The sequence below is a fragment of the Armigeres subalbatus genome, chromosome 2 (assembly GCF_024139115.2).
Source record: "Armigeres subalbatus isolate Guangzhou_Male chromosome 2, GZ_Asu_2, whole genome shotgun sequence".
In the NCBI taxonomy this organism is placed as follows: Eukaryota; Metazoa; Arthropoda; class Insecta; order Diptera; family Culicidae; genus Armigeres; species Armigeres subalbatus.
Window position 1 is genome coordinate 177321970 of NC_085140.1, and position 108109 is coordinate 177430078.

The following is a 108109-nucleotide window of genomic DNA, read 5'->3' on the forward strand; positions in this document are numbered from 1 at the left end:
GGAACTGGTGTTGTTATTCATACATGGCCCACCTGTGGTGGTTAAACATTTTTTTCGTATAAATATTCCTTAGGAGCACTTGGTGACATGAGTCCCAATACCAACGCCGTACTCAGAATGAACTTACAAATGTTTCTAAAAAAATCGGTGCTTTGAAATGAAGTTCAAGAATTTGCCATCTTTATGAATGTTTGATTTTGGATCCCTTAGAAAAACGAGAAAGGTACTATCACCACTAGGTGGATTAATCTGGCTTTTTGATAAAAGTCTGGCACATATTGGGTACGTTACGGCTGCGTTTGCCTTGATTTTTTGTTATGTTGTGCCAAACACGACTAATATTTTTAACTTTGTATGATGGGTAAATATAGGACTCCGGATAATCGAGCTATTTTCTCCGGTTAATCAAGCCCCGGATAATTGAGCCTCAGGTTAATCGAACCTCCGGATAATCGAGTCCGCCCTGTACTGATTTCGAAGGTGTTGTACACTTAAATTAACAAACGAAAGCAAAGTTTGTTATTTAAGTGATCGTATTACATACATTTAGCGTATTGAACAGAGAAAATACGTGAATAAACATTGTTGGACCAATTAGTATCGATGGTTTCAAATTGTTGAACAAAAGTTTGGCCCAAACACCCAAACAATTCTACTGGCCTAAAGCGAGCCGTTGCAACTGTGAGTTGGTGTGGTTTTCTAGGTGGAATCATCGCACAGCGTTTTCTTCGTTCTCGCATTCCGCCCAGCCAGAGTTTTACCGCTGAGTAGGTGTATCACTATTTACTTCAATAGTAACTTAGTATCATTGTAACGAACCACATTCACACACTCAAATAAAAAATGCTCACTACTAGATACACATGTTTCATATGGCTAAGCTATACTTTACAGGGTCTTTGACTTTTTGTCAGTCGCGGGTTAATATTTTCGGCGATTGTATTTCCACGAATACATTGGTGTTCTAGTAGAGGTTGACATGTTACGATGCGGAAAACCAAAACGCCGGTAGAGCGAGTCCGTCTAACGAGGAAGGGTTTTGGGTTCGGAAAATCTAGCGAAGCACAATCACAGAATCGTCACATGCGTTTCTCGTGCGCGTAGGCCTGCGTGCTTGTGTCGGTGAGCGATGACCCAGAAGTCCTCGAAGCGAATAATCAATGACGCGTTTAGACCGACGACTACCGAGCGACCACCCAGCGCTAACTAAACGATGGCTAGTATAAAAACTTGGCCCAGCGTCCAGAACGGCATCAGATGTCCATTTGTAGCATCGCGCAGAACAGTTATCTAATCATCGACTAGTGAAGAGTTCTTTACGTTTATTTTTGACTATTAGTTTCCACCCGTAGCAGGAGAATTGCAGCAATTGATTGAAGTGTCGTCAAGTGTCCCGAACAAAAAAAAAACTCCCGCAGCTATGTTGAGAGTGAGTGTTGCAGATTTGCTTTGAGATGTCTTATTGCTTGAATTGAAGGACTGATGGAAGAAGCAAAGGTGACGATAAGTGGCTACAAAAGTGAAATTGAAACCGCTAAGGAGGAAATCGTTGGCCCATGAGGTGTTAAGGTGTGGAAGATTGTGATCGGCGGGTGCTTGAATGAATTGTGTAATAAGCGCTGCTGAAAGGTAGTGCAAGATCAGTGCAATGCAGAATCAATTATTGGAAAAGAAAATTAGCATTGCTGCTGATTTTTATACACATATGGAAAATAAGTGATCGCGTAGTGCTCGTATGGGAAATTTTTAATGATCATTCGTTTTAACTATAATCAAAAACAGTGAATTTCCATTCTTCGATTAGAAAACATGAATTTTCTTGCGTGTGTAAACCATAAATTTAGTCCTGCTTAATTAAAAACGCTTTTTGGAACATTGTTTTTCTAAAGCTAATGAGTGAAACGATGTTATTTTGTAATAAAAACTCAAGTTCGTTGCTTCTTTAAGCTCCATGATTTATCTTGTATATGCTCTGTGAAGACATAATCTTGGGCTTCGGAAATTCCTCTTGGAACAGCTTTAGAAAGTCCTTTAAAAATTCCTCTGAAAGTTCTTCCTGAAATTTATTCGGAAATTCCTTTAGACGTTGCTTATGAACTGCTTTCAGAAATAGCCTTTTGCCTTAAGCTCCTCAAGGAGTAACTTCAGAAATCCCGTAACACGGTAGATCACTTTGACGTAGTGTGTTGCGGTGTAAGATCTACCAAACAGAGCCCTAGCCTAATCCATTTTTCTAGCTAGGGCAATAAGTTGTGGTAATTAAGGATTCATCGTATTTAGTCCTCGCTACCAACAGCAGTCTCAAAAATAAAACATAATTAATGTTACCTTGCAGACAGTTGAAAGACTCGAATTCCTCTTGTTTGAGGCTGAACTGTATGCAGCGGAAACAACTTTTCAAGCAATTAGTTAAAAAACCTCGGTATCCGGTCCTAGGCTGAACTGACTGCTGGAAAAATCGAGTTAGGGGTTTAAATACGTACTAACTCTGCTTGAACTGGTGAACAATGTTAGTGAGAGGAACACACGGAAGTTCTTATTACTGAACAAATTCTCTTGCTTGAAATGGTCTTGTAGACAGAGCTAAATCCCGGGTTTTTAAGAGTTTCACTGGTGATATTCTAGAAGCAAGACAAGGATGTGGCTAGGGCTCCGATGCATGGCCAAAAACAGTATTACGGTTCTGTTTTCTCAAGAAAGGATTGGTTTCCTATTGATAAGGGGCGCGCCTTCAATGGGATTGCTCTCTATGAAGGGTCTAAATAGCGGGACCTGGTCATGGTGGTCTTGAGAAAACAAAACAACAACTGTATCGAAACCGATACTGCATTGCTTCTCAATAGCACTGGAGTAATTCAACATGCACTTAAACACTAAGGATACGGGTAACGCTACAATAGATCTAATAATTGGTCGCAGTGGCACACCCGAACAGGAAAAAAAAAAAAAAAAACTTCAGAAATGCTTTGCTTTTACAAATTTCCCCAGGAATTCCATACTAAAATTTTTCAGGATTTTTTCTGGGATATTTCTTAAGAAGCTTCTTGGGAAATATCTTCGAAAATTCCTCCATGGATTCCCACCTAATGTCTCCTGGGACTTCCTTTGAAGATACCTTTGGACATTCCTCTTCGGAAAGCTCTTTAATAATTTCTAAGTAAGAACTTATGCAATCCTAAACATTACACTAATCAAATTAAGAAAAATTCTCGCTTTATCAGAAATTTCTCCAGATGGTTCTTATTTACTTAGCTCTGGAATTGGTACCTTCGGTTACGCGTGTAGATTTCATAGCATTGCTCAAGAGATTTTTTAGATAACCCGACACATATGGTTTCCCATGTACCATATTCAAAACAGGCCAATGGATCTTCTATTGTGCGTGCAGATCTCATGGTCTTCATTCAGTTATTTGTCGGATGACTAGCTCCTTACTCCAGGGATTTTTTGATCGACCTATAACACATACTGTGAATATATCGTCACAAAAAAAAACTACAAAGAGCATGTAGCAATAGCATACAAACCTTTAACTAAGGGATTTCTTAGATGACCCAGACAGTATACTGTGATCACATTCTATTCAGACCTACTGCAGAAAGCATGCAGCATAGGTGAAACAGGTTGATAAACCTTTCATGACTAAAGCATCAGCTCAGAGATTTCTTAGATATCCCAGACAGTATAATGTGAACGCACTCTATTCAGACTATCGCAAAGAGCATGCACAATATATGAAACTGGCTAATAATCCTTAGGTTATGCGTGTGGACCTTAAAATCTTACTCAACAGATTTCCTGGATTACGCAAAACGTGTACTGTGGTCACTTTCTATTCTGATTCCACAACCTACTAACTTCAGGAATTCTTTTGGATTACTCAGGCTTTATTTCGGGAATTTATTAGATGATCTAGACAGTATACTGTGAAAACATTCTAAACTGAGTACCACAGTTATACCCAGTTATATACATTTATAGTACAAGTACCCATACACGTTTTTTTATTTGCCGCATATGGGTTAAACTACTGGAGGAATTTTCCTATTGAGTTCTTAAAGAAAATTCTAAAGAAAATCCTGGACAGTTTTTCAAAGTAACTTTTTGAGTAATTCTCGAGAGAATTCATGGATAAATCCCCAAAGGAATCCCTGAAACTAAAAAAAATTAGATATTTGTCCTGGAGCTGCTGCAGAGAAGAATGATTCCAGCCTGATTTTCGAAAACGTAGTCTGTACAAATCTGTAATGCTCAGCAAACACATGCATCATTACCTATCTGAATACCTTTGCAGTCTCGGATCTGATCGCCCTTTTCTGACGTTGAGCATATAATCAGCAATGACGTTTAGATTTCATTTTGCACGTTACGAGGGTAATAGATTCTATACAATAGCTCTCATCCTCAACGTCAAAAGAAAAAGAAACTATCATTGAACAGATATTTTTTCGACAATTTTTAGCTACCTGCTAATTAAGAATAGTGCAACGCGAGTTACCTTCAATGAAAAAGGTTTTAATCAAAATGTATTTTACCTGACGACGAAATATGTAGTTTTTCAAAGCATAGGGGGAGGCCCCCCATTGTCGGACACATAGGCCATTCTAAGAAAAACTCTCTTATTATCCGAATTATGTTTACTTGAACACCATGTATGTACTCGAAAAATAATCATTGATTATATATTTGATCATTTGAACACGTTTTTGGACGATGTATTTTGATGATGAATTTTGGTGAACATTTTCACGGTTCAGAAAAGTGTCCCCGAGTACCGGACACTGTTTCATCATGTTCAAATGTGACTAAGTTTCAATTACATGCGTAAAGACATCATTTAGAACAGTAATATTTTTCACTTGCTTCAAGTTGTAGATATTCAAACGTGTTAGTAAAGCTTATTTGACTTTCCAGTCTGATTTCTTACATACTATTTAAAATTCCCACCATTTTCAATGGGGAAGGGTCAACTGGCCGAAACCAATTCGGCCGAATGCCACTAGGCCGAAAATTGTTTGGTCGAATATACCATTTGGCCGAACAGACCATTAGGCAGAAAGTCATTTGGCCGAAAGGGTCGTTTAAAAAAAGAAGCGCGAAGTAAGTAGTGAGACGTCTCTCTTCTCATTCCTTTTTTCTCACTTTTCAATAAACTATTCGGCTAAATGACCTATTCGGCAAAATGTCCTATTCGGCCAAATGACCCATTCGTTCAAACGACCCTTTCGGCTGAACGACCCTTTCGGCCAAATGACACTTTCGGCCAAATGACCCTTTCGGCCAAATGGATCATTCGGCCAAATGACCCTTTCGGCTAAACGACCCATTCGACCAAACGACCCTTTCGGCCAAACGACCAATTCAGCCAAATGATCCTTTTAGCCAAATGAGCCTTTCGGCCAAATGACCCTTTCGGCAAAACGATCCTTTCGGCCAGATGGGTTTCGACCAATTTTTCAGCCAAATGGCTTCCGGCCGAATGGGCTTCGGCCAAATGACCCTTCCCCATTTTCAATGGCATCTTCAATGTTTGTTTCTACTGATTTTTGTTGCTTTCTGATACTTTAGTAAGAAGAAACAATTGAATTGAATTAAGTTAAGCAAAACAGGTGTAAAGAATGACTATTTGATCACATGAAAAAACTCACTGTCCGAACCCGGGGCACACCTACTGAAAACAAAAATTGATTTTGCATAAAAGATACAATATACATCTAACAAATCATGATCGCTTCTTGTAATTTGACTAATATTGACCGTCTTGACATAATCAGATAGCATTCAATTGATTTTAATATTGTTGTTTCAGACCTTCTAAAGTAAGGCGAAACATTTTTGTTCAATTACTAATTTTGTACAAAGTTTTCAACATGAGGATCTGATATTCGTTAAACGTCTTGCTTAGATAAGTCATAAAACAATTCTAGTTCAACTACTGGAGAAAGCTCAACCATACTCGTGATTATCTTGTTGAGCCACAATATCGACCTAACTAACGTATGTATTGTTTTTAGTTGGGTCAACTAACAGCCATTTGAACACGTCTACTGCAAAGCAATTTACTAAAGCAATCGGAAAAAATCTATATTTTCAGTTGATGGGCCCTCCTTAGCCGTGCGGTAAGACGCGCGGCTACAAAGCAAGACCATGCTGAGGGCGGCTGGTTTTGATTACCGGTGCCGGTCTAGGCAATTTTCGGATTGGAAATTTTCTCGACTTACCTGGGCATAAAAGTATCCTCGTGTTAGCCTCATGATATACAAAATGATATATGCAAAAATGGTAACTTGGCTTAGAAACCTTGCAGTTAATAACTGTGGAAATGCTTAAATGAACACTAAGCTGCGAGGCGGTTCTGCCCCAGTGTGGGGTTGTACTGCCAATAAGAAGAAGAAGAAGGCACATAAGTATATAATTAGTTTTCTTACTCGGCTAACACGCTTCGCAAAACTGTAATACAGTGTTGACCCGATTTTGCCACTCCCCGATTTTGTCACCCCCGATTGTATCACGTTTTCGACCCGATTTTGTCACCCAAAAAAATTATAAATTCCAGTCGTTCTTTTTATTCATGTAAATAATACCGCAAACAACAATGTTTTTCATTAAATAACTTTCACCGCCTGTGGGTTATAGTGAACCACTTCTGAGTACCAATGTTATCCTTTTCGACAAGAAAAACGGGTATCGGTCACGCATTTTACCTTTCCAAGGCTTGCTTGTTTATATTTGTGAAATGAATAAAAAAATTCAAATATTTTTTTTCCGATTTTGTCACATTTCCTGTTTTATCACCCCAAAATTTACCAAGGGGTGATACAATCGGTATATTACTGTAATAGATACTTCTTGATAAAACATTCAGATACGTCTTGTAACGAAATCTAAGATAATTTGTTTTGCAAAAAAACAGCAAAAAGAAAAAAAGCAATTTTGGGATGAGTTTTGATAGAAAACTCTGAAGAAGAGAAGGGAAAGGGAAGGGAAAAGTACTGTGTTAAATCCCATTATAGAATTTCTGTCCCATTCTGAAGTTCAAAACATTTCAAGAAGGGAAAATGTATTCAAAGGAATCATAAAGGATCATCTGAACGAAATAGGGAGAAAATTCCTTTATTCTAGTATTCCCCTTAAGAAATTTCGGAAGAAACTTATCAAGCAGCAACCAGCGATAATTTGTAATAGAATTTTAATAAATAACGAAACGATATCCTGTACATTCTTCATGAATAACTATAAATTGTAGTATTATGAGAAAATTTTAAGAAACTATTTTAAGAGCACAACCACGTATGATCACAGTAAAAAAAGTTTGCCTTGCCTTGTGCAATGTCTGCACAAATCCCGAGAAAAGTTGGAAGAAAATGCTAATTTTGTAAAATTAAGGTTCTGATTTTGGAAAATTTTCCAAAGAATTTGGCCTAAAGTTTGTCGTGACTCGCCATTCTCTTCAGTGGGATTTTCAAATAAAATTTAATTTTTTTGCACTACTAGAAAACACGTATATTCTAATTGAAATTATCCAACAAACTGATTCGAATCTCTACGCCTGCTGCGATCAACCAATATTTTGACCCATGACCTACGCCTGCTGCGATTCGAGATCCTTCTTTTTTCATACCCATTTATTCAAACAAAAAATATTCTAGTTACCAAATAAAGATTGTTGCTGTCGTCGCTGTCCGGAACATCTTTTGCTGGCGAGGATAAGGGATCTAAATGTCAATGAAGGAAAAATACATACGATTTGACAGTTAGGTGCCACACATGTTTCGGACAGCAGAACAAAGGGAACCGAAGCGACAATCTTTATCTGGTAACTAAAATATCTTTTATTCAAACCTTTCCAACTATTCCACGCCTACTGTAATCCACCCATTTCAATTAGCATGCCCGTTTATATTTCCCGCATATTTTGCATACACTGTGATCAATTCGTCATATTCGTTCATGAATGCTTCCTTTTTATATAATGTTAGTGTTCTGCTATTCATTAACTAGCATCTATTTAATTCGTTTATTCATACTTTTTTTATTCTTTGTTTTACGAAAGTTACTATTGTTTTTATTCCAATCCCTAACCTTCCCTACAAAGTTATTTGGCTGAAATTGACATTTAGTCGAACAGTTCATTTGAAAAGGTCGTTTAATCGAAAATGCCGTTTGGCAGAAAAGGACATTTGATCAAAAATGTGTTTTGAAATAGACATACGGCCAAAAGTTTCTTTCGGGTGAACTGGTAATTTCGACGAAAACGTTGCTTGGTCAAAAACTTCGTTAGGCCAAAAATGTTATTCAGTTGGGTCGACATTTTTGGTCATATGACCCGTTCAGCGAATGACATTTTTGGCGCAGGGCCCGTTCGGCCGAATAGTCTATTCGGTCAAACGACTTTTTCGGTTAAACGGCTAAACGGCATTTTATGCCAAATGCAATTCAGCTAAACAACTTTTGACGAAACCCATCTAGCCAAAAATGTTATTTAACCCAAATTAGAATACCGCCACAAATGCCGTTCGGCCGTTGGTCATTTGACAAAATGTCAATTTGTCAATGTCATTTGACATTTGTCAAAATCAATGGTCTCTAATTTTGGAGGTCTTAGAAAAACATGAAAAACTACATCTACTACCATGTTGCGTAAGTATTTCATCGCATTGTTGATATTTCTAGATGATTTAGCATCTTTCCAATAAAAACCAGAAAGCACTTTGCTCAGTACAGGTTTTTTTTTTCGGTGTGAACCACTGCGTCCATTTCATTGAACTTTTGTAGTATACCCGTGTCATTTGTTTAGTGCATGTCTTTCTGCTCCATTTCTATTGAGAAGAAATGAAGTAGTCGTTTTTTATTCATATATTTCTCAAGCTTAATGTCCTCTTTAGATTAAGGTACCGCTATTTATACCCTTCGAGAAATGGCTTATACCAACTCTCAAAGGCGCGCCCCTCAATCAGTTTCGACTCAACAATAAGTGGGATTATACTGATTTTAGCTATGCATCGGTACTGAAGTTCAAACATATTTTTGCTTCTTCTTATGAGATTCGAATTCGTTTTTGTACAGAGATCTGATTTCATTGCGTTTGAGCATTTCTGAATCTCACCTTTACACAGAGCTCTAATCAGTCAGAGGGTTCAGCAGATCCACCAAATTCGTATCCGCTTCTTTCCTAATTAATCAGCGCTCTGGAGCTTGAAGATTCATGTCGTCGGCTTCGAAACCAGCCTAAGATTGAGTTACGTTTTTTATAATTTACTCCATTGACTCCATCCAAAAAGAGGAAAAGATGGGTAATCTATAAGCAATTATAGTCATTCCATACTCTTCCGTCCGACCATCACTCATAAATATTAACAAGAATAGTAAAAATTAGAGCACAGTGTGATAAATCTTACTCAGCAATGCACCACGAAAAAGTGTTTACCCAGCATTACAGGCTCCGTTAACTGCCTGGCTCATTGTTTCACCTCCCAGGCCATTCATCCCCTCAGCACGGATCGTCTGACACCTAGGGATTCGGGGTTAGGGACGTCATATTGTCAGCTTCAGTGTTGTACCGAGCCTGGCGATATGACCGGATTTACACCGTTACGCACTACTTCAGAGTATCCATATCCCAGCGTAACGGGTTTGCGAAAATCTTGGTGTTATTGTTTCTTATAATCGAAAGAGGTTTATGCCTCTCGATTATTGTCGTTCATTGTCAATTGCAAGCGAACTCAACAATCCTTGCACATATCGTCATATCGAGGGTGTCTTGATTCGCTTTGCAGACATAGTTTCTACTCTGAGATTTCTTAGAATCATCAAAAATGAATTAAACTAAGGAGGGCTTGTCACGCCCTTACAGCTCATAGGAACAGGAATGATGTGATATTTCGATATTTCTCGGCATCTAATAGTGCCACTTAAGTACAGATTGATTGGTTTCAAATTCCTAGTTATGAATAATTTTTAGCCTTTGCTATTGTCATAGGAGCAGGTGGATAATAATGGAACAAATATCCCATCAATAGCGAAATTGAACTGGATTTAAATAATTATTATTTAACATTTTCAAAATTTTGATGAAGTAGTATATAAATCGCCTTCACTTAGATTTTTACATCGTTTAAATCAAGAGTTATGTGTAAGTAATAATAAGTTCAAAGTTTAATTACAGCTCTGAGAAATAGATAAGAAAAATTTGAAATTATTGCACAACTAATTTGATCATTTGCTTTATTTCAGTTCGTGTCAGCTCTTGCCATTTTGGCAGCAACCGCTAGAGCCGCCCCGGTAGAACCTGCGCACTACTCATTCGTCGCCAAACATCCCGTGCACTACGAACCAGTACACCACGCCGCTCCCGAAGTTCACTATCCGATCCATGTGCTCGAAAGCCATGACTACCAACCGCACTACGAGCACGCCGTTGCCCAACTGCCCCAGAAGTACATTGTCGAAAGCTCCCACGACGGTTACCTCGGCCATCATGCGCTTGCCGAGCAGAGCTACGTCGATCACGGCAATGCGTACACCGGTGGCTACAGTGCCCTGTACGGTGGAGATGTTCAAGGACATCTCTACAACAGCGGCAGCCACGGCGGATATGCCAAGAGCTACGGCGATTACTACGCTTACCCCAAGTATAAATTCGAGTATGGAGTCGATGATCCCCACACCGGTGACCATAAGAAGCAGTGGGAATTCCGGGATGGTGATGTTGTCAAGGGTCAGTTCTTTACAAAAACACATATTTTTTCTACATCTATCATCAAATAATTCTTATTCTCAGGTGGATACATGCTGAAGGAAGCCGATGGAACGACCCGCGTTGTTGAATACACAGCAGATGATCACAATGGCTTCAACGCAGTCGTCAAGAAGATCGGACATGCTCACCACCCGGAGACCCACGCTCACGCCCCAGTTGCTGTCCACAACCAGTACGGTTATGTGGGTAACTACGCTGGAGCTTACGCCACCGGAGATCACTACGGCAAGGGAGCAACCAGCTACACCAAGGTCTGGAAGCAACACTAAATCGTTGGGACGAAACTTCGCAACCTTAGTGTACGATTGCCAAAGATGATGAAACACCGAACCGACCACATTATTTATTTCACATGACGCTTTTATATCAAGCCACTGCTAGCTCCAACGAACTACTTGCGAAAAGTTTTAGTCAAACAACTCTTCACTAGGATGGTCTTGTATAATATGTTTTCACTCATATGATAAGGAGTTAGATTATTCAAACGGCTTGTTATCTGCGGTAGCTTTCGATGGAATCGAATATTCTCATCGAATGGACTGCAGAGGCCGACGATTATTGAACTCCTCGATAACGATAATAAACTGATCTGTGATAAAAAATATTGCAAAACAAAAACTTCGTTTGTTTATTTCTTTCTACGCAAAATTGAGCTATGAACTCCCCAGGGGGAGTCTTGTTTGCTGCCGTCGGATAGTTGTGTCTCTCATCTCCTGTCCTCAAATAGGATAACTTTGCACAGAGCTATGAGTATTGAGAAAAATGCACTGTAACCATTGGCGTAACTTTATTTATGATTCCGACGGGAATATTCCAGGGATTCCAATGGGAATCTCCGGAGTTTTCGACGGGAATCCTTCAAGCATACCGAAATGAACCTGCAGGGATTCTGAAGGCAATCCACCAGGGATTCCAACAGGAATGTTCCAGGGAGTACGAAGGGAATATTTTAGAAACTCTGATCGAAAAGTTTCAGAGATTCCGAATCTTCAAGGGATCCTCCACTCCGACTTGAATATTCCAGGAATTCCGACGGGAATGTTCCAGGAGTTCCAACGAGAATGTTCCAGAGATTATGTTGGGAATCCTCCAGGAATTTCAACTTGAATGTTCCAGGTATTTCGTAGTCAATGTTCCAGGGATATAGAAGCAAATCGTATAAGGAATTCTAAGCAATATGTCGAGGGATCCCGAAGTTGATCGTCGAGAAACTTCGAATTAATCCTCTAGGGATTCCGAATTGAGTCTTCCAGCGATTCCCAAGAGAATCCCCCAGCGATGCTGAAGCAAATCGTCAAGGAGTTCCGAAGCAAATTTCCGCACGATTCCGAAATAAATTTTTCGTACGATTCGGGAGGGATTCCGAAGCAAATCAACGAGAGATTCTGAAGCAAATCCTCCATGAATTATGAAGGGTATCCCCCACAGATTCCCAAGGGTATCCCTCAGCAATACTGAAAAGAATCCAGTGTGAATTCTTTTGGATTCCGTTTGGAATACTTCAATGATTCTGGATGAAATTCTTCAGAGATCTTCAAAGAGAATTCTTCTCGGATTCTGATGTGAATTCCTCTAGGATTCTGATGGGAATTCCTCTCGTATTCTGATGAGAATCTCTTTCGGATGCTGATGGGAATTGTGGAGCTGAGCAAGCGGAATTCGACGGGAATGTTCCACGAGCTCCATCGAGAATGTTCCAGAGATTATGTTGGGAATCCTCCAGGAATTTCAAATTGAATGTTCAAGGTATTTCGTAGTCGTAGTCAATGTTCCAGGGATATAGAAGCAAATCGTATAAGGAATTCTAAGCAATATGTCGAGGGTTCCCGAAGTTAATCGTCGAGAAACTTCGAATTAATCGTCTAGGGATTCCGAAATGAATCTTCCAGCGATTCCGAAGAGAATCCTCCAGGGATGCTGAAGCAAATCGTCAAGAAGTTCGGAAGCAAATCTCCGAACGACTCCGAAATAAATTTTCGTACGAATCAGGAGGGATTCCGAAGCAAATCAACGAGAAAAAATCCTACATGAATTATGAAGGGTTTCCTCCACAGATTCCCAAGGGTATACCTCAGCAATACTGAAAAGAATCCAGTGTGAATTCTTTTGGATTCCGTTTGGAATACTTCAATGATTCTGGATGAAATTCTTCAGAAATCTTCAAAGAAAATTCTTCTCGGATTCTCGAATTCCTCTAGGATTCTGATGGGAATTCCTCTCGTATTCTGATGAGAATCTCTTTCGATGCTGATGGGAATTGTGGAGCTGAGCAAGCGGAATTCTGCTGGAAAACTGTCACTTCAGTCCGTGATGGATGACCGCATGCCTTTCGCTGCTGTCGAAGTACCACGATTGCTTTGATTGATATTTTGGTGACTCTCCGTTGTTGTTCATATTAAGCTTACTTTGATGCTTTCAAATCAATTAGGATAGTGAGCTAATTCCCGTCGTAGTAGGTAGTGCTTGGTTTTCAAATCTAATTTATACGCTATCCCAACTACTTACTCTAACTAAGTTGTATGTAACACGTATTTTAGAGTTCCTAGTTTCCATTGTGTACTATTAGCGCATTGAACAAATCATAGTTTATTGAGAATCGGCAATCAAAAACACCCTTCAAAATTTCTAAATTTGTCTTATGAAAATCTGTTTACGTCCATGAGAATTTTCATTCGTCCAGCCTAAAATTCGATGGATTGCTGTCAAATAAATCTGTTGGTATTGGTGTGCGATTTCTACAAGTACACCAAATTAATTTTTTATGCGGTATCATACCGTGTTAAATAAAAATAACATAAATTCAATTAATAATGGCCTGTTCTGAATATGATATGTGTACATTGTGAAACATAGAATAGAATATGTGTATGAAGCATGTTTGCGGTTATCCAAGAAACACCTGAAGTGGAAGCATTCAGATCTTTACGCATAACCAATGATCTACAGGCCTGTTTGGTAAATATAATGTACCCGTTGTGGTACATATGATATAATGTGTATATGGAAGATCTTCACGGTTATCCAAGAGATCCCTAAAGTGAAGGCCCGCAGATCTACACGCGTAACCAATGATCTACAGGCCTGTTTCGTAAATGTAATGTACCCATTGTGGTACATATGATAGAATCTGCATATGGAAGATCTTCACGGTTATCCAAGAAATCCCTGAAGTGAAAATCATCAAGTCTACAGGCATAACCAATGATCTACAGGCCTGTGTTGTAAATGTAATGTACCCGTTGTGGTACATATGATAGAATCTGCATATGGAAGATCTTCACGGTTATCCAAGAAATCCCTGAAGTGAAGGCCATCAGGTCTACAGGCATAACCAATGATCTACAGGCCTGTTTTGATCAGGTCATCAGGTCTACAGGCATAACCAATGATCTACAGCCCTGTTTTGTAAATGTAATGTACCCGTTGTGGTACATATGATATAATGTGTATATGGAAGATCTTCACGGTTATCCAAGAGATCCCTGAAGTGAAGGCCTGCAGATCTACACGCGCAACCAATGATCTACATGCCTGTTTTGTGAATGTAATGTACCCATTGTGGTACATATGATATAATGTGCGTATGGAAGATCTTCACGGTTATCCAAGAAATCCCTGAAGTAAAGGCCTTCAGGTCTACAATCGTAACCAATGATCTACAGGCCTGTTTTGTAAATGTAATGTACCCGTTGTGGTACATATGATATAATATGCGTATGGAAGATCTTCACGGTTATCCAAGAGATCCCTGAAGTAAAGGCCTTCAGGTCTACACGCGTAACCAATGATCTACAGACTTGTTTTGTAAATGTAATGTACCCATTGTGGTACATATGATAGAACCTGCGTATGGAAGATCTTCACGGTTATCCAAGAAATACCGGAAGTGAAGGCCTTCAGGTCGACACGCGTAACCAATGATCTACAGGCCTGTTTTGTAAATGTAATGTACCCATTGTGGTACATATAACAGAATCTGCGTATGAAAGCCGTTCGCGGATATCCAAGAAATACCTGAAGTGGAGGCCTTCAGGTCGACACGCGTAACCAACGATCCAAAGGCCTGATCTGAATATGTAATGTACCCATTATGAAGTGAGCATGTACCATATTTGAAACCGGAAAACTAACCTTTAGTTACGTGTGTAGATCGAAAGGCCTTACTCCAGGGATTTTTTGGATGACAAAGAACATATGTTATGAACGCATTCTGTTCTTTGTACTCCAGAGAACATGTACCATATTTAAAATCGAAAAATTGATCTTTAATTACGCGGGAAGATCAAAAGGCCTTACTCCAGGGATTTCTTGGGTGACCAAGAACATTTGCCTTAGAACACATTCTGTTCTTTGTACTACAGAGAGCATGTACCATATTTGAAACCGGAAAACTGATCTTCAGTTACGCATGTAGATCGAAAGGCCTTACTCCAGAGATTTCTTGGATGACCAAGAACATATGCTGTGAACGCATTCTGTTCTTTGTACTACAGAGAGCATGTACCATATTTGAAACCGGAAAATTGATCTGTAGTTACGCGTGTAGATCAAAAGGCCTTACTTCAAGGATTTCTTGGATGACCAAGAACATATGCTGTGAACGCATTCTGTTCTTTGTACTACAGAGAGCATGTACCATATTTGAAACCGGAAAACTAATTCATAGTTACGCGTGTAGATCAAAAGGCCTTACTCCTTATTTCTTGGGTGACCATGAACATTTGCCTTAGAACACATTCTGTTCTTTGTACTACAGAGAGCATGTACCATATGTGAAACCGGAAAATTGATCTTTAGTTAGGCGTGTAGATCAAAAGGCCTTACTCCAGGAATTTCTTGGATGACCAAGAACATATGCTGTGAACGCATTTTGTTCTTTGTACTACAGAGAGCATGCACCATATTTGAAACCGGAAAACTGATCTTCAGTTACGCGTGTAGATCGAAAGGCCTTACTCCAGAGATTTCTTGGATGACCAAGAACATATGCTGTGAACGCATTCTGTTCTTTGTACTACAGAGAGCATGTACAATATTTGAAACCGGAAAACTGATCTACAGTGTCGCGTGTAGATCGATAGGCCTTACTCCAAATATTTCTTGGATGACCATGAACATATGCTGTGAACGCATTCTGTTCTTTGTACTACAGAGAGCATGTACCATATTTGAAACCGGAAAATTGATCTTTAGTTACGCGTGTAGATCAAAAGGCCTTACTCCAGGGATTTCTTGGATGACCAAGAACATATGCTGTGAACACATTCTGTTCTTTGTACTACAGAGAGCATGTTCCATATTTGAAATCGGAAAATTGATCATCTACGTATCCTTTCTCTGTACCACAAGGAGCATGTACCATACTTAAAACAGGACTGCAAATCTTTGTTCCTGAGCTCAAGCCATTTCTTGGATAACTTGATGACTTATCTGTGACTTCATGCAGAATAACTATCATTTCGGTCAATTTTGAAAGTCAAATTTGAAAGTTTATTTCGGTTCCAGTTAACAAAAATTTCCTAGTGCAATCCCATTTCGACCGCATAAAAATGGTTTTGATTGTGCTGCCATTCAGTTAAATGCCTCAGTCTGTCAAACAACTAACACACATGCTTAACATGTACGTGGGTAGTGCTGCCAACAAATTTCTATTGTGAAATAATTTCTCCTGTTTCAAACTTTTAGAATAGTAGAAAATTTTAATATGAATGACGAGTGTGTATGGAAAATATTTATTTGAAGACTTTACTTTTATTACGCTAGCGGAAAATAATTGAAAACCTACTTTTATTGACTGCATGATGTATTATCAGATGTGTAACATAAGATTATTTCAGTTCAAACCGACAGTTTGGCAACGCGTTTTTCGACTATAAACAAGGCGACGAAGAAAAAAAATTTCAAACACTCTAAAGTTTGAAAAAACAGATCATTTGAACGCCTTCCGGTAGTTATTTTACAATTATTTTTCACTTGAGCAATAAACATTGCTTTTATTTAGTGCGGAGTGAGAAAATTATGTGAAAAAGTGCGGTGGAAATCAGTGAATTAAGTTGATTTTGGTGACGGTGCTGCGCGTCTTCTACAGCAGTGAACGAACTGGATTTTCCTTTGTCGCACGGATAACGTAGGAAATTGTACAAAAAGTCACAAAAGCAAAGTTAAATTTAACTGTATTTCAAGTAAGTAACACCGGAATGTAATTCAAATGAATGCAGATCGTAGTGTACACTTTTTTCTATCTCGCCAGATGATTAGTTTATTATGTTAGTTCACAATTCGCGAATATTTAGTGATTTAAAATTTGATATGACGGATACTAGCGCCATGGACGAATTAACGCATAACCCTATATATTGCTTTTTTATAATTAACACCAAGTGCAATTTCACTGCCACTTAGGAATATTTTTCAGAAATCAAAATATGGGGGATAACACTTTTGTCTTCAAACTTTTGCAGCAATTTATTATGCCATATGTTGAAAATTGATATCCCTTTAACTAGCTTTTCCAATCCTAGGGAGGGCTAAAATCACCCACCCACCCCATTATTTATGCCAATGTGTACCATGATGCTCCGTCAGCTGTGGCACACAGCCAGGTTCCCTTTTTTTAATGGCTGCTTTGATCTCCTGCAGTATGGGATATCACAGATGACGCAAGTAATGTATCAGCCATGGTTCCTGTTATTCAATCTGTTCATTTGTGTATTGTGCCTTGCAACAAAATCACAATTTTTGTAATAATTTTCCAAGGTTCCCATACACTGAGGATAATCCGCACATATTTATTGGCGAAAATCCATAAAATTTAATTTTAAGATTTAAATGTGCGCACATCACCATTTACTATCCCAGGGCGCACTTAAAACAAATTATTGTAATACATAACATTAGCATCTGCACATATTTTTCATTAGCACAACACGATTTTTATTAGCCGAACAAATGAATCACAAATGCGGGGTTAACTGATCACAATCTATTAGTGTACACATATTTATTACGTGCAGATTATTCTGAAAGTAGATGTGAAAAATTTCTCCGCAGTACACAACGCCACAATCCACCACGTGGCGACCAAATTTTCAAAAATATCAAAGTACCTTTTTATCTGCAGGTACAGGGGATGTCCAAAATAACTGGGATAGGCAAATTTTGGGCATAATTAGATGTGTTGTAACTATGTCAATTATTATCCGATTTTGACAATCCAGGGATGCCTGAACTAGAAATTTAATGTAGTTTCACCATATGTCCATGGAACCGACCATGGTCATCGGATACCGAAGATATTCCGGGTTTTTCGAAGGTCGGTTCAAAATTGTGAATTTGTGGTGGGTATTAGGATAAGTTGTGGTTGAAAACAGATTAATATTAGTAACCACAAATAAAGTAGGGCTCTTTCTGATTGGAACCATATGTTGAAATTCGAAATCGGACCAGGATCAAGTGAGATATGGCCATTTGTTTAGAATCGGTGCCGATCGAGAGTTTTAAAAGGTACCAGGCCACAAATTCATTTGAATTAAACTTTTTGACCGATCTTCCATTATGATTACATTCCAAAAGTCTTCTGATCCGTCTAGAATGAAAAACCAATTAAAAAGACGGATCCTAAAGTCGTTGGGGTGCCCCCGAACCTGTAGAAAATGACATTTCAGTTTTAGCGCAAAAACTGGTCACTCGACGGTTCGTTTTTCATGGTTTTCTATCAGGAAGCGAGGTATGAATATAAAATGTACCATTGACGGCTTTGGCTGCTTCCGGGACCTACGGATTGTCCCGGGGGACCTGTAGAAGGGGACGTTTCAGTTTTAGCGCCAAAACTGGTCATTCGACGGTTCATTTTTCATGGTTTTTTTTTATCAGAAAGCGAGGTACGAATATAACATGAACCACTGACGGCTTTGACCGCTTCCGGGACCTACGGATTATCCCCGGGGAACCTGTAGAAAGGGACATTTCAGGTTTAGCGGCAAAACTGATCATTCGACGGTTCGTTTTTCATGGTTTTCTATCAGGAAGCGAGGTATGAATATAAAATGGACCATTGACGACTCTGACCACTTCTAGGACCTACCAACTGTCCCTATAGGAACCTATAGAAGAAAGCATTCCAGTTTTTGCGCCAAAACTGATCATTCGAACGCTGTTTTTCATGGTTTTCGATCAGGAAGCGATGTTTGAATATAAGATGGACTACTGACGATTCTGACCGCATCCGAGGCCTACGGATTGTTCCAGGAGAGCCTGTAGAAGAGGACATTTCAGTTTGAGCGCCAAATGAAGTCATTCGCCAACTCTTTTTTCATGCTTTGCTATCATGAAGCGAGGAATAAACATAAAATGGATTATTAGAGATTCTGATAATTTTCGGAACCTATGGATTGCTCCAGGTGAACTTGAAGACGGGGACATTTCAGTTTTGACGCCAAAACTGGTCATTCGACGGATTTTTTTCATGGTTTTTTATCAGTAAACGAGGTATGATTATAGAATGGACCATTGACGATTCTGACCGCTTCCGTGACTTATGGATTGACCCAGGGAAACCTGTATAAAAGGATATTTTAGTTTTAGCAGTAAAATCAGTCATACTTCATTTGGCGCTAAAACATAAAGGTCCCCTTCTACGGGTTCCCCTGGAGCAATCAGTTGGTCCCGGAAGAAGCATATTCATACCTAGCTTCCTGTTAGAAAACTATTAAAAAAGAAACGTCGAATGACTAGCTCTGGCGCAGATACAAAAATTCATCCTTCTGCAGGTATCCCTTGAGTAATCTGTTGGTTCCGGAAGCAAACAAAGTAGTCAATTATCTATTTTATATTCATTCCTTGCTTCCTGTTCGAAAACCATGAGCTACGAGCCGTCGAAAAACTAACTTTGGTGCTGAAACTGAAATGTCCCCTTCTACAAGTTCCCTGGCGGACAATCCGTAGGTTCCGGAAGCGGCCAGAGTCGTCAATGGTCCATTCTATATTCATACCTCGCTTCCCGACCGAAAACCATAAGGAACGAGCCTTTGAATGATTAGCTTTGATGGTTAAACTGAAATGTCCTCTTCTACAAGATCCCCTGGGACAATCCGTAGGTCCTGGAAGCAGCCAAAGCCGTCAATGGTTCATGTAATATTCGAACCTCGCTTCCTGATGAAAAAAAAAAACATGAAAAACGAACCGTCGAATGACCAGTTTTGCCGCTAAAACTGAATTGTCCCTTTCTACAGGTTCCCGGAGACAATCTGTAGGTCCCGGAAGCGGTCAAAGCCGTCACTGGTTCATGATATATTCATACCTCGCTTTCTGATAGAAAACGATGAAAAACGAACCGTCGAATGACCAGTTTTGGCGCTAAAACAGAAATGTCCTCTTCTACAGGTTCCCCGGGAACAATCCCTAGGTCCTGGAAGCGGTCAGAGCCGTCAATGGTTCATGTAATATTCGAACCTCGCTTCCTGATAGAAAACTATGAAAAACGAACCGTGAATGACCAGTTTTGACGCTAAAACTGAAATGTCCCTTTCTACAGGTTCCCCGGGAACAATCCGTAGGTCCCGGAAGCGGTCAAAGCCGTCAATGGTCTATTTTATATTCATACCTCGCTTCCTGATAGAAAACCAAGGAAAAATAACCGTCGAATGACTAGTTTTTGCGATAAAACTGAAATGTCCCCTTCTGCAGGTCTCCCGGGGACAATCCGTAGGTCCCGGAAGCAACCAAAGCCGTCAATGGTCCATTTTATATTCATACCTCACTTCCTGATAGAAAATCATGAAAAACGAACCGTCGAATGACCAGTTTTGCCGCTTAAACTGAAATATCCCCTTCTACAGGTTCCCCGGGGGCACCCCAACGACTTTAGGATCCGTCTTTTTAATTGGTTTTTCATTTTTGACGTATCAGAAGACTTTTGGAATGTAATCATAATGGAAGATCGGTCAAAAAGTTTGATTCAAAATGAATTTGTGGCCTGGTACCTTTTAAAACTCCCGATCGGCACCGATTCTGAACAAATGGCCATATCTCACTTGATCCTGGTCCGATTTCGAATTTCAACATATGGTTCCAATCAGAAAGAGCCCTACTTTATTTGTGGTTACTAATATTATTCTGTTTTCAACCACAACTTATCCTAATACCCACCACAAATTCACGATTCTGAACCGACCTTCAAAAAACCCGGAATATCTCCGGTATCCGATGACCATGGTCGGTTACTTGAACATATGGTGAAACTACATTAAATTTCTAGTTCAGGCATCCCTGAATTGTCAAAATCGGACAGTAATTTACATAGTTACAACATATCTAATTATGCCCAAAATTTGCCTATCCCAGATGTTTTGGACATCCCCTGTTTGTTTTTCTTAGGCTATCTGGCGCTTATTTTTCGATGCGACTAAAAATAGGCGGAGGAGTAGATTCTTTTATGCGCGGTACAATATATGCAGCAAAGGACCTCAGTGTCTACATGGTTTAAGAGGATTTTATTAACCAACCAACTGGTTCCATAAATACAACAAATAATTACGGCCTATTAAAAGCTATTAAAAGTGTGAGGAATGGCTGTGATATTATAATGATAAGATATATGAAATAGTTTTAGTGAGGAACCTTCTATTGTTTTGGCATGAGATGTTGTTACACAACTAGCAACAATTGATGAACTTAGTTAAAACGTAAACACAACATTTATGGCGCCCATCATTTCTAGTGATGCTGATCGATATTGGAATAGCTCTCGCCGTGCGGGTGTTGAGCGTGTCCGACTCGTTGCACGTGGGCCTGGAATCCATTGTGGTCATCGGAGTTGTACGTCACAATGCGGTGAGTTCCATCAGCCTCTTCCAGAGTGTAGGATCCTACCACTATGTCCCCATCACGGTGCTCCCACTGGCTCTTGTGGTCACCGGTGTGCGGGTCCTTCACTCCGTATTCGAATTTGTATTTGGGGTGCGAATCATAATGGTCCTCATGATGGGGGTGTTCTTCCAGATAGTAATCAGCGGATGCAATAACAGCCAGACAGGCAACCAAAGCAATGATCTAAAATTTTAAAATCGGAATTATCGAATATCGCTTGAAACGTCCTACAGCACAAAACTCGTTTTAACACACACCTTAAACATTTTGGATCTCCTGACGGGCTATGTGAACAATGTGACACTAGAATGAATGCTGCGGATAAACTGTTGCTGTTGACCAATTGCCGAAGAATATTTATACGAACGAAAATTTAACAATTCATAGTGCCCAGTGGTTACAAGAAGGTGGAAATGACTACGTGCGCCATCGGCTCGTCGTACGCAAACCAATCAAAAAATTTCATCTCATTTATGATCTTTTCGGACATTTGCTCGCGCATCCACTATTGGGACTATGATGAGTGGCTTCGCTAGATAGAGGTATGTGGTATGCAACTGTTAGGAGGCGCATCAATGAGAATAAATGAGATTGAAAAAAATGTGACAGAAAGGCTTAATCACAAAACACATCTAAAATACCTTCCAAAAATCTCGCCTTTTTCGGTTCTTATCGGATTTCAAAGATTCACTTATCCAGAATAAGTTTGGTTTGAATTTTAATTATTTTTAAATAGTTCATAGTTTGATGAGGGCATTGGCACGTCACTTTCTGCCAACAATCCAATGCTGTTGTCATTACAATGGCTTCCTGATTTTTTGTCAACACAGAATGGTCAACCGATAAAATATAGACGGAATTAGGATCATGAACTATGGTCAAAACAAAGAGAACTAAATACACTTGCCATAAGACGAGTTCCCAGCTTTTAACGCTAGCCATAAATTAACAAGGGGTGAATCGAATATGACATTAGCTGTGAACTTAATTCATGATACTATCTTGGTAGCCATGAATTAGATCCATTTATTGACCTGTCAAATTTGGTAAAACATCTAAACTAAGATCATCTAAATAGGTATGTTTTTAAAAACTAGTTCAAGTCAAGACTGATTTTATTCTTTTTTAAACTCTGATTGACCACAAAGAACTCGTATCAGAACACAATTGTGTTAATAATAATATTATATATTATTATAATTATATATAATTATATATTAATATAATAATATTAATAGCTATCAGATGGATTTTTTTAAGAATTCGAAGAATTCTGGAAGATTGGAATAAAGTCTCGTACGTCCTCCACATGCCCACGAAACATCTTCACATGATCCCATATCGATTGATCTGTATGACCATTTCTTTCTTCACAGCTTACCGGAAGGTCGTAAAGCTTACCCTATATTACCGGCTCTATGTGAGCATGTAAGACTCTCGATTCAATGCGGAAGTGGAAATGGAGAAGCGGAGACGGAAGTGGACTATCTAAAAATTATGATACACCACGAGATAATAGCACAAACCCCCCCACCCGCAAAACAACTCATATTTACCATGTTTGAGATAGCCTTAATAAAACTAGACGTGAAATTATGTAGGTTAGGCGAAAAAAGTATCAAAATAATAGATGGGAATGTAGGAAAAATTGAAATTTTCCACATTTTAATGAAACATCTAACATTTCGGCGAGGCAAAACGCCCTAGTGGAACTATCCTACAATGTACTCGCGTCTCCACGCACTGCCCATACCAGAATGCTGATATGCCGACGCATGGCACGTTGTTCCCGAAGAGCTGCCTGCTAAAAGGCGTTTTGCCTCATGAGTTTTTCTGCAATGAAATATCACCACTTTTTTTAAATGTGAATATTATCAATATGATTGAGATTTTTTCTAATTTTAATATGGCAACAGCTAGCTATATTGTTTAACTGTTGCGTGAGGTAGAAACGACCATAAAAATCGTTATAGGTAAGGCATAAAAGCAGTCTATGCTTAGCTAGGGCATATTGCCCCTCCTTCCCCTAATTTGGTAGTTTTATTATGACAAGACTCTCAATACGTTTCCCACTTTTTAGCATGAAGCGAATGATCTTTTTCGACTGGTAACTGAACTATTTTAGTCTGGAAGTTACGACAATATCATTCTTTATTGACGAATGTCCAACCGTTATTCCTTCTCTAAATATTGCTTTATTGCATATTTATATTTTGCTGGGAATTCAAATCGTTTTAGGATATTCCCTTATCTCAGAGGTTTTTAGATAATTTGTTTTTCAGCTTGCGTTTTTCAGCATTCGAGCATTCTGTGAACACAAATTGATCTTGAAATAAATTCAGATTTAGATAAAACGCCCTGCCATACTGTTGTTCAAGGCGCGAGTTCTCGCACGAAAATCGTGAAAAATATCCAAATGCGTAGGAACCCCAGAAGCGTGTTAAGCATATAACTTTTCCAACTCACTCTCTGTTCAAGTTATCTGTAAAGTTATCCTAAATCAGGCACCTAGAAGAGGCAAACCTAGAAAATAATTATGATCTAAAAGAAACAATTTGTTTAAATATGAAACCATGCTTCATGAACATGAAAATTCCAAACAAACTTATGACAGTCAAATGTTTTCAGTGAGTGAGTAAATAATTGAGTGAGTAAGTGAGTGAATGAGCAAGTGAGTGAGTGAGTGAATAAGTGAGTGAGCAAGCTAGTGAGTGAATGAGTAAGCGAACGAGTGAATGGAAGATTATTGTTCATTAGAGTATGAATGAATGAGTAAACAGACGTGATAAACCAATGAATGATGAAAGAATGAGTGACTACTTAAGTGAGTGAGTGATGGCAGCCAATCAACGCAAGGATGTGCAAGCTAAGGAAAAAAGGCCGTTTCTTCATCTATTGCATCATCAACGTGCACTGCACACACGAAGGGAGACCCGACGGCGAGAAAGAAGCGTTCTACGCACAGTTGGAGCAAACATACGATGGATGCCCACTGCGGGACGTCAAAATCGTCATCGGCGACATGAACGCTCAGGCAGGAGGGGAAAAATGTATAGACCGGTCATAGGACCGGATAGTCTGCACACCGTATTAAATGATAACGGCCAACGATGCATAAACTTCGCAGCCTCCCGCGGAATGGTAGTCCGAAGCACCTTCTTTCCCCGCAAAAATATCCACAAGGCCACATGGAGATCACCTAACCAAGAAACGGTAAACCAAATCAACCACGTTCTAATCAACGGTAGATTCTTCTCCGACATCACGAACGTCCGCACTTACCGCAGTGCGAATATTGAATCCGACCTCTACCTCGTTGCAGTATGCCTGCGCTCAAAACTCTCGACGGTTTACAACACGCGTCGAAGTCGGACGCCGCGGCTTAACATTGGGCGGCTACAAGACTGTAGACTAGCCCAAGAATACGCGCAGCAGCTGAAAGTGGCACTCCCAACGGAAGAGCAGCGTGTCTTGAAGATGGATGGAGAGATATTCGATCCGCCATTGGAAGCACCGCAACCGCTGCACTTGGCACGGTGCCTCCGGATCAGAGAAACGAATGGTATGATGGCGAATGTGACCAGTTAGTGGAAGAGAGAATGCAGCATGGGCGAGATTGCTGCAACACCGCACGAGGGCGAACAAGGCACGATACAAACGGGCGCGGAACATACAAAATTCGATTTTTCGGAGGAAAAAGCACCAGCAGGAAGATCGAGACAGTGGCGAGACGGAACAACTATACCGCGCTAATAACACATGAAAGTTCTATGAGAAGTTGAACCGTTCACGTAAGCAAACGTTCACGTTCTTAAGAACGAGCATGAGGTGATCCAAAGGTGGCGGAAGCACTACGAAGAACACTTGAATGGCGATGTGACAGACGAAGATGACAGTATGGTGATGGACCTCGGAGAACGCGCGCAGGACATAATTTTACTGGCTCCGGATCTCCAGGAAATCCAGGAGGAGATTGGCCGGCTGAAAACAACAAAGCCCCAGGGGTTGACCAACTACCAGGAGAGCTATTTAAACACGTTCACACGTTCATCCATCGTTCACACTGCGAAAATCAGAAGACTCCTGGGCCGGCCACGTAGCTAGAATGTCGGACAGTAATCCGGTGAAAATGGTGCACGACAACGATCCGACGGGAACAAGAAGGCGAGGTGCACACGTGTGGTGTGGATCGATCAGGTGGAGGACGATTTGTGGGCCCTCCGCAGACTGCGTGATTGGCGACAAGCAGCCATGGAGCTGAATGAAGAAGATATTTGTGTACTGCACAGGCTATTCCGGCCTTAGTCTGGTAATAATAATTATTCTTAACAACTATGACAGGGTGGAACTACATGTTCTCGTCGGCGATAGTAATTCCGCGTACGCTTTTGTTGCATGTAACCGCCTCGAATTCATGTTGCACTGAATTGTAATACAGAGTGCACAGTCTAAGAAAGAACCAAAAGAAATAGCACTTTGAGCATTTGGCTCAGTGTTAAATCCTAATTACATCGTCATTCTAAGTCAAGGCTAAACGGAAATTCAAAAATACGTTGGGTTCATCTGTCGAATTCATTCCCTAAACAAATCAAGAATAAACAATAACGGAAGAAAATCAAAAACTTGATCATTTCTTCAATATATTAAGCGCAAATTTGGATTGGACATGTTTTGTAACAAGTTCGCTATGCTCACAAGGCTCGCTGGATTGGAAAACAATAAGAATAAAATCCCCAAGAATTAAATGGAAAAGTAAAAACAAATCTTTTAGAACTTAGAATATTTCCATAAAAATGATGGACACAATAATAAAAATCATGAAATTTCAAATTTGTTGGATTTTGATCGACTATGGCTTTGCTCTCTATTTCGATGAATTTGCATTCATTCAAAATAGCGCATACCCGCACTTCCAAGTCATCAAACGCCCTTGAGAAACATTGAAAACGAAGTTTGCTTAGCAGTTTGCTGTTTCCACCACCACCATCTGTTTCTAAACTGCAACATCGTCGTGATCCATCTATGACACCAGCATATCCAGTTGCCCATTTAGAGGGGCCGAACGCGTAACAGATGCCATCATCCGATCTCTAGCCATCCAGGACATGCCGGCAATCTGCCTAAACACGCTAACGGCTGTGGATGCCTCACTTATTATGGTCAATAAATTAGCTCATATGCTACAAAAAGCGGTACGATTTCGTGCCTACCACTTTCGCTGCTTGTTCAGACTAATAAGCCGTTATTATATCATGCCCCATTATTCGTGCGTCGCGGCAGACATGATACCGTCACCTAGTCCGGGGGTGGTGAGCATCACCTGTTTGATATTTTTTCCGTTTTTTTTTTCACCATCAAAGTCATCAGATCTGCCCAGACTAGTTGATTACGAGTGTTTTTGTGGACATTTTCAAAGACTTTATGGCACTACTAACAATGCTCGCTCGTTACGACCGTCTACCAGACATAGCGGATCTTAGGCGACATAACTGAATCTTCTTTCTTTGTAATAATGTTTGTGTCAAACTACCGGTTATATCAATCTCTATTTATTCAATCAGTACTTTTGTCGAATGTTCGCATAACTTTTTCCATGAGCAGGATGTTTGGCAATGCCTTTGCGGTTGACCTGGGCTTGGAATCCTATACCCCTGCTTGATCGGTATTTCACCTCCCGATGGGTGCCGTCCGGCTCTCGCAGCATGTACGCTCCGACAACCAGATCGCCATTCCGGTGTTCCCAATGTCCTTTGTTGTCACCAGTTTTGCCACTTACCACTCTATAGTTGAATCGGTATCTTGGGTGACCACCTTGATGATATTGTTTGTTGGCGGAAACTATCACAATTAGGCATAATAGCGTGAGAACAATCTGCAAATGTATCAAACATGTTTGACATTCATAAAACAACTGTTTTCATTTTACAGAAAATTATTATTTGGTCTTACATAAACGTGTATTTCGACCTCAACTATATTATCTTCTAGATTTGTTGATAACGTCATCAAGAAAAACTCCAACTAAAATTGATTCTAGTTACCTTTATCATGATGGATTAAATTTCGCTGATACCAAACGCAGAGATGTTGGTCACTTTTACGACTGAAGTGAAATTGATCGATTGCGCAATTTTTATACCTTATTTTGTAACACAAAGGGCTGATACATAGACTAGATTCATGCGTACTTTTGTTATTCCATCTATCTTCTTTAGTAGGGTGAAACAACAAGACACAGAGATGCGTTGAAAAATGTACTGAATCGTTTTATAATATGATTGAGAAAGGCATAAAAGCAATGCAATAATGTCTTGGAAATGTGGGCATACTTGACCCAATTTATTGTCGTAACTGGAGCGTTTGACTGAGACATATTCATGAATCCGATCCACATTTGTTTGAGACTTGAAGATATGTATGCAGATTTGAATTTTTATTTTCAAGATATCGAGCAAGATATCGAGCAATGGATGGTAGAAGGGATATCTCCACCGGCATTTCTATTTTAATTGCATAATTTTGCGCCACTGCGGTATGTGGCAAAAGCAATACATGTATGATAGTGCGCAGGGTAATTTGTAATACACTGGATTCGCTATTTATCTTGTAACGTTTTACGTTTATTTGGCGTTAAAATTTACGTTAATACTCGTAGCTTCAGACGTTCTTATTTTTTAGGCAATATCAAGTGTAAATATGTTTTAAAGTAATTTTTTCATTGTCATTGAGTTTAATAGTATGTATTTATATGTTGTCTGTTTTAATTTCAATTTTGTAGCTTCCGTAGCTTCCGGGTCTCCAGTAGCCTTGCGAGCAAAGGCGTAGGATTGCCAATCCGGAGATGGCGAGTTCGATTCTTGGTCCCGTCTATGATGTTTTCGGGTTGGAAACATTCTCGACACCCTGGGCATAGTGTATCCATTGTACTTGCCACACAATATACATACTCATGCAATGGCGGGCATAGAAAAAGCTTTCAATCAATAACTGAGGAAATGCTAAAAAGAAAACAAAGTTGTAAAGCAGGCTAAGTTCCAATAGGAATGTAGAACCATTGAAGAAGAAGAAGAAGCTTCCGACGTTTTTTGCCTTTCTCGTACAACGAATTTGTACCAAAAGGCTATCATTTCACTTCAAGAACAAACTATTTATAGAAGGCCCGGAGACCCATAGTTATACCAATCGACAAAGCTCGAAGAGCTGAGCAAATGTCTGTTAGTTTGTGTGTGGGTGTTTATGTATGTATAGGTGTGCACACGAGATATGAACATACATTAACCATTTTTTCTTATACTATGTACATACATACAGACCCAGGGGCTCGTGACGACGTAGCCTCAGCAAAGAAATAAAGGAAGTTGACAGGAATCTGATCTGGGCCCAGTTCAAAGCTCAAGCGAACAGCCACCCATGATGGAGATCTTTTATGCAGAGCGTTAATGAATAAAGCTTCCAATGAATTTTTAATTTTGCTATGATTAAATCATTTAATGCTATGATTAAAGATTATGATTCATGAATAATTCATTTTGACTAATGATTAATGATTATGATTCACGATTAAATTACTATTTGGCAGTGAATAACGATTATGATTAATGAAAAAATTGTTTTTAGTATGATTAATGATTTAAGATCATGAATAAATTTAAATATTGCCCCAATTTGTGCAAGATTGAATGATTGACGATCGATATGATTAATGATTAATGATAATCAAATTGAATATTTTGCATAGTGATCAATAGTCAAGTCATCTTTCTCATTGAGTAAAAAGATAAATTATGCATTCCAATTCAACAACGAAAAATTTATATATTGTTGTTACAATAGATTTTAACGAAAATCCAAATCTATAGTGCACCTCGATATAAATCATCTTCGATTGAAACTTTCTTTCCGTCAAACTTGAAAGCGCAACGGAATAATAACCCTCGAACTTTTCCTAATATTCTAAGACTGACATATGTCGAAAGTGATGCATTGTAAAAAGGCTTTCTGCAATAAATATTTCTTTTCGGTACAGATACCAATTAAAGTATATTTTTAAACATGTTCATTGATCATCTTGTTTCAAAATGTACAATTTTTCTCCCTCTTCCACTTTCTTTTTTTTTGCCTAATTATATTTGCTACTTATCTAATACATGCATTCATCTCTTAGACTAGGTGTTCCCTGTTTTCTTAACACTATCATCCTTATTTGCTATGTTTCTTTTTAGTTATTATTAATACATTTCAATTGCCTCTGGCAGTTAGGATTTTTCCTCTGGTTTAATTGAACCATGTAGGAATTACAATGTTTTTAACTTAAACTAAACCTAACCTAATCTTCCACTTTCTCTTTTGCATTACTTCTCCCCACTGGGAGATTGGCAGTTTTTTATTGAGTAATTCCACAGTTACAAACATCGAGTTTTCTGAGCCTTGTTACTATTTTTGTATTTATATTATTTCGAATCTAACAAGACGATACTTTCTTGTCCGGGGTAAATCAAGGAAATTTTCTAACCAACAAATTTCTAGTCGTTACATGTTAGCATTTGAAATACAATTAACCCTATTTTTACGTCGCTTATTGGATGGATGTAAAAAGATTATAACGTAAAATGAATTTGAGCTTAAATTACCAGTTTTTCACTAAATTCATTGACCTTTGGACACTTTCAGGCAATACATAAACATAGCAATTCATGAAACCAAATTGGATATGTTAGTGTCTTGCTTCGTAGCTCATTAAACATTATTTTGAAATACTGGATGGAACATTGGCATAAGCTCTTATGACAAGTAAAGACATTCCACTAAAAGCTCTAAATATTGTTTTTATCATAGGCTGGTTATTTTTCTCGTATACTTCAAATATTCATAAATATGTTTTATGAGATTAGATCTAAACTGGACTGAAGTAAAGTTATGATCTCTGGAAAAAATCTCAGGATTTCTTCAGCAATTCTAGACATAATTGGTATTAACATCTGGAAATCAACCGAGAGTTCATTTATATTTCCTACAACACCATCAGCATGGAGCAGAAATCTTTTTCTTCATAGTGATTGATATGCGTTAAAAATCTTTGAGAGAAAAATGTGAAAAAAAAAGTTTAGTGATATTTTGTGAAAAATATGGATGTTGAGCTTTCTTACAAAAACAACTAATGAGAGTAACTCAAGCTGAATAATATATTTGATGACTTACCCGAAAAAAGGCAAAGTCAATGAAAAGATATTCGCTAACAGGCTTTCGATTTATGGAACGAGGAGATTTTTTCCAGAACAAGTTTTGAATTCATGCGTTTATGATATGTGTTATAAGTGCTGAAAAATTGAGCAATAGGGGAAGTGCACCGGTTTTGGCCAACTTAGTGCCTAATTTGGCCAACCCTGAAAAATACATATTTTTCCAAAATAATCGATCAGTTGAAAGCAGCGTTGAAGCGTGAGGGATATATCTCTTGTTGGAACTAATAAAACCCTTGCGAATTGCTTTATTTTTGGAGTTATTCGCAAAATTGGCCAAATTAGGAACATGGCCAAAACCGCTACAGTTCCCCTAGTTCTAATGTTTTAAACTTTTAAAATGGGTTTTAAAATGGTATAAAAGTTAAATGATTAAATATTAATGAATAAACATAATGAATTTTTGATTAACGATCAACGATTAACGATTATGATTATGACTAATTAATAATGATTAAGTAACCATTGAATAATGATTTCATCATGATTTCGATCTCACAGAAACAAATTCCCTAATATCTTTGGAGAAATAAGAAATGTTTTACTAGCTAAACCTCGTGTTGTGGCTTAGATTCAATTCTTGCTCCAGTCATGGAATCTCTTCGACAAGGAAAACATTCTCCACTGTCTACTGGGTATTTCCGTTTTGTGGGTCGTTAAATCTTCGCAGATTTAAGGATACTTCAATTTTAACATAATTTTTATACTCTAGCCGTTGAATAACTTCAATATGTTTACATGTCATTCAACACAACATGTCGCATTTTCGATGCTAAACGGTTGTCAGTCGACGTCAGATTCAATAAAAGTGCATTTGATTTTGCAGTGCAATGCAGCTTTTATTGAAGTTTAGTGATCATATAGGGAAATTGTTCCATTTTCCATCTCATTGAACATATCTTCATCTCATCGCAAAGCACTTATCTTGTCGCTTCTTTTTGCTAACATGCGTGCTCACTGCTGAAAAAAATCACAAAAATAAAAATCAAATCAAATTATTTTTCATTGCTTTGTTTTTGATGGGGTGGAAATGGGAACTATGAGGTGAAGTGTCAAGCCGTTCCCCTAACTGCAACTGCAACTATCTAGTTGTACTTGTCATAAGACGAGTTTGTACAATCCCATTTAATTCCACCACTTAACAGTGGTGGAATTAAATGGGATTGTACAAACTCGTCTTATGACAAGTGAAGACATTCCACTAAAAAGCTCAAAATATTTTTCTTATCTAGTTGTAGTTGAAAGTATTACAGTTAAATGGCTTGCAGGTATTGAACATCTGCGGTATCCTACGTTTTTCAGATCATGGTCCATCTGGAGCCTCATTATTTCAAAATATCTTCAGATATTTCTGATTTTGTAGATTGCACTCTGTCGTGTCCTCAGGAGACGGCTGCATCCGAATCAGCCGTCTCCAGCTGCTGCTCGATCCGCAGCAGCTCCGAAGCACTACTGCTTCCCGCGAAATACATCACAAAACTGAAGCTGACTCCGCTCATCTGTCACTCACACATCTGGCACTCGTGTCCAATGTATATGCCCTCTTATTCTGCTTATATTTATATTATCAATACCCGTCTCAATCCCTACATCTTCCGCCTGTTCTACTCTCTTATAGCTTCATTATCATTATTTTGTTCTACTATTTAATTCAATCTACTATTTTATAATGAGTTTTTTTTTCAGTTGCGAGCTTTTAAGTTCCGACCGAACAGAGAACTGTGACATTCATGAGATTCACAACAAATTAAAAAAATTAAACAAATAAACTCATCAAGTTTTTTTTTCTACTCATATATGAGTGTTCACTAATTCCACATAAGTTTTACATAGTTTCAAACCGATTTCCATAGAAAGTGTTCAAATCATGCAATTTAAAATTTCAAATAAAATTCACACACAAACACGTAATTCGAATCTCCAATCAAACCATTAACAACATTCTACGCAACTTTTCGCTTACTTGAACTTAATCTTTGTTACCATTTTCTAACACTGAACTCAAGACAAACACTGATCTCGGAATGCAGTCATGGATAGAACTTACCAGGCTCTAGAACATCAATCTTGCATCAAAATCAAAAAACAATCATTAACAACATTCTACGCAACTCTTTGCTTACTTTTTTCCTACTGTTTGTTTACATTTCAAACACCGAACTCAAGCCAAACAATGATCTCGGAATGCAGTCATGGATAGAACTTACCAGGCTCTAGAATATTATTCTTGCATCGAAATCAGAAAACAATCATTTACAACATTCTATGCAATTCTTTGCTTACTTTTTCCTACTCTTTGTTTACATTTTCTAAAACTGAACTCAAGACAAACACTGATCTCGGAATGCAGTCATGGATAGAACTTACCATGCTCTAGAACATCAATCTTGCATTAAGATCAAAAAAATATCATTAACAACATTCTACGCAACTCTTTGCTTACTTTTCTACTGTTTGTTTACATTTTCTAACACCGAACTCAATACAAACACTGATCTCGGAATGCAGTCATGGATAGAACTTACCAGGCTCTAGAACATCAATCTTGCATCAAGATCAAAAAAATATCATTAACAACATTCTACACAACTCCTTGCTTACTTTTTCCTACTTTTTGTTTACATTTTCTTAAACTGAACTCAAAACAAACACTGATCTCGTAATGCAGTCACGGATAGAACTTACCAGGCTCTAGAACATCAATCTTACCTAAAAATCAGAAAACAATCATTAACAACATTATACGCAACTCTTTGCTTATTTTTTTTACTGTTTGTTTACATTTTCTAACAACGAACTCAAGACAAACACTGATCTCGGAATGCAGTCATGGATAGAACTTACCATGCTCTAGAACATCAATCTTGCATCAAGATCAAAAAAATATCATTAACAACATTCTACGCAACTCTTTGCTTACTTTTTCCAACTTTTTGTTTACATTTTCTTAAACTGAACTCAAGACAAACACTGATCTCGGAATGCAGTCATGGATAGAACTTACCAGGCTCTAGAACATCAATCTTACATCAAAATCAGAAAACAATCATTAACAACATTATACGCAACTCTTTGCTTATTTTTTTTTTACCGTTTGTTTACATTTTCTAACAACGAACTCAAGACAAACACTGATCTCGGAATGCAGTCATGGATAAAACGTACCAGGCTCTGGAACATCAATCTTGCATCAAAATCAGAAAACAATCATCAACAACATTACACGCAACTCTTTTCTTTCTTTTTCCTGTTTGTTTGCATTTTCTAACACCGAACTCAAGACAAACACTGATCTCGGAATGCAGTCATGGATAGAACTTACCAGGCTCTAGAACATCAATCTTGCATCAAAATCAGAAAACAATCATTAACAACATTATACGCAACTCTTTGCTTATTTTTTTCTACTGTTTGTTTACATTTTCTAACAACGAACTCAAGACAAACACTGATCTCGGAATGCAGTCATGGATAGAACGTACCAGGCTCTAGAACATCAATCTTGCATCAAAATCTGAAAACAATCATCAACAACATTACACGCAACTCTTTTCTTTCTTTTTCCTGTTTGTTTGCATTTTCTATCAGCGAACTCAAGACAAACACTGATCTCGGAATGCAGTCATGGATAGAACTTACCAGGCTCTAGAACATCAATCTTGCATCAAAATCAGAAAACAATCATCAACAACATTACACGCAACTCTTTTCTTTCTTTTTCCTGTTTGTTTGCATTTTCTAACACCGAACTCAAGACAAACACTGATCTCGGAATGCAGTCATGGATAGAACTTACCAGGCTCTAGAACATCAATCTTGCATCAAAATCAGAAAACAATCATTAACAACATTATACGCAACTCTTTGCTTATTTTTTTCTACTGTTTGTTTACATTTTCTAACAACGAACTCAAGACAAACACTGATCTCGGAATGCAGTCATGGATAGAACGTACCAGGCTCTAGAACATCAATCTTGCATCAAAATCAGAAAACAATCATCAACAACATTCTACGCAACTCTTTTCTTTCTTTTTCCTGTTTGTTTGCATTTTCTAACACCGAACTCAAGACAAACACTGATCTCGGAATGCAGTCATGGATAGAACTTACCAGGCTCTAGAACATCAATCTTGCATCAAAATCAGAAAACAATCATTAACAACATTATACGCAACTTTTTCTTTCTTTTCCTGTTTGCATTTTCTAACACCGAACTCAAGACAAACACTGATCTCGGAATGCAGTCATGGATAGAACTTACCAGGCTCTAGAACATCAATCTTGCATCAAAATCAGAAAACAATCATTAACAACATTATACGCAACTGTTTGCTTATTTTTTTTTCTACTGTTTGTTTACATTTTCTAACAACGAACTCAAGACAAACACTGATCTCGGAATGCAGTCATGGATAGAACGTACCAGGCTCTAGAACATCAATCTTGCATCAAAATCAGAAAACAATCATTAACAACATTATACGCAACTCTTTGCTTATTTTTTTTTTACTGTTTGTTTACATTTTCTAACAACGAACTCAAGACAAACACTGATCTCGGAATGCAGTCATGGATAGAACTTATCATGCTCTAGAACATCAATCTTGCATTAAGATCAAAAAAATATCATTAACAACATCCTACGCAACTCTTTGCTTACTTTTCTACTGTTTGTTTACATTTTCTAACACCGAACTCAATACAAACACTGATCTCGGAATGCAGTCATGGATAGAACTTACCAGGCTCTAGAACATCAATCTTGCATCAAGATCAAAAAAATATCATTAACAACATTCTACGCAACTCCTTGCTTACTTTTTCCAACTTTTTGTTTACATTTTCTTAAACTGAACTCAAAACAAACACTGATCTCGGAATGCAGTCATGGATAGAACTTACCAGGCTCTAGAACATCAATCTTACCTAAAAATCAGAAAACAATCATTAACAACATTATATGCAACTCTTTGCTTATTTTTTTTTACTGTTTGTTTACATTTTCTAACAACGAACTCAAGACAAACACTGATCTCGGAATGCAGTCATGGGTAGAACGTACCAGGCTCTAGAACATCAATCTTGTATCAAAATCAGAAAACAATCATCAACAACATTACACGCAACTCTTTTCTTTCTTTTTCCTGTTTGTTTGCATTTTCTATCACCGAACTCAAGACAAACACTGATCTCGGAATGCAGTCATGGATAGAACTTACCAGGCTCTAGAACATCAATCTTGCATCAAAATCTAAAAATAATCATTAACAACATTATACGCAACTCTTTGCTTATTTTTTTTTACTGTTTGTTTACATTTTCTAACAACGAACTCAAGACAAACACTGATTTCGGAATGCAGTCATGGTTAGAACGTACCAGGCTCTAGAACATCAATATTGCATCAAAATCAGAAAACAATCACTAACAACATTATACGCAACGCTTTTCTTTCTTTTCCTGTTTGTTTGCATTTTCTAACACTGAACTCAAGACAAACACTGATCTCAGAATGCAGTCAAGGATAGGACTTACCAGGCTCTAGAACATCAATCTTGCATCAAAATCGAAAAATAATCATTAACAACATTATACGCAACTCTTTGCTTATTTTTTTCGACTGTTTGTTTACATTTTCTAACAACGAACTCAAGACAAACACTGATCTCGGAATGCAGTCATGGATAGAACTAACCATGCTCTAGAACATCAATCTTGCATCAAGATCAAATAAATATCATTAACAACATTCTACGCAACTCTTTGCTTACTTTTCTACTGTTTGTTTACATTAACTAACACCGAACTCAATACAAACACTGATCTCGGAATGCAGCCACGGATAGAACTTACCAGGCTCTAGAACATCCATCTTGCATCAAGATCGAAAAAATATCAAAAATCATCAATTCTTCGCAACTCTTTACTTACTTTTTCCAACTTTTTGTTTACATTTTCTTAAACTGAACTCAAGACAAACACTGATCTCGGAATGCAGTCATGGATAGAACCTACCAGGCTCTAGAACATCAATCTTACCTAAAAATCAGAAAACAATCATTAACAACATTATACGCAACTCTTTGCTTATTTTTTTTTACTGTTTGTTTACATTTTCTAACAACGAACTCAAGACAAACACTGATCTCGGAATGCAGTCATGGGTAGAACGTACCAGGCTCTAGAACATCAATCTTGCATCAAAATCAGAAAACAATCATCAACAACATTACACGCAACTCTTTTCTTTCTTTTTCCTGTTTGTTTGCATTTTCTAACACCGAACTCAAGACAAACACTGATCTCGGAATGCAGTCATGGATAGAACTTACCAGGCTCTAGAACATCAATCTTGCATCAAAATCAGAAAACAATCATTAACAACATTATACGCAACTCTTTGCTTATTTTTTTTTTACTGTTTGTTTACATTTTCTAACAACGAACTCAAGACAAACACTGATATCGGAATGCAGTCATGGGTAGAACGTACCAGGCTCTAGAACATCAATCTTGCATCAAAATCTAAAAATAATCATTAACAATATTATACGCAACTCTTTGCTTACTTTTTCTTACTCTTTGTTTACATTTCTAACACCGAACTCAAGACAAACACTGATCTTGGAATGCAGTCATGGATAGAACGTACCAGGCTGTAGAACATCAATCTTGCATCAAAATCAATAAAAATATCATTAACAACATTCTACGCAACTCTTTGCCAGTGTTGGGAAAAACTCAAAATCTCAAAACTCACGAACGATTCAAATCAAGCGTGAGTTGAAACGCACCCAACTCAGCACCTAAAAAATCATGGCTGAGTTGAATCATCCATTTGAATCATCGTAGGTTTTCTTTTGTTCTCCTTCTTAAATTAACAGTAAATTAACGTTCAATACACAGAACAATGAATACTCTTGCGTGTGTAAACAATAAATTGCACCCAAATTGTTTTTTTAACACTTTTTGGAGCGAAATGATTTTGTGGTAAATGAGTGAAATGATCCGTTTTAGCATGAAAAAATTAAGGCGTGATGCATTCCTTTAAAATCGCAAACGAGTTAGTTCACGCGGGATCGCTCAAAGATTGAGTTTTATGAATGATTTTACCAACACTGCTCTTTGCTTACTTTTTCCTACTCTTTGTTTACATTTTCTAAAACTGAACTCAAGACAAACACTGATTTCGGAATGCAGTCATGGATAGAACTTACCATGCTCTAGAACATCAATCTTGCAATCAGAAACAAATCATCAACAATATTCTACGCAACTCTTTGTTTACATTTGCTAACACTGAATTCAAATCAACTACTGATCTCGGAATTCAGTCACGGATAGAACCTACCAGGCTCTAGAACATCTCGCATCTTAATCAAAACCAAATCATCAACAATATTCTACGCAACTATTTGCTTATATATTCATACATTGGTACCCTCTCGGGGGAATGATTGTTTACCCTATCAGGGATACCCTCTCGGGGGAATTACTGTTTACCCTCTCGGGGGATTTACTGTTTACCCTCTCGGGGGAATTATTGTTTACCCTCTCGGGGGAATTATTGTTTACCTTCTCGGGGGAATTATTGTTTACCCTCTCGGGGGAATTATTGTGTACCCTCTCAGGGGAATGATTGTTTACCCTATCAGAATAACCCTCTTGGGGGAATGATTGTTAACACTAACAGGGATTACCTATCGGAAAATAATTGTCTAGTTCACACTCCTAATTATCCACACTTTGAAATCTATAGATTTAATCCACTTAGTTTATCAGCGCACACATAAATATCTCCCATGGGATATACAAATAATATATATTCAAATAAAATTTCTGGTTGTCTCGAATGAGAAATTTACCTTTTTAAGAAAAATAATTTCTTTGGTGTCACATATTCTATTTTTGCAAACAAATTTTTCCCCAGTGTCATAAATGTCACAAACGAAACTTTAATAATATTGCGTTTCCGTGTACTTTCTTTTTTCAAACAAAACAAGCACTCGCGATTCCGATTTTTTTTTCACTTGCGACCGAGCGTATAATTTCGGGAGCGCCACTGATCATAACGTAGCGACTTGGCCATTGTCGTGTCCTCAGGAGACGGCTGCATCCGAATCAGCCGTCTCCAGCTGCTGCTCGATCCGCAGCAGCTCCGAAGCACTACTGCTTCCCGCGAAATACATCACAAAACTGAAGCTGACTCCGCTCATCTGTCACTCACACATCTGGCACTCGTGTCCAATGTATATGCCCTCTTATTCTGTTTATATTTATATTATCAATACCCGTCTCAATCCCTACACACACATGCATATGATTCTCATATTCGCTAGATCCTCTAAGATTAAAATGCTTCAGATTCAACTCAACTTGTGTTGATCCTTCAGAATGCCTGAATTCTCTACTACTTACGTAAATTTGCTAGATTATTAAAATTATTCAAATCGTCATTGAAACATCCTTTTTCTTCTGATTATTCGGATATGGATTTATAGATTCTCCAGACTTTACAGATTCATCATGAAAGCGGAACGTTTGTCCCGATAAACAGTATGGCAATGCGGGACATGTAGACTGAATCCGGGACATTCCCACATAATCCGGGACGTCTGGTCACTTCATATCAGTGATCCCCAGCATGCTTACTATCAAGGGCCACACAGAAGTTTTGAGCTGATGAAGCGGGCCGCAGTATATTTACAGAATATTGAATATTTGAACAAAATATTTAATTCGTGTGAATCTTTTTCAAATAAATTATGTACTTTGAGGCCATTTTAATCAACAGATTTTATCGCCATAGCTGACTTTTAGTCTATAGTACCGTAGTGGACTTGTCATGAAAAAAAATGTTTTTTTTGCTATAGCATCTTGTATCCAACAGAAGAAAATATTCTATGCTGTTTTCCCAAATGATCATATAGCAACCGATTCTCTAATTTTTAACTCATGTTATTCATGCTCGAGGTTTATTATAACGGAGGTGTTCTTTAAAAAAAAACTCTTTTGTAATTATGAGCAAAATTCGTCCGAGATTCTAAGCATCCATCTGGAATTCTAAACAGAATCCGTTTGGGATTCTAAACAGAATCCGTTTCAGACTCTGGAAAGAATTCTTTCGGGAATCTGAAAAGAACCCTATGAGAATTTTAAACAGAATCCGATCGAGGCAAGATTCGGGGCAGAATGTTTTCGAAATTTGATTGAAATTTTAAATAGAGTCCGTTTAGAATGTTTGAGATTTTGAACAGAATCCGATTGAAGGTTCTGAACAGAATCTGTCTGCGATTCTGAAAGGAATTCGAATGGTATTTTGAGCAGAATTCCCTGTTGATAGTCAACGTAGTTTCTGTAGGAAATCCACCAAATTTCAATTAAAATTCTCGAAAACATAACTTGTGAAAAATAAAAGCATTCTCCTTACGGAGCAGTGTATGACAACATTATGTTTACCTGTAGTTCAATCTTGAGTTTTTTTAAATCTGCGATTAAATACAAATTTGCTATTATCATAACCGGGGGCGACAACAATTGTAAATTCATGAATTATAAAGATAAAACTATTCACGATATATGAATATTGCTTTAACATCATAGTAATGTGAACTTGGCAGGTTCCCGAGTTCACCGAGATATTGGGAAAGATTTAAAGCTTTTCCTGTCATATAATGCTTATCAATGGGCCACATGTGGTGTATTCTCAGAAAACCTTCGCAGGCCGCAGGAAAAGGCTCGGAGGGCCGCATGCGGCCCGCGGGCCGCACTTTGGGGATCACTGCTTTAGATTATGGCAAATATACTGAACGAAAAAGCTCGCTCCAATTCAATTGCAATGATAATGTTCTTAAGCTTCATCCATCTTTATCGTTGAATGAAAAAGCACAAATAATAACACACTCACACAAGACTTTTCTACACATCGTTTGTGAAAACAAACTTGCAATTTTTTACAACATGTTTTCAATTATATTTTTGATTGATTGTGGTTGTCGAATAATTTACGAGAAAGGCACAATCACTGCTAGGTGGATAAATCTGGGTATTTTATCTTAACCTTCCGGGACTCGCACCGTTGTAAAAAGTACAACACATTGAGTAAAAATGAGATAACTTTTTAGTCAGTTGACCAATTTGCTCCAAACCACCATGTATTCCTCAAAAAATTAGTTCTTCATCAATTGAAAAGATAATAAAAGTGATTCGATAGAAGACTCGAGTAAATATAGCTAAATAAAAAGCACTGGGGAAAGTGACCAGTAATGAATTATTATTTAATTTCATTAACAATTCATCCTAAAGTAACGCGATTTTTTCTATATTATTTCTGATAATAACCTTGGAGTTGATTCGCAGTTCTCACTCACCTATGACCGTAGGTGGCCACCAGGCGGCCTTCCGGAAAACCCGGAACGTTCGTAAAAATGGTCGTTCTGGAAAGTTCGTCCGCGGGCAGCGCAATTTTTTCTAAACCATTTCTGATGGGGATGTTTGAGCTAAAACACATTTCTCACACTGCTATGACCGCAGGTGACCACAGGCAGCCTTCCGGAAAACCCGGAACGTCCGTAAAAATGGTCATTTTGTGAAGTTTGTCCTAGAGCAGCGCAATTTTTTCTAAACCATTTCTGATGGTGATTTTAGAGAAATTCCACAGTTCTTATTCTGCTATAACCGTAGGTGACCATCGGACGGCCTTCCTTATAATCCTGAACGTCCGTAAAAATTGTCGTTTTGGAAAGTTTGTCCTAGAGCAGCGCATTTTTTCTAAACCATTTCTGACAATAACCTTGGAGTTAATTCGCAGTTCTCACTCACCTATGGCCGTAGGTGGCCACCAGACGGCCTTCCGGATAATCCGGAACGTCCGTAAAAATTGTAATTTTGAAAAGTTTGACCTAGAGCAGCGCAATTTTTTGTAAACCATTTCTGACGGTGATATTCGAGTAAATACACAGCTCCTACTCTGCTACGACCGCAGTGGCCACCCGGTGGCCTTCCGGAAAATCCGGGACATCCGTAAAAATGGTAATTTTGTGAAGTTCGTCCTAGAGCAGCGCAATTTTTCTAAGCCATTTCTGACGGTGATTTTGGATGAAATTCTCTGATGAAATGATGATTTTGGAAAGTTTTTCCAAGAGCAGCGCTTTTTTTTTTTCTAAACCTTTTCTGACGGTGATCTTGAAGAAATTTCAAAGTCTTAATAAGCTATAACTGCACGTGGCCACCAGGCGGCCTTCCGAGTAATTTGGAAATCCCGTAAAATGGTCATTTTGAATGGTCCTAGAGTAGCGCAATTTTTCTAAGACATTTTTGATGGTGGTCTTAGTGTTAATTCACAGTTCTTACTCTGCAACGGCCGTAGGTGGCTACCAGACGGCCTTTCCGCAAATCTGGAAGTCCGTGAATGGTCGTTTTGTACAGTTCGTCCTAGACCAACGATTTTCTTCTAAACCATTTCTGATAATGACCAGGAAGTTAGTAAATGCTCTTTACCATCAAATATTGTTTAGAGTTTTCCACCTTCGCCAAAGGTATAATAAGAGCCCAAAACTATATGTACTATGCAAACAAATGAATAATGAATTCTATCATAATAATACCTAAATAGTAGTTATTGATGATAATAACCACATTAGAAATTCCAGAGATGTTGGTCTTTTTTGGCCAAAAAAAAAAGCTATTTCAGCTTAAAAACTTTGTTGGGATGTGATAGGAACGCAAAATACGGAATTCTAATTGGATGTAAGAAATAAGTTTTTCCTGCAATTCCAATACTAACAGTTACTGTTAGACTAGTCAAGTTGAAGGTACAGGATTGAAATGGAAATGCTACGGAAATCCATTTCCTGTTCTAGCGATTGCTGTAACATGAGAAGTAGACAAAAAGATACAAAGTAGGCGAATGAAATGGGCCTGAGATCGAACCCAAGGCATCCTGTGTATGAGGCAGAAACGTTAGTTATATGACACACATTTCTGAACATAATGCATGTAAATGACGGCACTTTTAAATATCCTGCGACATCTAACAAAACTGGTTGATCCATATATCACCACCCAGCGGATGTAATCCAAACTAAACAGTTTTTCAGAATAATGGTTTTCATCTTCAAGCAGCTGTGAAGAAGATGGCCTCTCTCTAATATCACAGATCCGGGGTTATATAATCAAACTGGTGGTCTCACATGTACTATCACTACTCTACGAATGAATTTTAAACTTCACAATATTTCAACATATTGGTTTCCAATCCCCGAACAACTTTGTAGAAAATGGCTATTTTCTAAAACCCCCAGATCCCAAGATACCGAGGAACTGATATCTCATATGAAGTAGCACCTCCTTGCGGATGAATTTTAAATTATTCTATTTTTCAAAATATTGGTTTCCAGTCCTCGAACAATTTTGTTGATGACGGCAATTTTCTAAATTTCACAGATCCCGAAACATCGAACTAAACTGATCTCTCATATACACTAGCGTCGCCTTATGACTAAATTCTGAACTTAACGGTTTCTCAATAAGGTACACTGGGGGAAGTGGAAAAGGAAAAATCGATAGTGCATGTTTGAATTAGTGTAAAACCAGTTTAATTGATCTAAATGCTTTCAATCAAAATGGGCTATCAAAAACAGTCAATTTTGCACTAACTGTGCGGTAATTCATACCATTTTGGTCGCCGGAAATTTATGGAAATACATTTTAAAATTAGGAGTTGTTTTTCCACTTACCCTAGTGGGATGGGGTAAGTGGAAAACCCATGTTACCTTGACCTTCAATAGTGATGAATAGTTACATATAACTAAAATCAATACGATAATTGCTCTGACTATCTTTTGTGGAATAATTTCATTACTTTAACGGAATAGATCCTCAAGGAATTCTAGTAATAGCTAGGGGAGGGCTGGTTTTGCCTTCTCGAACACTAAGTGTACGTAAAATCTATATGTTCGCCCCAAAGATGAACTTTTTAAAGGAAAAATGGAACTTATAGGGTTATAAACCAATCAACTTATTTTTACGAATTGAGATGATGTCTGTATGTGCGTGTTTGTATGTATGTGTGTGCGCAAAGCACCTACAAAATTATCAACTATTCTTACGCACTTGTCCTTAACCAATTTGTTCGCAAAATAATTGCATTCAACGGTGAAACTTGTTATGAATAAAAAATATTGTGAATTATAGAATATATTTACCTATCAGTGCCATTTTTACCTTTCTTATACATTTTTTTCATATTTAAAACATGTGAAAGGCATCAATACCGATATGTTGATTAATCAGGCATTTTCTCATTTATATTAGTCCAATCACCACTGGAATCACAATGATAACAAAGAAGGAACATATCAAGATTCACAGCTATCGAAATAAACCATGGAGGTAAGAAAAAAAATGCTTAATTAGAAAATTATCCACTTCCCCCGTAGTGTTTGATACCTGGGGTAAGTGTAAAATCTTTGAATAATTTGCTTTCTTGGTACAAACCACTACCAATTGAATGGGATTAGTTCAATTGTATTAAAATGGTCACCTGTGATATAAATTCACTTGAAAAAAGGACAATTGGTGCAAATAAGAATTGAATTTATGAATGCAAATATCAACTTTTCACAAAACCTAAAATTACAGTTCAAGCGTTAACTGTGTTAGTGTATGTATTATACAAATTCCAACATAGTATTAGTTTGAACATCAAAGTCTATTCTTGCATAATGTTATGATGTGGTAAAAATTGTAAAGTATGTACAATTCCAATTCTTCGAGTCGATTTTTACACTTACCCCCTTTTTCCACTTCCCCCAGTGTACCTTATATTGGTTTCCAATGCTCGAACAACTTTATAGAAGATAGCAACTTTCCAAAACCAATAAATCCCGAAATATCGAACCAAACTGATCTCTCAAATACAGTAGCGCCACCTTGCGGATGAATTTCTAAACAAATTAGCTTCTCAATATATTTATTTCCAATCCTCGAACAGCTTTGTCGAGTACGGCAACATATGGGAAGGAAGCTGCAGCTGGTCCGATTAGAGCCTTGTCTAGATGGTACAATTTTATGGCGTCGGAATCGGCAAAATTTTTCATGAGGTCTTGGACAATCGCCTTAAACTTGGGTCAGTTAGCGTAGTTCCCGTCGAACGTGGGAGTTGGATCTTTAAGAGGTTGCTGCTGGATAATTACTTGAGGCTTGGCAACGGCAGTCTGGGAGTTACGATTCAGAACAAGCCACCTCTTTGGAACTGTAGTTGAAGCACTGTCGTAGCGATCCTCGAACGCAGTGTAAATTACTTTCTGTTCTTCCTCAGCAGCTTCAGGCATCAAGGCCATAATCTCATTGTGGGATTTGCTGAACTCAGTGTACGCTGCTGTGAGCTTTCCACTGATTACCCCGAGCAGCACAAGTCAGACAAAAATGGTTGCAGCAACTTGAAATCTGGTCACATATGAGTTGCAGCAACCTATGTGAAGCATGTGTGCTGCTAGGGACGTTGAGTTGGGCCAAGCTCATGTGCCTTTGATCTCGCAAAGTAATCTGAATGCGTACAACCTTTTGCTCTATTTGGTTGCGCTGACGGATGGGTCCATTACGTTTTTCCATAATCTTCGTACTCACCTGAGCTTGCCAATCAAATCCAAGGAACGATGATTGAGAATCCTCCGAACGATTCTCTTGATTTGATGGAGTATTCGGCAACTATATTTGGTTCTGGATCACTCCATTGTTCTGATTCACTAGCGGGTTTTCATTTACAGGCGTGGAAGTTTCCGGTGCAGTATGTTTATTCGGCTAATATTCCACTCGTGGCATTTTTTCACACTAATATTTGGGAGCACTTCAGTTGTTAAAAATAGATTCACATGATAATCTCCGGTTGAGATCCGGTAGGTATCCTACTAGGTACAATGTCCGGTTCGAAGGACTAATGATTCGTACCAAAACGGACTGTTGGGAGCAGGTATAAAACAAGCATTGGAATGAAATGATGCTCTTGAAACTTAGGAGACGATTCCCTTCTGGAAAGTGGACTATAACACTGGGATTAATTATGAAAAACACCAATTTGCACTACCTACTTAACTACTTCACTTATTCACCTTTCACTACAATACGGTTATCGATTAGATTCGCGAAGAGCTCAGTGGTCTAGTGACTACCGCTTCTGCCTTATAAACAGGAGGTCGTGGGTTCCATTCCCGGCTCGTCCCTTTTCTACTTTGTATTTCTATCTTAGTTCATTCTGTTTTTCATGTTCTACCAAAACGATTCCTACTGTTATAACCTTCAACACTAACAAATCCAAAACCTCCCGTGGCACCTATGAGAGGTCGTAGAGTTCTCTGCATCTTTCTTAAGTAGGTTTCAAACTAAACATCCTTCCCCTTCTTCAGCATTCGTAAGGACGTGGCCAGGACAGATCTCGACTATTGGAGAGTGCATTGCTTCCATCTAAGAGATAGTGATTAGTCCCAAATCAACATCTGTGGTAACTGATGATAATGATGCTACTCTCATACAATATTCCAGGCATGTACCACCTACGAATTTGTGCAAATTGCTCAATGCTAATGCTATTGTTAATACGGTTATCGATTATATTCGCGTCGCGAATGGTAAAATTATACTCATTTTGATTGTTCCTAGATATTTCGTGTAGATTCCTTTAGATTTATTGTCGCATCGAAGTCACATCGTGTGGTGATGTCACATCCTACGATGATGTCGCGTCGATATAGTTTGTCGCATCCAAATAGTTTCAAAGGGTTGTAGAGACTTCTAGCACAGACAGACATAATGGAACGTACACACGGTCAAGCAGTTTGACCAACATTGACTCCACCTCTCGTTTATTCAAACATCCATTAAGTTTTACCAACAGCGGCACGAACAATCAATTTATTCGACCAACAATATCACACACGAACGACCGTAGCGCCAACTTGAGCACCAACCATCAACAAATATATGGGGGTTTGTGCAACTTCAATACAAATGTTCAAACATGTTCGGCGAACCTTGACTCCACCCCCGACAACTCAAACCAAAATCAAAACGTTTTAATTTTTTCCAACCGAGCCGCCAACTGTCAAATGGTTGATCGAACAACTTCACACACGTTCAAACAAAGCAGCAACCGAAGCGTTTTCGTAGGGGCGGAGTCAATGTTCGTCGAACTGCTTGACTGGTGTGTACGTTGCATAACACTCGTCAAATTTCCATCGCGCACTGATTTACTGGTTATTTCAAAAAATAATTAGTTGACCAATCGATCAATCGTGGCGCGCGCATCGTTTTTGCTCGAGTTTGACGTTTGCTCACTACCGCCATCTGGTTCGCGATTTGCTCAACTAACTGAAATCAACAGATGTCGTTAGTGTTTGAACAACGATGAATTTGATGAGTAAATGTTCAATGTGTGATGTATGTTTATCTGTGCTTCTAGTGCAGTTAAGTTTCGGTATTTTAGACTGTTCTCACACCTTTGTCCTGGACGGAACAATTGCGTTGATATCGTTGCTAGGGGCAGTACGGAAGTCATGGTTTGTTCGGTAGACCATTTTATTCAAGCTCTAGGGCAATTCGAGGATCTCAAAAGATCCCTTGTTCGACTGCTAGTGAAAAATATATATTTGGAGGAGATAATTAGCTTCATGCTGAGGCTGAGGTAATATTGAAAGCAGTGGTAGGAGATTCGGTAGACCATTTGATTAAAACAGAACCAGAACAATAGCATTGCATATGCCTGGTTTTGAGTTGCAAGTGAAAGGCACATACTTTAAGGACATAAATGTTTTAACGTTGAAGCTAAGGCCATAATGGTAGCTGCGGTTTTTCGGTAGACCATTTTATTCAAACTAAAGCACGATTTGGAGATCACGAAACAACTCTTATGCAAGGAATTGAAACGTGAATTAAAGACAAATGCTCGGAGGATATCACCAAAATTGCATTTTCAATTGCATTGCATCTAAATCCGTTGCTTTACTCCCACAGCTCTTGCAAACAATTGAACACTCCTAGACAAAATATTTTGTGATGCCCAGAAACTAGAAGAGATGGTTTAGAGATTGGTGAAAAACCTGAGAAAATTGGTTAAAAACGACTGAGCTTTAGCCATTTGAACATTTAATTACAACGATTTTCCGAAGACCGTTGATGGTCTTGAAGGCGGACCTGTTGTCATTCAATGCGCTGCTCTCCGGAGATGCTAAAATAGGCTAAATGCGACGACCGTTCTCCAAAAGTTGCCAATCTACCTCCTAATTTCCTCTGGTCAAATGGTAGGCTTAGCACGGAGATACTTCCGAAAACTTGTATTAAATTGACCGCAACTTGTGTTAAATTGACAGCATCCTATGATTACCGGACAGTCAACTAGATAAATCAGAACGCCTGGTATCCGACGAACACAATGTAAAATCAGAACGCTGTTATTCATCTGGATAAATTCATTGAAGTTTTCGATGGCAGCATTTTCAAACTTGCAGTGCTGCAAGAAACAACTAGGAGAAAGACCTTATTGAAATCAATAGTCGTATTGCCCGGTCACTTACAGCCTTGGGGGAAATCATGAAAAGTCCAAACGTCTCAAATTGTGGGTCCGAGATTACCCTTTAGGTTGCTTAGGTCCGTCCAAACCGATGTGGTTCCCTGATTTGACTGCGGGCTGTCGTGCGTTTATTCCAGAAGCTCCACTGGAGACAGAAGTTGTGGAAGTGTGGTAGTCGGAAAAAACCCAAGGGTTGATCTGATACGGTGGAAGGTAGGGGCTATGTGTTCGATGTACCAGTCGAGTTGTACTGGTTACGTGGAAAGAAACCAGGATGTATGTTGAGATCATGTTCCTTCGGATGTATCCGCAGGAGTGCTGTAATCGACGAGAGATTCTTGTGCGGTCAAATGTGGGTGTATCCTAGGTCTTAATTTTTCCTATTCCTTGTAGGCATTTAATCCCAACCGCTGCGGCGTTATGCGATTGAACGTTATGTAGGATTGTGACAGAAACACAAAAAGTAAAAAGCTGATTAATGAATGCAAACATAACAATAAATTATAAAAATAAAATCTATCATTTTGAAGTATATTTCTTTTTCCGTTCTAATTAGCTTGTGTGTGGAACAGCCTTTTCCTAAAACAGCTTAGCGCTTACTCAACTTTGTTGCTTACGGCACTTAAAGTAATGGCTCATTTTTCTCTGCAGATTGAATTGTAAACCGTGGACCCATCCGGCTCTGATGTTGTCAGCGAAGTTACAAAATCCCTGCAGTTACACATACAGGATGTAAATGCATTTTTTAATTATGTGTCCATGTTAGTGCAGCTGTACCAGCACTAACGGAACCGTAACCGTATGCGGTCAACGAAACTCAAGTTGAAAATTGGATCTCGAATTGTACTTGTGTACTTATAAGATGTAGAAGTGTAATGCCAGTGACAGCTTTTCATTTATCGTAGGGTAAAATATAATAAGGATGTTTCCGAAAAAAAAAACAATAATTGCTTTTTTTCGTAAACGGTGAATCCATGGCATATTGATATAATCCATACACTCGCCTTTACCTGTTGCTATAAAGCACCTGTTCTCGTACATATTCTCCTTTTGTGAGACTTTGTGCATGTGATATGTGACGTAAGTTCACGAGCCAATTAATCTGATAAAATTTGGCCTATATTTTTACTAACGAAAGTCTAACTAGTTCTTTGGTATGAGATCGAATCAAATTAGTAGTGTTGATGAATGTTGGCATAGCTTTCACCATGAGGATGGTGGGCGTGTCCCTTGCGCTGCACATGAGGCTGGAAGCCAGTCTTGTGATCGGAGCTGTAATCAACGATGCGGTGCGTTCCATCGGATTCATCCAGGGTGTACTGTCCCTTAACGTGGTCCCCGTCGCGGTGTTCCCAGGCGCTCTTATGATCGTGGGTATGCGGGTCCTTAACGCCATACTCGAACTTGTACTTGGGATGGCTGTGGTAATCCTCAATGGCCGACACCACGACGACCAGGCAGGCAAGCAGAGCAATGAGCTGTAAAGTATGTAATGGCTTTATTAATTAATTGCCGCTTGTAGCGTAGTTGGAAAACAGCTGTTTCCATACATACCTTGAACATTTTTGATTGGGGCTGGGTTAATGTTGTTCTGATTGAACGATCAAACTGAACTGATAGCTGGCTGGTATCGCCACAGAATATTTATACTAATCGGTGTGCCATACTAGCGGCTTGTTTACCATTCTTGAAACAGGTATGACCACACACTTTCGATCGAAAATTTCACTCGACTATTTGTCAAGTCTTAACGCGCTAGTAATGCATGTTGCACATTCATATCTGGCCAGCCAGAGGGGCTGTTCGATGCCATGCTGATGATCGATTATTGTTGTTCGATCGTGGGGGAGATTTTTTTCCTAGTTTTGCGCGAACTCGAAGCCGTCAGTGAACCGTATTTTTGTGGCTGTAGTTTGGGCAGTTCACAGTCAAATGATTGTTTTAGTCAGTTGGACAAAATACATTCTTTACTTTGTAGTGAAACTTGAATATTTGTTCCTCCAATATCAAAAAGAACGATTCCCAAATAAATTGTAATAATACAGGGGAACTGCTCCCGGAGTTCATCTCATGGCTCCGATATTCATCCCATCAAAAACAAAGAAATGGGAAGCAATTTGATTTGTTTCTTTCTTTTGTGATTTTTCAGCAGTGAGCACGCATGTTGACAAAAAACGACGAAATTGGTGCTGCATTTCTTTGTTTCACGATGAGATAATATGTTCAGTGTGATGAAGATCGGAATAGTTCCTCTACATACAGGGTAGGGTGGCTCAAAAAACACTTTTTCAAATTTTTTGATGGGCTGCCCTCTTTTTCGGTTCTATTTGATGCCCTGATGCTCAGGACAAAATTTCAGCCAAATCGGTCAACGTTTGGGCGGTGCTAAACTCGTTGGAAGTTTATATGGAAAAATGTATGCAGAAACATCCAAAAACAGTGATTTGCAGTTGGACGGCACAATTAACGATCAAGAACCATGATACTCATTCAGTTCTTGTAGAATTAAATACAGAATGTTATGCTGAAAACCGCGAGAAGATTAGAGTTTGTTAGGCAAAGATATTAGCATTTTACTGGAGTGTTGTAGGGGTGAATTTATTTCTTTTCAAAGGTTAAAGAAACGAAATTTGCTCAAACCCCACTTCAGAGAAATGCTAATAACTTAGCCGGGCAAACTCTAATCTTCTCGCGGTTTTCTGCATAACATTCTGTATTAAATTCTCCAAGATCTGAATGAGTATCATGGTTCTTGATCGTAAATTGTGCCGTCCACTGCAAATCACTGTTTTTGGATGTTTCTGCATACATTTTTCCATATAAACTTCCAACGAGTTTAGCACCGCCCAAACGTTGACCGATTTGGCTGAAATTTTGTCCAGAGCATAAGGGCATCAAATAGAACCGAATAAGAAGGCGGCCCATCAAAAAAATTGAAAAAAGTTTTTCCCATACTAATTTGAGCCACCCTAATACAGGGGTTAGACAAAAAGGTTGAGATAGGCAAAATTTTGTCGAAGTTCAAATCAGCATAACTTTGCGTAGAATAATCCGATTTCGATGAAACCGGGACCTTCGGACGCGCAAACTCTTCTATTGTACTGTATACTAGTTTACTGCCTCATGCAAAACCTTAGATTGGCCCTTGGCCACAGGAGATGTTCCGGGTTTTCCGAGGATATGTTAAAAATGCATTTTTTCTTCTGCTTGTCGTTTTATCTTACGTTTACTGCCATCATGTTTTAAACTCTCCCTGGAAACTAGAACTAATATGCTGACTAATGCTGGCTGCAGATCGAAAATTCGTTTGGTATACGCAAAGATATGGCCATTTTCGTAAAATCGGGATTGGCCATACACCCTGAACAAATGTCACTTTCGTAGAACACCCTGAATCTGTTACAAATTGGCCTGAGAGTCTTACGGTTACCATAATGTATCTTTAATAATCTTTTTGTCTAACCCCTGTACATTTCATGGATGTTTTTTGCTTATGGAAACAAAAGGTACATTTGGCTTAACTCTTTGTACAACTCTATATAATACACTCTGGGTATACCTGCTGAAGCTGCTACGTTTCCTGAAAGTGGCGACTTTAACAGTTCACAAGAGAAAAGGATTACATTGCGGTGCCTGCACGAGTCTACATTACCGGATAAATGATTGAGGCAGCAATAAGACCTGTTACCAAAACCTGGAAAGACACCAGGAGACCCCTTGGCGTGCATTTCAATCTACCTGATAGATACGGTAGGGACTGGAGAGGTTTTTTTTCGGAATAGGTTGTCATTGTATGAGGAAAAGATAAGAGGATTGCCGAGCGACCAAGTCGGCTTTCAGAGAGGAAGGTCTACACAGGGCACCATTTTATTGGTAGTTACCACTGCGGAGGTCACGGTATCTGCTACTGTACGGTGATAACGCTTCAGGTATCCACTACCTTATACAGTGCTTGTTGGGCGGAGATGACGAACTCGCTACTTCAAATCGGAATACTGGTAGGGTTGTTCAAGATTCTGGAATGCTGCTTTCAGTATCAAAAACTGATCTACGATATTTGGATGGAAGGAAGGCTTGGCTAGCGATCCCATAGCGGCAGGTGTCCTGCAGGAATCAATCCTGGGTTTATTGCTGTGGAACGTGATGTACTATGGTGTGCTGAGGTTGAAGCTACCACCAAGAGTCAAGCTAGTGGGATTCGGCTACGACGTAACTATAATCATGTAAAGAGAGTCCATCGGTCGGTCGTATTTAATGTCATGTCATGTCATGTCAACCACACTACACGAATAGGCATGTCGACTACACTTGCCAGTACGATAGCGACACTATCGAGGATAATGATAAACAGCTCGAATATGTGTTCAAGAAAACGCAAGCTGCCGACAAGCGTGACGGTTTCAATACTGCGGGACGGTGGGCCAGTCTGAATAACAGCGTTGAACACAATCTTCAACGCTCGAAAACTGTAGTACATCCATTCACCTTGCCATAGTCGCTCTGCTGCCATCTCGTGGAAATGGAAGGGTGTGTAAAATCACTGTATTTTGACATGGTAAAGATTAGAAGTATACACCCGATTCTGTTTTTACACGGATTTTTTTTACACGACCGTGTAAAAAAATCCCATACAATTTTTTTGCAAAGTTACTCCATTTTCCATGATTCGTCGAGAAATCATAAAACTTTTTTTACACGGATTTTCTAATTTTGAACTGAAAACTTTTTTTACACGAAACGCATCCCCCGTGTAAAAAAAGAATGGGGTGTATTTCGAAATACTTTTAAAATATTATTATCAGTGATATACTTAAAACTTTTAAATACGTTGGGTTAAAATTTTTGAAAACTACATCTAGTCTAACGACTTTGTATCAACACATGTTCTTTAATCAAAATAATTCAACTTTCGTGCCGATAATCTGAAAGTAAATCAAATTGCTAAGCCTACAAAATCAAACTATTTTTGTGTAAAATGTGTTTAAACTTTTTTTTTAGATTTTAAGGTACCCAATCAATTATAGTTTCCCCTGATTAAGACACCATCCCCGTGTCGAAACGTCGGATAAATATACATTTTGTTTCAATAATTCAAGACTGCGTAGCCGTCCTTAAAATCGAAATAAAAATATACAGTCGATTTCTCAATAGTTAATGTGTTTTAATAAGTATTTTAAAATTGACGTCCTATCCAGCTTTTTACGCTAGCCATAAATTAACAAGGGGTGAATCAAATTTGACATATGCTGTGTACAGATATTATTTGAATATTATATTAAATTATCCATGGACTAGACTGCTCACAGAACTGTAATATTTTCTGTATTAAAAATGTTCAATCTAATATGAGATTCTTTATGCAAGCATTGCATTCCTTTAGGGGCTGTCAATATACCACGAGGACAGGTTTTGGTCAGTTTTAGATACTCCTCGTGCACGTGCACAATTGCTCATGAAAAATTTCAAAAATATGTATGGACCATAGTCATTTGCCAAACCCCCTCTCCCCTCAAAATTGTTCACGTGGTACATGGATCACCCCTTAGTTGACTTTTATTTTATAAATGTAAATCAACGTTGTCCGCTCAATTTGGTGCAGCGGAATATTTATATAACGCCTAAATAATAACAATTCTATTCAGCGTGAACTTGGGATCACCCTTTCATCTTTATTCAATTTGATAAGATTCAACAACGGTTTTTGTAATAAAGTTAAGCATTTGCATTTTGGCTATATTGGACATAACTATAAAAGTACAGAGTATTTGTTCCACCATTGGTTTCAGTGCTTTCCAATTACCCGGAAGCTTAGACTGAGACTAGACCCATCGGAACATGCAGGAGAAGCGATGATCTGGTATTCATTTTATTCAAATCTGAAATAATTATAATTTTTCAAATGGTTCAGGTTTGTCAAATGAACAAAATAGACATGAAGATCTTGAATTTAAAAAAAAATACGTCGCCGCAGCCAACGCGCATGTTCTTCTTGACATCTGAAAAGTAAAATTATTTGTAACGTTACGTGTATGAATAAGAAATTACAGCAGATTCAAACCACTTTTCGAAAACATGTTTGAAATTGCAGATAAAAGACAGTTTTCACAGCTCCAACGAATTATGGGGCAGTGCATAGATTCATTCAAGATGAATACAGTACTAGGTGCTCCAATCTGCCAAGTTTGTGAAAGAGAAGAAGGCGGGGGTGAAAAATTCATTTTCAGTGCTTTCTCTCCCATACTAAAATCCAAGATGGTTGAATCGTGAATTTGGCAGATTGGAACACCTAGTGGTGTATTCATCTTGGGTTCATTATTTGATGTTCGAGCGATGCCGAAATTTATTTTGAATGAACTCGATGCATGAAAAGTTTTTCAGTTTTAGTAAACAGCGCACCACTCAAACGTAATTGTGTTCATTTGGTGCACGTCCTCATAGACTACTAAGATCCATTCTCGGATCCAACTATAAAAAAATTGTTGAACACATCATGTGTCAAAAGGGCTGGTTCAAAGCATTATAGCCAAAGACTAAGGATTCGTCTACTCGGAATCGCGTTGTCTACCACCGGGGACTACCGTGCGGGACCGAAATCCGTACAGCACCGAAATCCGTCCACCTCATGAGATATCAATAAATTAAAGGAGGTTAAAGGTAATTAATGTAGGAATAATTAATCTTATCCTGTTAAGATAATTGACAGTAAGCTTTTAGGGCATAGAATTGGAAAGAAGGCTTTGAAATTAAAACAACAAAAATCAAAAACAAATCTCTACCCACCAAATGTGGAGTTTGTGCCGCCATTTTGTTTTCGGGTAGAGCATAATTGCACCAAAAGTAACTGTTTTTTTTTTTTGTGTCTTTATTAAGGAGACTTTCAGCCCGAGGCTGGCTCGTCTCCGAACCAAAAGTAACTGTGTTTTAATTGCTAATTGCAAATCATTACATAAGATAAGCGGAATACAAATCGAAGGGATCGCTTCTCAAGGTGCGTATCGAACTATTTACAGTGGTAGTTTAGTCAATCAGAATGTTTCAAATTACATTTTTAGTTATGAAATAGCTGTACGGATTTTGATCCTTTGATTCGAAACCCGTCCACGGTGGACGGGTTTTGAGTCAGGAGTAGTTGATTTAATCATGTTTTTCGTCGTTTTAAATAAGTAAATGTGAAACACTTCAAAAGTAAAAGCCTTCATGCGTCTATGTCAATGACAACCCGAGCACAAATAAATAACTAATTGATAACAAATTCCGTTATCCGGTTATCGGACATATTGATAACTGAACTTGTTATCATTTTGGCTGACTTAACAGCCAACATAACAAAAATGATACCAGAATTTTATTCGTGAAATAACTACATGAAAACAAATTAAGTTATCACTGATACCAAATTGATAACACATTTTGTTATACATGTTATTTACTCAAATAACTAATTTAGTTTTTATTTAGTTATCAGCCATCACTGTTTTATCGACCAAAATAGTTGAATCTTCTTTGCCGACTTCGTTACGCATTGAAAAAAAAATGTTGTCATTCACTGGGATTCGAACTCGAATCGAGTGATTGGACGGCGTCGTCTCTAGGAACTCACCCAATTACGCTTTCTTGAGGAGCAGAAGAGAAGAGCAATACGCTTTCTACAATCTTGCATTTACTGAAAACTATTTATAATCAAATCATGATGCCATATGACCATTTTATGTAAATAACAGTCAGCTGTACAGAGTTGAGAGCAGAATAACTTATTAATAACAAACTTTATTATCCAGTTATATTGATAACTAGAATTGTTATCATTTTGGTTGAATTACCAGTCAACATAACAAAAATGATAACCGAATTTAATTCAAAATAGCGAACCAGCAATCAATTAGAATAAATACGGTTTATCGTACTTTTATTGATTTTTTCCAGTATAATAGGTTTATACATAATAGGCCAAATAATAGGCTTAGGTTAGTTTTTCTCTCTAATTGTCAATCATTAGGTTACTAGCAGCGCCATGCTGTAGATCGATTTCGGTTCTAGTTTTATTCTAACTAAACCACAACCTTGTAATTCGCAGTGAAACGTTTCATGTTTTCATATGCATATATAAACAGCAACACCAGCAAGAATTAATCCGTGAAAAATTTTGCCATTTGGCGAATCCAGGGTCGGGGTCGACAGTTTTCGGGAGCTCCCATATGTACGAAAAAGGTTGATTTTGGTACATACGGTTATGTGAGGGCCCGGGGTCATGACTCAAAGCCCCCCCCTCCTTCCTCAATCCGGCCATGAGTGAATCCTCTCGCTAGTCAAATCAACCTCAAGTAGTTTTTATTTATATAAAGTCAAATCTATCAGTTAATCTATCTAGTTAAAACATATTTTTTGGGTTACTGTGACAAAACACCTTCCAAAGGATTTTCTATTTCACATCTCAATATTCCCCGTCCTTTCAACATCGACTATTGAAGGTTTGGCTGCAGATGATCTAGCTCTGGTTTGTCTTTTGCGTCCAAACCTAGGTTTAAACTGTCAATAGTTGAGCCCATTGCTAGATCGACTAATCTAGCCCTTGGATCATATGTTCCGGGAGCTGCAAGGCCATTTTAAGTACTTAATAAACTTCAACGCTTAATTGGTTCTCAGATACATATTTCATTATTCAACGACACCTGAAATGAAAGTAAAGTTAATAAGCATAGCATAAAACAAATAAGAAAATTTCAACTCTTGTGTAAATCCCTTTGTTGACAGAGAAATAAACAAATCAATAGATATATCGAGGGTAACGGGGAAAATCACTCTCTGCTTAGACGAAAATTTCAGTTCAGTGTTTGGAAACAGTTCTTGTCACAATATTCATAGCATAGGCCGGCTACATTTAACAGAAGTAGTATGTTGGCAAGGGTAGAATGCTTAGCCCCATTTCTGAACGACGCGCAATTCAGAAGAAAATTTGTATTGATAATAAAATTTGTTATTATTCAGTTATCAGTTAATCACATGATTGATAACTAAATATCAAAATGATAATAAAGATAACTAATCGTGTTATCAGTTTGATATCATTTCAGTTATCTGCCTTTGCTCGGGAAACGTTTTATTAACATTCGATTCCTATTTTCTAATGACTATTTCATATGCTAAGGTGCTTAAGTGTACGGTTTTCGATGCCCCACGGTAGATGAGAATAGCGTAAGATCACAACTGCTTCAAATCGTTGGAGAACAAAAAAACCCGAAGTTAGTTACACAAGGAATCTTTGGAACGACCTCGTCACCCGTAGCAACGGGTCGACGATTACAAATCCTAATCCATCGGAATAGGGATGATTCACCGATAGGGACTATCTGAGTAGTGCTGGCTGAATGACTCGACGAGGTAGAGGAACCCAAATGAAGCTCATTGAGCACCGCAGGGCACTGGACTCAACCTTTGACAGTTAATATTTATATGGGCCTGACATTTGGGGATGATTCATTCTGATATGTTGCCTTTTCAACAACAGACGTCGATTAGTCCAAAACATGTCTTAAAAGTCTTAAACACAAAAATATCAGTTTTACTGACTTAGACTGTTATCATAATTTATATAACATCGGTTCATGTATACTTGACCGCTGCACTATCGTTTGCAACCGTAAAGGATGTAGGGCTTTAGGACCCAATTGTTACAACTTCCATTTTGTCTATTTACAGAGGTTATGTAAAAAATGGATCCAGAAACGCAACATTCCAAACATTGTCACAGAGCAGAGCCAACTTACACTTGCTGTTGCTCAGTGCTTCCTTAACTTCTTCCACGACAATAAAATTCCGAAAAGACACACAGAGCCATAAAAGAAAGACATAGGGTTTCTTACACCATTCCCGGCCTAACATGCGTACGACTGCATTATTTAAATGATATTTAGCCAGAGGTGAGCCAGCCAAGGGCTGAAAACCTCTTTAATAAAGACGATAATAATAATAAATGATATTTATGACAGGAAGCAACTTTTCCTGAATTTTGTGGGCCGTGTAATGCTGCAGCGGGTTTCAGTTTTGCTAAAAAAGAACTATTTTTGCTAAACATCGTTTGAAAAAGCTTTTATGTGATTTAAATTAATGAGGTGTATCACGTATTTCAGTCACAGCGATTGCTATTCCGGCATACTTCATAAGCGATTTTTACTCAATCTCTCAACATCTTGATCTCTCATTCTCTCTCGGGATGGTAGAAAATGCGACGTAAATAAAAATATGCACGTTTGACGACAACAAGATTCCAGATGGTATTACACCCAATTTTTTTACACGGTTGGTATTCTTTAATTTCCTGGTTCACCTGATTTTTCACAGCTTTTTAAATATCACCTGAATTTTCATTGATTTTTTTCATGAAGTAACTCATAGTCTCATTAACGCTAAAGGTCATTCATTTCCTTTATTTAGTTTACATATAAACAGATAACACTGAATCAACAATTTGACGCCACAAAACACGGTTCGAGGTCGCATCTCGCCATCCTCGAAGCGCCTCACGCTCGCCAAGTCCTGGGGTGACATTGCGCATCTCGAATCGAATCACTCGATTCGTAAGTTTTTCGATTCGTTTCGAAAAAATTGCGGCATTATGTATTTCGTTCGACTTCATTGAGTCGCAGTACAAGATTTCGAATGGTGTTGTACTAGTTCAATCGAGTATGTTCTGTCAAACGGAATGTAAACAGAGAGAATAAGAGATAGCTGTCTCCGTGTTTAGTATGCCGCCTGCAGGAGAGACAACCTTCAGCGCATGGCAAATGTGAGTAAACAGAGAGAATAAGAGTAATTTCATCTGCGTGTAGTATGTTGCCTGTTGGAAAGGCATCCCTCATGGCATGAATTGACAGTTAATTTATAAACAAGCAAATTGTGCTCGATGACTTTAAAAAGCAATATAATTTATTGAGCAGTTGCAACCATGCCGATACCAAACATGCCGATACGACATGTTTTGTAAATTGAGATATTGTTACGACACAAATTATAAGTTTTATGTTTATTCGAATTTATGCCACAGATCCAATTTTGCGCTAAATAATTTAAAGCTAAAGAAGGATTCGATAATAAATTACTTTGATGTTTCTATGTGTTTTAATTAAATGCACTTGAGTCATCTCATGCGCGTTTTTTTTATTTAGCTCATTTATTTTTACGCAGATTTTCCTCATGGATTTTTCACGCGGTTTATCGAAATCGTCAAGAAATACGTGAAAACTTCGAAAAATCGATTTTAGTTGAAGTCGTTTTTACGCGGATTTCGGGATAATTAGAGATTGCATATTGTCAGGGAACTGTAAAAGTAGGTATACTTATGACATTGTTTTCCTCAAGAAACAATAATAAAACATTTATAACAAATAATAACAAATTATAATTAAAAACTTTCAGAAAGAAATGACTCTCGAACAACATTCGAAAGCTAAAAAGGTGACGAGTGTTTTTCATTCGACTTGAGTCGTTTTTCAGTGTGCTATCGAGCATCCATAATGCCAAAACATCTCGTTATTCTTGTACCTCCTCGATCATACTCGAACGCTGAGTCGTTTTCGAGATCGAATCGAAACCCGTAATGCCAAACATGTTCGACTCGATAGAATTACGTTCGAATCGAGATGCACAATGCCACCCCTGGTTTGCCCACCTTGTTCGCTGCGCTCCACGCCGTCTCGTACCTGATGGATCGTAAGCGAACACCATCTTTGCAGGATTGCTGTCCGGCATTCTTGCAACATGCCCTGCCCATCGTACCCTTCCGGCTGTAGCTACCTTCTGGATACTGCCCAAGTAACAATTCCCAAGCTTGTTGGATTTATTTAATTCTTATAGCGGATTTATGATAGCAATTACCATGGCTAGTTGCTCAGTTTTATTGGCACTCTTATTACTATCAATAAACCTCTCATAAATCTGCTGAAAAAGCTTCAAACGTCAAATGCCATTTGATTTTATGAGCTGTTCTACGCTTGTGATGAAGAGCGCAATAAGTCATGTTTTCAAAGCTCGATAAAAGCCATAATTTTTGGTCGTAATGTGGTCAAATGAGAAACCGCAATAAGGATATTTGCATTGCAAAGAGTTTATAAGGGTTTAAAATAAGAACAACACTTTTCTGATCGGAATTCATGATGGCCATATTGGAAAAGAAGAAGCATTTTCAAGTCAGTGAAATTTATCACTGAAATCCATAATTAGATAATATTTTCGTCGCGTAGAACACTTCTCCTGGTAAATTATTAGAATTGGAAATATATCAGGGTGAAAAATCTACAGATTAAGTGGATATTTGCGATGTTGATATTATAATTGATTTCAATTTATTGCACTGAACTACATTATTTTGCCGGCGCGTGGTATAGAGTCTTATTCTTTACCTAGCTTTCACCATAAAATTGAAAGCGCAACTTATTTTAACGATAGTATATTGCAAGTCTGAATAACCTGAACAAACCTGAATAAATATTACATCCTCATCATAATTTGCATCATCAGTCCATTTTGTTATTATTTTTCCGTAATTTTGTTTCTCTTTTTTTCAAACCAACATTTTTGACAGCTGCCGCAGCCAAATTCCCTTTTCTGCGGGTGGTTTAAAAGGGGTTTCCAAATACGCTTATAAGAGGTTTATAGTGGTCATCTAGAGAGGGCCACTTGGTCATACCTTACTCTTATAGAGGTCACCAGATGGTTGTCGTGTAATAATGGGTTTTATTGTTAGTTCTTATAATTTGATCGTGAAAACCATTCCAAGAGTGGAATAAAACTTGAAATGTTACTTGGGCTGGATTCGCCGTAGAGATGGGCGAGCTCGTGGTAACGCACTCATCAAAATTCCTTCCAAACACTTAAAAACAATACTTTTTTTCACTTTTTGAAATCGAGAGTTTTCCTATTAACGATGAAGGATCATTTTCATACTGCTGGCCTTTTGGCAGCACGGTGCGGCTAGAAGTTCTTGGGCCGAGATGGTTTTTTGTTCGGCTTGAGAATACATTTTCAAATGTACTTTAATATGCTTATATAAGTTCTAGTGATACGAACAAACGGAAAAGATGAAAGTGTGTGTGTTTTTTAGCACTGTGACGATTTTCAGGTAGGTGTTTATTTGATGATTCCGTTTTGTAAGAGTGGAAAGAATTACTCCAGCTCAATGGTGTTGCAACGAAGAGCGAAATTTTGAAATCTAAATTTTTATTTTCTATAATTGGATCAATTAGGAGTAAAACAAATGGTGGCAAAATATTGAGCATTATGTGAGATAAATGGGAGACTTTTTAAAAATTATCAATCTTAAACCTACGGCTTCCAAAGGTCCATAGGTCCAAGCAGTGATTTACCCTATTTTACAATATTTAAGCAAAAATGGACCATGTGATAACAATTCTATAACATGAGTCAAATCAAATTCATTCATTCCCTCCTAACCAAAAAATCACCATCTAGGAAGTTTCAGCCAACCACACTAAAGATTAACTCCACCGTGTAAAGGTTTCTAGGCAAGGCCTCTAGAAAATCGAACACAGCGCGTAAAAAATGCAAATATACTTTCAATTAATAAAGCGTACGGCACTTGGCCTGGTATGAAATCGACTGAACTGTTTATGAAGCGGACAAACAGATTACACTCCACAAAAGAGAAGACAATCAATTTGTATAAATATTCTGCTCTAAACCGAGCATGGCATCAGTTTTAGTTTTGCATCCACATCGCACTATAGACGATATCTCTATACACAAAACATAAAAATCATGTTCAAGGTACTGGGAGGATCGTCATTTAGAATCAAGCAAATTTAACACTAATCTTCCTTATTTCGAAATAGGTCATTGCCCTGATTGCCTGCCTCGCCGCGATCGTGTCGGCCTATGAAGACTATCACACCCATCCCCAGTACAAGTTCGAGTATGGAGTCAAGGATGGACACACCCACGATCACAAGAGTGCCTGGGAGCATCGCGATGGGGACCACGTGAAGGGTCAGTACACCCTGGATGAGGCTGACGGAACCCACCGCATTGTTGACTATAGCTCGGACCACAAGGGAGGATTCCAGCCTCATGTGCAGCGCGTTGGACACGGTCACCATCCCCATGGCGAGAGCTACGCCAACATCAAGCAACATTACTAGATTCGGGCTGATTCAACCAAAGAGCTAGATTTAATTGAACTGTCGAAAATATATTTTTATCAATTCTCCTAAACTTGCAATAAGATTCGTTTGAAAGAAAAAAAAATCCTATTTGCTTTGTTCAAGCACCAAGTAGTAACGAAATAAATGTAAATGACGGAGCGTACTTCACCTATAAATAATATTTGTTCTCTTTTGTTTCTTCTTCGTCAATGGCTCCACGCCCCAATTGCAACTTGGCCTGCTTTTGAACTAGTGTTCAAACAGCATCTCAACCATTGGCGTAATTAAGGTAAAATTCTAGGGGGGCTTAAATTTAATTATTTCTTTTCTATTTTACAGTCAAAACGAAGCATAAAAAAATATCTTTTCCGTGTGACGATGTTTTGCAGTGAATTTCAAAACCGATTTTTTTTAAATTGCATAGCAAGGTCCAGACAAATATGCAGTTGCGGATATTTTTGCAGTAAATTTCAAATAGTTGTTTTCCATGATTGCAGAAAAAGATTCAGATATATCGGCAAACAGTGGATATTTATAACTGGTGTAAATTTGCTATTTTTTTCAATTACTGCAAAATTCGTCACTCACCCTGTATACTGTTTAAAGGTTGGCCTTCTAAACAGTCTCTTTGAAATTTGTGTTTGCTAAATTTTACAACAAAATCAAGCATCAAGCATGGACTTCATTGCTGTGCGGTTAGCGACGTCAGTCATCTAAGCGCATGTGCTAAGTAGTGTGGGTTCGATTCCCCCTTAGCAAAGAGAAAATTTTCGTGTAGCGGAACATTCTCCACTGGTCTTATCAGTATCATTAGTAGGCATTTCTTGTATATTTAGACTAGCGAGTTTATTGGCAATTCCAAATTTAAAATAATCATAAAATCCCAAGAACGTTTTACAAGACAAATCTGCAGAAAGAAATGCCTTCAATATTTTTAAAAGCATACGATAGGTTGTATTTGGCTATCACATTTTCGAAAAAAAATCCTTTTATGAATCTCTCAGGCATAGGACTGCCAATCTGAAGATGGCGAGTTCGGTTCTCGGTCCGGTCCACGATGTTTCCGGGTGGGAAATTGACTTCCTAGGCATAATGTATCCATTGTACTTGCCACAAAAGATACATACTCATGCATTGGCGGGCATAGAAAGCTTTCAATTAATAACTGTGGAAATGCTAATAAAACACTAAATTGAAAAGCAGGCCAAGTTCCAGTTGGAATGTATGGGGCCATAGATGAAGAAGATGAATTCCCTCAGATACGCTATTCATCTTTCAGGAAGCAAGAGATTAAGCGCTCGATTTAGTAAAAATTACTAACGACACTCTGGAAAGACACTTGCTGAGAAATTCTATTGGAAAATCAGGATTTTTTAGAAACTCTTCGGTAACCTAAACATGTTGTGCCTCTCTGAAACTTAAGCAATATTCAAAAAAAATTATTGCCTCAATATTAAGACCATAAAGCAGTTCAGTATTTTACTTGAATTTTCTTCGTCCAATCAAAAAAATTTAAGTTTGTTTTTAGTTTGTTACTCCTATTATTTGTTCAATGAACATCTTCTACTTGAGCAATGACATCTGGTGCTAAGAATCAAGTGAGCGAAAAATCCTTCCTGTTCAGCATTATTATCGCAAAGCATATTAACAATTGTTCATAACATGAAGTGGTGTTGTTCTTAATCTAGAAATAAAAAAACAGTTCAATAAAATTAAAATATAAATAGATAAAATAGGTTGTTGTAGAGAGAGATGGTGAAAAAAACAATATATGTGCAAAGTTGCATTAATTCTATAGGGGGCTAATTTTGTCCTAGCCCATAGCCCTACTGCAGTAACGCCAATGATCTAAACAGCTTCTAGACCGGACTAAGAACCGATCTCGTCGTCTCCGGATTGGCATTCCTATGTTATTTTGATAAGAAAATTATTAAGAACTTTTTAGTGTAATGTCTTCTTCATTTGTCAAGACGAGTTAGTACTATCACATTGAATTCCTCCACGTGGTTGTAACTTTACATAACTTTGCAGATACGTATTACGAATTTCAGTCCCTTTTATAAAGTATTAACAAACTAAATGAATTAATGTGTAAATCAATAACAAAAGGTCGATAGGATAAAAGGTAGAAAGAACAGAGGGTCTAAAGGGTAGAAGGTCGAGAAGACAAAATATCGACAGGGACCAAAGGTCAAAAGGACCAAAAGGTCGAAAGAGATAAAAAGCCGCCATGAAGAAAACATGGAGAGGAAGGAAGCCGAAACAAGAAACAAAGAAGGGAGAGGGAAAAGAAAGAAGGACAAAAGAAAAGGGTAGAAGGAAGAAAAAATAAGTATGAGGAAATAAGGGAGAAAAAGGCAAAGGAAGCAGAAAGAGGAAGAAGGAAAAATGAAAAAGAATGAAGAAGAAGGAAGAAGCAAGAAGGAAAGAGGAAGTAAGAAGAACGAAGGAAGAAGGAAGAGGGAAGAAAAAACAAAGAAGAAGGGTGAAGGAAGCAGGATAGAGAAAGTGAGAATGAAAAGCGAGGAAGGAAGAAAAGATAAAGAAGAAGGAAGTGCTCTTCGACCTATTGTCTCGTTCGGCATTTTGTCCATTCGACCTTTTGCATTTCGACATTTTGACCCTTCGGTCTATTGTCCCCAACCCGTATGTGTATAAAAACATATTGGAATTAATCCGAAAAACTAGCTGTATATAGCCGTCTATGTCCGGAATGGGCCCCCGACGTTAGGCATAAGTACGTTTGGCATAATGGACGTTAGGCATAATTCTACCTTCTCCATATCATTAGCTGTTCTTTGTACCTAATATGCTCAACATACAATATGCCAAACATACTTATGCCTAACGGGGTACACCCGTCCGGAATTGTCAATTTGATTTTGCAGTTGATGTAACAATCGGAAAATCATAAAACCAATTGGTTTACGGGATAATTGTTTTTTTGTTTTGTTTTTGACACTATCATTTGAGAAGAAGGACATAATCGAGCATCCAATGATTAAAAAAGGGAAATTTCACTTTCGAAAACATTAATTACTTTATAACTTAATTCTTCTTCTTATTGGAATAACATCCCCCACTGGGACATTGCCGCCTCGCAGTATTCATTCCTAAGCCAAGCCATTTTCAGTTGAACCTATTTTACTGTCACAAATTATTGTTTCTCTCCCTTCGTCCCATGCGTTCAGAAGTTACACACTTGGCTTCCTGAATAATAAATCTTTTACATTCTCAACGACATAACAATAGGATAATCTGTTTCAAAAGTGGGTAAATTTCCATTTAAAGTTGTATTCAATCGGTGTGTTCAGAATTGTTAGTTTCTTGAACGGTAAACTTCCAGATTTGCTCCATTAGGCATAAGTACGTAAGGAGTTGGATGTTAGGCATATAATTTTGAACACATAATTGATAAGAAAATTATTTTGAGCTTTTTAGTGGCCCTCCTTAGCCGTGTGGTAAGACGCGCGGCTACAAAGCAAGACCATGCTGAGGGTGGCTGGGTTCGATTCCCGGTGCCGGCCTAAGCAATTTTCGGATTGGAAATTGTCTCGACTTCCCTGGGCATAAAAGTATCATCGTGTTAGCCTCATGATATACGAATGCAAAAATGGTAACCTGGCTTAGAAACCTCGCAGTTAATAACTGTGGAAGTGCTTAATGAACACTAAGTTGCGAGGCGGCTCTGTCCCAGTGTGGGGACGTAATGCCAATAAGAAGAAGAAGAAGAAGAAGAAGAAGTGGAATGTCTTCACTTGACATAAAACGAGTTTGTACAATCCCATTTAATTCCACCACTTAATTGTATCTTGACAGATACGTATTTTGACCTCAACAGTAAGGCCGCCTTCAGTGTCTCGTACTTGACTCGACTTGGCGACTGAAGACGGCCTTACTGTTGAGGTCGAAATACGTATCTGTGAAGATACAATTAAGTGGTGGAATTAAATGGGATTGTACAAACTCGTTTTATGACAAGTGAACACATAATTCATAAAACGGTTTTACGAAAGTTTTCCGAGTACTAATTCCCAAAAATAATTCCATTACACTAGATAAAATACTTCCCCGAAAAATAAGTATAATTGCTCCTGGCAAATATGTCATTATGGTTTCGTAAACTTGTAATTGAGAAAAAATGCTACAAAAATTCAGAGGGTTGCTCGAATAAATGATTATAGATAAACGCACAATGAAACAATGAAAAAGATTTATTACAAAGATGAGGAGTACGCGTTTTCTCAGTTCAAATCCATGAGTCTAATCCAAGTGTCAATTATGTTCCCCTAACCGTGGTTCAATGCTTCTGATCGATGTTGGCATAGCTTTCCCCATGTGGGTGCTTAGCATGTCCGTTCCGTTGTACATGCGCCTGGAATCCAGTTTTGTGATCTGAGCTGTAATCCACGACACGGTGCGTTCCATCAGCTTCATCCAGGGTGTACTGCCCTTTCACGATATCACCATCTCGGTGCTCCCATTGGCTTTTGTGGTCGTGGGTTTTTCCGTCCTTTACACCGTATTCAAATTTGTATTTTGGGTATGCGTGATGCTCCTCATCAGCAACAATGAGGACGGCCAGAAAGGATACCATAGCGATTACCTTTTGGAAAGCATATTTTTAATGAATGGTTGGTTTTATGCCAATTACCACATCTTACTTTGAACATTTTTAGAATTGCTTTGAGGCACAGTTCTTCAGTGGATAACAAACTTGACTGATGGTTGAATAGGCGTTGATGCAAATATTTATACAACCCAAGCTAATGCGCCCCAAGTTTTCGGTGCTAGGTTTCCCCGGTTCTTGATGCAGCCCCTAATTCGGGTTTCCGTCGTAGCGTGTGGCCTCTGGTTTATGCATATCAATTTGTGATCGCGGTGGGTTCAGTATCGTGCAAGAAAAATCATTCTAATTGAATTATTCATTCACATTTTTGTATATGGATCAACAGCTTTTAACTGTCTAACACGCATATGAAAAGCAATAGACGACCTATTAGCTAATGAGATGATTAAATTATGACTGTTTTCCAATAAACGCTCACACAGAGTACAGTCGGTTGAGAGTTTTACTCAAGCATGCCGATCAATCACAATGTTCAAAGTTCATAAATTAGCATGGCCGCAGATGATGAGTATTGCCCACATATTCGATCACAAAAGTCAGTGGGAGCAACGGGATGGTGATGTCGTGAGAGGACAGTACACTCTGATCGAGGCTAATGGGACTCTTCGTGTCGTGGACTACAGACCTGACCATAAAACCTTAAAACAGTCTTTCGTGCCAACTCGAAGAAATGTTGACAGCTTGGCAGGTAATGAAACTTTCTTGAAAAGCCACATTTCTTTTTGTTTTTCAAAACTTATCTGGACTAACTTTTTTTTCAAACAGATATCTTCTTCTTCTTTAATGGCTCTACATCCCAACTGGAACTTGGCCTGCTTTTCAACTTAGTGTTCTATTAGAACCATCTCAGTTATTAATAGAAAGATTTTCTATGCCCGCCATTGTATAAGAATGTACCTTGTGTGGCAAGTACAATAGATACACTATGCCCAGGGTGTCCAGAATGTTTTCAACCCTAAAACATCCTAGACCGAACCGAGAATCGAACTTATCGAGTGGCTGACGTTGGCGTCAGTATACTGCTATAGCAGTCAAGTGAAAATATTATTTCAAATTACTTAGGAACTGGTTTAGTTTCTGCTTGGGATTGGAAGGGAGCATTATTGAAAAGAAATCGGTTCGTTTCAGAACCACAACTCTACACAAGAGAAGATTCAGCCAATACAAAATTTTGACGGAGGACTACCTCTATCTTTTCTACTCTGGGATACACTTTGCGATTTATAGACTTTAAACATTAATATCTAAGTCATTTCTCAACGAATTTTCATTTTTCAACACCATTTGATCAAGTGAGAGTCAACGCTTCTATATTGCTTAAGAATATTGATTTTTAATTATTTATAATCGGGAACAGATAAATTTATAGTTTAGAAAAAAATAAACCAAACAATCACGTACGTGGATCGCAAGCACGACCCAAATAGAGTAACTTGGGAGTTTGGCTCCAATCTTCAGTTCGAACATTTTTTTGCAGGAAAAGCGGACACAGCAGTGCAGCAACAAAGACGCTTGTAGCGATCACAATGGCATACGATCAGCATCGATGTTGGTCGTCAGCGAGGTTGCTGCGGAAAATGTATTCCCTCCGATCGATGCTGTGAATAACACGCCTAACGGGATGATTGCTGCAGAGAATTAAACCTAAGCATCAGCAGCAATCAAGTGAACATTTTCTGAAATTATGGATGGAGAACATCCGTAAGCTGAAAACTTTGAATGACCATTCTCGGCATCAAGTGAAACATTCTCGCAAAAATTAGACAATCGTTTAGTTGCTGTTAGTAGTTATTCGGTTCTTTTGAGAACCGTCATTTTAAACGGAAGAGAGTTGATTTGAGGCGAATTTTCTTCGAAGTATTCATCACGAATAATTCAATGATCCCGCACCGCAACAATGATGTCAGTGATGGCATTCGGTAGTGGTTTCTGCAGAAAATTGATTCGCCACGATAGAGTCTATAGTCAATCAGCGGTAGATTTTCTGCAAGATTCAGACAATCGCATGGTTGCTGTTAATGGTTATGTGGCATATAAAGAAGCGTAAACTAAAACAAAAGGCTCTCATTAAATCCACCCATCAAACCGATTGGGCTGCACCTTTGACTTTTTTTTAAGTGCAAACCATAATCGCTTGTCGACGGTACAAATTTATCATCGGTAGAAGCGCAAGTGCTCGTTGGAGGGACATGCTGCGTTTCGTCGCGTAAAATCTAGTTTCTTTCAAGATTCTGATTTTTATTCGATTTCGTTTGTAATTGGAAAGGCGCACTAGGGTAAATGATATATTTTGGACATGTACATATTTTGGACAAGCCTGAGCTTCTTCGATCAATTTTAGATAATGTGTAGGAAAATTTTTATCGAAAGTATGATCATTGCATACTTTTACCTCAACTCTAGCGACTCCTAATGAGAATTCACAACTATTATTTATCTTTAAAATTACCTAAAATGTAAAGCTTTCTACCAAAGTGCCTGCTGGACGCCAGTATGCAGGAGAACATGCATTATAGGACTTTTCGTAACATGCACCTGAAACACGTTTAAAATGGTCCAAACGGCAATTTTGAGGTCTTGCGGGCCAAAGTTTGATTGTAATTGAGATACTAACATATTCCAATCGCTGAACATGAACTTGAGATGGATGAAAAGGAGTGACCAAAATGAAGTTATGTTTTTATGCATCAGACATTTATTGGTCACCCCATGTACAGTACATGAATGAACCATTAATTGCCAACTTTCAGGCTGTTTTCAATGATATCGATAAGATTGCGAAACAATGTTAATTTCTGGTTTAATCTATGTCAGTTAAGCAAATAAATGCATTTAAATGAATGTGGATACGTGTAGGTAAGTCATACCATTGAGATCTGTAGGAGGCCATTTTTAAATTAGGAGAAAATGACTCTGTCCAAAATATATGCATTTTCCATGTCGAAATTATATATTTGATGTCCAAAAAGAAAATATTTCAGTTCGCAGTATAGGGTAAATGATGTATCTTGGACAAGCGCAGGACATTCATTAGGAAATATATCGAGATTGAATAGTATAAAACAATTGAAAACCACTAGGTTCATCCAAATACATAACCTATGATTAGTCTTGTGTCTCCATTGCCTAATTTTTGAGTAAATTACGTTTACTAGGTGTAAACTGTGATATACTGCGAACTGAAATATTTTCTTTTTGGACATCAAATATATAATTTCGACATGGAAAATGCATATATTTTGGACAGAGTCATTTTCTCCTAATTTAAAAATGGCCTCCTACAGATCTCAATGGTATGACTTACCTACACGTATCCACATTCATTTAAATGCATTTATTTGCTTAACTGACATAGATTAAACCAGAAATTAACATTGTTTCGCAATCTTATCGATATCATTGAAAACAGCCTGAAAGTTGGCAATTAATGGTTCATCCATGTACTGTACATGGGGTGACCAATAAATGTCTGATGCATAAAAACATAACTTCATTTTGGTCACTCCTTTTTCATCCATCTCAAGTTCATGTTAAGCGATTGGAATATGTTAGTATCTCAATTACAATCAAACTTTGGCCGCAAGACCTCAAAATTGCCGTTTGAACCATTTTAAACGTGTTTCAGGTGCATGTTACGAAGAGTCCTATAATGCATGTTCTCCTGCATACTGGCGTCCAGCAGGCACTTTGGTAGAAAGCTTTACATTTTAGGTAATTTTAAAGATAAATAATAGTTGTGAATTCTCATTAGGAGTCGCTAGAGTTGAGGTAAAAGTATGCAATGATCATACTTTCGATAAAAATTTTCCTACACATTATCTAAAATTGATCGAAGAAGCTCAGGCTTGTCCAAAATATGTACATGTCCAAAATATATCATTTACCCTATCACAGTTTACACCTAGTAAACGTAATTTACTCAAAAATTGGGCAATGGAGACACAAGACTAATCATAGGTTATGTATTTGGATGAACCTAGTGGTTTTCAATTGTTTTATACTATTCAATCTCGATATATTTCCTAATGAATGTCCTGCGCTTGTCCAAGATACATCATTTACCCTATTGAATACAAATCGGTCCTTTTCAGAATCATCATTTTACACAGGCTATAGACATCCCTATCTAACTCCCTTAGCTTAAAAATATCCACCATGTCCCGGGCACAGTGTGCAGATAGACCGCTGTCAGTTGCATGAGATGTCAACAATCGTCAACAACACCAATGATTGTAGCTTGATAATTAAAAATATCCACAACAATAAAAGAGCAGGAATTATTTTTAAATTCTGCTCAAGCTTTTCACGGTGAAATAAAAGACAAATTGTTGATCTCCATGTAAGTAAAATCAAAACTGATCATGTAGAATAAGTTTTGAATCAATTAAACTCATTAGTCATATTTAATGAATATTCCCGATGAAAGTTGCATATTGAAGGAAGCTGAATTTGGATGTTTTATGATGTTAGGCTTTTTTAGATTTGACGCACGTTGCTCGGCGTTGGTGTTGGTTACGGCTACGCTAAACATGAGCTCTTAGCATAGGCCTGATTTTACACATAAGGCTAGTCAATTTTTTTTCCAAACTGTAAATCATACACGCTAACTTTCACCTACTCAGTGACTGAGTAAAATTGTATTGCTCTCTCTTTCTATCCCACGGAAATTTTACTCAATTTCCGTCAAAAGCAGGACAACTCAAAACTATGAGTAATCCTGCTTTTGACGGAAACTGAGTAAAATTTCCGTGGGAAGAAAAGAGATGGCAATACAATTTTACTCAGTCACTGAGTAGGTGAAAGTTAGAGTGTAATTGCTTGGTGACGACAGAAAGTTGCCATCGGTAGCAGAATCACGAAGGAGCGGAAAATCATCGAACTGCAGATGCTAGAACATCTGTAGAAATATTTACTGTAGTACATATTGTTTTACTTCTGCAATTGTTTGTAAGCCTAACTCTATTTATGCATGTTCATGCCGGATGGCTAATAGCCGAAATGTAGGCAATTTACTGTTAAAATGCAATTTCAACATTGGCTGGCGAAATTGAATTTTTCAATAGTTATATGCACTGAATCAGTTGTTAACAATAGTTGTATAGAATCTTATGTCGAATTCGTTTTTAAAAAGTTCCAACCTAGGTTGGAACCAGTTCCAACCTAAGTGCTGTCAAAGTGTTTTTTTATTCGCTCAGGTTGGAACTAGGTTCGCACTAGTTCCAACTCCAAAGCTGTCGGGTTCGCACTGTGTTGTTTCACGGTTTCGCACCGGGTTCACCAATACAACTGTACTTTAACTGTCAAAACCATGTGAGTGGGTGGGACTGGGCGGAATAAACAAGCAGAAGGGGAAAACGAAACTGTCTGTTATTCAAATAAAATGCGCGTTGAATTTTTTTCCGGAAATTTTGTTATATTTGTTATTGTAGTTTTAAATAAAAATAATCCGGTACTGTTGTCTAGATTCCGTTTTAAAAATACTTGTTAGGGAAGTTATTCATAAGTTCATTCAGGGTTTTCCTCACAGATTGTGTCCTAAATTAGGTCGGTGGATGGAATTAGTTTGGGAATTCTCCTTGAAACCCGTTCACAAAATCCGCTAATTGTCAGAAAAATATATTTGAGGAATAAAGAATTCTATATGCAGACTTTCTTTTGAAATACTGCCAAAAACTCTTTCGGGCGTTTCAGAATTTAATTCCAGTAATTCTTTCTAGAATTCTTGTATGCATTCATTGGCGATATCTTTCAGGTATTCTTCCATATTTTTTTCTGAGAGATCTCTTCGAGATGAATTCCTTTGGAAATCTTCTAGGAATATCTTTAAATACTGTTCCAGGATTTTCTCTGAAAGTTGTTCCAGGAATCAATTTGGAGGAATTCCTTAAGGAATTCTTTAAGCAATTCTTCCGGAAGTTCCTTTAGGAACTCCTCTGAAAGTTTATTGAGGAATTCCTCCGGAAGGTCTTTAAGGAATTCCTTCGTAAGTTAATCGATTGATGAATTCTTCATCGGTTGAGGAATTCTTCATCGGTTGAGGAATTCTTCCGGAAGCTCCTTGAGGAATTCCTCTGGAAGTGGAGGTGCTCTTCCGGAAGTTCTTGGAGAAGTCCTATCGGAAGTTCTTCCAAGAAATCCTCCAGGAATTGCCCCGGAAGTCCTTCACGAGTTTCACCGGAAGCTAAAACTGAAATTCTTACGGAAGCTCCTTCAGGAAGCAGGATGTTTTTCGAAGAAATTCCTGGATGAATTAATGGAGGTATTTCTTAATGAACTGTCGGAGGAATTCCTGAAGGAGCTTCCGGAGGAAATCCCGAAGGAACTTCTGGAGGAGATCCTTCAGGAACTTTCGGAGGAAATCCTGAAGAAACCTTCGGATGAATCTTTCCGGAAAAATCCTCAAGGAACTTCCGGAGCAAAACGTTGTTATGTTTTCCATGTTGGACTATTGATAGATAAGGAATTTCAGAAGGAACTCCTAGCATTAAGGTAGCCTCGCACCTCGGGAATTTGGTCCGCGGAATTGGGCACGGAAAATCAAAATCCCGGCCCCATTGAAAAGGGCCCAAAATCCCGAGGTGTGAGGCTACCTTTATCAGGAGGGGTGGCGAAGAAAAAAATTAGCGTATCCTGGACAATTTTTATTACATGTTTCCGAGTGTCTTCAAAAAAAAAAAATTTTGCAGAAATAGTTATTGGAATTTCAATATGATTTATTAGATGAATTCTTGTACACTGAGGAAAATGGACGTATGGTTTTCAATCAAACGCCTTATGAAAATTTGCCACAAGGAATCGGTATGAATTTCAATATGTTGCCTTATGAAAGATAATTTTAATTTGAAAAAAAGTTAAGTGCGGCAGACTGGGTTCGAACCATGGACGTCGGGGTCGGGAGGCCGGTATGTAGACCACACGCCCATCGACGCTTGAATACTCGGGAAGGTAACTGCGTATAAGAAGCACTGTCGGTGGAATAATCAGTTGAAGATTCATAAGGCGCCAATTATGAATTTCGATAGTCCAGTTCGCTGAGTGTAGAATAGGAAATCTCCTTTACATGAATTCTATACGGAACTCTTGGTATAAAAAAGTGCACGGGATTATAGAATATAATTAAATACATATATCCGCCGCCCAAAAATAAATTCCATTATCCATAAAAATCAGTTCACGCACTCAATGCCATTTTTATTTATTACTAGCTGTATGTACCCGGTCTTGCCCGGAATTGCCAGTTTGATTTTGCAATTGCTTTTACAATCGGAAAATGATAAAACCAATTGGTCAAAAGGTTTATTGTGTTTTAATGTTGCTACTTCATCAATCGATGAGAAGGGAAAACAATATTTTAAAGAACATCCAATGATTGAAAGAAGGCAGATTTCACTGTTGAATATAATCATTCGACCATATATTTTTATATGTCTTTATTAGCAAGACTTGCAGCCCTAAGCTGGCTCGTCTCAGGAGCACGACCAATTTTTTTCTTTGCATTCTAGAAAATTATATTTCCGGGGAAAAGTTGTTTTCCCCTATGTTATTTTCTGGAAAATGTCATATTCGGCGAAAAGTAATTTTTTGGAAAATGTTATTTTCGGAGAAATGTTTTCTTTTGGATTTTTTTTTTCAATTTGGGGAATTGTACATTTTTAAAATACCTCTCAAGTTCATAAGAAGGGAGAATATAAATTATACTTTACGTCCGTTATGCCTCTCCGTTTTAACGTACATTATGCCAACATACTTATAGGTAACATACACTTCCCAAACACTCCCGTTTTTCCAATGACCGTTCTACCCTACCCACCACCACTATAATCGTCTCCATAGGACAGAGAATGTGCGTTCCAAATTTAGTTTAAATCGGTTCTAAGGGTTCGAAGTTACACTGATTTTTTTGTTTTCTAAAGAGTATCCCTCCCCTCATACCCTTTCCCTTTTTACAATGACCCTCCCACCCCCTTCGTTACCTTTCACTGAGGATAAAGAATATTATTTCCAAATTTGGTTCAGAAGTAGTTAGCTAACATACATACATACATACATACATAGATTGGTTTTTATATATATAGATAGATAGATAGATAGAAAGAAAAAGAAGAAAGTAGAAAGATAGAAAGAAGAAAGAATAAAGATAGAAAGAAAGAAGGAAATAGAAGAAAAAAGATAGAAGAAGATAGAAGATAGATAGATGAAGGTAGCTGTTACCCGGCGCGCTTTGCAACGCATCAATGATATTAAATTAAAAAAAAATGCATCGTGTTTTGTTTGAAAACTCTTTTATTTGAATCAATATAAATATCAAAAATTACTCTAAAGCGTTCAGATAAACAATATTTTAGTTTTTCCATTTGGTGCGTAAATGAATAAATTTGTCGACGTTCCTACTCTAGAGCAAGCAACGTACAATTGTCCATGGGAGAAACATGGATTTTCTAAGTTCACACCGCAAAATTTCAAGGATTGGCCTTGTGCCTTATTAATAGTCATTGCAAATGCGAGTCGTACCGGGAATTGAAGCCGCTTGAATTCAAATGGCAAATCTGTTGGAATCATTGGAATACGGGGAATGAATACATTTTCGCCCTTGGATTTACCAGTGATAATTGTCGCTTCGATAACATTTGGCATTAATTTTTTTACAGAAAGTCTGGTTCCATTGCATAATTTCGGTGGATCAATGTTTCTTAATAACATAATTGGTGAACCGACTTTCAAGAACAATTGATGTGGTGGCATACCAGATGGCTCCAAAGAATTCAGAAATTCTACCGGATAATTCACTGCTTCATCGTCTTCCAATGTACTATCGACAGATTTGTATGTTGTGACTGGGCCTGGCAGTTGATGCTGAATTTGTTCATTGATGCGGTTAACGTTTTCATTTTTTGGTGCCAATATTGCTCGTTCGCAGAGCCAATTATGATTTTTGTAGTTTGTTGATACATGTGGAAACACCTTTTTAATTACATCTTCCAGTGAAGGCACCACCTGGCAAAAATCAGAAGGAAGTGCAATGTAGCCGGTTTCATGATCCACAGGAAATTCTCCATTGCCAATATTCAAGAGTTGTGTTGAAAAGTTTTGCGCAGCCACATCATTCAATAAATGAACACGCATATTAGTGGATAGTGTTATTTTTGAAACATATCGCCAAAGATAAGATGATTTCAAGCAAGCATTGATTTCGTCTGCAGGTGTTGATCGTGGTATAACAGGTAAAATTTGACGGAAATCACCTGCTAGCAAGATTAGAACACCACCAAATATTCGATTATTTCCCTTTATGTCCTTCAATGTACGATCAAGTGCTTCTAAGGCATTTTTATGCGCCATGGTGCATTCGTCCCATATAATGATTCTGCATTCCTTCAGAACCTTTCCCATTCCAGAATTTCTAGTGATGTTGCATGTCGCGTTTTCCATATGGGATAGATTCAATGGCAATTTGAGAGCTGAATGAGCTGTTCGTCCGCCATCCAGTAACGTTGCTGCAATTCCAGATGAAGCGATGGCTAGTGCAATATCACGTTTTTCGCGAATAGCAGCAAGTATTAAATTAATCAGAAATGTTTTGCCTGTGCCGCCAGGAGCATCAAGAAAAATGAGTCCACCGCTATTGTTCGCAACATGATTCATTACAGTATCGAAAGCCAATTTTTGATCAGCTACTAATCGAGATGTTTGATTTTCGATGTATGCACGCAACTCATCAGTATCATATTGTCGTTCGCGTAAAAGTTCTCTATCAAATAAATCATTGCTATTCCTTTCGGATGCTGGTAGACCTAATTGTACCAAAGTTTTGTTATTGATCGCAATGCATTTATCTTCAAGCTTTATAAGTGCTTGATTGAATATTTCTGCGGAAAAAGGCAATTCATCATTTGAATTCACTCTTCGCAGTTGATACAAAATATCTTCGCTTAGATTTTCTTTGTATTTTTCCCACAACATTTTAGGATTCGATGGACTGCACGTAGTTAGAATGATTGCAAATAAATTGCGTATTTGATACGGATGGCAAGCTTCTGAAGCTTCTGCTAGCGTTGTGTCCCAATGTTGATCATTTTCGAGTAACCCAAGTTTCTCACACGCTTCTCGATATGTCTCGCATTGCTGTTCACCAACGATTTTCAATGATGCAAACGACGTAGGTCCTCTTACTTCATGTAGTAGTATTCGCAAAAATAACATTCGTCATTTTTGGATGAACGGTATAAACGCGACCTAGAACTTCAGCAGCAAAAATACCATTTTGATCAGCAACGCGAGTGCCTTGTTTTCTTCTTTGAAATTGCTTTCGCGATGCATTCCACGTGTAAAACTTCGGAACTTCTGCATATAACAATGTCTTCGCAAATGGATCACTTGAACATAATTTGAAATATGCTGTCAAGGTAGTATTTGGTGGATTGGTAGCCTGTTGTTGTGCATTTTCCTCTGTAAAATATATTCTTTGGCCGTTTTCCAAATGAACGCTAAGATGTTGAACTGATGGATATCGCTTATGAATTGAGAAACCAAAGATCCGCCAGGCAGCCTCATTACTACTAATGTAACGACCAATTTGATACTGACTGACTTCATCGAGTGCATTTGCGTTTGATAAACCGATAACAGCCATATCACCGCCTTTATTGACATATTTGCAAATATATTTAATCGATTTTACGGAATTGCAATATTCGACATTAATGTGCGCATTAAATGCTTTAGATAAAAGCGGTGAATATGGCACAATCCACCGATTATCGATATCATTCCCATTCACCGTTGCTGTGAACCCACCATCTTCTGGCTTTCGTCGTTTTGTATGTTGGATAGCCATCATTTCCGGTTTGAGTTTCTCGTATAAATTCACGTGGGTATCTTTTCGAACATTTGCCGTCTTGCATGCATGGTGAATTTCTGTTGAATGATCCACATGGCCCATGAACCATATGTTTTTGATAATTTCAAAGAGTCCGGGGTCATTTTCTGGAGCAGGCAACTCAGCTGAAATAATATCGTCAATCTGATTCGGAAGGATTTTGTTCTCAACCAAACTAACAAATGTGCATGTGGTAGTCCTCGCTTTTGCCATTCGATTGAGTACATCCAACATTGCACATCTCCATAAATGTGGCTCTTCGTTATCAAACCTATGAGTTTGGCAAGCTTTTCTCTAAATACTCTCGCTATGACATCATGACGATCGTTTTTCGTTTGACCATCTAAAAGGAGCTCTTGAATTTCATTCCATGACGAATTACAGGTAAACGTAATAAATAAATCTGGACGACCATAATTTCGAACATATGTCATCGCATCTTGCGCATATTCTTGCATATGTCTTGGACTTCCAGTGAATGTGGCAGGAAGTATGACCATTTTTCCAATGTCATTTACGTTTCCGTCGTTTGCAATTGCATCATGCAAATGAATGTAATTGTCAACACGAAGTTTTTTGATTCAAACGAATAAATAGAAGGCGTTCCGTTTCAATTTTGGCATACATATCAACAATAAACTGATGGAAAAGCTGCCGATATTTCAAAATGTGGTTCGTTGAATTGGCCCGAATCATTAAACGATGAGCATAATAGTCCATGGCTGACACTTTTTATTTGTTTGCTCACCTGGTAAAATCCAACAAAAATATAAATTAAGTTGAGCCCAATTCGATGTTGATATCTTTTTTTATGTAATGCCTTGCGCTTATTATGTTAATCGTTGTTATAGATTTTGCAACCTCCTTTCCTCCACATTGGGTTTTCCCCATTTTCAAATTTTGTTTATTTTTGTATAAGGCCGTTACAAATATTTAATTAAAATTATGTCCTACTGCTCTTCGAAGGGTCAAGGGGGGGGGGGGGGGGGGGGAAAAAAAAAAAAAAAAATTAAAATAAAAAAAAAAAAAAAAACCCCCCGGATTTTTTAAAGAATGTTTTGAACATCCTTAAAATTGGCCAAATTTTTTTTGCTGCCCCCTCAAAATATTATTTATGGCCGAAAAAATCCGAGGGGGGGGGGACATAATTTGTTTTAAATATTTGTATCGACCTAATGTGCGAAAAATATGTTCAAAAACTTGTTCACATATTGCGTATCGCAAAAAACTGATATTTTACCCTCGTAGGTAATTATTTGAAATGATCACTAAATTCAAATATTTTCTCACAAAAAATTTCTCTCCCTACTTTTAAAAGAAAATGGGTGAATTTTTCACAGTGGGAATAATATCAATAATAAAAGAGTACCTATTAATAGGCAAATTCTTTTTAACCGTGTAAGGTTTCAAAGCATATTAAAACATAAAAAATACTTTTGACCTCCCCTTAACTATTTTTCATTTGAAGCCTTCCAATATCCATGCAAGAATCATCAAGTTTACATTTGTTACCTCCATTGAAGCGTGGCGTAATTTATAGGCGGTAGCCAAATAGTGCATTACTCTTTACTCACCAGTTGATGGATTTATTTGCATAATATTGAAGTGATAGCCGTCCTCTCCTTTCCAAAATATCAAAGGATATTGGAGTGCGTCGTAAAGTCGGTGGGTTTCGCAAACACGCTGTAAGGTATCGTTCCGTCGTCGAATTACAATATCTCGACGATCATGCTGTTGGTCAACCAAAACAACTGCCATTTCGCTAACAACTGGAGCATTGAAACGTCGCTGATGCTCCCCCAGCCGGTGTTCGATCCGCTTTAATTACGACTTTGGCTTCATCCGTTGGCATTTGCTCTAATGCCGTTTTGAACAGTTTGACTAATTCATTATGTTGATGCAGTAAATTTTGCAGGTCTTGAATAACTGGACGTTTGGTACCAGGTACAATTCTATTGCGTTGATCGACTTCGATATTTTCATTGTCCATAAAATAAATTTGCAAAAATTTTGGACTGCTGTCTTGAATTGGCAAAAGGGATCCGATTTGATGATATATTTGCCCTTGAATTTTGAACGTGGGCATAAATCCGCCATGAGAAATCTGTTTTGCGCCAAACGAAGTCATTTGAAAACACGAATTATATTTACGGATATTTTGTAGAAAATCCTTCGACGCTGATGTCCTCCCAGAAATATACGATCGAAGTGGCTCCGGTGGCTCTTCAATTAACGGCACACGAACTTTTCCATTGGCACAGCACATTCCAGGTGGTTCAGTACTGAACTTAAGAGCATGACAATAAGTGCACTCCTTATCCATTTGACCAACCAAGACATCTGGATGGGTAGCATAATTGCAAGTGTTGTCATAATTAAATGCCGCTAAATTCCAAACGAAGTGCATTCTTTGGTTGGATACTGCATTTCGTAAGCGCATGGAGTCCAGTCGAACTATACGCTGCGCACTTGTTTCACTTGCTCGTGAATCTGCATTTCGCTGTCGCATGGTTTGCAAACGCACGCTACGTCGTTCAATTGATTCATTCGCTCTTGCAGTAGAGTTTCGCAATCGATTTGCTTCCAGTCGGGCATCGCGCTCTTGACTTGTTTCTAAAGATCGTGCTTCCTCATTCTTTTTGCTGCGGTGCTACGAAATGAGCTTCGACTTCTACAGGGCATTTTGTATACACCTTGTACTATGTGTTCAGAATACGGTATTATTACATTAGAATTGCATCGGTATAGATCATTGTACCACTTACTTTTTGAGCAGCAATTCAAAACCAAAAGATGATTATGCTTTCGAAAAGACAACAGAACAGATCGATTTTTTCTTATAAACTCGTGCCACATTACTGTCACACGAACGACGACTTTACGATGCGTTTATAGATACAAATACAGTACACACATTTCCAAGTACTTAGGTGTATGTGGTACCATATTTGCAGAAAATTACTAAGTTGTATTGGAACTCGTTAAAAATAGGCTAAATGTGAAGAGCTCATACTAAACGTTAGCTTCGAAGGAAGAAAAGAACGACAAATAAAATGAGATGTGAGCTGAACCTGGACAAAAAAAAAATATCTATCGCTTTATTTTTATGAACATGGTTTGTAGCCAGTAAGACACATTTTATCAGAACATAAATATTATTCACATGATAACATTATTTTTAAGCAAATCAATTTGATTTGCTGTATGATTTCAAAATAAAATAAAAAATATCGATGGATAAAAAATCGATGTACTTGATTTTTGCCAAGTTCTTCCCTCTAGTAACAATGCCCGTGACAGTAAACTCTCATCTATTGGTCTACAAAAATATATTGGTAACTGGATCCAGCATTTTCAGCTGTTTTGTCCGGTTTTTCTTTTATATCAAACTCATGGCCCAGCCGTTTTAATTGATATTGCGTTACTTAAATTTCGAACAATTCTCCCTCTCACTTATATTTGTCAACCTCCCCTCTTTCCATGATAATTTGTTTAAGAATATGTGTTTAAAATTTGCACTGAATTATTCAGTTGCTGAACAAAACATATCTTTTCAAGTTCCACCCTTTCATCCTCTCTACAATCGTCTCTCTATGAATAAATAACATATGTTGCAAATTTGGTTGAATAAGGTCAATGGATTCAAAAGTTACACTTAGTAATCTAAACATCAAACCCTCCCTCACACCCTCCCCCTTTTACAATAACCTACTCACCTGCACTAAAAAAGTCTCTCTATAGGACAAAGAATATGTGTTCCAAATTTGGTGGAAATCGATCAAGGGGTTCAGAAGTTACACTAAATTGATCGTTATCTAAACACCAACACCTCCCACCACACCCTCCCCCTTTTCCAATAACTCCCCTATCCTCACTATAATTGTATCCTTAGGACAAAGAGTATGTGTTCCAAATTTTGTTTAAATCGGTCCTGGGAGGTGGAAGTTATACTGGTTTTTTCGACTCAAACAGTATCCCTCCTCCCACACCCCCCCCCCCTTTCCAATGACCCCCCCCCCCCCCTTGTTAACTTCCCCTGAGGATAGAGAACGTGTGTACCAAATTTGGGTGGATTCGGCCTAGTGGTTCAGAAGTAGTTAGCGAACATACATACATAGATTGGTTTTTATATATATTGATGATCTGATTAGTCAAGGCCAACGCACTGCCAGTGCACTGGATGTCCTGGATCATATGTTTCGAATCAAAACAAACACGATGCTACGCACACCAACATATCCAATGACAGATGGAACTGAAAATGTTTTTTTATTCAGGGTTCGGGTTGGCACTGACCCAGGTTTAAAAACGAATTCGACATTAGGGAGTTTACTGATCGACTTATACCAAAATCTCCAGAATCCGTTGTAAAACGGCTGCGCGTGACGGTCCCAATCCTGAAACTTTTGAATGACCCCCTATCCTACCGAAGGACGTAATTCTACGTCAAAAATGAGTCGAATCGAACGGAGCGTTTTTGTTACATCATATATGCTGTAACATTTTAATACTGTGTGTGGGGGCTGCCTATCCGATTCGGTTTTTCGCACTTGTATACAAGTAAATGTCATCATGGCTTTTTATGATTCTTTGCTTTTCTTTTATCGTTGTTCGTTATATATTGAGAGCGATTGCTGAATTATCCAGGTGGCGAACTAGTTGTTTAAAACTGTACCTGTACAAGAAAAAATTGACAGAATACAAAAAATCCTGTTGGCTTGTACATTCCTAATTTTTCATACAAAATTGAATTTTGAAGCTAATTTTATACCAAGGTAACCAAGGGTAACAGAGACTCCCTACCTTGATTAATTTTTGGTTTCATAATTTTTCAAAAGTTGTTGTTATAATAATCATTTTCCATAATTTCTATCGATGTTAATGGTAGATCCCAAATCATTTCCTGGTCATTGGATAATAATAGCTGGTGCCGATTATGGTGCTTACATAACTCCACAAGACGATGATAGCTGTCTTTCGACGAGAACCACCTCAGAAGTAATTGGACTAGAATTGGAGTGCATTTAGTTGCAATGATTTTAATAAAAATGGGAATTATATTTTTGAAAGTGCCACATCAGCTCCAAAATATCGCATCATAAATATTTATTTCCGACATACGTTGGTTTTCAATCTTACATCAAGAATGGAGAATACTAGCAGCTTCACATCTAGCATTCAAATTGTTTTCAATCAATCTACCTACTTCCTGAGTTCAACAGCATTTTTCAGTGGCCAATTGAGATATTTTCCGTTTGCTCACAGACTCGGAACTTTTTCCAATACAGGGTGTCCTGCCTCCTACTTTTGTACAACGCTGAAATATTATTTAATAATGATGAGGAACTGTAAACATTGTATAAATTAGATTTAGAATAGATGTATTGCACATAGTATATTCACCAGCAGCTTGGTTCATTATTAAGCTGTTTTATTAACTCCACTTCGTCAGGAAGTTTTGGACTTGACTCTATGTAGTCGGTCTATCTCTGATAAAATAAAAAAACTGGCATGTTTCTGAAGAAATATCAATGTCAGACCATAAACACATCATCTTCGAATGGGAAGGGGGTCTAACGATGGAAAAAACGTTTAAAGATCCTAAGAAAACTGATTGGGAATCCTACACACTACGAAAAAGTCTTGTAACATTATGTCATTTAAGACCGACATATGCAAGCGAACCAAAAGACGCATTATTGCGTCCAAATTAATTTTTACAAGGCTCTGAAAATGTGTATCCTAAATTTTACACGGCCAAAAAAACTAGTGTATGTAGCAAAAATGGTAAGGCCCAGCATGTCAATTTAACACCAGACCTTATGAGTGGGAGTCCCGTTTGATACCATTCTACCATTCCTGCTGCTTGGCAGAAGGGAGATCGAAGCTTACCATGTTCTACAATTTCATGAATATGGGGAAGCATCAGCCCATCCACTGGTTGTTCCTTGCAACTGCGCTGAAGGTGAAAAAGGAGAATGAAAAAGGAGAATCGAAGTGCTCAGCTGGTGCGCAAAGAATCTTGTATTCATGGGTCACTTTGTTTGTTTCGGGAAGCTTTGGATTTCAGTCATTCTTACTGTAAATTTAAGCCATTTGGTAATGAGAAGTACACACCAAAAAATTCTCAATTTTATAAGGGACGCAATCCTTTAAACTGACGTAATCAACCGAGATGCATATCCAATCATAACATAATATTGTGGTATATTTGCTTCAGACACCCAAAACAATATATTTGCAGTATCATTCTGTCATCAAATACCGAATGCCAGACATCAAATACTTCTCATTGACATGCTGGGCCTTACCATTTTTGCTACATACACTAGTTTTTTTGGCCGTGTAAAATTTAGGATACACATTTTCAGAGCCTTGTAAAAATTAATTTGGACGCAATAATGCGTCTTTTGGTTCGCTTGCATATGTCGGTCTTAAATGACATAATGTTACAAGACTTTTTCGTAGTGTGTAACCTCACTTATTTGACAGTACGCAGAGCTTGTTTACAGGGTGTCAGAATTAAAATCGATGAGCCCGAAATAAAAATTCTTATTTTCAGTTCAAAATCAGTTTGATTCGAATATTCCACTGATATACTTTGATTCCTACCATAAATCAATCACATTAGACATCAATATTCTTTCAAAATCCCAGAAAAGTATCTCCGGATGCTGCTCCAGAGTCTACGTCTCTGTAAACAAGCTCTGTGAATTATAAAAACCATGCATGATAACAAAAATCAACTACATTCCCATATTATATTTGTTTTGCCTTTTTTAATTAGGATTACTACTCCTGGAATTCATCTCATAGCTCCAATATTCATCCCATGAAAATCAAAGCTATGAAAAGGAATTTGATTTGTTCCCCTATTTTAAACGAAAATTTAATTGAACAATACTGCTCGACAAGGGCTTGATTTTTTATAGCTCCACATCAGTCCGTTGATTTTCAACAGCTCGTTTGATATCGGACTTCCACGTGGGGTGCATTTGTTTGGTTCACGCAAACGGTGCTAAATCGTTGGATATGAGGCGGATCGTCAAACCCTTGGAAGTCGAACAGATCGTCGGCCTTCCAATCCGACTTCTTCTTCTTCTTCTTCCTATTGGCATTACATCCCCACACTGGGACAGAGCCGCCTCACAGCTTAGTGTTCACATTAAGCACTTCCACAGTTATTAACTGCGAGGTTTCTAAGCCAGGTTACCATTTCTTGCATTCGTATATCATGAGGCTAACACGATGATACTTTTATGCCCAGGGAAGTCGAGACAATTTCCAATCCGAAAATTACCTAGACCGGCACCAGGAATCGAACCCAGCCACCCTCAGCATGCCCGCATAATAAAAAACAACATGTTATATGGTCAGAATCATTATTACGATGTAAGATATAGCTTCACAGTTTACGTTGCGGTTATCGAATACTTTTCGATCGATTCAACCATAACTGCTCGACATCATCACTAAATGTCAACATATAACATGCTGTCTCTAAAATGTCCTTTATTTCCTGCATTATATTTCAACATTTTATCATACTGTTGATCGAAAATTTTGCACGTGAAAACAGACGATTTTTTATGGTGACATAACTTAACAACCCATTCAACATATTGTTATTTGTCAAATAACCGTACAACAAACTGTTAAAACTTTATATGAGATTGTTCATTTACAGTTGTCAACAGTAAAGGATACTGTTGTCGACCGCACGGGAAAATATCCATGTACAGTTTGTAATTATGCGGGTGGTCTTGCTTTGTAGCCGCGCGTCTTACCGCACGGCTTATGAGTCCGATTTTTTCTTAGAGGGTCGCCGCATTGCCGTTCATGCACAGAACAGCAAGAGTAAAAAAGTTTTCTCCGGCGCTATGGAATTGTATACACTGAACCCAATCATCATCCTCGTAATGAAGGAATTGTCATCCACACTGTCCCCGGAAGACATCGTTTTGTTTTCATATGACGAAAATCACCGCATGTTTCACTTTCCTGTAACCGAAAGCGAATCATCCCCTATTGAGATGACTGTGTTTTGATTTGTTAACACCTGTAATCCCAAGCGCGGATGAAAGATGATTTGAGCCTGCCCCACAACGTTTGTCATTCATTTGTTGTCTTTGTGTCTTTCGGTTGCTTGGTGCTATTGCTAGCACGATAGTTTTCACCATTTTGAAATCAGTTGTAAAGCAGATTAGACATGGAAAATCATTTACTGATAGTTTTGTAAGCAATAAGTCCTGTTTTTTGTTTTATAAGATATTATAGCTACGACTGTGATTCTTGCAAACGGGTAACATTATATTCAAATAGTGAGTATGGATGGAAACTACAGGGAGGATTCATTCCATTGAATAACTGTGATATTGTTTCGTTTTTTAGGAAGCGTCGGAATTCTTCGGTTTCTCAGCAAACACTGTTGTAGCAAAGGAAATCTTTAACAACAGATTAAATTGCCCTAACAGTTTGTTCCGGTTGTTCCGTTCGCCATGCAAAGCCGATGTTATCCTACACATTGCTACACAGGTGATCCGGAATCGCAGCAATTTTGTCCAGCTCAATTCAGATGGTCCGTGTATCATACAGTGATTGGCTTGGTAGTGGCACTAATCCATCGTATACTCAATTGTGGGATCCGGAACCTTTTGTTTGACGTACGGATCCGAAACCATAGGATTTTCTTGGATGTGGACGAGTGCCATACTTTCTGGATTCCTGGATTCCGGAACCGCTGCTACTATTTATAAATATGTGATACGTGTCATACACAACCAAATTATTATTTTGTTCAATATGGATTGATTTCAAAATAAACTTATATGGAATCGTAAAATACACATGTTTCTGTATTTTTTATTACTAGTAGAATGTGGACTAAATTGTGGAGTAATTTTGCACCTGGATCATAACTGATTTTCATCCGAATTCTAAATAAAATGCATTTATTATTCATATTTCTATCATTCTCTTCTTGATTTACACATCATTCGTATACCAATCGCAACTAATTTAGTCATCGGATGATGTTCATTCAGATGCGTGTCATCCGACATCGAAAAAACCCGAATGCAAATCATTCGATGAGTGAATGACAGTCGTTAAGGGGCGGGAGCAATACACTTGTCAGTTATATTTGTGAGGAAGTATTGGTTCAGTGTACGAATGTAATATTGTGAAGATTGTATTTGATTTGAATTTGTGAATATTGTCAATAGTTAGTTAGTGTGAAAAGCTATTTATTTATTGATTACTGTGATTTGTAAATTGTTTCTTATGTGTGCCGTCGTCTGATTCATGTAACACTTTTGAGCTATCGACTTACGTGTATTACCGTTTCTTAAGGTCACTTCTCACGGAATCCAAGCTTCAAAATGCTCGCGTTTTCGGGGGCATACCACTTGATACGGAGGCGGCACACAACGGTCATTTTTGTTGATTTAGCTTTGCTGCGTCGCAGCATGCGTGAAAAAATAAAAATGACAGTTGTGCGTTGCTTCCGTTTCGAGTGGTGTGCCTCCGAAAACGCGAGAACTTTGAAACTTGGATTCCGTGAGGAGTGACCTTAACGTAAGTTTGAAGTTCGAAAGTTTGTTTGTTATGAGATTTTATGTTTAAGTGCCCGAACACAATGTGAACGGCGATCCGGTAGAACGGAACTGCGGCAAAACGGAATTGTTCTATAACTGCCGTTGCCGCTTTGCCGCAAAGCAACCCACAATGTGAAGGATTGTAAGTCGAGACTGGCAAAGGATTGTCCATTTAGTATAAGTTTTTATTAGTACAACTTTAAGATGAAGATTTAATACATAATATATAAATAAAATGAAGAATCAGTATTCGATTTTCATTCAGGGAACGATGAAGTTAATCATCCTGAACGTGTCAGTTTTTCTTACGACTCAAAAGTCGAAAGGAACATTGTTTAATTTAAAATTTAAACATAGATGGAAAATGCTTCCTCGACATTTTCGGTCTTGTTTGAAGTACGGAATAATATGATTCAAACGTACTAGCAAAACACTACAGGTCACTTGATTCAACCTTTGACAGTAACTGTTAATATATGGGCCTGACGTTTTGGGCTGATGGTTCATTCGTTCTGAAATGTTGCACAGCCCAAACTTTGCCTTTAAATGTATTAAACATAAAAATATTATTTTTACTGATTTAGACTTTCACTAGAATTTTTCTAACATCGGTTCAAGTATTCTTGACCGAAGCACTATTAATAACATAAACGAGGTAGGGCTTTAGGACCCAATTGTATAACGCCTTTATACAATTTTAAGTTGAATGAATGTGAAACGATTACATTCACCTCAATTCAAGACAAAATTTTCAAAACGACTTATCTGCTTTTGTAAACAAAGATTTCAACGTCGATTTGACGAATCTGATAGCACTCCTACGTAAACCAACACTATCAATAGGTAGGTGGAGTTTTTGCATCGAAGTGCTATCAAATTCGTCAAAACGACGTTTGAATCTTTGTTTACAAAAGCAGATAAGTCGTTTTGAAAATTTTGTCTTGAATTGTTAGTTGAGTTTCCCGTTTAAGGAGCAAGTAGCTTGACTCTTACCACACGATAATGAGGGCACAATATGAGCCTAGAAAAGTATCACTTGCTTCAGGTGATTTTTCTCCTTAAAGCGTGTACTACTGTTGAAATTGAATTCGGGCGCTATGTACCTTTATAATACGCAAACATGATCCGTATGTAAAAACTATAGACACTAATATACTATATATACATTCTAGACACTATATTATACAAAAAGTTTACTGCGACGGAAAAACGTCGCTAATAATATAAAAAATGAACGTCAATATGTATCATTGCGTCATTAGGTCATTAAGTCGATTCAAATTGCCATTCTACCATAGATTGGCCCATTATGAATCAATCATGAAGCAGACCGAACAAGAGGAAGACAAAATAAAAATAAACATCAAACCATTAATTTTTTAAACAATCTCAACGCATCCTCTTTATTGCTCATTCACACCTCATTTCCGCGAACAAATTCACAGATTAATAATGCTGATTAACGTTGGCATAGCTCTCGCCGTGTGGATGGTGCGCATGTCCGGAGCGCTGCACATGAGCCTGGAATCCGTTGTGATGGTCGGAGCTGTAATCCACGACGCGATGAGTCCCGTCGGCCTCATCCAGAGTGTACTGCCCCTTCACGACATCTCCATCGCGATGTTCCCACTGGCTCTTGTGATCGTGGGTGTGTCCATCCTTAACCCCGTACTCGAACTTGTACTGCGCATGGTCTTCACCGGCAGCCACAATGACGACTAGACAGGCAACGAGCGCAATGATGGTCTGGAAGATGTGAGATTGATTACTTGCGTTGTCTGATATATTTATCGCAATGGAAATGTTGTCGGAAAACAGTTCGCACCTTGAACATGTTGATGCCGTTTAGGTGAAGCTGTGGTGGACTGATGATTTGGATGGTTGGAGGTTACTGATGACTTTGAACTGATATGCATGCAGTATATATATGAGGCCAGATTTAGATAGCCGACGCCGGTTTCGTGCAATGTAAGAGCTGGGGTTTGTTTTTCTCCAATTTTCGTGTCTGTATTTATCGTTTGAATTTGTCCGTGTTTTGCTTTTCATGCATGATGCAATCAAATCTGCTTTAACCTCGCATGTTGGCTACATAGCAACGAAACATACCAAAAACGTGGTTAATTAACTAATTAATCGATTCAAATATGCAATTTCCGTCAAAGATGCCATCCTTTTCGATTTTAATTTGTGTAATCTTTCAATTCTCTGCCAGTGGATTATTATATAGATTTAAATTTTCACTCAGACCTAAGAGGAGTTACTATAATATTTTTTCTCCTGTTCGGTTGTGTCACAGTGTGCGACCAGATTTTAGATCCATTGTGGCACGACCAGTATCCTTGACCGCTATGTAGACCCTTCACAGAGAGCAATAACCCGGTGAAAATGGTTCTCGACAACGATCCGACGGGCACAAGAAGGCGAGGTGCACAGCGAGCAGTAATACTTATAGAATAATTTGTTCAGTAACAAGAATTTCCGTGTGTTCCTCTTACTGCCATTATTCACCAGTTCATGAAGAGTAAGTATGGTTAAATTGTTCAACAAATAAGATTTTGATTTTCCGCCAGTTGCTAAAAATACTGCTAAAAATTACATTCTACACTTTCACGTGATGTATCAGTTCCGATTTTTTTTGCATAAAATCAGAAAATATAAAGCTTTGATTCCTGACCAAAAAAAAAATTTTTGAACTAAATTGTGTTTTTTTTTGTTAAATTACCTAAAAAAGAACGAATAAACTGTTAGATCAATATGTTTTTCAATACAGACGCATAATAATGTCTCTCTTTTCGCTTTAACGATGAGATATGCTGAAAAATAATGTCAATAACCTGAAAATTTCGAAAAACAAAAAAAATGAAAAATGAGTAGGGACACGGCAGGTATTTCCGTCCATCATCGTAGGGGCTAAAACCAACGAAAGCAACGTACATTTGCTAGAACTCCACTATAGCAGAACGTTTCTCCTGAGCTTACGATTTGGTACGTATGAGTTTTACAAAAAAGCGTCTCTTTTACTGGTTTTCGAGACTATGACGAATAGACGAAAATACCTGCCGTGTCCCTAATCATCATTAATTCGGATGTGGCTTTAGAATCAGACGAGTTTCAGGTACGGTATATCTTGGGGTTTCCTCTGGACACTAATGACGCAGGCCACATTGCTTCAAAAAGTAAAAAAATTGTAGCATTTGTGAAAACGAAAGCTCGGAATCATTTTTATTTTTTATTTTTTTTTTTGGCTGATCGCAATTAATTTGAAATTGTTCCAATTCTCGTCTGACAGCAATTTTTTTTTAAATCTATGATGCTTGTCAAATGGGTATGAGATTGAATGGATTAAGTAGAAATATTGATGAAAATTTTTATGTAATAGCTGAAGAACATGTTGTGCAAAATCGTCGAAACATTGCGAAGGAAAAATTATAGAACATGACAAATATTCGAAACATTCTGGAAAACTCGATGCTATATGAAATTATATAGAATGTTAGGCTAAATGTAACCATAAAACAGTAAATTGCTGGAAAACAAAAATTGGAATTATTCAATAAACAACATGGATTTATAATTTTCGGAACGGTCTATATATACGCCAAAATCGTTCTAAAAAAAGCTGGATTTTCTGCCATTTAGGCCGATACAAATATGTAAAAACAATTTTGTCTCCCACACCACCAAAAAAATTTGAATAATTTTGAGGATTTTCAAAACATTTTTTAACAAATCCGAGGATCAGAGTACTATACTACGTACTATACACATGTACTATCACGTACTATACACATGTGGAAGTGTTGGCTTGAGAAATGGATTGCGAGTGATTTGGCTATGCGTCCAATTTTGGAATCTCGAGCTCAATCAGTAGCCGCTAGGTTGCGAAGGCCGACGGAGGTCCTTCGTAGCTTAGTTGGTTAAAGCACCAGTCAAGCGTACTGAAGGACGTGGGTTCGGGTCCCATCGAAGGGAAAGTGGTTACCTCCAATACATTTTTCAAATCAATATCTTTCACACAATGTACATATTCACATATGAGTTTTCAGTACATTGTAAATCCGAAGAGTTTATTTTTTTATTTTTTTCATTTTAATATTTATTTTTTATTATCCCCCCCGGCAGGAATTCCTAAAGCAATTTCCGAAGGAATTAATAAAGAAATTCATAAAAATATGTCTCTTTAAAAAATCGGGAAGTTTTCCTAAAACAATTTTTGTAGAATAGCTTTAGTGCGTCGCAGCATGCGTGAACTAATAAACCCAGAATAATCCACCTAGCGGTGATGGTGCCTTTCTCATGTATTGTAAAATATAAGAAGAAAAGCACATAAGAGAGGTCAAATTGCACTTCAGGGAGATAGAATCAGTTATTTCCATCACTTCACATTTATTTGCGTTCTTCAGAATGCATTGCAGCAGTTTAAAAAAAAAATATTTTTTTTTCAAGAGGGGATCTTTGGGAGAAATGGAGAAAAAAAACAATGTTTTTTAATAACTCTGGAACGCAATGTCCGATCGGTCTAACTAGGCCATAATCTGCGTCGAATGCAACTTGTTGCGAGAAAATCGGATAATGGTAAGTACAAAAAAGTTTATCTCACATTTTTTGTACACATACACACACATACAGACATCACCTCAATTCTTCGAGCTAAGTCGATTGGTATATAACACTATGGGTCTCCGAGTCTTCCATCAAACGTTCGGTTTTGGAGTGATCCTATAGCCTTTACGTATGCTTAGTATACGCGAAAGGTAAAAATGACTGTTGTACGTTGCTTCCGTATTGAGTGGGATGCCTATGAAAACGTGAGTGAAAATAGTTTTGGGTTCCGGGAGGCTTGTCCTTGAAGGAATTTTTGAAAGAATTTCGGAAAAAACTCCCAAAAAGAATTGGTAAAGGAATTCTTAGAAGTAATTCCGTAGGAACTTCTGGAGGAATTTTCGAAGAAATTTAGACAATAATTTAGACTTTCCGAGGAATTCCTTAAGAAATTTCTTAACGATTTCTCCTAAATCAATTTCCGAAAGTATTCCTTAAATAATTTTCGTAGGTATTCCTGAAGGAATTTCCAAAGGATTATCTATAGGCATAGGCAAGAATTTTCCAAAATAATTCCTAATAGCGTTTCCAAGGAAATTTCTAAAAAAAAAAAACGTGAAGCAATTTCAAAATTGGAGGAATTTCCGACATTCTTACTCTTAAACTTTTTTAGTATATTTCTCTACGAATTCTTTCGGATTTTCTTGGGATTTCTTCTGAAAATTCTTCGAAAATTTCTTCGGAGGTGAATCCAAAAATTCCATTGGAAATTCTTTATAATATTCCTTCAAAAATTCAAAGAAGGAATTATAATCAATAAATCAATCATTCGAATTCCTTTACAAATTCTTTAGGAATTGCATCAATACCTGCAATACTTTTGGAAATTGTTTTAGGAATACCTTCGGAAACTTGTTCTGAAGAAATCCTTCTGAAATTTCTTCAGGAATGCCTTTTAAAACTCCTTTACGATTTTCTTCGGAAATCGATTTAGTAATTTCATTCCAATATATTTTAAGAATTCTGCCAGTACTTTCTCAAGAAATCCAGGAAGAAAGTTCCTTCAAAATTTGCCTCGGTAATATCTTCAGAACTTCCTCCAGAAACTCATAAATTTCTTTAGGAGTTCCTTCGGGCATTTCTTCAGATTTTTTAGCTTACAAAAAACCCTTTAGACCTCCGGAAACTAATGCAGTTATGCCACCGGAATTTCTTTCAGGAATTTCCTAACGACTTTATAAATAAATTTTCAAAGGAACTCCTGAAGGAATTTCCGAAATTTTCTTTCTCTGTGCATTGCAAGAAATACTTAGAAATTTCCTCCAGGGATTCCATCCGCTAATTCTCAGGAAATTACTTCGGGGATAGATTCCTATAGGAAAACCATTAAAAATCCCCAAGGAATACTCGCGTCTAGAGAAATTCTTCGGGAGTTCTTTTCAAGATATCTTCGGAAATTCCTTAACGAATTCTTAAATTCCATTGGAAATTCCTTCGGAATTCATTTGGAAAAATCTTTCGAAAAACCTATGGAAATTGTTTCAGGAAAACTTTCCCAAATTCGCTTAATTCCTTTGGGAATTTATTTATGATTTCTTTTTGATTTAGAAATTTATGCGGAAATTGGTGTCTGAATTCCCTTGAACTTTTTTGTTTTCGTAATTTGCTACAGCATTTATTTCAGGAGTTTCTTAAATTAATTCTTTCAATATTCCTAAAGAAATTCCTCCGGAAACTCTAGAAAGAATTTCTTTTTGGAGCTTCAAAGAAATTTCTTAAGAACTTCCTAAAGAAATTCTTCCGATTGTTTTAGGAATTCGTTCCAACATTCCTCCGGAAATTTAATTTCTAATTAATAATTAATAAAGCATTCCTGAGGAAATTCCTTAAAGTTTTTTAACGTAGGATTACGTCTGTCTTTTCTATATTGGGGTACACTTTACGATTGCGAAAATCGGGGACCATCACGAAAATATGATAGACATTAAACTTTAATATCTCAGTCGTTTCTCGATAGATTTCCAATTTGGACCATTCGGTCAAGGATGAGTCAACGCTTCTTTGTATACTGATTTTTAACTATTTATACTGTATGTATATTTACACGAAACTGGTATCACGAACGCCGCGCTCGAATTCTCGAAATATTCATAATCAAAAGTTCGTTAAAAATTTCGAAACAGTTGTAATTTAAAAGTCAAGTACATCGTCCTTGTGAATATACGAAAGAATCGCGAACAAACCGCAAATAAATTCAGAAAACTACAAAATTGATTTTGCAAGCAACGTGTTTGGGTGGCACATATACGTAGTAAAGAGTTGGTGGTGCTAATATTGGATCGAGGTTTGCTGTTGTTGTGTTGCTGCTGCTGCTGCCGCCGGGATGGACGATTTTATTTCTGTATCGAAAGCTACGGAAATGTTCAAGGAGTTGCTGAAGCGTGAATTCATGAGTGTACTACAAATTTCACTTGATAGCGCTATGAAATCAATGCAAGAAAATTTTAAGGCACTTCAAGTTAAACTCTCGGGAGTTAGATCATCACAAAACTTTCTGTCGGACTCTTTTGAAGATTTGAAGCAACAACTGGCGACACTGCGACGTAAATTGGATCACTCCGAGAAGTCTAAATGCAACGTTGAGTCCAATACACGGAACAACAAACACTGGAGAATTATTTGATCATTTCCAACATGCCTGAGAGAGCGAGTGAGAAGGTAGTCAACGTCGTTAAGAAAGCAGTAGCCAAACACGGATTTGTTCTCACTGGGTCAATCGGCAATCGGATGCCAACAACAAATTCACGTGGTATTAAACCAATACTTGTAAAGTTTACGGATAACACTTCTAAGAGGATGGTCATGAACGCGATCAATAGATCGCATACTGTGGATTCCAAACCAAAACTGTACGTCAATCATCACCTCACGAAAAGCAACCAACACTTGCTTAATGTAGCCAAGGAGTATAAAACTAAGCACGGTTTTAGCAACGTCTGGTTCTCCAGGGGAGCAGCTTACATGTCATCAGTACCATCAGGGATTGAAAATATCCTGGGTTTGAAGAGAATCTAAATTGCCTTCACTGACATGATGTAACATAAACAATGTACACAGAAACAATGTTATTATGCACACACTATACACCACTATACAATGTTGGCTCAAAGTATACCTCACCGCACTATACTCGCTCGTTACAATGATACACATACCTAATGTCTGAACACGATTCTATTCGACTCACTTCAACGAGCTCACTAAATTTTAGTGACCTACCTGAGAACACTCTCAATATTCTATGTCTTAATATCAGAAGCTGTCGATATAAATTAGATTCTATGGAAACATTTATAATAGGTCTTAAAAAACCAATACAGATAATCGTATTGACTGAAACTTGGCTGTACAGTTGGGAAATTTTTAATATATGCTAGATGTACCAGTTGTGGCTATAGCACCAGTTGTCGCACTAGTGCTTTATATGCTAAATGGCCAATCAAATCACCGCAAACCAAGTTCATATCGATAAAGCATATTCATATGATACGATAAATCCTTTGATCTCCTCCAAAACAAGCAAATCATAATTGTAAAAATAGATTTTGCTAAATTTTTGACGTCCTTTGCACCAGTTGTCGCACTAGTGGTCTCTATTTGGCCAGTCCCATAAGAAAACAATGGGATTTGCCAAATAAGGAACCAAAATTAAGAATAGTGCCACAACTGGTGCATGCGTTCCTATTATGGATTAATCAATTTTGAGGATAATAACAAATTTGATTGTGTTTTTCACAGCTGTTCTAAGGAGCAGGAAGCAAAACCTTTCGCTTGATATATAAGTCCACCCACATGCTTTTTACTTATTTTTTTAAAAATAGTTGTTCTTATGTATGGCGACAATTGGTACACCCACCCTACACGGTTTTCACTCCTACCATTGCACACGAGACTCCGATCGTGGAGGTGGTGTATCGATATGTGTACGAGAGACTATTAACTCACAAATGGTTCTATCTTCTCACAGAGTTGTGAACGATTTTATCATTGTCGATTTAATTGATGAACGAATCAAAATATTGGTTGTATACAACCCAGCTCGAAACCAATTAGAATTTTTGGATGAATTAGATGGATTACTATACAATTATCCTAGAACGATGGTTTTAGGAGATTTCAACATCAAGTTGGATATATAACGGATTATACAAGTATTGTGGAAAGTAACGGTTTTTTATTCATAAATCCAATCAATAATTTATATTCTACTCGCATATCTAATTATATACAAACCTTAATTGATAACGCGTTCACCGATATGTCTGAATATGAATATGGTATACATATGATGGATTCCGAACCTAATATTTCTGATCACAGAACTCTGATAGTAACTGTGAACTGCAATGTACGAAAAGTTCAAAAAATTCAATTTAAGACTGTAACTGCGTACAATAGAATAACTGCTGAATCTTTGGTTCTAAATAATATTACTACATTCGACGAGCTTATGCATACAATTAGTTCTCAAATTGAACAAAACACTCGAAAAATATATTTGTCAAAAAAGAAATACGCCAGAAAACCTTATATAACAAATGAAATTTTATCGATGATTGAAGTAAGAAATCCCAAGAAACATTTTAAGTTTTATAACGCTCTTGAAGACCATAATCTACTCTTCAAAAGTGTTATAAAACCAGCATAAAACCAAAATGTTACTAAGGATATGTTATATCAAAATTCTCGAAGAAATCCAAGATTAACTCCCGAGTACGTTCAATATAGAAATAGACTCAATAATCACATTAAATGGGCTAAAAAAAACTACTATAACAATAAAATATCGGAACACTCTTAGAATCCTAAAAAGTTTTGGAATACACTTAACGAAATAGTGCATAACATTTCAAACCAGCAGTCTTATAATTATGTTATTGATTGTTCAACGGGTCGTGTCACCGATGAACAAGAACTTGAGATAACGTTGTCAAATAACATGAAGCATGATATAAACCTTATTGAGCAATGGTGTGCTGAAAACTTTTTAGCTTTGAATCTTGAAAAAACTTTGGTGATGGCGTTTAGTTTAAGAGGCCAGCCTTCGAGTCTACGCATTTGGTGTGGAAACACATGCTTGAAACAAGTTGAATATATCCGATTTCTTGGTCTAATAATTGACTCTAACCTTAAATGGATATACCACATAAAACACGTAGAAACCAAGCTTAAAACTATGGCATTTGCATTTAAAAAATTACGACCAATAGTTACGGAAGATACAGCATGGAAATTGTATTTTGCATTCGTGCATCCTCACTTAATCTATATGAATTGCATTTGGAGTAGTGCAAATAATACGAATTTACTCAAGCTATCACGATTGCAGAATGGTATTATAAACACCATCAAAAAATTACCTAGATTAACCAGCTCTTCTGATCTGTACAATGAAAGAGTTTTAGATCTGCATAATTTAAGTAAGTTTGAAGTTTTGATTTATATGTATAAAGTACAACATGGCCTGATAAAATGTAATATACCTCTTATTAGAGTATCTACTGTTCATTCACAACGTACTAGACAGCAAAATCATATCTACCAAGTTTTATCACGAACCACTATGGCGCAGAATAGTATATTTCGAAGAGGAGTAAGGTTTTTCAACAATCTTCCTGTTGATATAAAAACTGCAAGAACTCTAGCTAATTTTAAGGACAAGTTACGTTCATTTCTAAGCAATTAGTACCAATTCAACAATAAAACACTCATTACGATTGCGAAGCCACACTGTACATAGATAGTGCGTCTAGCGTCGGATGACGTGAATGATTGTTTCTACTGAAAAACCCTTAACCTCACAGTGCTGGCTTCCTACGACTATCAAAAGTAACGCGACTGTAGGCGCGGGATCTGCTACCAAGATCATTAACCTATTCATCTGGACTCGTAGGGTTGGGAAGTCCCCGACGTACAATCTGTACGGTTGGGTAAATGGCTTCCTTTCCGGCACTTTAAAGATGTCCATCATGTTTTTCTGCAACAAACTTTGAACCAACAACATTAGGTACATTACATTAAACATTACAAATCACAATCATTGAAATAATTAGTAGGTACACACATATACACTGTCTGAATTACACTTTAAGGCGACTGTACACAGTTTTCATTAACTTCTTCAGTAGCAATAAAAGTTAAATAAATAAATAAAAAAAATAATCGATAATTGATAAAATAAAAGTTTGGATTTAGGCAAACCAACCAATCACGTATATGCATCACTAGCACATACATCAAAATCGAGCAACATGCGGGTTTGGAACTAATCCTCAGTTTGAGCAATATTTCACGCAGAGCGGACGCATCAAAGCGATCGCAGTGGAGCGGACACAGCACCACGGAGGCACAGGTAACATTTTCAACGGAAATCCATCGCATTGTGAAACGGAAATCCTCGGTTTGTTACTGCAGATCATTCAACCTCAACGAACCAGAATATGAAGAAAGGGTTGACTACAAAAATAGCACTATTGCGATCCCGCGTCGCCAATGACGATGCTGAAAATTTATTACAAATTGTGGTGTCAGTTAGTTGGAAAGGAACATTGGGGAAAGAAAATTGGTTCTTCTCAGGACCAGCATTTTCTAAAAAAAAAGGTCTAATTGTGAAAATGGACTGTTTCGGTTGCACTTATAATGCGTTTTCCAACTAGGACTCTTCGCTAAAAAATGTAACGTGACTTGTTTTGATTTGTTTGATGTTAAACCTAATTTTTTACAATCTTTTGTTTATGTTTGTTGTTGCCTTTTCTCCCGCTTGTAAGGCAGTAGCAAATAACATTCTCCGAACGGCCCGTTGTCTGCGAAATCCTGATCAAAATGGCTCGCGCGCACCAGATAGCGGCTTTCATATATCTAATGAAGTGATTCCACTAGCCCGCCCCTTCATTAATCGTTATGAGTGCACATTATATTTACAACCATATAAGATAACAAAGGGGCGGGGCTAACGAGCTTAATTTATTGAATACAAGAAAGCTGCTTTCCAGCGCGCGCGAGCCATTTTGATCGGGATTCCGCAAAGAGCGGTTCGACATTTGATGCAGCGGAGCGGACACAACACCACGAAGGCGTGGGTAGCAGTGGCAATGCTGACAATTTCAACGCAAGGTGCCGACAAGCGTTTGGATGCAGTTAGTTATTGGAAAGGCGCATTGGGAAAAGAAAATTGGTTCTTCTCAGGACCAGCATTTTATGGAAAAAAAAGTTGCAAAAATGAACTGCTTCGGTGGCATCGGGTTTGGCGTGGTAGCTTGGTTGCTGTTAGTGATTCCATCAATTCAAATTTATTGCATCATCTCCCTCCGAAACGCTTTCATATTCGCTATTTACGATTGAGTTTCGCACATTGAAGAAAGTTTATTTCGGATAGTTGGATCAACCTTCTTTTGTATAAAATGGTGGCTGTTGTATAAAATTGATAAAGACGCCATCTCAGTGTAAACTATCTACAGCAACCACTCTTCGGCGAACGTCGCTCGGACAGACAATTAACAATGCAGGAATTCAAATAAGTTTCTAAACTGAAACATTTCCATAAAGTTTTTAAATAAAATTAGTGTAAACAGCGAACCTCCAACGAGTGAATTAGACGATATCAGGAGAATCACCAGCACAACCAACGTTTGATATTTTCTCGGAATTGTTAAAGAAGTTCGTTCCCTTGAATATGTGAGGCGAAAAACTGCTGACATCATCACGTGTATTCCAAAATGGTTTAGAGAAATCTAAAAAATCTGTCAGAATAGATTTCAACCGTAAATAAAAGTTAAATCATTATATTCAGAAATTCATTGTGTATTTTTACAGTTTGTTTAGGATTTGCTCTGGAAAATGTGTTAAACGTGTGTGTGCGAGGATAGGACTCAAACATACTCCGTGATATTACCCCAGACCGGTACAAAAAAATCACCCAACAATATATCTGATCAGACAAAACGTTTTAGAATTAGGGAGTGAGTGCTTATAATCGACCCCCTGAACGAAAACCGATAGTTTACGCTTGAATCTACAATTTCCTGCAAACTTCCATAGGATAAAGTTGCTTAACTTATCAGGGTAGTTGTTCCATACAATTGTTTTGCACTGGGAGACTGAAATTTAGTTATATTAACTAATTTATGAATGTAAACGCGCTAGAGGGCCCATAATAGGCAACAGGAACATGTGGAAATGGAACATGAAAATCAAATGGGGGGACCATAATACGTATGTAAACAAACTCGATGTTGCGTATTATGGACCCGGGGTGGCCATAATAGGCAACCTGGCTACATAATTTTAAAATACATATTTTAGTAGTAAAAATGAATGTTTTACCATGTGTTATGTACGAAACGCGATGCTGATACCTGTTGCTTGTCATCTAGTGCTGCAGAATGGCAATTTGTCATGAGTCTTACTCTAGCGAAGCGATTGAAGTAAGTTTCCGTCGTTAAGGGGTCCATTACTAGCACTAACTCCCTACATCAAATGAAAAAAATAATGGCAATCTTTTTTGGAGTCATCATTTTATTCGTCCAATAATTATCTGGATATCACATCGCGCTAAATCCACGGAATGTTTCAAAGTCACCATGAAAATCCACGTAGTTGTAACATCCTCAAAACATTTTCGAATCACTACAAACAACAACTAAATGTTAGAATCATATGCGTAAAGATACACGGGAAGTCTGATCCCTGAACAAATAACAAATAACGCAACACTGCTGATGCTGGATATACTTTCCACATTGGTTTACCGTGGACCCCCGATAATTTGAACGGTACCTCATTCAAATTAACGGGGTTCATTTTTAATTTGAACTTCTGGTTACTCTATTTGCATCAGAAAAACTGGTTTCTGGTTGCTCTCTTTGCTGGTTTGTTTTGATTCTGCATTCTTTTTCACGATGTTCCATTTTTCTTTTCTCGATTCCACGTGTTAAATGACGTTTGAACCATTTTTAATTTGAACGATGTTCAAACGAACGGGGTTCAAATTAAAAAGTGTTCAGATTAAAAGCGGTCATATTACCGGGGGTCCACGGTACACGAATTTCATAATTCAAAAATATTTGATTTGTATCGTGTTCAACCACCCAATAAAAAGCCACAGTTCACTATAAACATGTTTAATTGATTTTCAACCACATACGAAAACTTTTTTACCTAAATCCATGAAAAAATATTCAAATAACAACATATTTATTCGTGCTGGTTCAAATGAACCCTTGCCAAATGTTGCGCGTGATATTTTGGAATGAAAGGTCTCTTGCTCGATTGGAATGACACTGACAGTAAATTTGGAATTCCAATTGGAACATTTCCCGTCTTTGTTTATAGTGTCTTTACGTATAAGATGGTTCTATTATTTCTAACTAGTTATTTGTGGACGCCAGAGTGTAGAATGATCGAAAACTTTTGGTGAAGTCCATCTTTCTTCATTTGTCAGTTCAATTCCAGACACATTCATAGTCGGCTCTGGACTGTCAATATTCGGTTGAATATTAGTCATTGAATATTTATGCACATTTTACAAATTGATAAATTATCTGAAATCTGAACACGTTTCATATGAGTAAAGTAATTTATCACAAAGAATTAAATCCGATTTTCACCCCGAGGCACTTCCAACGGTAAACATCAACATAAACAATACTAAATATGTTTTTTTCTGCACATAGTAAGCACACTCAGTGACAGTCGAATGAATGAGTTTATTATGATGATGATGATGATGATGATATTCATAAATTATATTGCAGTTTTTCTTGTTAAAATTCTTGGAGAAATTGCTTAAAATTGAATTCGTCCATTGTTATTGTTCATTTAAATCAACTTGCACGTAGTATGTCACATTTGTCTCGCATGAGAAACAATGTTTTTTGTCAAATTTAATCTGTAAAAAATCTACACAGGAAGTTTTGTGTTTAGTATTTTGTTTCCAATGTCCTCCTTTTTCAACCAAATGTCCTCCTTTTTCGCTACGATTTGGATGAACGTCCTCCTTTGAAGAATTTAATATGGTCACCCTACTTATACTAGGCGTTCCCTTTATGGCTAACACTGTCTTCCGTATTTGCAACAAATATTATATATTTTTACATTTCAACAGTTAGCGGTTTTGAAGACACAAGTCTCAATTTTAAATAAAAGATAATTTCTCTGTTTCTCGTATCTTGCTTTTTGAGATATGTGTCTCTGGAACTATGGAACTATGGAGTAGTTTTGAAATTGGATTCTAACGAGTTCATCTCAAGTTCTCTTTTTTTAACCACGATTTGATCCCATGTCATTGATAATTACGGATTCATTTATTTACAATTCATTTGTCAGGTTTCTTTTGGTTATCACAAAAGCAACACGTTTGCCTCTTATCAACCTACTGTTACAAAACTGAACGAAAGTAAATCTTTCTTTGATTTTTGTTTTTCAACAGAAGACATTTCAGACACACGAAGGGAAATGATTAAAGCCGCTCAATATTAAGGATGTTTTTGTAACGATCATTCACTTCCAGTATATGTTTGTTTACCTACTTTTGATCTCCAAACCATCTGACCGCTGGTGTGTCGATTTCGATGAAATGCTGCAATCGTAATTTCAAGAGCGCATTACAAAAACACACGTGCACTGCCCAGTCCAGCATGCTCGATATCAATCTGCAACACCTTTGGCGAAATTGAATCAAATTTGATAATGATTATTGATCACCTCAAACCCTCTATAAATATTCACGGATCGTCGTTATCCACCATCAGTCATATCTCAGCGATCGACCAGCTTCAGCAAAAGTAACAAACAGAAAAACCCCAACCCATCGATCCGACATGTATAAGGTAATGAAAAAAATGGGACTGAGGAAAGTCGTCAATTAGATTCGATATTAATGTTTTGTTTCTCTCCTACCATTGCTCCAGCAGATTATTGCACTCGTTGCCTGTTTAGCTGCAGTGGCCACAGCTCTGCCATATAAGCCCGCGGCGGAGCCACATCACGAGCCCAAAGAAGTTCATCACCCCGCGCAGTACAAATTCGAATACGGTGTGAAGGATGGCCACACCGGAGATCACAAAACCCAGTGGGAGCACCGCGATGGGGATCACGTGAAGGGCCAGTACACCCTGGAAGAAGCTGATGGCGGTCACCGTTTGGTCGAGTACGAATCCGACGCCCACGGAGGAATTCAAATTCAGGTTAAGAGAGTCGGCGGTCATGGTTCAGCACCAAAGGTGCACCACGAACCGATCCCAGTCATTCCGGTTAAAGTGCATCCGAAGAAACATCGTCACTAGGTTGGGTGACTGAAAGGACCTTTTGTGGTGTTCAAGGCACGACCAGTTCGTAGATACGATTATTGTCATGCGTCGGAGACAACGATAATAATTTGTTCAACAAGACTGCTACTGTAAAACCAGGATTATAATGTCAATGCTGCTAGTACTGATGGTTACCAAAAGATTTGTAGAGTTACGGCAGGTATTTCTGTCGATAGTCTAATTCCCGTCATAGGCTCAAAACCAACGAAAGCAAAGTCCATTCGCTATAATTTTACAGAACGATTCTCGTGATCCTACGATTGAGTACGGATGAGTTTTAGCAAAAATATGTTTCTTTCATTTGCTTTCGTGATTATGACGAGAATTGGAATTCAGACGAAAATACCTGCCGTAACCCTAGCCATTTTCATTATTAGTAGCAATGATAAGGTTTTTAAGATTCTAGAAAAGAGTAATATAATAATATAATATATCTATATGCATAATTGTTTCACGCTAACATTCAAACAATTCTTTGAAAATTCCAAGTAAAAATAAACGTGAAAGTGAGAAATGTGTGAAAAATAAAACAAACTATTTTGTCATTCGTAAGCTCAAATTATATTGCTGTGATATTCAGTTGACAATTAATCCGAAAACTAGCACTTTGCATATTATTTCGGGAATTGTCTGCTTGTCAATGTAAGAAATGTGATTACTGCTCTGATTATTAATTTCAAAGCTTCCTATCAAAAACTATGTAATGTACAGTGAGGCAGATAGGCATGTTCCTTGATTTTGTGTTTTTATCCAACATACATGTTAGCAAATCATAACTTTATTCCTTTCTATTCATCATATGTGAGAGCGACAATAGAACAGAATTCTTTCTCGTTACATGTCAAAAAAAAATAAACATTTGTGCAAGAAATCAGTCTAAGCTTCAGCTACTCAAAATAACGGTGAAGCATTTTCGTTTGAGTAGGACAACCAAAAACGAAGAAAATTATACTTATAATTGAATTGAAAATTGCAGGAGAATCAGGGATTAATTTGCAGTAAATAGAACACGTCATATTATGCCACTAAAAACAGAATATGGATCATCAAACTTCTTCAAACTTCTCATTCCCCTTAAAGCGTCACGAAATTAACGGACGGCAACAATGAAAATGTCATGCTATCAGCTAATGGCAGCAAACAGTCCATTATACACAGTTTCCCGCCCAATGTCAAATAATCACGATAGTTAGTTTAAAATAAGAAGTCTTTATTACACAGTCAACATGGGCAGTGCAGTGCGTTACTTTTATGACTGCACGGCAATAAGCAATCCACTGCCCTCGCACCCTCTCGAAAGCACCAACAACAATTTACCCCAAATCATCACCTCTCAATGATGCTGGTCAATGTTGGCGTAACTTTCGCCGCCGTGTCCGTGGTCGCCGTGATGTTCACCGTACACGGCCGGATGCTGAGCATGTCCTGCACGCTGCACATGGGCCTGGAATCCAACGTGTTTGTCCGATTTGTAGTTCACCACCCGGTGAGTGCCGTCGGGTTCATGCAGAGAGTACGATCCCTGGACGGCATCTCCGTCGCGATGTTCCCACTGTTCCTTGTTGTCGCCGGTGTGGGAGTCCTTCACGCCATACTCGAACTTGTACTTGGGATGGGAGTGGTAATCCTCGTACGCTAATGCGGCAACTGCCAAACAGGCAACCAGAACAATGAACTGCAATTAATTGGAGAATGATTAACACTGTTATAAAAATTCAATTTCCCAATTGTCATACCTTAAACATGTTGGATCTCCTGTTTGAATTGCTTGCGCCAACTGACCTATTGGTGGAGTGCTGTTACGAGACTGATACCTAGTCAGCTGGACATGCAATATTTATACGAAAGTTTATTTTGTTTGGTCTTGAAGCGAGTGAGGTAAATGTGGTGATTTGTTTTCCTACGGGTGTTCATTTACATGCTACTTTCTGTCATGTAATCATGCTCAGCCAGTTCTCTGTACAAACCTACACATATTTTCACAGTTTCCCTTTCGCTCTGACTATTATCTGCTAAGGTTCTCGAGCAATTTCGGTAGTTTGATCTACATATGCACGAAAAACGTAGAGAAAGACGCAATTCGAACGACTTGGACTGAACGAATATGAGAGCAACACTGCCTACCAAAAATATGAGTTAATATGATAAAATAAGTCTCAATAATAAATTAGAAAATTGGAGATTGCACTAAATTGTAAAATTAAAATTTTGTTTTCTCTTTATTAATGGTGGTGGTGTGCCATGGTGTTTTTAAAAGGTAACCGTCAAAATCTGGGAGAATCCATACTTCGGTTGAATACCATCCATTCCGTTGGTGGTGTAGTCGGGATCTTATTGTACTTGCTGCGCTGCTCTCCGGAGATGGCTATTCTTGCTTTATGTTACGGCAGAACCCCCAAATCGCCTGCTGTTCTCTGGTCAATGAAAATAGTTCAGAACGGAAAATAAATCCGACGGTAAATTTCATTCAATTCGCCTATTTGGCAGGACGATATGCATATCAAAATTGGAATCTACGCGGAACGCTCCACTTCAGCGGTAGTCTTTTGGGTATTCCGACAAACAACTTGAGGAATCTGCTTAGCTGAACTCGCATGACCAGAAAATACGGAGAGCGGTGAAATATTGTAGACGATGATTATTTGAGGGCAGCTGGACAGCTGATCGTTTTGGAATAATGCAGTGTTGAAGACACACATAGGGAATTAAGGTCCGAGTTGGGGTTCCCGTATATTGCAATGCAAGGTAGAACTATCAACAACGGACCAAATGTTTACTTTGCGAAAAATCTATGAGAAATTCCGGGAAAACAACTTGCAAGCATCAAAATATAATCAAATAGAATACAACTTGCTGATCATCTGTTCGTAGATTTCAAGGCAGCGTACGACTCAGTGAAACGGAACCTACTGTGGCATATATGGCTTTCCGGCAAAGCTTATTAGGCTGATTCATGCTGGATGGATCCAAATCAAGCGTCAGAACATCTGGTGAGACAACCGATTTGTTCATGACGTTAGATGGATTGAAGCATTTCGACGCTTTCTTTAATCTGCTATTCAACAAAGCTCTGGGAGGTGCAATTCGAAGATCTGGTGTGCAATGAAACGGAACCATCATCAGGTAGTCTTACATGATCCTTGGTTTTGCGAATAACATCGACTTCATTGGTGTAGATCGCAGAGCAGTGAAAGAGGCTTTCGTGGCTTTCATGCCGCATGCTTACTTCCGTTGAACATATGTTTGACTTTAGAATGTCGGCATCTCAATTCGCTCACAGAATAATTAAATTGAACATTATGTAACCTGAGCATATTCATTAAGACTTTCTATGTCAGATGAATTAAATTACATATAAATAAAAATAAATTAATACATGTTACGAGTATTCTAAGGAATATAAACTTGTTGACAACCTCAAATCTTACTTACTTACTTATGGATCCTGTACACCTCCGGTGGTACAAAGGGCCGACTTGAAAGATCTCCATCCTGAGAGTTGCCCGGCTAAAGCTTTAACCTGTTGCCAGGTTAGATTTCGGTCGACTTCTTTTATTTATTTATTGAGGATTCGAAGCCATGAACCTCTGGGTCTGCCTCTGCTGCGCTGTCACGCTGGGTTCCAGTCTAATGCTTGTTTACAGATTTCGTTTCCGCCGCTACGTAGAGTGTGGCCGACTCAGCCCCACTTCCGATCCCGAATTTCTGTTGCTATCGGCCTCTGGTGACAACGACGATGGAGCTCGTTGTTTGAGATCCAGTTGTGAGGCCACCAGGCCCGAATTATATACCGCAGGCATCTGTTAACGAACACCTGCAGCCGTTGAGTGTTCTCCACTGATACACACCATGTTTCGCTAGCGTATAACAGCACAGATTTCACGTTAGAGTTGAAAATTCGTATTTTGGTGCGTTCACTTATCTGCCTGTTTTTCCAGATATTTCTTAAACTCGCAAAGGCAGCCCTTGCTTTCTTGATCCGTGCGCCTATGTCGATCTTGGTACCGCCGTCTGACGCCATTTGGCTACCAAGATATTGGAAGCTTTCAACATTCTCCACTGGTTGCCCAGCTACTGTGAAACTGGAATGAGAGTCATCGTGTTTAAATCCAACGATTTGGTTTTGTTGACGTTGATGACTAAACCTGCCGTAGTGGATCGCTCGGTAAGGTCGTTGAGCTTACTTTGCATGTCAGAGCGCCGTTGAGCGAGGAGTGCAACGTCATCAGCCAATTCGAAGTCGTTTATGTGCTCCATGGTTATAGGCTGCCATAACAGCCCACAGTCATCTCCAATCAGTTGTGCAGAAAGGTCTCAATACACTTTGGGTTTGTTCAAAAACCCTTGGTAAAAGATGGGGCCTAAAACCAAGTATGATCATGTGGATATATAAAACCATTGTCCGTCCCAGGACAACTTACGCTTCCCTTGTCTGGTGGCCTAAAACTAATGAGGCTGCTGCAAGGGCTAAGCTCAACAAAATCCAACGCACCGCTTGCATAGCCATCACTGGTGC

General features: G+C 37.9%; 8 protein-coding genes across 10 annotated transcripts; 3 read left to right on the forward strand and 5 right to left on the reverse strand.

The window, feature by feature from the left end:
* The first annotated feature begins 1256 nt into the window (after window positions 1-1256).
* LOC134211275 (pro-resilin-like) lies at window positions 1257-11377 on the forward strand. The gene is made up of 3 exons (XM_062687993.1): window positions 1257-1429; window positions 10234-10717; window positions 10781-11377. Exons 1-3 carry the CDS (start codon window positions 1421-1423, stop codon window positions 11026-11028), a joined length of 741 nt encoding a protein of 246 aa, XP_062543977.1. The 5' UTR covers window positions 1257-1420; the 3' UTR covers window positions 11029-11377.
* A 9982-nt stretch (window positions 11378-21359) lies between these two features.
* LOC134209395 (histidine-rich glycoprotein-like) lies at window positions 21360-50033 on the reverse strand. The gene is made up of 4 exons (XM_062685379.1): window positions 49985-50033; window positions 49606-49908; window positions 27297-27497; window positions 21360-21808 (listed from the first exon to the last, which is right to left on the reverse strand). The coding sequence occupies exons 1-4, from the start codon at window positions 49991-49993 to the stop codon at window positions 21473-21475; spliced, it is 849 nt and encodes a 282-aa protein (XP_062541363.1). The 5' UTR covers window positions 49994-50033; the 3' UTR covers window positions 21360-21472.
* On the reverse strand, window positions 27153-27726 carry LOC134211276 (cuticle protein 19-like). Of its 2 annotated transcripts, none has more exons than XM_062687996.1 (2): window positions 27667-27726; window positions 27153-27497 (listed from the first exon to the last, which is right to left on the reverse strand). In XM_062687996.1, the coding sequence occupies exons 1-2, from the start codon at window positions 27673-27675 to the stop codon at window positions 27183-27185; spliced, it is 324 nt and encodes a 107-aa protein (XP_062543980.1). In that variant the 5' UTR covers window positions 27676-27726; the 3' UTR covers window positions 27153-27182. The 2 variants fall into 2 exon arrangements, with proteins under 2 accessions (XP_062543980.1, XP_062543979.1); XM_062687995.1 differs by having other exon boundaries at window positions 27575-27691.
* Window positions 50034-62095: 12062 nt separating the features above from the next.
* LOC134211277 (cuticle protein 19-like) lies at window positions 62096-62653 on the forward strand. The gene is made up of 2 exons (XM_062687997.1): window positions 62096-62209; window positions 62275-62653. Exons 1-2 carry the CDS (start codon window positions 62201-62203, stop codon window positions 62578-62580), a joined length of 315 nt encoding a protein of 104 aa, XP_062543981.1. The 5' UTR covers window positions 62096-62200; the 3' UTR covers window positions 62581-62653.
* Window positions 62654-66826: 4173 nt separating this feature from the next.
* Window positions 66827-67281, reverse strand: LOC134211289 (cuticle protein 19-like). The gene is made up of 2 exons (XM_062688011.1): window positions 67248-67281; window positions 66827-67189 (listed from the first exon to the last, which is right to left on the reverse strand). The coding sequence occupies exons 1-2, from the start codon at window positions 67254-67256 to the stop codon at window positions 66884-66886; spliced, it is 315 nt and encodes a 104-aa protein (XP_062543995.1). The 5' UTR covers window positions 67257-67281; the 3' UTR covers window positions 66827-66883.
* A 21775-nt stretch (window positions 67282-89056) lies between these two features.
* LOC134211290 (cuticle protein 19-like) lies at window positions 89057-95413 on the reverse strand. Its single transcript, XM_062688012.1, has 3 exons — window positions 95249-95413; window positions 89511-89770; window positions 89057-89431 (listed from the first exon to the last, which is right to left on the reverse strand). The coding sequence occupies exons 2-3, from the start codon at window positions 89517-89519 to the stop codon at window positions 89132-89134; spliced, it is 309 nt and encodes a 102-aa protein (XP_062543996.1). The 5' UTR covers window positions 89520-89770; window positions 95249-95413; the 3' UTR covers window positions 89057-89131.
* A 7577-nt stretch (window positions 95414-102990) lies between these two features.
* LOC134211285 (cuticle protein 19-like) lies at window positions 102991-104086 on the forward strand. Of its 2 annotated transcripts, none has more exons than XM_062688007.1 (2): window positions 102991-103113; window positions 103198-104080. In XM_062688007.1, the coding sequence occupies exons 1-2, from the start codon at window positions 103105-103107 to the stop codon at window positions 103567-103569; spliced, it is 381 nt and encodes a 126-aa protein (XP_062543991.1). In that variant the 5' UTR covers window positions 102991-103104; the 3' UTR covers window positions 103570-104080. The 2 variants fall into 2 exon arrangements, with proteins under 2 accessions (XP_062543991.1, XP_062543990.1); XM_062688006.1 differs by having other exon boundaries at window positions 103026-103113; window positions 103195-104086.
* A 696-nt stretch (window positions 104087-104782) lies between these two features.
* Window positions 104783-105486, reverse strand: LOC134211288 (cuticle protein 19-like). Its single transcript, XM_062688009.1, has 2 exons — window positions 105330-105486; window positions 104783-105268 (listed from the first exon to the last, which is right to left on the reverse strand). Exons 1-2 carry the CDS (start codon window positions 105336-105338, stop codon window positions 104927-104929), a joined length of 351 nt encoding a protein of 116 aa, XP_062543993.1. The 5' UTR covers window positions 105339-105486; the 3' UTR covers window positions 104783-104926.
* Between the last annotated feature and the right edge of the window lie 2623 nt (window positions 105487-108109).

Bases quoted from the DNA above. Each gene is read 5' to 3' on its own strand.
- LOC134211276 (XM_062687995.1), bottom strand. From the start codon at position 27,631: ATGACGTTATCAACAAATCTAGAAGATAATATAGTTGAGGTCGAAATA. The intron at 27,498-27,574 runs GTAAGACCAAAT...ATACATTTGCAG, and splicing joins AGGTCGAAATACACGTTTAT to ATTGTTCTCACGCTATTATG.
- LOC134211275 (XM_062687993.1), top strand. The intron at 10,718-10,780 runs GTCAGTTCTTTA...TCTTATTCTCAG, and splicing joins GGATGGTGATGTTGTCAAGG to GTGGATACATGCTGAAGGAA.
- LOC134209395 (XM_062685379.1), bottom strand. The intron at 27,498-49,605 runs TAATTTGATTCG...ATACATTTGCAG, and splicing joins CCAACATTCATCAACACTAC to ATTGTTCTCACGCTATTATG. The intron at 21,809-27,296 runs GTGAAATACCGA...TTAAAATTTTAG, and splicing joins CGGACGGCACCCATCGGGAG to ATCATTGCTTTGGTTGCCTG.